This window comes from Saimiri boliviensis, chromosome X (assembly GCF_048565385.1).
Source record: "Saimiri boliviensis isolate mSaiBol1 chromosome X, mSaiBol1.pri, whole genome shotgun sequence".
NCBI classification, from domain to species: domain Eukaryota; kingdom Metazoa; phylum Chordata; class Mammalia; order Primates; family Cebidae; genus Saimiri; species Saimiri boliviensis.
In genome coordinates, this window is record NC_133470.1 from 832,311 (window position 1) to 976,489 (window position 144,179).

The window sequence follows — 144,179 nt, forward strand, 5'->3', positions numbered from 1 at the left end:
TATTTTCAGGAAAGAGAAGTACTTTTATTTGAGGAATTTGAGCACTTTCATATTATTAGGCCCAGAAATGCATTAAAACGAGACAGCAATCTTGTCCTAGTCCCTGCTTTGAGCTATGTATACATCTATTGAAACTGCTCACCATTGTCACACATAACTATAAGTTAAGCTAATAATGCCACACTGGACACCACAACCCACACCCTATGGCTTAACAAGAGACAGCCAATCACAAATCAATGGCATTTCTATAAACAGCAAGAATTTCTGACAACTTTGTATTAAAACACTACCCTGCGAAAGCTGCTTCTCTATAAAAAGTGTCAAAATTAGCTGGGCGTGCTAGTGTGCACCTGTAGTCCCAGCTACTTGGGGCGCTGAGGCAGGGGGATCGCTTGAGCCTAGGAGGTCGAGGCTGGAGTGAGCCGTGTTCATGCCGCTGCACTCTAGCCTGGGTGACAAAGTGAGACCCTCTCAACAAACAAATCCACATGTGACCGCTGCTAATCAGAGCGTCTGCGCGTATATTCCAGGCAACTTGAATCTATTCTTCCAGGTTGCAAGCGTCAAGCTTGGCCCAGATCAACTCTCTATATTAATTTTCCCTCAGCTTCTTGCCTTTAGGGTGACTGGCCTCAGATAAGCAGAACCACATTCTGTGCCTGGCTTGTTTCACTTAGCCTAACAGCCTCAAGCTTCATCTACATTGTAGCCTGTGTTAGAATTTCCTTCCCTTTGAAGGCCGAATGATTCCAAACAAAAGCTTTCAGGCAGGGATTAATCTTCTAAGAAGGCAATCTTAAATACCTGGGCGATTTGAAACTTTAAACTGGCAACACTTTAAAACTGGCAAGGAAACACTTTATGGTGACTGCAATTGCCAGTTAACTTGATGTTGCAATCAGGTCGGCAAAGAAAAAGGTGAGTGACGAGAGGGCCAGAATGGCTGTGTTCCTGTTGTCTCATTGTACACTGGAAAAGTTGCTTGGTTTGCAAAGACAAGTGTTTGCTCGAATCTGCAGCGCTTAGAATCACCCCTGAGTGAGCTAGCTGTTTCATGGGGAAGATCTTTTGACTCAGCTTGTCCACTTTTCAAATGTGGAAAACAAACAGCTCTCAGAAAGGCAGTTTAGAGCAGCGAGTGCTGTGGTTTGGCTGTTGGGAAAGCTAGGGTCCTCTTCTATCTGCCTCCTGGGGTTCTGCTGTTTCCTTGGAGTGTCTTCCTGCTGCCCTGGGGCTAAGGAACAGAACATCAGTCAAAGCTCTCATTTCACCACTAATATTTTTCTTTGCATGCGTCTCTACTGGAGTACTTAAAAACCCGGCAGGCAGGTTTTTTAGAGGTTATCTTGTTGAATACAGAAAGAATTGAATGCGTCTAGCTCAGAGACCTCTCAAAAAAAAAAAGAGAGAGAGAGAGAGAGAGAGAAGAGAAAAGAATGGGCGTGGAGCTTAGGGAGGCAACCAGCTCTGCAGATCTCCCTGGGGAGTTTCAGAACAAAGCAGATGCAATGTAGATGGAATCCAATCTCCCTGTCCTTTCCCTTGCAGATCCCCAGGGGGAGGAGGCTTTGGGAAAGGCAGACCTCAAGACTCCTCTTTCAAACTGTCCCTTTGAAGACCTGCCCTAGATCTGTCTACAGAAGCCTCACCCCAAGCAGAGGGAGAGCCTGGTTTTTGAAATATTTGTTTTGTTTTGCTTTTTGCAGACAGATGGGTCCTTCCTGAGCCTACCAACAATGAGATCCTTCAGGTGATAGGGAATGGGGCCAGGCCTCCCAGCCTCAGCCAGGCAGGTCACTGCAGGACTTGGGAATGAGTTTGACCTGACACCCATCTGTGGTTGTCAGGGTTTCTTTTTGGGTAGATTTTCTTGTGAACGAAAAAAAGAAGAGTTTGGGCCACTGGGTTTTAGGGAATTGCAAGGGAAGCATGATTTTTTTTTTTTTTGAGACGGAGTTTCGCTCTTGTTACCCAGGCTGGAGTGCAATGGCGCGATCTCGGCTCACCGCAACCTCCGCCTCCTGGGTTCAGGCAATTCTCCTGCCTCAGCCTCCTAAGTAGCTGGGATTACAGGCACGCACCACCATGCCCAGCTTTTTTTTTTTTTTTTTTTGTATTTTTAGTAGAGACGGGGTTTCACCATGTTGACCAAGATGGTCTCGATCTCTTGACCTTGTGATCCACCCGCCTCGGCCTCCCAAAGTGCTGGGATTACAGGCTTGAGCCACCGCGCCCGGCTTTTTTTTTTTTTTTTTAAACAAGGCAGCGGCAGAGATCAGCTGCAATTCAGTGGAGGAAAAGCGGTCCTAGGAGATACCCTAAGGGGATTTAAACGAATTTGGGTCTTGTGCCTCCTTCTTTTTTTCTTTTTTTTTTGAGATACAGTCTTGCTCTGTCGCCAGGCTGGAGTGCAGTGGCACGATCTCAGCTCACTGCAAACTTTGCTTCCTGGGATCAAGTGATTTTCCTGGCTCAGCCTCTGAGTAGCTGAGACGACAGGTGTGCACCACCACGCCAGCTAATCGTTGTATTTTTAGTAGAGACAGGGTTTCACCATGTTGGCCAGGCTGGTCTTGATCTCTTGACATCGTGATCTGCCCACCTCGGCCTCCCAAAGTACTAGGATTATAGGTGTGAAGCACCGTGCCCGGCTCTGTGCCTCCTACTGTTACAGGACAGGGGTCTCAAGACCATATAGGGTGACTTCCTGACGTTGCCATGGCATTTGTGAACTGTCGCGGCGCTGGTGGGAGTGTAGCAGTGTTTTTGGTGGGTTTTGGCCGGCTCCTTTACTGCAACCTGTTTTATCAGCAAGGTCTTTATGATCTGTATTTTGTGCCCACCTCCTATCTCATCCTGCGACTTAGAATCCCTCTACTGTCTGGAAATGCAGCCCAGTAGGTTTTAGCCTCATTTTACCCAGCTCCTATTTAAGATGGAGTTGCTCTGGTTCACACGCCTCTGACACTACTGTTAGGGTAGCTAGCAAGTCAGGCATGAACAAAGCAGGAGACAGGCTCCCCTGCCCCTCTTCCCGCCCTCGACACCAGACATGTCAGAAGACCATCAGATGATGGGCAGGCGGTGGGTAAACTGTCTCTTTAAAATAATAATTGGTCACAGTCAGCACCGGGGAAAGACAGTTTCCCAATACATAGAAAACACCTGAAACTGGTAATCAGCAAGTTCCCAATAAGCTCTCAGGAGTTGGGTGAGTGAGCTCAAGCATGCCCACCAAGGGGCAAATGGCACAGGCCGACTGGTATATGACCTTCCTCTAGAAACACTTGACTGGTAAGGGAAAAAGCCTCAAGCGAGCACGTGTGAACTCCAGTAAACACACTGCGCATGCTCCCCTCTCAAGTGCTGGCAGGCCCCTGCACATGCGGGCAGCCCACCCCAAGGGAAGACTCAGCGGAGAAGCGATGCAAGACCCCAGTCTAAAGGTCAACACAGCAAACCCCAAGTGTAAATGCCAAGCCACGCCCTTGACTGGAGTTGCCCGCTTGGCACTCTTCCGAGTGTACGTTCCTTTCTTTCAGTCCTGTTCTGAAGCTTTCTAATAAACTTTCACTCACAAACTTGCCTCAGTCTCTCCTTCTGCCTTGTATCAAAGTCTTTCTTCTGAGAAGGCAGGAATTCAGGTTGCTGCAGACCTGTACGGCTTCCCCGCCGGTAACACCGCTACTTCAGCGCTCCCCAGGTGCCTGCTCTCTGCAACTCTGCATGGCTGGGGAATGGGGCTCCCAGAAAGGCAAACAGTTCCCAGAGGAGAAAGGGTCCCTGCTGGGCGGGTACGCACAGGTGGGTTCCTGGCATCCAGCTGCTGCCTGAGGCTCAGAGGACAGATGAGATACAGCCACTGCTGGGAACTGGGAGAAACGCAACCCCAAAGACAGGAGCAGCAGACGGGATCCCATTTCCTTCAGGGTTTCACCTGGATACCACAAGGTGCTCCAAAAAATGGTGCAGTGAATAAAGGGTGTCCATAGGAAACTGCTGATGAAACCACATGAAAACCAGTGCCCATCCTGGACCTTCTTCCTGCCTCCAGGTCTCAGCAGGACGTCAACCACCAGCCGTGGAGGGATAGGTGTGGCATCTCTGAGACTGTGTGGTTTTAGTTTTCTAATTGTTGCAAGGTGCAGGTAGCCTATAATTTACCATTTTAGCCTCTTTGTGCAATTGGATGGCATTAGTGCATTTGCAACAGTGAGTTAGTGTTCAGTGCACCTCAGTGTTGTGCAATGATCATGCCAATCATCAAACACTGTGTTTTTGAGACAAGGTCTTACTCTGTCATTCAGGCTGGAGAGAATTGGCACCGTTTCGGCTCACTGCAACCTCCGCCTCCCAGGTTCAAGTGATTCTCCTGCCTCAGCCTCCCAAGTAGCTGGGATTATAGGTGCCCGCTTCCATGCCCGACTGATTTTTGTATTTTTAGTAGAGATGGGGTTTCACCATGTTGACCAGGCTGGTCTTGAACTCCTGACCTCAAGTGATCCGCCCACCTCAGCCTCCCAAAGTGCATTATGGGCATGAACCACCATGGCTAATCAAACACTTTTATTACCCACAAAGAAACTATACCTAATAGCCCCTCACCCTGCAATCCTCTCCCCACCTGAAGCTTCCAGGAAATACCACTCTGCTATCTGTCTGCCGATTCTGGGCCTTTCCTATAAACGGAATCATACAATATGAGACCTTTGTGACTTTCGAAACTTAGCATTATGTTTTCAAGGATCATTCGTGTTGCAGCATGTGTGAGAGCTCCAGTGTGTTTTATTGTGCGATACTAGTCTGTCGTATGTGTGAGCTACATTTACGTAAATGCATTCCTGCTCTGGCGAATGTTTAAGTTGTTTCTACTTTTTGGCTCTTGTGCATGATGCTGCTGTTCATTTATTTATTTGTTCATTTGTTCTGAGACGGTGTCACTCTGTCGCCCAGGCTGGAGTGCAGTGGCATGATCTCGGCTCACTGCAACCTCTACTTCCTTGGCTCATCAATTCTTTCATCGCAGCCTCCTGAGCAGCTGTGACTACATGTGTGCACTACCCTCGGCTAATTTTTGTATTTTTTGTACCAACTGGGTTTCACCATGTTGCCCAGGCTGGTCTCAAATTCCTAGGCTCAAGTGATCCACTCACCTTGGCCTCCCAAAGTGCCAGATTATAGGTGTTAGCCACACTGCCTGACCCATGGCGCTGCTATGAATGTGGGTGTGTTCATATCTGTTGGAGTCTCAATTCTTTTTAAAATTATGTTTAGCAATGGAAGTCTCACTGTATTGATCAGGCAGGCTGCTCTCGAACTCCTGGTCTTAAGTGAACCTCCCATCTTGGTCTCCCAAAATTACAGGTGTGAGCCACTATGCCCAGCCTCTTTTTTTTTTTTTTTTTTTTTTTTTTTTTTTTTTTTTTTTTTTGAGATGGAGTGTCCGTCTATTGCCCAGACTGGATGGACTGCAGTGGCGATACCTCAGTTCACTGCAACCTCCACCTCCCAGGTTCAAGCAATTCTCAGCCACGTGCCTGTAGTCCCAACTACTTGGGAGACTGAGGCAGGAGAATCACTTGAACCCAGGAGGTGGAGGTTGCAGTGAACCGAGATCACGCCACTGAATTCCAGCCTGGGCGACAGAGTGAGACTCCATCTCAAAAGAAAACAAATACTCACAGTTGACTCATGGAGTATGAGTGTCTGGGAAGTGGGCAAGCTACAAAATGCAAATCACTAAATACCAGAAGCAAAACCCGAACTTTATCATTTTTAGTTGCCTTTCACATGGGAGACTATTGTACATCATTTGTAGGCATGAGTTTTGCATGAAACTGTGAACCCAACTGCCTACTTAAAAGTATGATTTGTTAAAGGATACAAAGTTACAGGTAGCTATTGGGAGTCAGTTCTCGTGTTCTATAGCACTGCAGGATGACTCTGGGTAACAATAATATACAGCTTCAAATAGCCAAGTGGATATTAAATGCTGCCAACACAAAGAAATGGTACATGTGTGAGATGATGGATATGCCAGTTACCCTGCTGTGATCGCCATACATTATGTATATTGAAATATCACTGAGTATCCAAGGAATATGGACAGTTATTATATGTCAATGAAAACGACAAAATTCTTAAGTCTTTTGCAGGATGGATTTTCTTATTTATTTCTTATTTATTTATTGAGACGGAATCTCACTCTGTTGCCCAGGCTGGAGTGCAGTGGCATGATCTCGGCTCACTGAAACCTCCGCCTCCCGGGTTCAAGCAATTCTCCTACCTCAGCCTCCCAAGTAGCCGGGATTACAGATGCCTGCCACCATGCCAGGCTAATTTTTGTATTTTAGTAGAGACGGGTTTCACCATGTTGACCAGGCTGGTCTTGAACTCCTGAACTCAGGTGATCCACCCACCTCAGCCTCCCAAAATGCTGGGATTATAGGTGTGAACCACCATGCCTGGCCTCTTTTTTTTAATTTAAAAAATGGACAAAACTTGCATATATTTATGGTGTGCAATATGATGTTTTGAAATACATGCACATTGCAGAGTGGCTAAATTGAACTAAAACGATGTTTAACCAAGTATCTGGGCATCCTGTGGCTCAGTCAAATTGACCTATAAAATGAACTATTATGGTGTCCTTATAGGGGGCACAATAGACAACAGAGCTTTCTCTCTCTCTCTCTCTCTCTCTCTCTGTCTCTCTCTCTCTCCATAGATAGACAGATAGATAGATACCTTTGCAGCCCTGTCCCCTCCCTTCCTCTCCCCTCTAGCAGTCCCCATGTCTACTGTTCCCATCTTTATGTCCATATACATATTTGAATCTTTTGTTGGACCAACTTCAGTACATTCTCAAACCTTTTAATCATTCACCCTCGAATTACTGGTTTGTCACATTCTGAAGCTCCCTGTAATGGGATAGGTTTCTGATCATCCTTGAAATACTGGGCTGACATCATCTCAACCTCCCTGCATTAGAATGGTTCCTGATAGGGAAACTTCATGTTTATTTCACACGTAGGCTAATTGTTCGGTCTGTTTGCCAGCCCTGGGAATTATGAAGGAAAACCACACCTGTTTCTTCTTTCCCACTAGCAGTGAGAGTTCCCGGGAGAGCGGGAGAGATGCACTCCCGAGAGGGTTCATTATCAGCCCCAGTCACTGATGCGCTCTCAGCCTGGGAGGAGCCCTGGGGCTTCACTAACCACAGGCTGGAGCTGCCATGCACCAGCTCCAGTGAGATCGGATTTTCGTTTTCATCCAACACTTTCAACCAGTTTCTGATGAAAGGACGTTTCCCAGTCACCAGAGAAAGTGACTTTGTATGTTCTTCCTCCAAAGCATTGCTGCGTGCTTCATGAGTAGGGCTGCTTATGACAAAATCTTCCCTTTGGCGGTTTTGGAGAAAAAGGACAAAAAAGTAATGCATTCCTGGGAGAGGTGTGCAGCTCATGGCCTGTGATGGAGCACAGGGACAGGCGGCCGGGCGCCAGGAACCGTGGGTCTTTCTAGTCTGCACGCCTTCACTGCTCTTCCTTTATAAAGATAACAAGTCTCTGCATGTCGTTTCAGAAATGGTGGCAAACGCTGGGCACAGTGGCTTATGCCTGTAATCTCAGCACTTTGGAAGGCTGAGGTGAGAAGATCACTTGAGTCCAGGAGTTCAAGACCTGCCTGCCCCACATAGCAAGACACCATCTCAAAAAACATTGTGTGGCAAAGTATATACATAACACCAACTTTACCACTTGAACTATTTTCAAGTGTACAGCTGAGTGTCATTAAGTGCACTCATATCGTACAACCGTCACCACCATCCACCTCTGGAAATTCTTCATGTTCCCCAAGTGAAACTCTGTCCCCATGAAACTCTCTCCCCATCTGCTACTCTCCCAGCACCAGCAACCACCATTCTGTCTCGATGAATCTGCCTACTCTAGAGGTACTCATATCCGTGAAATCATACAATATATGTCCTTTAGAGTGTATTTCCTTTTTTAAAAAATTTCAACTTTTATTATAGATTCAGGGGGCACATGTGTGGGTTTGTTCCATGGACATAATGCGTGATGCTGGTTTGAGGCATTGTTCTGAAGCGACTCTGAAGTGATTCTGAAGCCACGTCGTTCATCTAGGGCGATACCTGAGGTTCCTTGTCTCACGCTGAGGAAATCAAGGATGTGGACACACAAGAAGTAAGGTGAAGGGCGGAGGTTTAATAGGTGAAGGAACAAGAGCTCTAGAAAATAATTTCTTTGTAACCCGAGTGGGTTTTCCGGTCTGGATGAAATGCAATGGGTTTTATAGATGAGCTTGAAGAGGTGGTGTCTGATTTACGTAGGGTACAAGAGAATGCTTGGACCAGGTGTGTCATTTGCATACAGCGCAAAAAACTGGTTACGGCTAGGCATGCCATTTACATAGGGCACCAAAACCTGGCCACCCTCACCCTCTTTTATTATGCAGTTAAGTTCTGTACCTGGCTGGCACCATGTTGCCCGTTCCTTTAAAGTACACGTGGTGACAAAGGAAAGGGAAGGTGGAGCCTCCATGTGGAACATACCTGACCCCCAGGTAGCCCTTTCTATTGGCACGGCTGCCTGCATTCACCCGCGCAAGCTTCCAGCTTGCTTATCTATGTCTGCAGCTTGATTTTCAGGCTGCTCTTTGCTAGAAAAGAAGTGATTCTGGAGCTGCTTTTTGTTAAAAGAGATATTCCGCCGAGGACTCTTTTACCCTGTATGTCAAAACAATTTTTCTAGCTCCTGTATGAATCCCATGACTCAGGTAGTGAGCACAGAACCTGACAGGTAGCTTTCCAGCCCTGCCCCTCCCCTCCTCTCCCCGCTAGGAGTCCCCAGTATTTATTGTTCCCATGTCTATGTCCATGAGTACCCAATGTTTACTTCCCACTTTATACGTGAGAAGATTACCGTGTTTGATTTTCTGTTCCTGCACTGATTTGCTTAAAATAATGGTCTCCAGTTGCATTTATGTTGCTACAGAGGACATGATTTTATTGTTTTGTATGGTTGTGTAGTATTCCATGTGTATATGGACCACATTTTCCTTATCCAGTCCACCACGGATGGGCACCAGGGTTGATTCCGTCTTTGCTATTGTGAGCAGAGCTGCAAGGAACATGTGCGTGCAGTGTCTTTATGTTAGAAGACTGTATTTTGCCTTCAGTATATAAGCAGAAGTGGGACTGCTGGGTTGAACGGTAGTTCTGAGTTCCTGGAGAACTCTCCAAACTGCTTTTCATGGCGGGTGAATGAATTTACAGTCCCATCAGGAATGTATTTCTGTGTTTAGCATCCATGCTTTGAGTTTGCCAGAAGGTGTTGGATTTGATATTCTACCCTGGGAGAGCATGTATCTGATTCTTCCACTTGCGGGGTGTTCATTGGAGCTGGAGTTTTACACTTGGCAGTGATGACTGAGGACCCCCAGATGAATCTTGGAGTTCGATCTCAGAATGTGGCAGAGGCTACACCCCCATGACCCAGCAGGAAGAGCATGCCTCCTGCATCCCCCGGCTGAGGAGAAAGTGGCTTTTACAGATAGTTACAGGCACCGATAGTTCCACTTCCCTGAAAAGCTGTGTATTTTTTCCCTGCCGTTCTGAAGCATAGTTGCTGCAGGATTTGCATAGAGTGAAATGTAAGCTTGTAACTGCTGTTTTTGCCATTAAAAGTAATGGCTCATGTCTGTAATCCTAGCACTTTGGGAGGCCGAGGCGGGTGGATCACTTGAGGTCAGGAGTTCAGGAGCAGCCTGGCCAACATGGTGAGACCTCATCTCTACTAAAAATACAAAAAATAGCCGTGCATGGTGGCACATGCCTGTGGTCCCAGCTGCTCGTGAGGCCAAGGCATGAGAATCACTTGAGCCCAGGAGGCAGAGGCTGAAGTGAGAGATTACATCACTGCCCTCCAGCCCGGACAACAGAGCAAGACTCCATTTTACACACACACACACACACACACACACACACACACACACACACACCACATTCTCAAGGGCAGACTTGAGGATGCTAGAACCATTTTCTTTTCTTTTGGTTTTGTTTTTTGAGACAGAGTCTCACTCTGCCACCCACGCTGGAGTGCAGTGACACCTCCGCCTCTCGGGTTCCAGCGATTCTCCTGCCTCAGCCTCCCAAGTAGCTGGGATTACAGGCACCCGCCACCACATCTGGCTAATTTTTGTATTTTTAGTAGACACAGGGTTTTCCCATGTTGGCCACGCTGGTCTCAACCTGCTGACCTCATGATCCACCCACCTTAGGCTCCCAAAGTGCTGGGATTACAGGTGTGAGCCACCACACCCGGCCTAGAACCATTTCCCACTACAAAGACTCAGCACATTCATGCTTCCATGGGACAGGGTAAGTACACTTTGAGATGGGGCCTTTACATTCCTGTGATTGTTCTTCACCAGGCACCCATCTCACTCAGTGGTGTTCACAGAACAAGTGAAACTTTAGATTTCTCACAGTGAGATGGTTCACTACAGCCTACATATCTGAAAACAAACATTTCATTAAGGGTGCCCTTTAAGCCAGAAACAAACTCAACCACCAAACCCACAAACAAAAGACAAAACTAAAACAAAAATTCCCGCAAACAAAGAAAAAACTCTCCCTGAGACAAGCCACAGCACTTTATTTTGGGAAAAGAAAACATTTTTTGTTGGTCAAGCTATCAGCTGCTATGAAATACTCTTAGAGATTTTTATCCTGAGCTCATTTTTTGGAGGGAGGTGCTGTTTACATGCTATGTTACAAATAACATGCAGAAATTCACGAGACATTAATGATGATGGTTATACAAATAATGACATTGGCATACATCATGTGAGTGAAAAAAATGGTGATGGTGGTGATGACAATACCATGAAAACTGCTTTTGCTCCTTGGAACGAACGCCTTGTGAAATGGGGACCTGGCTGTGCCGTTTGCAGTGTATTTGCCTAAAGCGCCACCTGGCGGCTATATAGAGGAAGAACGCTGCTTTTCTGGCCTTTGTTTTTGTAATTCTTCAATTTCTCTTTATGCTCCTAAAAATTCTACATAATCCCATTTCAAACATTGCATTCATTCTTTTTTTTTTCTCTTAGAAAACAATAAGGGTTTTCATTAAGAAGTAAGTCATAAGACCGCAAGAGAACAAATAAAACTCCTAACAGGTCTCCCTCCCTCCCTCCCTGCGTCCCTCCCTCTCTCTGCAGGCTGGGGGTGGAGGCTTCAAGTGGAATTTTGCTTGAGAAAGTAGCCTGCTCACTTCAGAAAACTGAGTATTTTATTCAAAAGAGGTGAATTTTGCAGAATCAATACGTCACACCTTTGCATCATTCACACTACCTTCCCTGCCCCGTTATTTAGAGAACTCTAAGAAACGTAATCTGTACATGGACATAAAGTTGGGAGCAGTAGATACAGGGGAATGGTAGAGGGTGGAAAGATGGGAGGGGCCGGGGCTGAAAAACTACCTGTTGGGGGCTAACCATGAAACAAACCTGCCCGTGTACCACCCGAATCTTAAAGGTAAAATTATATACAAAAAAGGAATATGATCCATAGAGTATACCAGACGAAAGATGTCTGTTATGGTGGCTAATGCACTTGGGGTTTAGAAAGGCAGTGGCGGCCACGCACGGTGGCTCATGCTTGGAATACCAGTGCTTTGGGAGGCTAAGGCGGGAGAGTCATGGGAAGCCAGGAGATCGAGACCTCACCGCTACAAAAAGAAAATTAGCTGTGGTTGTGCACACTTGTGGTCCCAGCTGTAGGGTCCAGCCCTGCTGGTCTAGAGGGTACTGTCTATGGGTGCTGAGACGAGAGAACTGTGGAAATAAAGACACGATACTCCGAGATCGAGAGCAAAAAAGAGTTTGGGCCCAGGGGACCACTACCAGCAGTACGCAGAGATCAGCAGCGGCCCCGAGTGCCTGGACAGCGGGCAGGGTAAGTAGGGTGAATCTTCAAACAGATCACATGTCTAAGGAACAAGGGGCGCAGGACTTTCAAGCAGCCGAAGCAGGGGGGCAGTGAGATGCGTCAGCACTTTATGTTGTGTGGGTTACCCCCCAGGTGGGCGCCGAGGAAGGAGAGCTAAGCAGGTCCCTGGCACAGTTAGTGCCTGAGAATATCCTAGTTGACAGTGTTACTACTCAGTCATTTTCTTTATATAATCCTTCATATGTAATCATGTATTATAGTCAGAACAATTGGTGCCTGAGGAATATCTTACTACTCAGTTATTTCCATACACACACACACACACACACACACACACACACACACACAAAATTATATCTTAGTTCATAGTTGGAGGAATGCCTAGAGCAGACCCGGTGCAGAGCATGAATTAAGGGATAAAGAGCTGTACTTATATAAGCGTATCTTGCTTAGAGTCAGAGGAATGTCCAGAGCAGACCCGGTGCAGAGCACGATTTAAGGAAAAACAGTTTTACCAGGACAAGATCCTGGCCCAGGCAGCAGCGTTCAGTATTGTCAAGATACCCACCGTATGGCAGGCTTGGGGCGAGAGCTTCTCCTCCTGGAAAGGAGTTGCAGGACCCTGTGTCCAGTTCCCGTGGAAGGCTGCCCTCAGACCGGCAAGCCTGTGGGTAACCCCCATATAGGCACCGAGGAAGGAGAGCTAAGCAGAACCCTCGCACAATTAGTGCCTGAAGAACATCTCAGTTTAACTACTCAGTTATTTCCCTTTATATAATCCTCTGTATATAATCATATATTAGTTCACAGAATGAGCGCTTAAAGAATCTTACCACTCAGTTATTTCCATATATATATATATATATATATATATATATATATAATCTTAGTCGGAGGAATGCCTAGAGCAGACATGGTACAGAGCATGAATTAAGGAATAAGCAGCTTATAGTCAGACGAATGTCTGGAGCAGACACAGTGCAGAGCATGATTTAGGGGAAAACAGTTATACCAGGACAAGAATCCATGGCCCAGGCGGCAGCGTTCAGCATCGTAAAGATACCCGCTGTATGGCAAGCTTGGGGCGAGCGCCACTCCTCCTGATAACGGAGTTGTAGGACCTTACTCCAGTTCTTGTGGAAGGCTGCCCTCAGACCGGCAATCCCTCAAGCATCCGAGGGCTCAAAAACCCCTCCGGATAATCGCACCTTGGTGACTGTGAACTTTATCATCTTGTTACTGTGCTGCTCGGAAAGCATCTTCCTACGGAACTCATTGGAAGCGGCCAGCAGGTGGCAGTAAACCCTGACAGCTCTGTCACTGCTGTGGGACTTAAGCGTCCTCCTGTAAATCTTCTTAGAAGTAGCATGCCCGTAGACAGAGGTATTGAACACTGCACCCTCTTCACTGCGCACAGCCCAACTCCATGCCTTGCTGACCTAATGAGGGTGGACCCCCCCCCACTGCACACGGCCCACCTCCTCGCCTCGGTGACCTAATGGGGGTGGACCCCTTGTTTTATTGCTCATGACCCTATTACTATCCTTAAAGATGACTTCACTCACTGCCCTGCCCCCTAACCTACACACAATACAGACGCTTCTGGATATTCAGGGCCTTGCCTGTCTCTGCTTATAGGTGGCGTGGCCCCCCTGAGCCAAGCTGCGTTTTCCTTGTACTTGTGTCCCGTCTCTTTATTTCTCGGATCCTGCACCTCAGCACAGCAGAAGGGACACCCCACGACCCTGTGGGGCCATCAGCCCTACAAATCCAGTGAGCCTCCGAGGGCTTAAAGCCCCTCCCAGTATAATCTCGCCTTGGTGATTGTATAACTTGTCAACTCTCTAGCTACTGCTGCTCAGAGCATCCTCCTATAGAAATCACCGGAAGCTGCCAGCAGGTGGCGGTAGACCCTGTCAGCTCTGTCGCTGCTGTGCTGACTCAAGAGCATCCTCCTATAGAATTCCTTAAAAGTAGCCTGCCCCTAGAGATAATGCACACTGCACTCTTCACTGCGCACTGCCCACCTCCTAGCCTGGGTGACCTTATGGGGGCGGACCCCTTGTTTACTGTGCACGTGACTGTCTTGACCCTATCACTGTCCTTAAGATGACCTCACTCACTACCCTTCCCTCCGTCTGGTACCCAATAAACATAGACGCTCCTGGACGTTCGGGGCCTCGCCTGTCTCCGCTCATAGGTGGCGTGGCCCCGAGGCCAGCTGCTCTTTTCCAGTCCTTCTGTGTCCTGTCTCTTTACCTCTTGGATCCTGCGCCTCAGCACAGCAACAGGGGACACCCCATGACCCTGTAGGGCTGTGGCTCTCCAATGTTATGCTTGCCAAGTAAGAACAAAGGCTTCAAAAATGCTACTTCTATCTTCAAAAGAGGAAGCAGGTGCAGCGGTAGGGAGGGAAAGCAGACACAGATTGTAACCCACATAGCACACACCACATAGAGACAGTTAAGCCCCCGGGAAGCTGCCAGTTGGGCTGACTGATCTGTCTTCCCACAAGAGCGTGGGGGAGTGGAGTGTTCTCCAGCTCACCCAAGGACAGGGGATGTTCCCTTCCACGGTCTGCTGAGTCGCAGGTGCCTCCCCAGCACTGGCAATGCCACAGATTTTAGATGACCTCCAGCAACCCTGATGCGGGTGGGCTTGGTTTGGGCATTCAACAGTTTCTCTCTGTTGATCACCAGTCGATGTTGGACAGGTATTAATGCTCTTGCCTTGTGGCCACATTCCAATAGTGTCCCCTATCAGTCCCCGACCACAGCAACCCCGAAGTTCCTAGATAATTATGCATAAAGTATAAGAAGGCTTTAATCAAGGCTTAATATTCAATAAGACTAATATCTAATGACTCATGATATTTATTCCTAGATTTTTCTTTCTATATTCTATTTATTAAACAGGAACTGGCTGAAGCTTCAGTCTCCTGCCTTGGCACTTATGAGACTTTCCACCCACACCCAGCTACTCGGGAGGCTGAAGTATGAGGATCACCTGAGCCAAGGAGGTTGAGGCTGCAGTGAGCTATGATTGCACCACTGCACTGGAGAACACAGCAAGACCCTGTCCCTTTAAAATGTTAAAAAAAAAAAAAAAAAGTTGGTGGGGATGTGAATTCTAGAACTTTCTCTCAAATATTTAGAACAGGGTGACATGATACACAATCTTCCTGAAAGAGCTTAGCAAGAGGACAGAGGTTCAGCATTTGAAGGAAGCTGAGTGAGACAGATTAACTGATAAGCCAAGTCACCAATTAAGAATTAGTGGTAGGCCGGGCGCGGTGGCTCAAGCCTGTAATCCCAGCACTTTGGGAGGCCGAGGCGGGTGGATCACGAGGTCAAGAGATCGAGACCATCCTGGTCGACATGGTGAAACACCGTCTCTACTAAAGGTGCAAAAAATTAGCTGGGCATGGTGGCGCGTGCCTGTAATCCCAGCTCGGGAGGCTGAGGCAGGAGAACTGCCTGAACCCGGGAGGCGGAGGTTGCGGTGAGCCGAGATCGCGCCATTGCACTCCAGCCTGGGTAACAAGAGCGAAATTCCGTGTCAAAAAAAAGAATGAGTTGTTCCCCGGTACAGTGGCTCACGCCTGTAATCCCAGCACTATGGGAAGCCAAGGTGGGAGGATCACTGAAGCCCAGGAGTTTAAGACCAGCCTGAGCAACATAGCAGGACTTCATTTCTACAAATAAACAAATAGCTAGCAATGGTGGCACAAACCTGTGGTCCTGCCTACTCAGGAGGCTGAGGCGGGAGGATTGCTTGAGGATGGAAAATGCAGAGGCGTGATCACAGCTCAGTGCAGCCTCAACTTCCCAGGCTCAAGGAAACCTCCCTGTGTCCTCACATGGTCATCCCTCTGTGCGTGCCTGTGTCCTATTATTTTTTCTGAGACCTAATATATGTATGTATTTTTTCTAGACATGGAGTCTCTCTCTGTTGCCCAGGCTGGTCTCAAATCGTGGCCTCAAGCGATCCTCCTGTCTCAGTCTCCCAAGTAGTTGGGACTACTAGCAAGCACCACCATGCCCAGGCAATTTTAAAACATTATGGCTGGGCGTGGTGGCTCACACCTGTAATCCCAGCACTTTGGGAGGGCAAGGCAGGCGATCTCTTGAGCTCAGGAGTTCAATACCAGCCTGGCCAACATGGTGAAACCCCGTCTCTTCTAAATATACACAAATTAACCAGGCGTGGTAGCAGGCGCCTGCAATCTCAGCTACTGGGGAGGCTGAGGCAGGAGAATTGCTTGAACCCGGGAGGGGGAGGTTGCAGTGAGCCTAGATCCCGCCACTGCACTCCTGCTTGGGCGACAGAGGGAGATTCCGCCTCAGAAAAAAACAAAACAAAAACCCCCACAACAACAACAAAAAGCTTTTTGTAGAGACAGTCTAGCTATATCGCCCAGGCTGGCCTCGAACTCTTGGCCTCAATCCATTCTCCGCCTGGGTCTCCCAAAGTGCTGGGTTTACAGCACTCGGCCACAGCTTGACCTTTGCTGGTAGAACTACTCAGAAAATATAGCTGAATCCGAAATTGGTTTGTGCCAAGTGAACCCCACCCAATCTACCATCGCACCAGTTCTCATCTACCGTTTTCGCGTGTTGGAGAACTAGTAAGGCGGGGCTGCAGCTCGTGGGGCCTGGCCTCCGTCACGCGGCTCAAGCTGTCAAAGCGCGAGGCCCAGGGGCTCTTGCGCCGCGGCCGCCACCCGCCCGAAGGCCGTTCCCGCCGACGGCGGAGCGAGCATTACCGCAAAGGAGAGGGGCTGCGCGCCCAGAGCCCGCCCCGAGGCCACAGTCCCCTCCCCTCGCCACCGCCCCAGAGCTCTCCGAGCCCCGTGACGCTCCAGTGCAGCGCGGTCGGGAGGCGGACCTTCCGGGAGCGGGGCGGACATGGCCCGAGATGCCCTGGGTCAGGCAAGAGACCACGAGTATGCGGTGGTCACCTGCCTCACCGGCCCGCGAAACGGACGTTTTGGCCCGCAGCGATTCGATACCAGATTTTGTTTCTGTATGCCTGTCAGTTCCGGTACTTAGAAAAGCCAGTGGTCAGGCCCGAGAATGTAAGACCCACGCACTTTGTGAGGGAGGCAGCCAATCCAGTTGTTCGTTACTTCCAGTGTCGCGGGCGCCATTACGGAAGACTCTGCCCAATCGTTACCTGGAACGTCCTCCTAGTCCCGCCTCAGGGCCAACACAGTTGCTGTCAATCCCGCCTCACCCCTTTACCCCATTGGCGCACTTCTTCCTGACGCCGTGACGTTGCAGTATTTGCAGCCGGCAGAGGCAGGCCAATGACGGTGGCGGATATCCCCGACCAATAGGCGGGAGCGTGTCATGCGGCCAGCGTCCTTCGCTGGGTCCTAGGGTCCGCCTCTGAGTCCTGTGCAACGAATCAAGGGCTCGAGCCGGGAAGTTGCTGCCGCCAAGCCCGCCGGCCGACGGGGCCTCAGTAGCGCCTGCATCGGTGCCGCGGCGCTCGCTTGAGCCGCGGCCCCGACAAGGGGCGAGCCCGCCCGCCTCCCGCCGCGGCCCCGCCTCCCGCCGCGGCCCCGCCTCCCGCCGCGGCCCCGCCTCCCGCCGCGGCCCCGCCTCCCGCCGCGGCCCCGCCTCCCGCCGCGGCCCCGCCTCCCGCCGCGGCCCCGCCTCCCGCCGCGGCCCCGCCTCCCGCCGCGGCCCCGCCTCCCGCCGCGGCCCCGCCTCCCGCCGCGGCCCCGCCTCCCGCCGCGGCCCCGCCTCCCGCCGCGGCCCCGCCTCCCGCCGCGGCCCCGCCTCCCGCCGCGGCCCCGCCTCCCGCCGCGGCCCCGCCTCCCGCCGCGGCCCCGCCTCCCGCCGCGGCCCCGCCTCCCGCCGCGGCCCCGCCTCCCGCCGCGGCCCCGCCTCCCGCCGCGGCCCCGCCTCCCGCCGCGGCCCCGCCTCCCGCCGCCGCCCCGCCTCCCGCCGCCGCCCCGCCTCCCGCCGCCGCCCCGCCTCCCGCCGCCGCCCCGCCTCCCGCCGCCGCCCCGCCTCCCGCCGCCGCCCCGCCTCCCGCCGCCGCCCCGCCTCCCGCCGCCGCCCCGCCTCCCGCCGCCGCCCCGCCTCCCGCCGCCGCCCCGCCTCCCGCCGCCGCCCCGCCTCCCGCCGCCGCCCCGCCTCCCGCCGCCGCCCCGCCTCCCGCCGCCGCCCCGCCTCCCGCCGCCGCCCCGCCTCCCGCCGCCGCCCCGCCTCCCGCCGCCGCCCCGCCTCCCGCCGCCGCCCCGCCTCCGCTACTTTCTTGCTTGTGCTGGGCGCCAAGAAAACGCATCCTTGCAACCCTCGGAACCCGGTGAGAGGCTCCGCTGGCTAGAGTACGGTGGTCGGGGCGGGCGCAGGGCATTTCGCGCGGTTTTGCGGTCTGCAGGCCTTCCCCGTCGGCGTCCGTCGCGGCCCCACCGAGGTGGGCGGGGGGCCTCGGGGGCCCAGGGCGGTCGTGAGGGGCTAATAATGGGTCTCGGGGCGGGCCTGGAGGCCTGAGGCCACCGGGGACCCCCCCCGGGCGGGTGCTGGGTGCTACGGAGCGCGGCCACCGACCTCTGACCCGCGAGAGGGTCGCTTTCGGGGTGCTGGTCGTAGTTATTCTGTGTTCTTATTATCGCTGATTTGAAGTGAAAGCAGGTGGGTCTCGGGCTCTGAGTCGGAAGGGGCGGGCGAAGTCTGTCCATTCCACGCCTAGGACCCTGCCTCTCGGCAAACGGAGGCCGGTGTCCCTGCGGTCGCTGCCTGGGAGGGCGCACGAGATCCCCAGGCGAGGTGACCCGCAGGAGGTTTTGTGACGTCGGGCGGCCCAGGTCGGGGGGTAGTGTGTGTGCGGGTGGAGGGCGGTCTCCGAGAGGAGCCGTCGGCGTTCCAGGGAAGGCACCAGGCCGGTCTGGAAGGCTCGCCGGGGCTGTGGGGGTGAAGCTCCACCTCTCCGAGCGTCTCCCGGGGAGACCTAGGGCGCAGGGACAGCCCCACGCGGGGACCCTGAGCCGCAGAGGCGGGGCAGGGCCCTCCCCAGGAGGCCGGCACCCAGGCCCTTAGTCCTGCGACAGCGTCAACGCCTGGAGCCACCAGGAGCTTGTAAGAAGGAAGGATCCGCTCCTCGAGCCTCCAGGGGGAGCACAGCTTGCCCACACCTGGATCTGATTCCTGCTGGCCAGTGCTGGAAAAGAAGCTTTTAAGCCACTCAAATTGTGGTTATTTGCTACAGCATCCGTAGGAATTTAACACCTAAGAGGTAGGAGTTTTATGTTGCTGTCGAAAGGCTTCTAGGATGCGTAGGTATTTCACCTAGATGGCTATAGCTTTCCCTTCTCTTCATTGGCATCAAAACTCAGTTGACGTCCTCCGTCGTGCTATCTCAGTTGATTTTATTTACTCTTTAATCCTCTGTTCTAAAACAGTGACCCTTTATTTTTCTTTTTTTTTTTTGACCATACCTGAACAATGAACTTTTTTATATTGCTTAATTAAATATCAGTGTCTTTCTGGTCAAGGTGAGACCAAAAACCTTTTCACCTTGGGTCTGAGAAGCAGCAGAATTCCCCCCTTAGGGATGGGGGTGCTGTAGGTGGAGGGCGGCACCCCATCTCTAAAATGCACCCCCAGAGGTGGCACCTCTCTCTGTTGTCCAGGCTAGAGTGCAGTGGCATAAGCCTAGCTCACTGCAGCCTCAAACTCTTGGGCTTAAGTGATCTTCTGGCGTCAGCCTGCTTAAGCTGAGACCACAGGTGTGTGCCACTACACCCTATTTTTTTTTTTTTTTAAACGTATTTGTAGAAATGAGGTCTCACTCTGTTGCCCAGGCTGGCCTCAGACTTCTGGCCTCAAGTGAGCCTCCTCTTTGCCCTCTCAAAGCACTCGGATTACAGGTGTGAGCCACCACACTTTGGCATGGTGGGGTATGCAGTAGGGGAGCGGAGGTGGTGGTAGTATCTCCATGTGGACTCTCACAAAAAGTGGTGTGGGTGGATACTGGATGCCCACTTATTTAGGGGCATCTAAATTCCTGTGCTAAATTAGGAAATAGAGGCAGCTCTTGAGGGATGGTGTGAAGGAGAGATGCTTGGACCAGCCAGCTCGCAACCCTTATAAATAATTGATACCATTGGTTTTGATGCCATGTCCTCTTAAACAGTTGTTGATTGAAATGACATATCACTCCAGGTGAGCTTTTCCAGATAAACGGTCCTGGAACTTCAGACTTTGTCAGGTGAATTGATGTGGAATTTCAGAATGGGCTGGAATGTCCAAGATGGGCGTGTTCAATATTCAGCTTCGTGTGGGGAAACTGGTGGTGGCCAGGGCTGGTCGCAGGCTGAGTTGTAGGGGTGACAGTTCATCTGAGAAACAAGAAAAGCATGCAAGTCCTGGTTCATGAGGAGTGATTTCACAAATAGTGACCATGGAAGTCAGTGTTTAAAAGACAAATCAATAGATTCAGGGCACAGGCGTGCAGGTTTGTTCAAAGATATGTTGCCTGGTGGTGGGGGCTGGCCTGCTATTCCCCAAAGTGACCACAGGACCAGCTAGGTCATTTTTCAACCTCATCCCCTCCCACCTTCCCCCCTTTTAAGGTGTCCAGTGTCTGTTATTCCATTCTAGAGGTCCATGTACACCCATTTTTAGCTCCCACTTGTAAGTGAGAACATGTGGTATTTGATTTTCTGTTTCTGAGTTACTTCACTTAGGATAATGGCCTCCAGCTCCATTTATGTGGCTGCAAAATATATACTTTCATTCTTTGTTATAGATGCGTAGTATTCCTTGGTGTGTATATACCACATTTTCTTCATCCAATGAACACTTAGTTTCATTCCATGATTTGGCTACTGTGAACTGTGCTGCAATACAAATATAAGTGTAGGTGTCTTTTCTGGTCATTTCTTTCATTTGGGTAGATAACCATTACTGGAGTTGCTGGGTCAAAGGGTAGATCTCTTTTTAGTTCTCCGAGAAATCTACATACTGTTTACTGGAGAGGTTGTACAATTTACATTCTCACCAACAGCGTATAAGCATTCCCTTTTCTGCATTCTCACCAACATCTGTTTTTGGAAGTCAACGCTTTTCTACAAGACAAAATGTAGATTGATGATAGAAAGATAATAGGTAGATAGATGGAATAGATAGATGATAGATCAATGATAGGTAGATGGAATAGATGATAGATAACAGGTAGGCAGATGGTAGATGGAATAGATGATAGGTGGAATAAATGGATAAGTATTTTAATGCATCTACTTGAAAATATGAGAGAGAAGAAAATGACGGCTATAACCCTGAGGCAATGAAAATAGCATTAATGAAAAAGCAAAGAATGGGAAAATAAAATTTTTTATTTAGAGCCATCCTTCCAGCAAAATAGAATGTAGCACAAGCAAAATATTAACCATTTCATAGGCATTTGTGTAGGCCATGGGAACTATTACAAAAAGGTGGACTGCACGTTTCAGTACTTTTTCTTTTTTTTCTTTGAGACAGAGTCTTGCTCTGTTGCCCAGGCTGGAGTGCAGTGGCGCAATCTCGGCTCACTGCAACTTCTGCTTTATGGGTTCAAGTGATTCTCCTGTCGCAGCCTCCCAAGTAGCTGGGATTACAGGTGCCTGCTACCATGCCTGGCTAATTTCTTTACTTTTAGTAGAGATGGGGTTTCACCATGTTGTACGGGCCGGTCTCAAACTTCTGACCTCAAGTGATCACCTGCCTCAGCCTCCCAAAGTGTAGGGATTACAGGCATAATTGAGCCACCGTGCCCGGCCTCAATACATTTTTAAGATACGCAGAGCTTTGCCACATTTTGGAGGGTTGCCTACTATTGCAGTTTCTGGATTTTTATTTTTTGTGTGTGTCTCTCCCTTTTTAGTTTGATGTAATGAACCTCAATAGATTTCCTTATTGAAATAAAAATCTCAGGCTTTCCCCATTGCCTAGGATGAAGCATGCGTGACGTAGGACAAGCTCACTGGCTGGATTCAGACCCTTGAAGGAGGCTGGGCGTGACGGCTCGTGCCTGTAATATCAGCACTTCGGGAGACTGAGGTGGGCAGATCACTTGAGGTGAGGAGTTTGAGACCAGCCTGGCTAACATGGTGAAACCCCATCTCTACCAGAAAAACACCACCACCACCATGAAAACAAAACAAAAAAACGAAAATTAACTGAGTGTGGTGGTGCGTGCCTGTAGTCCCAGAACCCAATAGGTGGAGGTCGCAGTGAGCTGAAATCAAACCACCGCACTCCAGCTTGGGTGACAGAATGAGACCCTGTCTCAAAACAAAACAAAAACAGACCCTTGAAGGGTGAGCATTTTGCTTCATTTCATTTGGGAGTTGGCTGTTGTGCCTCCTCCTATCATCTCAAAGGACACAGGATGGCCTGAGCTCCAGGGTACGCTGTTAGCCCAGTTAGCATTCTGTGGGTAGTGAGAAGAATGCAAATTGTCTCTGTGGGACAGCAGACCCTGGAGCCTAAAGACTTTTCTCTGTAGGACCTCAGTAGGTCTTCTTTGTTTTATCAAACTGTATATTTGCAAGGTAGGAGGATTGCTTCAGCCCAGGAGTTCGAGACCAGCCTGGGCAACCTAGTGAGACCCTGTCTCTACAAAAAACACAAAAATGTGCCTGGCATGGTGGTACACACTTGTAGTCCCAGCTATTGGGGAGGCTGAGGTGGTAGGATCACTTGAGCCCAGGAGTTTGAGGTTACTGTGAGCCACGATCACACCAGATTGCTGCATGGGGATGGAGAGGAAGTAGAGGGTGAACAGATCTGCTGCTGCTGCACACGCCTCTCTTTCCATTTCCCAGCTGGTGTCTGAAGGCTGTGTGAGGTGTTGGGTTGCAGGATGGTGGAGCGCTGGATCCTGGTGAATCCATGAGCGGCTGGCCATTTGCAGGGGCTCAGCCTTACTGCAGATACTAATCTTCGTTTCCCTCTCCAGCTATGCATTGCTTTTCTGCATACCACCTGGAATTCATGTTGGCTCTCAGTCTTCTGTCACATGAGAAAGAACCAGACAATGCATGATTTTAAAAGAATGTATCTGCCTATGGCTTCCTGTCTGCCAAGTGTTGCACGTTAGGCATTTATACTGAGAGTTTCAGATAAATCCCTGAATGAATTCTGCAGGCAAAGACATTGGTGTTGGCACCATTTGATCACGTGATCACGTGAATGCATGTCATAACAGCATTTTAATGTGCTTCCGGCAAGGGGGAGGAGGCCATATCAGGGATGCACTTGGTTGTTATTAGGGTTAAAAACACCAAGATAGCTGGGTGCGGTGGCTCACGCCTGTAATCCCAGCAGTTTGGGAGGCCAAGGAGGGAGGATCACCTGAGGTGAGGAATTCAAGACCAGCCTGGACAACATGGTGGAACCCCAGCTCTACAAAAAATATAAAAATGAGCTGGGCATGATGGTGGGTGCCTGTAACCCCAGCTACTCGGGAGCTGAGGTGGGAGAATCACTTGAACCAGGGAGGCAGAGGCTGCAGTGAGCCAGGATTGTGCCACTGCACTCCAGCCTGGGTGACAGAGACCTTAACTCAAAAAAAAAAAAAAAAAAAAAAGACATTTCCAAAGAGGTAAAATGTCTTCAAAGGGGGTTACTGATTTATTAGTCTGTTCTCAATGCTGCTAATAAAGACACACTTGATACTGGGTAATTTATAAAGGAAAGAAGTTTAATGGACCCACAGTTCCATAGGCCTCACAATCATGGCAGAAGGCAAAGGAGGAGCAAAGTCACGTCTTACATGGTGGTAGGCAAGAGAGGGGTGCAGGGGAACTGTCCTTTATAAAACCCTCTGATCTTGTGAGACTCATTCACTATCATGAGAGCAGCATGGGAAAAACCCACCCCCATAATTCAATTAGCTCCCACTAATTGATTAGGGTCCCTTCCACCACGTGAGGATTATTACAATTTAAGGTGAGGTCTGGGTGGAGACACAGAGCCAAACCGTATCAATGGATAATTAGCAGATTGAAGGGAAACGGGGGCATCTGCTCACTAAGACAGCCTTCATGTTTCCCTTAGCTTGAGTGTTAGTTTTCCTCCTGACCACGTTGTCTATTTTTTAATTTTTTGGATACATAATAGATGCACATGTTAGGGGTACATGTGATTATTAAATACACTCATAAAGATCACATCAGTGTGATCAGGATATTCATCACCCTAAATATTTGCCTTTTCATTAAGCTATAAACATCTAAATTCTTATCTTCTAGCTATTTTTGTTAAAACACGTGCTCTGAATGAAGAGACCCCAAACAGGCTTTGCATGAACAACATGGCTGTTTATTCACCTGGGTGTGGGCAGGCTGAGTCCGAAAAGAGTCAGTGGAGGAGAGCGGTGGGAGAGGAGTTGGTTTTATAGGTTTGGGGTAAGCAGTGGAAAGTTACAGAAGTTACAGTTTAGGGCGTTTTTTTTTGCAAGCTGGGAGGGGGTCGTAGGGTCTGGAGTCATGAGGTTGACCAAGGTCGGTTACAAAGTCCAATGGCCTTGTCAACTGAGGCTGGAATAAGAAATAATAGAAGAATGTCTCAAGTTAGTTAGGTGCTGCAGGGGTTGATCGTTTTATTCCGCTTTTCATGGCCTTCTAGTTACTTCAGCTTTTCTAACTCCAGAAGGCCCTCCAGAGGTATATGTGCAGGCCATGGTGCCGTCAGTCAGCCTAAAAGACCTTACATTCCTATCTTTTTATGTTAGTCATATGAAGGAAAAAAAATGAGTGGAGGGCAGTGGAAGATAAAGAAGGCCGGCACAGAGGGGTGACGGGGTGATGTTTCTTAGGGCTTCTTCGAGCAAAATTGGGGGCAGTGTGGAAACCTAAAAAGGAAAGAATGTAGACTGCTGGGGATCTCGGGGCGAGGGGCGATGTTGTGGGGTTGTTAGAAGGAGCAGTTGTCATTGACTAATTGGTTATCACTTGTATACACTTTTGTAGGAGCTGAGAGATTAATCAGAAAACACAGGATCCAAATAAGGAGAAAGGTAAGTATCAGAGGACTAAGGCTTGGAAGAAGCCATGACTCCCAGTTAGAGTGTCCGGCCAGTCCGGCCAGATCCAGAATCACCATTTGCCTGATTAGCAAGCTTTTGGGCTCTTTTAATTTACTGATGGCGTCATATGTGAGGCTGGACTGGTTTACATAACAACAACATTCTTCATTTAGGAATAGGCAAAGACATCCTTTTTCAGCGGTCAATAAACAAGGCCTCTGTGGTTTTGGAGGACAGCTGCAGCTAGGGAATTGACGTGAGCTTGAAGAAGGGATAGTGAATAATTCTGCAGTGCTAGCAGAGAAATCATTAGAGAGGGTACAGAAGGAGATGATTGAAGTGGTAAGGCCTGCTAGAGTGCAGTAGTAATTCCTAACCACAAGTCCGGGGATCAGTGGAATGACCCACTTGTGTCATGTCACGACAAGGGGAACAAGGAGGCTTTTGTTTCCATTAGCAAACTGAATTTTGGGAGTTAGGAAAACTAGGGTACAGGTGCCCGTCCAGTTGGTAGGAGGGCAGATGTAAGAAGAACTACAGAGGGGGAAAAAATGTCCTTGGCTTAGACAGAACTGGGAGTGTGAAATGAAAAGCTGAGAAAGTGTTCTGAGCAGGCTGGGGCTTTGGACCCAAATGCCGAGGGAACCAGCAAGGGCTACGGCCGCACGTGGCATAAGGGCCAGCCCCGGACTGTGAGGTTAAGTTGTTTGGATAAAAAGGCCACAGGCTGTGGGCCTGGCTCCTGTGCAGGAATTCAGATGGCATAGACTTTCACTTCTGTTGTGTGTAAGGAGAAGGGTTGGGAGGAGTTGGGAAGCGCCAGCGTGGGAGCCGTTTCCAGGGCTTTTTTCCGAGAATGAAAACCAGAATGAGGGAAGGATTTAGTCTGGGGTCAGCTAAGTTGCCTTTCGAAAGCTTATAGAATGGTTCTGCCGGTAAAGCAAAGCCTGGTAGCCAGAGGCGGAAGTACCTACCTGCCTAGGAAGGAGAAGCTGTTGTTCAGTGGATGGGATTGGGGTTTGGTAAATTAACTGGACACAGTCAGTAGGGAGAGCGTGTGTGTTCTGTTGGAGGCTTATGTCAAGACAGAAGATGGATGGGGAAGAAATTTGGGCTTTGGAAGGGGATATGTGAGATGCCTTTGGGTAGCGATGCCGAAGCAGCAGGAGGGTGAATCGGAAGGCCATGTTGTAATAGATGGGTGATAACAGGCTTGAGGCCTTTAAAGCCTGTTGTGGGATGGGGTACTGGTGTTGGACGGGGTAAGCGTGGTTAGGTTTTAAGGAGATGATGAGGGGTGAGTGACTTGTAGCAAGGAATGGGGAGGTGGTGTCCTACACCCTAGGGTTAAGGTAAGGGGACATAAGAGGAGCTATTGAGGGAGGTACGGGTTTGGGGAGGAGGGCGGCAGTGAGGTGTGGCTGTAGCCCAGGAATAAAGAGGCAGACAGTGTTGCTAGGATGTCTCAGCCGAACACCGGAACTAGACACGTGGGGATGATGAGGAGAGAATGGGGAAAGGAGCGCTGGCCCAATTGACACCAGACTTGGGGAGTTTTGAGAGGCCTGGAGGCCTTGCCGTCAATTCCCACAACAGTTATGGAGGCCAAGGAGACGGGTCCTTGAAAAGAAGGCAGCGTGGGGTGGGTGGCCCCAGTGTTGATTAAGAAGGGGGTGGACTTGCCCTCCACCGTTAAGAATTACCCAAAGCTCGGAATCTGTGATGGTCCAGGGGGCTTCGGAGGTGTTCGGGCAGTGTCACGTCTGCAGCCGCCAAGCGGAGGAGATCTGGGAAGGATTCGGCTAGGAGCTTTGGGAGCGGCGACATGAGTCGGGCAGTCCGACTTCCAGTAGGGGCCCACACAGATGGGGCAGGGCTTAGGAGGAATCCCAGGCTTCGGACACTTGAAGCGACGTCCGGGAGGGGTGGCTGGACGCCGCCGTCTGGGCGCTTTGAAGGCTTTTGGCCAAGGATGTGGCTAGGGTTTGTCTTGTGGCAGAGGGAAGCATCTGTAGTTCAGAGCTGTGCTGCTGCGGGGTAGATTTTTCCCTATCATTGAACACCTTGAAGGTGTGGTTGATTAATTCCTGCTGTGGGGTTTGTAATTTCTGTAGCTTTTTGCACGGTCAGGGGCTGACTGGGTGATAAAATGCGTATTAAGCATTCTTCAAGGGTGAGAGTAGAAGGATGACATTTAAGTCACTCCAGGGGAGATCATAGGACTGGGTTAAGTATTGGAGGATCTGATGAAAAGGAGCCTAATCGTTGGCCGATTTGGGAAAGGTCAGATAAAGAGAAAGAAACGTGCGCCCTAACTATGACTTCGGCTCCAGCCACCTCTCAAAGGGGGAATTGTCGGGCAGGGGCGCGGGAGGTAGCCGCGGGACTAAACTGTAAGCCGGACCACATATCAGATGCGGAGGTGACAGGAGGGGCGTAAGGAGGTGGGTTGTCGGCAGAGGAAGAGGAGGGAGGCTCTGGGCGGCAGGGTTAAGTCCTGGATTAGGACCTGGTTTAGACAGCTGGGGAGGAGAAAGGTCAGAAGGGTCGACGGACAAGGAGGCTTCTGGGTGACCAGCAGAGGCAGGAGGAGCGGAGAGAAGGGAGAGAAGGAAAATTTGGGACAGGATGTATTGAGAGCAGAGATTAGAGAGGGACTGGTGTGTAAAAAAAAAAAAAAAAAAAAAAAAAAACGCCTGGACATAGGGAATTTCAGACCATTTGCCCATTTTATAACAGAACTTGTCTGGATCCTGTAGGATAGAAAAATCGAAGGCACCGTTTTCTGGCCATTGAGAGCCATAGTCCAATTTATATTGTGGGCAAGCGGTACTGCAAAAGAAAATAAGTCGCTTAGGTTTTAGGTGAGGTGATAGCCGGAGAGGTCTGAGGTTTTCAGAATGCAGGCGAAGGGAGAGGAGGGAGGAACGGAGGGCGGGAGGTTGCCCACAGTTTCAGAAGAGCGATGGAGACAAGGAAAGTGAATGCGCAACCAAGCAGCTTAGCAGGCGGCCCAGACTAAAGCTTGGTCTGAACCTGGGGTGAATCGGTCAAAGCGGGCATCCCGCGGGTTGATCCATCACCTGTGAGTGCGAGTGAGTGACCAGAGTGGACGTCTCCGAAATGATCGGTCACCCAGGGAAGACTAGTTTTCCTGCTTCCGTGACCTGTGTGGATTTTTCCAGTCGTGAACCTCACGGAAAATCCTGTCCTTCCTGTCTCCGCTGAAAGGGAGAGGAAAATGAAACTGACAGGAGGAGGTTGACAGGTAGCGAGAAGGGCTAAAGAGAAGCGTTAAGGCTGATCGCTTAGCTGGTCTGAGGATGGTGAGTGGGTCTGTTGGCTGATCTGATTAACCTAGGTCACAGGTAAGTCTCTTCACGGAGGGAGCACAAGGAGACGGGGTTTCGTTTCCCGTAGGAGATCCCCCAGCCTGGGTTTCCGGCACCAAATGTTAAAATCCGTGCTCTGAATGAAGAGACCCCCAAGCAGGCTTTGTGTGAGCAACATGACTGTTTATTCACCTGGGTGTGGGCAGGTCGAGTCCAAAAAGAGTCAGTGGAGGAGGGCGGTGGGATAGGAGTTGGTTTTATAGGTTTGGGGTAGGCAGTGGAAAGTTACAGAAGTTACAGTTTAGGGCGGTTTTTTGCAAGCTGGGAGGGAGTCGTAGGGTCTGGAGTCACGAGGTTGATCAAAGTCGGTTACAAAGTTCAATGGCCTCGTCAATTGAGGCTGGAATAATAAACAATAGAAGAATGTCTCAAGTTAGTTAGGTGCCACAGGGGTTGATCGATCTTCCACTTTTCATGGCGCCCTCCAGAGGTGTGCATGTGGGCCAGGGCGCCGTCAGCCAGCCTGAAAGACTTACAATTTTGAAATGTAAAACAGATTACTATAAACTAGTCACTGTCATGATTTACTGAACAGTAGGTCTTATTTCTTTTATCAAACTGTATATTTGCAAGGCGGGAGGACTGACTGCTTCAGCCGAGGAGTTGGGATACCAGCCTGGGCAACCTAGTGAGACCCTGTCTCTACAAAAAATACAAAAATCAGCCTGGCATGGTGGCACGTACCTGTAGTCCTAGCTACTCGGGAGGCTGAGGTGGTAGGATCTCTTGAGCCCAGGAGTTCAAGGTTACTGTGAGCTATGATTGTACCACTCTACTCCAGTCTGGGCAACAGAGCAGAAGCCTGTCACCAAAAAGCAAAAAGCAACCCCCCCCACATATTTGTACCCATTAATCAAACCGTTTGTATCTCCATTCTCAGCCTCTGGTAGCCACCAGTCTGCTCTCCATCTCCATGAGGTGCAGGTTTGAAGCTCCCACATGTGAGTGAGAACATGCAATATTTTTCTTCTGTGCCTGGCTTATTTCACTTAATATAATGACCTCCATTTCCACCCATCAGCGGAGGATTTGTTTTAGGAAACTTGCAATGCCGGGTTCTTTCTCTACCTCTTTGTGATGCAAATCTTCTGTCAAATCTTCTTCTAGCCCCTCGCTAGTTTTACAACCCAGGAATGTCTTTTTTTTTTTTTTTTTTTTTGAGACGGAGTTTCGCTCTTGTTGCCCAGGCTGGAGTGCAATGGTGCGATCTCGGCTCACCGCAACCTCCGCCTCCTGGGTTCAGGCAATTCTCCTGCCTCAGCCTCCTGAGTAGCTGGGATTACAGGCACGCGCCACCATGCCCAGCTAATTTTTTAGTATTTTTAGTAGAGACGGGGTGAGCGGGTGGGGGTGTGTGCGCAAAGGGGGTTTGAGTCTGTGTGTGAGTACATGGAGTGTGAGCAAGTGTGCAAGAGTGTGTGCGCAAGGTCGTCTGCGTGTGAGTGCATTTGAAAACCTGCGTGTGGTGGTGAGGGTAAGTTAGTCACTGCAGCTGGTGGAGGATATGTGAGTGCGCGTGGAACAGTGTCAGTGTTCTGATGAGAGTGTGAATGAGTGCACAAGGGTGTGGAGTCAAGGAGTGAGAGTGTGTGCGTAACACATGAAGGCACATAGTATGGGGCAGTGCGTGTGCAATGCAAGTGCGTGGGAAAGTGTGTGACTGTGGCTGTGCGTGTTGTGTGACAGTGTGTGTGGATGTGTGAGTGTGTATAAATGTGAGCATGTAAAAGTGAGTGTGCCTGTGACGCATGAGCGTGGGCATGTCATGTTGGTGTGGATCTGAGTGCAAGTGTAAAGGGCATGAGAATGCAAGTATAGGAGTGTGCATGCGTTTGTGAGTGCACTCTCAGGAGCATGGATGGGTGCAAGCCTCCCTACTAACTCCTGATCCTTCCTGAAGTCAAAAAAGGATGTGTTTTCTGTGTTCCAAAAATGCTTTAAAATTATGTACTGTATTGAATTGACCAGTGTTTCCTTCTCTGTTTAAAATGTGTTGATCACAGGGACTTTGAAAAAAACTAGAAGGTTAGAAGAGTGGATAGTTGCGAGCGAGAGTAGAATTAGATGATAAAGTAGGAACTGTAGGTCAGTGGGGCACCTCTCCTGCCTGATGCTTCACTCTAAAAAGCACAGCAGTGGGCTGGACGTGGTGCCTCACGCCTGTAATCCCAGCACTTTGGGAGGCTGAGGCAGGTGGATCACCTGAGGTCAAGAGTTTGAGACCACCCTGGCCCATGGTGAAACCCCATCTCTACTTCAAAATACAAAAATTAGCTGGGCATGGTACCACATGCATGTAATCCCAGCTACTTGGGAGGCTGAGGTGAGAGAATTGCTTGAACTCAGGAGGTGGAGGTTGCAGCGAGCCAAGATTGCGTCACTGCACTCCAGCCTGGGCAACAGAGCAACACTCTACACAACACCCCCCCACCCCCCAAAAAAATCCAGTGTAGCTAAAGGCAATTTGATAATGACATTGAAATGAGAATTGTGTCAGAAAAACCATAAACAATGATGAATGGCCGCCCATATAACCCATCCCCCAAAACCCACATAAAGAAGAAATCGGGGCTGAGCATGGTGGTTCATGCCTATAATCCAGCACTTTTGGGTGGTCAAGGCCGCAATGAGCTGTGACTGCACCACTGCACTCCACCGTGGGAGACAGAGTGAAACCTTGTCTCAAAACAAAAAGAAGAAAACGATACCTCAGGTATTAACTCTGATCATCAGTGAGTGGGAAGATTCTGGTGTTTTTCCATTTTCTTTTAACTTATCTTCATTTTTGAGCTTTCTGGAAGAACATTTATTGCTTTAAGAGAAAAAAAATTCACTTGATGGGAAAAAGCTAAAATGAAGTCGGCTAGGAAAATACCATTACTAAAAACATTCTCCTTCATTCATGGACTTTTTTTTTTGAGACAGAGTCTTGCTCTGTCACTTAGGCTGGAGGGCAGTGGTGCAATCTCGGCTCACTGCAACCTCTGCCTTCCAGTTACAAATACTTGTGTCTCAGCCTCCCGAATAACTGGGATTAGAGGCATGTGCTAATTTTTGTATGAGGGTTTTGTCACCTTGGCCAGGCTGGTCTCAAACTCCTGACTTCAAGTGACCCACCCACCTCAGCCTCCAAGAGTGCTGGGATTACAAGTGTAAGCCACTGTGCCTGCCCTTCTTTTGGCTAACTCCATGAACAAAACTTTCTGCCACAGGGGGTTGTTACCTTACCCTCGTTTATTTTCAGGGTCTCCTGAGAACACATACCAGAACTACTGAGGTAATCTTCGTACATTTTCTTAACCATTTGATGTGACTTTCAAATTCCTTATATATAGCCGGGAAAAATGGCTTTACTAGATGATCTGTTTGAACATTCCTGAGGATAAAGATTGAAAAAAAAAAAAAAAAAAGTTGAAACCCAAGGTACTGATATGGAAAATACAGAAGAAAACCTAAACAAAGTTGCGGTTCTCAGCCCCTCAGCAGTCTCTCAGTGGTGGGCGTTCCCCTCACTTCCCAGTGAGTACCTACTGTGTGCCCTGCACGGTGCAGGGAAGCCAGACTGGGCATGGGAGGAGCAGGCCAAGAAACAAGCCTTGGGTCGCGGCCACAGAGGGCATCGGTGAGCTCTCAGGACAGGGCGGGAAGGGGAGGCAGAAAGGCCTGAGCACGCGCTGGGCTGTCAGTTCTCAAGTGGTGCACTGGCACTGCATCCGTGGGAGTGGGGGGAACAGCCAGCCAGGGCTACAGCCTCAGAGCGGGCTCAAGAGGGAGCAGAGCCAAGGGTAGAAGAGGCCAGCTGGGGCGAGTGGGCATCGGGAAGTGTCCAAGCTGGCCATTATTTGTGGCTGCCACTTCCACTTCCAAAAAAGTGTGATCATTTCAGTGAAAGAAGTAAAATTATCTTTATTTTGCAGATATGATCTTCTAAGTAGAAATGCCTGAAGATCACACACACACACACACACACACACAACTGTTAGAACTAATAAATGAGGCCAGGTATGGTGGCTCATGCCTATAATCCCAGCACTTTAGGAGGCAGATGTGGGCGGATCACTTGAGGCCAGGAGTTCGAGACTAGCCTGGCCAACATGGCGAAACCCCATCTCTACAAAAAAATACAAAAAGTAGTCAGGCACGGTGCTGGGCGTCTGCGGTCCCAGGTGCTCAGGAGGCTGAGGCACAAGAATCACTTGAACACTGGAGGCAGAGGTTGCAGTAAGCCAAGATAGTGCCACGGCACTTCCAGCCTGGGTGACAGAGCAAGAGAGTGAGAGACTTTTTTTAAGAACAGAATAAATGAAATCAGTATGTAGTAGCATACAAAGTAAATACACAGGCCAGGTGTGGTGGCTCACACCTGTAATCCCAGCACTTTGGGAGGCCGAGGTGAATGGATCACTTGAGGTCAGGAGTTCAAGACCAGCCCGGCCAACATGGTGAAACCCCATCTCTACTAAAAATTCAAATAATTACTGGTGGTGCGTGCTTGTAGTCCCACCTACTTGGGAGGCTGAGGCAGAAGAATCACTTGAACTCGGGAGGCAGAGGTTGCAGTGAACTGAGATTGTACCACTGTATTCCAGCCTGGGCAACAGAGCAAGACTCCAAAAAGTCAAGACACAAAAATCAGCTGCATTAAACACTAACAATGAACAGTCTGAAAAGGAAATAAAAGTACCACTTAAAATCTAGCAATTCCACTTCTAGCTATATACCCCGAAAATGGAAAGCAGGATCTCAAGGAGGTCAATGAACAGCCATGTTCATAGCAGCATCGCTCATAATAGCCAGAAGGTGGGAGGAACCCAAGTGTCCGTTGACAGATGAATGAATAAGCAAAATGTGGTATGTACACACAGCGAGATCATACTCAGCCCTGCGGGGGAAGGACGCTCTCATACTTGGCACAACATGAACCTTGAGGATACTGTGCTAAGTGAAATAAGCCAGTCACATAAGTACAAAGATTCTGTGACTCCAATTCTGTGAGAAAATTAGCATAGTCAAAACCATAGAGACAAAGTAGAACAGTGGCTACCAGGGCTGGGGGAAAAGGGAATGGAGAGTTGGTGTTTATGGGGGCAGTTTTAGGTTTTTTTTTTTTTTTTTTTTTTTTTTTTTTTTTCCCCACTTACCCCAACTTGAAGCTAAGTTTTAGTTTTAGAAGACGAAAAGAGTTCTGGAGCTGTGTGGGGGTGATGGCTATACAACACTGTGAATGTACCAAATACCCCTGAACCACACACTTAAATATGGCTAAGATGGTAAATGCTATGCTATGTATATTTTACAATAAAATATTTTGGAAAACATTTTGATGTGCTAATACAAACTTACAGCGACTCAAACCTGCTTTATCAGGAGTTTCAGAAGGGGCAAGAGGGAGAGGACACGCTAAGCAGCCAGGGGTGGACACTCCAGTAGCAGCCCCGGGGACCGCCTTTCTCAACATCACCCTGTGAAGTGGCAGCGTCAGCCACGAGGGCACTGCCATTGGTTTTACAGACCAAACCTAAAGAAACGGCTGAGCTCCCATCAAACGTGCTCACTGAATCCTAAATCCACACTCGCATCTCCCGGCCTGTTCCGCAGCAGTGCAGACAACGTGGGGTGTCAGATCCCCAACTAGAGCGATTCTGGTCCTGCTTGAGCCTTTGTCTGAGTCCCCATCAGACACTGTGAAGGTCAATTTAAGGACGATGGGCAGGCAGGGGCAGGGATAAGGACTGATGTGGTTTGAATCTGTCCCCACCCAATCTCATGTTGAAGTGTAATCCCCAATGTTAGAGGTGGGACCTGGTAGGAGGTGACTGATCCTGGGGGCAGAACCCTCACGGTAGGTGTGGCACCGTCTCCTTGCTTCTGTTCTCGTGATAGTGAGTTCTCATGACAGCTGGCTGTTTGAAAGTGTGTGGCATTTCCCCCCGCTATTTGTCCCTGCTCCCACTCTGCCTTCACCGTGACTGTTTCCCGAGGCGTCCCCAGAAGCCACGCCAACACCATGCTTCCTGTACAGCCTGTGGAACCATGAGCCCACTCAACCTCTTTTCTTTATAAAATACCCGCTCTCAGTTATTTCTTTATAGCAACATGAGAAAGTCTGAATACAACGACACACACCCAGGCACAAACATTACCTGCAGGCCACCGTGCGCCGATTCTGTCACCAAGCAGGAGTGGGCCCCTCACGTGGAGCTGCTGGCGTGGACAGCTCTGGGAAGGTCAGGCTGAGCGTCCTTTCTTCCGTGCCCCCCGGAGGGTGCACCCATTGGCTTTCTCGGCACCATCTTGGGGTCCAGGTGGCCATGGCCTGGGTTAAGTGTAAAATGCCGGGCCAGCCCCCTCTCTGGAGATGACTTTTCACGAGTCTCACACTTAAAGCTTTTGGGCCTCAGGGAGCAGCTTGGGAAGTGAAAGAGCACCTGCCGCTCCCTTTGATCTTCATCTGCTTCCACACTGGGTTCTGAGTAATCATCAGAATCTGACAGACGACCGCCTGCCAAATCGTCCGTTTTTATGAACTTAGCTTTCTATTTGTGGGGCCGAGATATCCGTCTTAACAATTGTTTTCGGTTCTCACTATGTTTTGTATGCACGCTAGAAATGAACGTGCTGAACTGGATGAAACCGATGTTCCAGCCAGGAGATTGGAGGCCGGCAATGAGTCGACATGGAGCCTTGTCCAGCTGGGGCCTTGGGAACTGGGACTCTGTGCAGGGCCCACCTGGAGGGCTGGCAGTAGTCTCTGTACAAACACCCAAGCAGGCGGTAACGTAGGTCACCTAGGGAGCATGACTGTGGCTCGCTTCTCACGAGGGACTGTACCCTGAGCCCCACCAGGCGGGAATTACCCTGGGGCGACAGGGTTTTGTCTTGCGGATTGGGGCTGGACTGTGGCCAGTAGGGGCGACGGCCTTCCTGACGTTTTGTTTCTCCAGACACTACCTTGACACAAATGGCTTCTAGTTGCTTACCTACAAGACAAGAAAGGGAAAAGAAGCATTGTGCTTATCAACATGTCTGCAATTTTGCTCTCACAGTAAATGCATTGACATTTTTTCTAAATTAAGTCTTACATACAAAAGTTTATGTAACGTGTTTGTATTAAGCTGGGGTTTTTCAGACCTTTCTGACCAGAAACCAGTGATAGAGGCCGTGCTTGCTGGCTCATGCCTGTAATCCCAGCACTTCGGGAGGCCAAGGTGGGCAGATCACTTGAGGTCAGGAGTTCCAAGACCAGCCCGGCCTACATGGTGAACCCCCTTCTCTACTAAAGATACAAAAATTAGCCCAGCATGGTGGTGCATGCCTATAATCCCAGCTACTTTGGAGGCTGAGGCATGAGAATCGCTTGAACCCAGGAGGAGGCGGCTGCAGTGAGCCGAGGTCACAGCACTGCACTCCAGCCTGGGTGACACGGCGAGACTCCATCTCAAAAAACAAACAAAAAGGCTGGGCACAGTGGCTTACGCCTGTAATCTCAGCACTTTGTGATGCCGAGGAGGGCGGATCACTTGAGCCCAGGAGTTCAAGACCACCCTGGACAACATGCTGAAACCCCATCTCTACTAAAAATACAAAAGTTAGCTGGGTGTGGTGGCACATTCCTGTAGTCCCACCGACTCGGGGGGCTGAGGCAGAAGAATCGTTTGATCCTGGGAGCAGGAGAGGCTGCAGTGAGCTATCATGCCACTGCACTCCAGCCTGGGTGACAGAGCTAGACTCAGACTCGAAAACAAACAAAACCAGACCACAGTGACATTTTACATTATGACCTAGTGTGCATGTATATAAATATCTGCATACATAAATGAAAAGCTGATGGAACTAACCATTCCTACGTAAATGCCTGCTGATTGTACCTATTCTACATCACTTTTTTTTTTTTTTTTTTTTTTTTTTTTGGAGATAGGGTCTCACTCTGTTGCCCAGGCCGGAGTGCAGTGGCATGATTTCAGCTCATTGCAACCTCCTCCTCCCAGGTTCAAGTGATTCTCCAGCCTCAGCCTCCTGAGTAGCTGGGATTACAGGTGCCCGCAACCACGCCTGGCTAATTTTTGTATTTTTAGTATAGACAGGGTTTTGCCATGTTGGCCAGGCTGGTCTCAAATTCCTGGCCTCAAGTGATCCACCTGCCTCGGCCTCCCAAAGTGCTGGGACTACAGGCATGAGCCACCACACCTGGTCCTATTCTACATCACTTAAAAAAAAAAAAAATACTAGTCGTAATCCACTAAGTTGATTTCATGACATGTGTTTTTGCTTGGAGTTTTTAGTACCCTAAAATCAGATGTCATTCATAATGTGGGTCCATGTTGTTAGAAGTTTGTAACGAAATTCTGGAAGCCACAAAAAAGCCATAAAGAACAATGTTACCCAGGTTCCTCCTGCCCAACCTGCATGCCTGTTTCCTCCCGCCTGTCCTGAATGTGCTGGCCAGCATTCTGCCTTTTAAATATGTGTATGGCATATCCAGATATTTCTAAAAATATATAGTTCCGTTCTGGAATGTTGTAAAACTTTATATAAATATCTCCCGCAACTTGATAGGGCTTTTTCAGGTTTCTTCATTTTGCTTTGCGAATCTTCTCCACATTGACATGTGGAGTTCTCGGTTTTCTCTGCAGAATGAGTACACCAGTCTCCTACTGATAGACAGGTAGTTTCCAACCTTCTGCTCCTAAGGTCTGCTCTGAACCTCCACGGAGGTATGTGTGTACATGTATGAGTTTCTCCAGGTGTATGTACCTAGGAGTAGGGATGAATATCTTTTTTTTTTTTTTTTTTTTTTTTGAGAGAGGGTCTTGCTCTGTTGTCCAGGCTGGAGCGCAGTGGCACGATCTCGGCTCGGCTCACTGCAACCTCCCCTTCCCAGATTCAAGTGACTCTCCTGCCTTAGCCTCCCAGGTACCTGGGATTACAGGCATGTGCTACCACGCCTGGTTAATTTTTGGATTTTTAGTAGAGACGGGGTTTCACTATGTTGTCCCGGCTGGTCTTGAACTCCTGACCTCAAATGATCCGCCCACCTCAGCCTGCCAAAGTGCTGGAATTACACGCATGAGCCACCGCGCCTGGCCGGGCTGAATATCTTCAACAACTTTTTGCAAACACAGCTAACAAAATTTCAATACATGTGCTTTTTGGCCCAGTCATTCCACTTCCTGAATTCCAAAATTAAAAAAGTTCAGATGGCCACGAAGATGTTCTGTTGTACAAGGTTCAAGACAGCACTGTCTATAGCAAAACACCCACCAAAGGGGACAGCTACCTTCAACTACATCCCACAGATAGGTACTGAGCACTTGACTGCGTGCATGAGACACTGTTACAGGTGTCGGGGAAACAGCTGGCACACAGCTTGGCGGGGCGGGTCCGGGAAGCAAAAGAAACAGGGCTCCCACCCTCACAGAGTGGAAATAATGAGCATTTTCCTCCAGGGAGAAGAGAGGGAAACCTCATCATCCAGAGTACCAGTTCCTAAGCAACATTACAGACCATGACCCTTTGACATGGGTGGCTAGGGGATGCCCAGCAGCGTCTCTGCCTCTGCCCACTAGGTACCAGTAGTGATCCCAAGTCCTGACAATGAAGACACTGCCAAATGGCCCTTGTGGGGCAAAACTGCCCTCAGTTGAGAACCACTTATTTGGGACCCCCAACTTGCCCTCTTTGGACCCAGCCTTCTGGTGTGACCCTCAAATAGTGGAACGTCAGTAAAAATGTCACACAGGACAGAATAAAGACCCTCACTGAGATCAGGAGTGTGTCTCTCATCTGTCTCTTGTTATATATTGGTACAAAGAACAGAGATCAAGTGTATACAGCTGGCACCACAGCCCTGGGAGTCCCCAACTCCTGGGCTACTTGTGAATCCAATGGCAACCAGATTGACTGTGCGTATCCTTCAGGAACGATACCTGTTTCATTTTACTATCAGTCACAGAGAATCTCTCTCTATGGGCCAGAGACAGATCACACCTGTAATCCCAGTGCTTTGGGATGCTGAGGCAGGAGGATTGCTTGAGGCTAGGAGTTCAGGGCCAGCCTGGGCAACACAGCAAGACCCTGTTTCTACAAAACATTAAACAAAACCAAACAGAAAACGAATGGAGTCTTACTCTGTTGGCCTGGGCTGGAGTGCAGTGGCACAATCTCAGCTCACTGAAACCTCTGCCTCCTGGGTTCAGGCGATTTTCCTGCCTTGGCCTCCCTAGTAGCTGGGATCACAGGTGTGCACCACCATACCTGGCTAATTTTTGTATTTTTAGTAGAGACAGACTTTCACCATGTTGGCCAGGCTCGTCTTGAACTCCTGACCTCCGATGACCCACCTGCCTCAGCCTCCCAATGTGCTGGGATTACAGGCGTAAGCCACCGTGCCTAGCCTACAAAACATTTTAAAATTAGCCAGGATCGATGGTGCATGCCTGTAGCCCCAGCTACTCTGGAGGCTAGGGCAGGAGGATCATCTGAGCCTGGGCGTTTGAGGCTGCAGTGAGCCGTGATCAGTCCACCCTGGGTGAGGAAGCAAGACCTTGTCTCAAGAAAACCCCAAAACAAAAACGAAATACATATACACACAGACACACCCTGTGGGTAATACCCCTTCTGGGCACCGAGGAAGGAGACCTAGGCAGACACCCAGGACAGTTAGTGCCTAAAGAATAATTTACTGCTCACTTATTTCTTTCTATATAATCCTTTTATATATAATCATATCTTAGTTTGTAGTCGGAGGAATGTCTAGAGCAGACATGGTACAGAGCATAAATTATGGGAAAAACAGTTTTACCAGGACAAGATCCTGGCGCAGGCGGCAGCGTTCAGTATCGTCAAGATACCCGCTGTATGGCAGGCTTGGGGCAAGAGCCTCTCCTCCTGAAAAGGAGTTGCAGGACCTTGCGTCCAGTTCCTGTGGAAAGCTGGCCTCAGGTGGGCAAGCCTGTGAGCGTCTGAGGGCTTAAGACCCCTCCGGTATAATCTCGCCTTGGTGTGTGTATAACCTGTCAAATCTCGTGCTGATTCAAAGCATCCTCCTATAGAAATCACCGGAAGCTGCCAGCAGGTGGCGGCAGAGCCCGTCAGCTCTGTCGCTGCTGTGCCGACTCAGTGCATCCTCCTATAGAATTCCTTAGCAGCAGCCTGCCCCTAGATAAGAGATACCGCACACTGTACCCTCTTCACTGCACACGGCCCACCTCCTTGCCTCAGTGACCTAATGGGGGTGGACCCTTTGCTTATTGCACATGTGATTGTCTTGACCCTATCACTGTTCTTAAGATGACCTCACTGCCCACCCTGCCCCCAACCTATACCCAATTAACAGATGTTCCTGGACATTCGGGGCCTCTCGCCTGTCTCCGCTTGCAAATGACGTGGACCCCGGAGCCCAGCTGAGCTTTCTTTGTCCTTCTGTGTTTTTTGTCTCTTCATTTCTCGGATCCAGCACCTCAGCACAGCGATAGGGGACACTCTACGAACCTGTAGGGCCTGACCCTACACACCCTAAACCCTATTGTTTTAGGATAACCACAGCAGCAAAGCCGTCCTAATAACGTACTTATTCTCTATCCTGACTGGCTTACCCTGTGGGTATCATGCTTCACACTTTGTGGTATGTTTATTTCATTCAGGCATTCAGGGCATGTTTACTAAATATTTCTGGATGGAATACATACACACTAGCCAAGTCCTAGCCTCACCCTTGAGATGGTGGGCGGTTTCCCCGCCATGTCTCGGTCCCCACAGACCTGCTGAATTGGATCTCCTGGATTGGAGCCCTGATCTGCCCTTTCAAAAGCTCCACTGATGATTCTGAAGGCAGACAAAGTTCTCTAAGGAATGCAGACAGGCGAGGCAGATGGGAAAATGTCATCACGGTACAACAGGTGCAATAAAGAGGCAGGCTCGGCCCAGAGGTGGTGGGCTGCCCAGAAGCAGTGATTTATCTGGGGCATTTTGAAGGCTGGGAATTTTTGCCAGGCAAAAAAGGGCAAACGTCCACGTATAAATGCACGGAAAGGGGCATGGCATGGTGGGTGGAACTAGACATTTCTGTGGGGTGGGAAGAGGGAAGATGGGGAGAGACAGGAGCCTCGATCTGACCCAAGCGTGTCCACGTGCTCTCTGCTTCTGATCCACACCATCCCCCACAGCGAACCGCTAGGCCTTCTGCTGTGGATGTTGAAATGCACCCAGCCACCCGCCCCAGAACCTGCCTCTATTCTTCTGCATTTTCAACCCAGACTCGCCCTTTCAAATCTTGTTCAGATACCACCTCGTCACCAATGCTGCTCCTGAGCTCAGCCAGAAACAATCTCCCTTTCTCTCAAGACATTTAGTTCTCCATCAGTATCTTTAGCTTTCTGGCGTTGATTAGAAGGTATCTGGGTCAGGCTTTATCTGTTAGTTCATAAACTACTTAGGGGTAAAGTGCACATCCAGTTTGCCTTTGTGGCCTCCATGACACAGCTGGGGCTGAAAAAGTCTCAGCAGAATGTGCTGCAAAGGTACGTGACTGCCTTTGCAATAACGTACTTTACTTTAAGCAAAGGTACTAACTGTGCTTTTACTTTCATAAAGGTTATTTCCTGACTTCATTCCAAACCGAAAAGCTGTAGCCACATTCAGCAAGGTGTAGGGGGAGAACAAGGCTGGGGAGAGCAGCCACACCTGTGGGGCCTTGGGCAAAGCCCCTCAACCTCCCTGAGCTTGCTTCCCACCTTCGAAATGCTGGAACAAAAAGACCTGCAAGCTAAGCAGCCCAGCACGGTGACCGGCACAGAACAGAGGCTCTCCAGATGGCCACCCCTGGATGGCGTCTGGCAGCCATCTGACCCAGATCAGCGTCTAAAAAGGTCGAGTTACCCAAGGTCACACCTCTAGATAGTGTGGCATTTGGGCAGAATCATACTCGTCTTCATAAACCTTAGCAAGCCAACTCTCCACTCTTGATCAACCGGATACAACCCTAGGCAGCTAATATCATAAGTGAAAAAAAAAACAAAACCCAGGAGTGAAGATTGCTGATTCTATTCTCTAACCCATTTCTTCTAGTGGCAAGAGCTCTCTTCTTTCGGCAATTTTGGGATGAGACTAACATTATTTACAACCCCAGTGTCGACATGGGATGGAATTTTACAGATGCTGTGTAGGGCTTCTGGCCTCAGGACTTGGGAGACCATGTTCTAGTTCTAGCTCCCCAAGCAACCAAAAGCTGTGTGGCCCAGGAAATCAACCCACTGAGAAAGCATGTTTTGTAACGTACGGAGTGCTTTCACATACCCAAACATTCCGTATCAGTCACCGCCACTCCGGGTGTTAAGTCCTGCGGTGAACTAGTCTAGCGTATGGTGCTGAACTTTGTTCCAAGCCTGGGCCGCGGCACTTGCTGTGCCTTAGACCTGAAAAGCTAAGTTGGTTCCTTTGAATTCGTCCGGGTCACAGCTGCACTGTCTGGCCTAAGGGACCACCCACTCTAAAGCAGCCCCCCCGTCACTCCCAGAACCTGCCTGATACTCGTTCGTGAAGTGTGTTCAAGGCGGCACCTCCTGCACTTCGTCGGGAGTGCCGGGAACCCCGTCTCTGAGTGCCCCACGAAGGCGGAACGAGCGGTCCGAGGCATGTAAGGAGAGCCAGGCAGGGCTGTGGAGAGCCCAGCGAGAGCAAAGGCTCAAGTGAGGTTGCTGGGGTGAAGATGCCAGGGCGGTGGCAGGGGGACCGAACACCATCCCTAAGGAGCTCGGCTTTGGGACGCCCTGAGTCTTGACCCAGGCCGGACACTGGCCTCCCCGGCCAAGGAGCTAACATCGTCGAGGGGCCTCGGCGCCCTCCGGCCCTCAGTTTCCCCATGTCCCTCCCGGCGCCTCACCTGGGGCGGCAGCAGGTGCGGTGGGCGCAAGGGCTCGGCGCCAAGGACCCGCTGGAGGACGGCTTGCAGGGCTGCAGCCTGCAGCACGAAGAGGGGGCGCGGCGGTGGCCGCGACTTTGTCACATGCTTCAGGACTCGCCGCACCTTCTCGGTGCCCGGTGGGGCCACACGTGCCATGCTGCCCTGGCCCGGGGAAGGCGGGCGGGCACCCGCCATGGCGGCCGAGGCGGAAACTGGAACCCAGGTGACTGTGCGACGAGTGCCCCGCAGGCCAAAACACCTCGGAAGGCGATCGGGCCTGGCCGGGAAGGTCGGAGAGCCAGCCCTGCTGCCCCCGACAGCCGCCGCGGCGCCTAGGGCTGATCAGCAGAGCGCACCCACCTTATTTTCTCATTGCCCGCCACGGATGTGTTTAACACTCAGATTTCACCTCCTCCGGGAGCTGACCCGGATCTCCTAGGCGGAGATCTCTGAGGTTCCAAAGCAGTTGGCCCAAAAGTTATCCAAGTGTTTTGACATTATCGTGCATCCCAATCAGTGAAGGATCCTGTCTGCATATGCAGTGTCCTAGGCCCACCCACAAACGTTTGGCTTAAAGATCTGAGACAGGACCCAAAGTTTGAAGTTTTAACAAGTGCTTCCCGACCCCCAAATTGTTCCCATGTCACGCTGCTGTATCTCCCCTCACCCACCGAGACTGGGTGTATCTCGAAGGGAGAGATGATATATTACTCATTCGGTGCTCAGCACAGGCCCTGCCCAGAACGCATGCTTAAGGCATGAAAGACGGATGGATGCATATAAGCCAATAAATGAATGAGTGAAGAAATGAATGAACCCACCCTCTCCACATGTCTGTCCTATCCATCCAACTCCAGTGTCCCGTCCTCCTCGGCCTGATCACCTCTCTTTCTTACAGGGTCAGGCTCTGTGCAACCTCCCAACCGAGGCTTGCAGCTGCAGGTGTGTACACATGTCCCAGTTCCTCTCCCCAGGGAGAGCAGGAGGCCCACTGGCCAACACTTATTAACCACCTGGTGGGTGAGTAGCCATTTCCACTCTGGGGGGTATACCGTCGAGGGCTGAGGAGGAGGAAACTGGCATTTGTAGCACAGTATGATGAGCGACATGAAGCCAGGAAAGGGAAGGCTGAGGGCAAGGCTGATGTCAGAGAAGGTTCTGGAAGATCACCATCCTCCTCATCAATATGTTGCATTCACAACGCTCCCTGCTTTTTAAAAAACTGTACTTTAATTTCTGGGGTACATGTTCAGATCCTGCGGGATTGTTACATAGGTACACACATGCCATGGTGGTTTGCTGCCTCCATCCCCCCATCACCTGCATCAGGCATTTCTCCCAGTGTTAACCCTCCCCAACCTCCCCCACCCCCCATCCCCCAAAGTACCAAGCCAAGTGTGTGATGTTCCCCGCTCCCTCCTATTTTTAATGGTGAATTTAATGTTACGGATATCTTACAATTTTTTTTACACGGGGGTCTCACTCTGTTGCCCAGGCTGGAGTTCGGTGGCGTGAAGTCAGCTCACTACAACCTCGAACTCCAGGGTTCAGGTTATTCTCTCACCTCAGCCTCTGGAGTAGCTGGGACTACAGGCAAGTACTACCACACGTAGCTCATTTTTGTATTTTTAGTAGAGACTGGATCTCACTGTGTTGCCCGGGTTTGTCTCGAACTCCTGGACTCAGATGATCCACTTGCCTTGACCTCCCAAAGTGCTGGGATTACAGGCATAAGCCACTGCGCCGGGGCCACGTCATTGTTTCCTAGTTGCTTCCCAAGAAGAGATTTATGACAACTGAGTTCTTTTGAGATCTTTTGGGAAGGTCTGCTTGTCAGCAGATAAGAGATCTCAGGAATTCAAATGCCTTCTGCTCAAAAGAATTCTCATGCCACCGTGGCATGCTCTAAAGTCCTTCAAACTCAGGAACCTTGAGGACAGCAACGTTCAACTCCTCCGTGCTGTCCCTGCATCTAACAAGGTGCCAGGCACGATTATTACAAGATGTGACATCCAACTTGTGTGCAGGTTTCTATTTTATGTGTCAGCTTACCCAGGCTCTTGTAACTTTGCTTATAATAGGAGCGCCATCCGTTGGCATTTATTGAGAACTTTTATTACACGCTGGGCACATACCAAGGTCTTAAGCCAGTGGTTTGTAGATTTGGAGCTGCTACTTACTTAGGTCAGAGCTACTAGATGTTTCTACTGGAGAATTTTCAAAAACAGGTGAAGGTCCTGCTGGATTCTGCAATAAAATGGCACTGATCGTATATAACTGGCGTTTCCTCACCTGATAACTCTGACCACCAGAAAACGTGACCCAGCAGTGAAAAATTCATCCACTTGCTCGGGCTGCTAAATGCAGACTCAAGAGGAGGAAATGTAAAGCCAAAGATGTCTGAAAAGAAAAGAGTGGGGACAAAAAAAGAGCCAGAGGCTTCCACAACCGCAACGCCTCTCTAAAAACATGGCAGTCGTCTAATGGCTGGTCACTGTCTCCACGTGGGTGGGATTTGCGTCTCACCTACCGTTTTGCTCCCCGTCTAGAACGGTGCAGGGCATGCGGGAGCCCTCGCTAGGCATCTGTGCAATGCGTTCATTCCGCAGCTGGATTTTCAACCCTAACGGTACCCCACGAGGAGGCCCAGGGAGCACTAGGCGGTGACGTGGCATCTGCGAGCACTTGTCTACACTGGGTGGTTCCTCAGCTTCAGGAAACGCCGGGGGAGGGCAGGATGGGGGCTGAGGTGAGGGCTGGGGATGAGCATCTGTTGGGATTTCTTGAGTCCCCTTGAAAACCAGAAACGTCAAAGGCCTAAGCAAAGGCGTTGTAAGACAGGCCCCACCGGGGGCGGCGGGGACAGGGACCGAGGCGGGGAGGTACTGCCCCTGCGCACACAGGGTTTCTCCCACTCTCCACAGCAGGCCGGCCTCGACAACCTCCCAGCCGAGTCCAAGAGATCTGGCAATCCGCTGCTGCCCGCATGCTGCTTACAACACCTGAAAGGCGCATTGTGACACATAGTTGTATCACCAGTTCATGGGGGGGTGGGTGGTGGGGGTGACAGTAAAAAAAAAAAAAAAAAAGCGACAGTGTGGTCGGTGCGGGAGTCGAGCCCGCGACCTTAGCGTTATCAGCACCACGCTCTTACCAACTGAGCTAACCGACCGCCCGACAGCTGGGGCCGCTGGAGCGCATAAAAGGGCTCGAAGCACCGGCCCACCAGCGAATCGTCTGCGAGCCCGCGCCACTGGCTGCCTCTCGCTTCACCCCCAGGGGCGGGGACTCCTGTGAGGATCCACCGCGCATGCGCCTGCGCCTGCGCGCGCCGTCCCCGGCAGGCCACCTGCCCTCGACAACCTCTGGGCCAAGCCCAAGCATTCCGCACTTTGCTCCTACCCGCGTGCGGCTCACTGTACCCGAAAGGCCCATTGACTGAAAGGGTCGCATAAGCAGTTCATGGGGAGACAGACGAACCAAAAGGAAGCAAAAACGCTGGGGCGGCCGGCGGGGCGCGGGGATCCTCGGCGTAGGGCAGCGAAGCACCAGGCTCTCCGGGATTCGATACCGCGACGTTGGGCAGCGAAGCACCAGGCTCACCAGCTGAGCTAACCGGCCGCCCGACGCTCCAGGGCCCACAGAGATCACCTAAAAGGGCTCCACCTTCGCGCCAGCCCCGAGCCCCGCTGCTGGCTGCCTCCTGCTTCGCCCCAGCTGCCACTTTTGACTTCCTCACTGTCATCCCCTTTGGCCACACGCAGAAACTGAGACCGAGGGGACTGGAAGGAGAAGGGAGGCAGCTTCCCACCGGGCAAACGCAAACTGCACACGGGAGGCTTGGCTCTGCAGTGAGGTTTCCAAACATTCCAGCTCCGCGCCGCTTTTAACCCCAAGCATCCTGTAGCCTGGAAACCTCGTATCAAGAGCCTTCAGCATGGGTCAAGCAAGCTTAGAAAATACAGAACACCAAAGCCAAAAGAACCACGGGGTTTTTCGGGCAAAAAAGAACGGCCTCAGAGACGGGGACTTCTTCCCTGTCAGTGTTTTTTTTTCTTTTCTTTTTCAAATTGTAAACGTGTATTTAAATGTATCTACATGGAACCTCTGGGCCGGGAGCCGCGGTTCATGCCTGTAATCACCGCACTTCGGGATGGATGGATGGATGGATGGATGGATGAATCAATCAATCAATAAAATCCAAAGTCTTGCTTCAAAGAGTGCTTCCTTTTCTTTCTTAGTGCGTTTAATATTTTTGATTAAGCATATCCCTAAAAAATTGTAAACCTGATGTCACGTCATTCCTCGGCGTCTTGAGGGGACAAACCATAGCTGGCCTTCCCTTTCTTTTCCCTTGTTTGTTTTTTTTAAAGCATTTAAAAACGTTTTCACTTAGGATTGTGGCAGGTGTGGGGATCGAGACCATGAAGTTTAAGTCGGGCCGGCGGCTTAGTTCACCAACTGAGCTAAACGACCGCCCGACTATCAAATGCCGCCACAATGTGCTAAAATGTTGCATGTTCGCGCAGGCCCCTGACTGACGTCTTGCCAAGCAGCTGCGTGGCGCTAGCTGCCTCCTGCTTTGCTTCAGCCGCGACGTTCAACCTCTCACTGTCAGGCCCCATTGGTGAGATGCAGACACGGAGACCTAGAGGACTTCAAGAAGAAAGGAGGTGGCTTGCTACAGGGAAAACGCAAACTGCACACGGGAGGCTTGGCTCTGCAGTGACGTTTCCAAACATTCCAACTCAATGTTGTTTCGATCTCCAAGAACCCTAACTTTCTGTACTAAGCGCCTTTAAAATGGATAAATAAAGCTTAGAAAATCCAGAGAAGTGAAGGCCAAAAGAACCCCTCAACTGCCTATCACAAAAATAATAAAGGCCACAGGGATGGTGACTTCTTTCCTGATTTTTTTTTTCCCACTACACACGTATATTTAAATACACATACATGGAATTCGCGGAATGGGAGTGGTGGTTCTCACCTGTAACCACAGCACTTGAAGATGGAAGAATGGATAAATGGATGAAGATATTTAAAAAAAAATGAGATAAAAAGCCATGATTGAAAAAATGTACGTTTTTCTTTCTTCTTGCTTTTAACTTTCTAACATTAAGAATGCTGCCAGATGATTACAAATGTCATTTTACATGATTCCTCAGTGTTTTGAGTGGACAAAGCATAGCTGGTCCTCCCTTTCTCTTTCCTTGTTTTTTTTTTTTTTAGGATTGAAAAACCTTTTGACTTTTCGGTCACCTGTTAACTGAGCACACGAATAAATCACATGGTACCAGGTAGAAGGGTTGAGACGGCCACTGGGTGGACAACGATAGTACCCACCCCAAAACCATAGTTAGCTGTATGCAAAAATACAGAGAGGGAGAAAGACAATGGTGAGAAGGCAAACCGCCACCGCGTCGTCCACCACCCAGCCCGTTTGTCCCCGGGCATGCTGGTCTCCCAGGGGGCAGACCGACTCTGGTGTGCTGCTGCGGCCCTCCCACTCCAGGAGCACCACAAGGGAGCACTGGCTTTCTAACACTGGACATTCTGCTCCGATTACTCCACTAAAGTGCTTGGACTGATGTGTCATCAGGGTCCCCTGTCACAAGCAGCAGAAGCGGCATCTAGCTGATTTCAACAGATTTTATATAAAGGATGTGAGGTAGGTCAACCTACCACGAGCAAGGCGACAGGACACTCAGTCAGGCAACGTGGACATTCAGTCAAGGCATACTCATTCAGCCTGGCAGTGCCGGGGCCCCCAATCAGCTGTGAGTCAAACAAACCCGATCCCTAAACTCACGGAGCAGCACGGCACAGCAAAGAAGGCGGGCATTACAGTGAAGGGAGAAGTCTAGGTGTTGTGCCGGGAGGCTGGGCAAGTTTCCTGACTGTACTGTGTCCAAAGGACAAGGATGGAGGAGCAGGCCAAAGGGTAAAGCCCTCTCTCGGAAGACTGGTAGGGTGCAGGCATCCCATCCATTTCCCTTACAGCTGAATGACGGTCCAGAGCCCGGCACTCTCTCTGGCATCGCACGCCTCCAACAGGCAAGAGTCACGTGTTTAAGCCGGCCAGATCAAGCCACTTCTCTTCACACTCTCCGGTTTTGGCCCAGGCCTAAGAGCTCTGCCAAATTTGGCAAACGGGGTTGCGACGCCCAGTTGAAATTTAATTGCAGAAAAACAAGGAAGTGTTTGGTACTGTGTGTCCTACAGCATGTTTGTGACATACTGGTGATCAAAGAGTACCTGTGCTGTATCTGACCTCTTCTGCTGGGCGCAGTCCCGGTGTCCAAGAAGTCTGACCTGTGGTGGGCTGCTTCCCGGGACTCGAACCCCGAAGGGCTTGCAAGAACGCCTCTGACTCACCGGGTCAGGGGCCCAGAGATTGCACGTGCCGCTCTCCTTTTCAGCTTTCGTTGGCAGACAGCCACAAAAGCCCACAAGGAGCACGTTTTGCCACGAAAAGTGTCCTCGACGGTGTCTTCCTCTGAAAAAGGTGTGTCTTTCACATGGTAATGCAGGAAAGACTCCGGCAACTGATGACCAACAGAAGAGAAACAAGGAGAGAGAGACACTTTGCTGAAACAGATGCGGAAGACGAGGGGTAAAGTGTCTAGGTCAGTTTGCCCCTCAGGTAAGGTATTTCAAGAAAAGTCGGCTTTGGGGCCAAGCGTGGTGGCTCACGCCCACAATCCCAGCACTCTGGCCTGCCGGAAAAGAGACGAAAGGGAAGAGACATTTGGCTCAAACACGTGGGGAAGACAAAGGGTAAAGCGTGTAAGTCAGTATTGCCTGTCCCATTAGCTGTTTCAAGAGAAGTCAGCGTTGGGGCCAAGCACAGCGGCTCGCACATGTAATGCCAACACTTTGGGAGGTCACTGTAGAGGGATTGCATGGGGCCAGGAGTCTGGAGCCAGCCTGGGAAACGCAGCAAGACCCGTCCCTCTTAAAAAATAGTAATTGAATGGAAAAAAGGAAGAAAAGAAAACAAAAAACGAAACAAAAAAAAGAGCAAGAGTAGCATTCCAGAGGCTTCCACAACCGCAACGCCTCTCTAAAAACATGGCAGTCGTCTACCGGCTGGTGACTGTCTCCACGTGGGTGGCATTTGCGTCTCACCTACCGTTTTGCTCCCCGTCTAGAACGGTGCAGGGCATGCGGGAGCCCTCGCTAGGCATCTGTGCAATGCGTTCATTCCGCAGCTGGATTTTCAACCCTAACGGTACCCCACGAGGAGGCCCAGGGAGCACTAGGCGGTGACGTGGCATCTGCGAGCACTTGTCTACACTGGGTGGTTCCTCAGCTTCAGGAAACGCCGGGGGAGGGCAGGATGGGGGCTGAGGTGAGGGCTGGGGATGAGCATCTGTTGGGATTTCCTGAGTCCCCTCGAAAACCAGAAACGTCAAAGGCCTAAGCAAAGGCGTTGTAAGACAGGCCCCACCGGGGGCGGCGGGGACAGGGACCGAGGCGGGGAGGTACTGCCCCTGCGCGCACAGGGTTTCTCCCGCTCTCCACAGCAGGCCGGCCTCGACAACCTCCCAGCCGAGTCCAAGAGATCTGGCAATCCGCTGCTGCCCGCATGCCGCTTACAACACCTGAAAGGCGCATTTTGACACATAGTTGTATCACCAGTTCATGGGGGGGTGGGTGGTGGGGGTGACAGTAAAAAAAAAAAAAAAAAGGCGACGCTCTGGTCGGTGCGGGAGTCGAGGCCGCAACCTTGGCGTTATCAGCACCACGCTCTTACCAACTGAGCTAACCGACCGCCCGACAGCTGGGGCCGCTGGAGCGCATAAAAGGGCTCGAAGCGCGCTCCGGCCCACCAGCGAATCGTCTGCGAGCCCGCGCCACTGGCTGCCTCTCGCTTCACCCCCAGGGGCGGGGACTCCTGTGAGGATCCACCGCGCATGCGCCTGCGCCTGCGCGCGCCGTCCCCGGCAGGCCGCCAGCCCTCGACAACCTCTGGGCCAAGCCCAAGCATTCCGCACTTTGCTCCTGCCCACGTGCGGCTCACCGTACCCGAAAGGCCCATTGACTGAAAGAGTCGCATAAGCAGTTCATGGGGAGACAGACGAACCAAAAGGAAGCAAAAACGCTGGGGCGGCCGGCGGGGCGCGGGGATCCTCGGCGTAGGGCAGCGAAGCACCAGGCTCTCCGGGATTCGATACCGCGACGTTGGGCAGCGAAGCACCAGGCTCACCAGCTGAGCTAACCGGCCGCCCGACGCTCCAGGGCCCACAGAGATCACCTAAAAGGGCTCCACCTTCGCGCCAGCCCCGAGCCCCGCTGCTGGCTGCCTCCTGCTTCGCCGCAGCTGCCACTTTTGACTTCCTCACTGTCATCCCCTTTGGCCACACGCAGAAACTGAGACCGAGGGGACTGGAAGGAGAAGGGAGGCAGCTTCCCACCGGGCAAACGCAAACTGCACACGGGAGGCTTGGCTCTGCAGTGAGGTTTCCAAACATTCCAAATCAATGTTGTTTCTATCTCCAACAACGCCAACTTTCTGTACTAAGCGCATTTAAAATGGATAAATAAAGCTTAGAAAATCCAGAGAAGTGAAGGCCAAAAGAACCGCTGAACTGCCTATCACTCAAATAATAAAGGCCACAGGGATGGTGACTTCCTTCCTTCCTGATTTTTTTTTTTCCCACTACACAGGTATATTTAAATACACATACATGGAATTCGTGCAACGGGAGTGGTGGTTCTCACCTGTCACCACAGCACTTGAAGATGGAAGAATGGATAAATGGATGGATAAAGAATATTTTTTTAAAAATGAGATAAACAGCCATGATTGAAAAAATGTACGTTTTTCTTTCTTCTTGCATTTAACTTTCTAACATTAAGAATGCTGCCAGATGATTACAAATGTCATTTTACATGATTCCTCAGTGTTTTGAGTGGACAAAGCATAGCTGGTCCTCCCTTTCTCTTTCCTTGCTTTTTTTTTTAGGATTGAAAAACCTTTTGACTTTGCGGTCACCTGTTAACTGAGCACACGAATAAATCACATGGTACCAGGTAGAAGGGTTGAGACGGCCACTGGGTGGACAACGATAGTACCCACCCCAAAACCATAGTTAGCTGTATGCATAAATACAGAGAGGGAGAAAGACAATGGTGAGAAGGCAAACCGCCACCGCGTCGTCCACCACCCAGCCCGTTTGTCCCCGGGCATGCTGGTCTCCCAGGGGGCAGACCGACTCTGGTGTGCTGCTGTGGCCCTCCCACTCCAGGAGCACCACAAGGGAGCACTGGCTTTCTAACACTGGACATCCTGCTCCGATTACTCCACTAAAGTGCTTGGACTGATGTGTCATCAGGGTCCCCTGTCACAAGCAGCAGAAGCGGCATCTAGCTGATTTCAACAGATTTTATATAAAGGATGTGAGGTAGGTCAACCTACCACGAGCAAGGCGACAGGACACTCAGTCAGGCAACGTGGACATTCAGTCAAGGCATACTCATTCAGCCTGGCAGTGCCGGGGCCCCCAATCAGCTGTGAGTCAAACAAACCCGATCCCTAAACTCACGGAGCAGCACGGCACAGCAAAGAAGGCGGGCATTACAGTGAAGGGAGAAGTCTAGGTGTTGTGCCGGGAGGCTGGGCAAGTTTCCTGACTGTACTGTGTCCAAAGGACAAGGATGGAGGAGCAGGCCAAAGGGTAAAGCCCTCTCTCGGAAGACTGGTGGGGTGCAGGCATCCCATCCATTTCCCTTACAGCTGAATGACGGTCCAGAGCCCGGCACTCTCTCTGGCATCGCACGCCTCCAACAGGCAAGAGTCACGTGTTTAAGCCGGCCAGATCAAGCCACTTCTCTGTTCACACTCTCCCGTTTTGGCCCAGGCCTAAGAGCTCTGCCAAATTTGGCAAACGGGGTTGCGACGCCCAGTTGAAATTTAATTGCAGAAAAACAAGGAAGTGTTTGGTACTGTGTGTCCTACAGCATGTTTGTGACATACTGGTGATCAAAGAGTACCTGTGCTGTATCTGACCTCTTCTGCTGGGCGCAGTCCCGGTGTCCAAGAAGTCTGACCTGTGGTGGGCTGCTTCCCGGGACTCGAACCCCGAAGGGCTTGCAAGAACGCCTCTGACTCACCGGGTCAGGGGCCCAGAGATTGCACGTGCCGCTCTCCTTTTCAGCTTTCGTTGGCAGACAGCCACAAAAGCCCACAAGGAGCACGTTTTGCCACGAAAAGTGTCCTCGACGGTGTCTTCCTCTGAAAAAGGTGTGTCTTTCACATGGTAATGCAGGAAAGACTCCGGCAACTGATGACCAACAGAAGAGAAACAAGAAGAGAGAGACACTTTGCTGAAACAGATGCGGAAGACGAGGGTCTTGTCTAGGTCAGTTTGCCCCTCAGGTAAGGTATTTCAAGAAAAGTCGGCTTTGGGGCCAAGCGTGGTGGCTCACGCCCATAATCCCAGCACTCTGGCCTGCCGGAAAAGAGACGAAAGGGAAGAGACATTTGGCTCAAACACCTGGGGAAGACAAAGGGTAAAGCGTGTAAGTCAGTATTGCCTGTCCCATTAGCTGTTTCAAGAGAAGTCAGCGTTGGGGCCAAGCACAGCGGCTCGCACATGTAATGCCAACACTTTGGGAGGTCACTGTAGAGGGATTGCATGGGGCCAGGAGTCTGGAGCCAGCCTGGGAAACGCAGCAAGACCCGTCCCTCTTAAAAAATAGTAATTGAATGGAAAAAAGGAAGAAAAGAAAACAAAAAACGAAACAAAAAAAAGAGCAAGAGTAGCATTCCAGAGGCTTCCACAACCGCAACGCCTCTCTAAAAACATGGCAGTCGTCTACCGGCTGGTGACTGTCTCCACGTGGGTGGCATTTGCGTCTCACCTACCGTTTTGCTCCCCGTCTAGAACGGTGCAGGGCATGCGGGAGCCCTCGCTAGGCATCTGTGCAATGCGTTCATTCCGCAGCTGGATTTTCAACCCTAACGGTACCCCACGAGGAGGCCCAGGGAGCACTAGGCGGTGACGTGGCATCTGCGAGCACTTGTCTACACTGGGTGGTTCCTCAGCTTCAGGAAACGCCGGGGGAGGGCAGGATGGCGGCTGAGGTGAGGGCAGGGGATGAGCATCTGTTGGGATTTCCTGAGTCCCCTTGAAAACCAGAAACGTCAAAGGCCTAAGCAAAGGCGTTGTAAGACAGGCCCCACCGGGGGCGGCGGGGACAGGGACCGAGGCGGGGAGGTACTGCCCCTGCGCGCACAGGGTTTCTCCCGCTCTCCACAGCAGGCCGGCCTCGACAACCTCCCAGCCGAGTCCAAGAGATCTGGCAATCCGCTGCTGCCCGCATGCCGCTTACAACACCTGAAAGGCGCATTGTGACACATAGTTGTATCACCAGTTCATGGGGGGGTGGGTGGTGGGGGTGACAGTAAAAAAAAAAAAAAAAAAGCGACACTGTGGTCGGTGCGGGAGTCGAGCCCGCGACCTTGGCGTTATCAGCACCACGCTCTTACCAACTGAGCTAACCGACCGCCCGACAGCTGGGGCCGCTGGAGCGCATAAAAGGGCTCAAAGCGCGCTCCGGCCCACCAGCGAATCGTCTGCGAGCCCGCGCCACTGGCTGCCTCTCGCTTCGCCCCGGCTATGGGGACTCCTGTGAGGATCCACCGCGCATGCGCATGCGCCTGCGCCTGCGCGCGCCGTCCCCGGCAGGCCGCCTGCCCTCGACAACCTGTGGGCCAAGTCCAAGCATTCCGCACTTTGCTCCTGCCCGCGTGCGGCTCACCGTACCCGAAAGGCCCATTGACTGAAAGAGTCGCATAAGCAGTTCATGGGGAGACAGACGAACCAAAAGGAAGCAAAAACGCTGGGGCGGCCGGCGGGGCGCGGGGATCCTCGGCGTAGGGCAGCGAAGCACCAGGCTCTCCGGGATTCGATACCGCGACGTTGGGCAGCGAAGCACCAGGCTCACCAGCTGAGCTAACCGGCCGCCCGACGCTCCAGGGCCCACAGAGATCACCTAAAAGGGCTCCACCTTCGCGCCAGCCCCGAGCCCCGCTGCTGGCTGCCTCCTGCTTCGCCCCAGCTGCCACTTTTGACTTCCTCACTGTCATCCCCTTTGGCCACACGCAGAAACTGAGACCGAGGGGACTGGAAGGAGAAAGGAGGCAGCTTCCCACCGGGCAAACGCAAACTGCACACGGGAGGCTTGGCTCTGCAGTGAGGTTTCCAAACATTCCAGCTCCGCGCCGCTTTTAACCCCAAGCATCCTGTAGCCTGGAAACCTCGTATCAAGAGCCTTCAGCATGGGTCAAGCAAGCTTAGAAAATACAGAACACCAAAGCCAAAAGAACCACGGGGTTTTTCGGGCAAAAAAGAACGGCCTCAGAGACGGGGACTTCTTCCCTGTCAGTGTTTTTTTTTCTTTTCTTTTTCAAATTGTAAACGTGTATTTAAATGTATCTACATGGAACCTCTGGGCCGGGAGCCGCGGTTCATGCCTGTAATCACCGCACTTCGGGATGGATGGATGGATGGATGGATGGATGAATGAATCAATCAATCAATAAAATCCAAAGTCTTGCTTCAAAGAGTGCTTCCTTTTCTTTCTTAGTGCGTTTAATATTTTTGATTAAGCATATCCCTAAAAAATTGTAAACCTGATGTCACGTCATTCCTCGGCGTCTTGAGGGGACAAACCATAGCTGGCCTTCCCTTTCTTTTCCCTTGTTTGTTTTTTTTAAAGCATTTAAAAACGTTTTCACTTAGGATTGTGGCAGGTGTGGGGATCGAGACCATGAAGTTTAAGTCGGGCCGGCGGCTTAGTTCACCAACTGAGCTAAACGACCGCCCGACTATCAAATGCCGCCACAATGTGCTAAAATGTTGCATGTTCGCGCAGGCCCCTGACTGACGTCTTGCCAAGCAGCTGCGTGGCGCTAGCTGCCTCCTGCTTTGCTTCAGCCGCGACGTTCAACCTCTCACTGTCAGGCCCCATTGGTGAGATGCAGACACGGAGACCTAGAGGACTTCAAGAAGAAAGGAGGTGGCTTGCTACAGGGAAAACGCAAACTGCACACGGGAGGCTTGGCTCTGCAGTGACGTTTCCAAACATTCCAACTCAATGTTGTTTCGATCTCCAAGAACCCTAACTTTCTGTACTAAGCGCCTTTAAAATGGATAAATAAAGCTTAGAAAATACAGAGAAGTGAAGGCCAAAAGAACCCCTCAACTGCCTATCACAAAAATAATAAAGGCCACAGGGATGGTGACTTCTTTCCTGATTTTTTTTTTTCCCACTACACACGTATATTTAAATACACATACATGGAATTCGCGGAATGGGAGTGGTGGTTCTCACCTGTAACCACAGCACTTGAAGATGGAAGAATGGATAAATGGATGGATAAAGATATTTAAAAAAAAATGAGATAAACAGCCATGATTGAAAAAATGTACGTTTTTCTTTCTTCTTGCATTTAACTTTCTAACATTAAGAATGCTGCCAGATGATTACAAATGTCATTTTACATGATTCCTCAGTGTTTTGAGTGGACAAAGCATAGCTGGTCCTCCCTTTCTCTTTCCTTGTTTTTTTTTTTTTTTAGGATTGAAAAGCCTTTTGACTTTTCGGTCACCTGTTAACTGAGCACACGAATAAATCACATGGTACCAGGTAGAAGGGTTGAGACGGCCACTGGGTGGACAACGATAGTACCCACCCCAAAACCATAGTTAGCTGTATGCAAAAATACAGAGAGGGAGAAAGACAATGGTGAGAAGGCAAACCGCCACCGCGTCGTCCACCACCCAGCCCGTTTGTCCCCGGGCATGCTGGTCTCCCAGGGGGCAGACCGACTCTGGTGTGCTGCTGCGGCCCTCCCACTCCAGGAGCACCACAAGGGAGCACTGGCTTTCTAACACTGGACATTCTGCTCCGATTACTCCACTAAAGTGCTTGGACTGATGTGTCATCAGGGTCCCCTGTCACAAGCAGCAGAAGCGGCATCTAGCTGATTTCAACAGATTTTATATAAAGGATGTGAGGTAGGTCAACCTACCACGAGCAAGGCGACAGGACACTCAGTCAGGCAACATGGACATTCAGTCAAGGCATACTCATTCAGCCTGGCAGTGCCGGGGCCCCCAATCAGCTGTGAGTCAAACAAACCCGATCCCTAAACTCACGGAGCAGCACGGCACAGCAAAGAAGGCGGGCATTACAGTGAAGGGAGAAGTCTAGGTGTTGTGCCGGGAGGCTGGGCAAGTTTTCTGACTGTACTGTGTCCAAAGGACAAGGATGGAGGAGCAGGCCAAAGGGTAAAGCCCTCTCTCGGAAGACTGGTAGGGTGCAGGCATCCCATCCATTTCCCTTACAGCTGAATGACGGTCCAGAGCCCGGCACTCTCTCTGGCATCGCACGCCTCCAACAGGCAAGAGTCACGTGTTTAAGCCGGCCAGATCAAGCCACTTCTCTTCACACTCTCCCGTTTTGGCCCAGGCCTAAGAGCTCTGCCAAATTTGGCAAACGGGGTTGCGACGCCCAGTTGAAATTTAATTGCAGAAAAACAAGGAAGTGTTTGGTACTGTGTGTCCTACAGCATGTTTGTGACATACTGGTGATCAAAGAGTACCTGTGCTGTATCTGACCTCTTCTGCTGGGCGCAGTCCCGGTGTCCAAGAAGTCTGACCTGTGGTGGGCTGCTTCCCGGGACTCGAACCCCGAAGGGCTTGCAAGAACGCCTCTGACTCACCGGGTCAGGGGCCCAGAGATTGCACGTGCCGCTCTCCTTTTCAGCTTTCGTTGGCAGACAGCCACAAAAGCCCACAAGGAGCACGTTTTGCCACGAAAAGTGTCCTCGACGGTGTCTTCCTCTGAAAAAGGTGTGTCTTTCACATGGTAATGCAGGAAAGACTCCGGCAACTGATGACCAACAGAAGAGAAACAAGGAGAGAGAGACACTTTGCTGAAACAGATGCGGAAGACGAGGGGTAAAGTGTCTAGGTCAGTTTGCCCCTCAGGTAAGGTATTTCAAGAAAAGTCGGCTTTGGGGCCAAGCCTGGTGGCTCACGCCCAAAATCCCAGCACTCTGGCCTGCCGGAAAAGAGACCAAAGGGAAGAGACATTTGGCTCAAACACGTGGGGAAGACAAAGGGTAAAGCGTGTAAGTCAGTATTGCCTGTCCCATTAGCTGTTTCAAGAGAAGTCAGCGTTGGGGCCAAGCACAGCGGCTCGCACATGTAATGCCAACACTTTGGGAGGTCACTGTAGAGGGATTGCATGGGGCCAGGAGTCTGGAGCCAGCCTGGGAAACGCAGCAAGACCCGTCCCTCTTAAAAAATAGTAATTGAATGGAAAAAAGGAAAAAAAGAAAAGAAAAGAAAACAAAAAACGAAACAAAAAAAAGAGCAAGAGAAGCATTCCAGAGGCTTCCATAACCGCAACGCCTCTCTAAAAACATGGCAGTCGTCTAATGGCTGGTCACTGTCTCCACGTGGGTGGGATTTGCGTCTCACCTACCGTTTTGCTCCCCGTCTAGAACGGTGCAGGGCATGCGGGAGCCCTCGCTAGGCATCTGTGCAATGCGTTCATTCCGCAGCTGGATTTTCAACCCTAACGGTACCCCGCGAGGAGGCCCAGGGAGCACTAGGCGGTGACGTGGCATCTGCGAGCACTTGTCTACACTGGGTGGTTCCTCAGCTTCAGGAAACGCCGGGGGAGGGCAGGATGGGGGCTGAGGTGAGGGCTGGGGATGAGCATCTGTTGGGATTTCCTGAGTCCCCTTGAAAACCAGAAACGTCAAAGGCCTAAGCAAAGGCGTTGTAAGACAGGCCCCACCGGGGGCGGCGGGGACAGGGACCGAGGCGGGGAGGTACTGCCCCTGCGCGCACAGGGTTTCTCCCGCTCTCCACAGCAGGCCGGCCTCGACAACCTCCCAGCCGAGTCCAAGAGATCTGGCAATCCGCTGCTGCCCGCATGCTGCTTACAACACCTGAAAGGCGCATTGTGACACATAGTTGTATCACCAGTTCATGGGGGGGTGGGTGGTGGGGGTGACAGTAAAAAAAAAAAAAAAAAAAAAAGTGACTGTGTGGTCGGTGCGGGAGTCGAGCCCGCGACCTTAGCGTTATCAGCACCACGCTCTTACCAACTGAGCTAACCGACCGCCCGACAGCTGGGGCCGCTGGAGCGCATAAAAGGGCTGGAAGCGCGCACCGGCCCACCAGCGAATCGTCTGCGAGCCCGCGCCACTGGCTGCCTCTCGCTTCACCCCCAGGGGCGGGGACTCCTGTGAGGATCCACCGCGCATGCGCCTGCGCCTGCGCGCGCCGTCCCCGGCAGGCCGCCAGCCCTCGACAACCTCTGGGCCAAGCCCAAGCATTCCGCACTTTGCTCCTGCCCGCGTGCGGCTCACTGTACCCGAAAGGCCCACTGACTGAAAGAGTCGCATAAGCAGTTCATGGGGAGACAGACGAACCAAAAGGAAGCAAAAACGCTGGGGCGGCCGGCGGGGCACGGGGATCCTCGGCGTAGGGCAGCGAAGCACCAGGCTCTCCGGGATTCGATACCGCGACGTTGGGCAGCGAAGCACCAAGCTCACCAGCTGAGCTAACCGGCCGCCCGACGCTCCAGGGCCCACAGAGATCACCTAAAAGGGCTCCACCTTCGCGCCAGCCCCGAGCCCCGCTGCTGGCTGCCTCCTGCTTCGCCGCAGCTGCCACTTTTGACTTCCTCACTGTCATCCCCTTTGGCCACACGCAGAAACTGAGACCGAGGGGACTGGAAGGAGAAGGGAGGCAGCTTCCCACCGGGCAAACGCAAACTGCACACGGGAGGCTTGGCTCTGCAGTGAGGTTTCCAAACATTCCAGCTCCGCGCCGCTTTTAACCCCAAGCATCCTGTAGCCTGGAAACCTCGTATCAAGAGCCTTCAGCATGGGTCAAGCAAGCTTAGAAAATACAGAACACCAAAGCCAAAAGAACCACGGGGTTTTTCGGGCAAAAAAGAACGGCCTCAGAGACGGGGACTTCTTCCCTGTCAGTGTTTTTTTTTCTTTTCTTTTTCAAATTGTAAACGTGTATTTAAATGTATCTACATGGAACCTCTGGGCCGGGAGCCGCGGTTCATGCCTGTAATCACCGCACTTCGGGATGGATGGATGGATGGATGGATGGATGGATGAATCAATCAATCAATAAAATCCAAAGTCTTGCTTCAAAGAGTGCTTCCTTTTCTTTCTTAGTGCGTTTAATATTTTTGATTAAGCATATCCCTAAAAAATTGTAAACCTGATGTCACGTCATTCCTCGGCGTCTTGAGGGGACAAACCATAGCTGGCCTTCCCTTTCTTTTCCCTTGTTTGTTTTTTTTAAAGCATTTAAAAACGTTTTCACTTAGGATTGTGGCAGGTGTGGGGATCGAGACCATGAAGTTTAAGTCGGGCCGGCGGCTTAGTTCACCAACTGAGCTAAACGACCGCCCGACTATCAAATGCCGCCACAATGTGCTAAAATGTTGCATGTTCGCGCAGGCCCCTGACTGACGTCTTGCCAAGCAGCTGCGTGGCGCTAGCTGCCTCCTGCTTTGCTTCAGCCGCGACGTTCAACCTCTCACTGTCAGGTCCCATTGGTGAGATGCAGACACGGAGACCTAGAGGACTTCAAGAAGAAAGGAGGTGGCTTGCTACAGGGAAAACGCAAACTGCACACGGGAGGCTTGGCTCTGCAGTGAGGTTTCCAAACATTCCAACTCAATGTTGTTTCGATCTCCAAGAACCCTAACTTTCTGTACTAAGCGCCTTTAAAATGGATAAATAAAGCTTAGAAAATCCAGAGAAGTGAAGGCCAAAAGAACCCCTCAACTGCCTATCACAAAAATAATAAAGGCCACAGGGATGGTGACTTCTTTCCTGATTTTTTTTTTTTCCCACTACACACGTATATTTAAATACACATACATGGAATTCGCGGAATGGGAGTGGTGGTTCTCACCTGTAACCACAGCACTTGAAGATGGAAGAATGGATAAATGGATGGATAAAGATATTTAAAAAAAAATGAGATAAAAAGCCATGATTGAAAAAATGTACATTTTTCTTTCTTCTTGCATTTAACTTTCTAACATTAAGAATGCTGCCAGATGATTACAAATGTCATTTTACATGATTCCTCAGTGTTTTGAGTGGACAAAGCATAGCTGGTCCTCCCTTTCTCTTTCCTTGTTTTTTTTTTTTTTTAGGATTGAAAAACCTTTTGACTTTTCGGTCACCTGTTAACTGAGCACACGAATAAATCACATGGTACCAGGTAGAAGGGTTGAGACGGCCACTGGGTGGACAACGATAGTACCCACCCCAAAACCATAGTTAGCTGTATGCAAAAATACAGAGAGGGAGAAAGACAATGGTGAGAAGGCAAACCGCCACCGCGTCGTCCACCACCCAGCCCGTTTGTCCCCGGGCATGCTGGTCTCCCAGGGGGCAGACCGACTCTGGTGTGCTGCTGCGGCCCTCCCACTCCAGGAGCACCACAAGGGAGCACTGGCTTTCTAACACTGGACATTCTGCTCCGATTACTCCACTAAAGTGCTTGGACTGATGTGTCATCAGGGTCCCCTGTCACAAGCAGCAGAAGCGGCATCTAGCTGATTTCAACAGATTTTATATAAAGGATGTGAGGTAGGTCAACCTACCACGAGCAAGGCGACAGGACACTCAGTCAGGCAACGTGGACACTCAGTCAAGGCATACTCATTCAGCCTGGCAGTGCCGGGGCCCCCAATCAGCTGTGAGTCAAACAAACCCGATCCCTAAACTCACGGAGCAGCACGGCACAGCAAAGAAGGCGGGCATTACAGTGAAGGGAGAAGTCTAGGTGTTGTGCCGGGAGGCTGGGCAAGTTTCCTGACGGTACTGTGTCCAAAGGACAAGGATGGAGGAGCAGGCCAAAGGGTAAAGCCCTCTCTCGGAAGACTGGTAGGGTGCAGGCATCCCATCCATTTCCCTTACAGCTGAATGACGGTCCAGAGCCCGGCACTCTCTCTGGCATCGCACGCCTCCAACAGGCAAGAGTCACGTGTTTAAGCCGGCCAGATCAAGCCACTTCTCTTCACACTCTCCCATTTTGGCCCAGGCCTAAGAGCTCTGCCAAATTTGGCAAACGGGGTTGCGACGCCCAGTTGAAATTTAATTGCAGAAAAACAAGGAAGTGTTTGGTACTGTGTGTCCTACAGCATGTTTGTGACATACTGGTGATCAAAGAGTACCTGTGCTGTATCTGACCTCTTCTGCTGGGCGCAGTCCCGGTGTCCAAGAAGTCTGACCTGTGGTGGGCTGCTTCCCGGGACTCGAACCCCGAAGGGCTTGCAAGAACGCCTCTGACTCACCGGGTCAGGGGCCCAGAGATTGCACGTGCCGCTCTCCTTTTCAGCTTTCGTTGGCAGACAGCCACAAAAGCCCACAAGGAGCACGTTTTGCCACGAAAAGTGTCCTCGACGGTGTCGTCCTCTGAAAAAGGTGTGTCTTTCACATGGTAATGCAGGAAAGACTCCGGCAACTGATGACCAACAGAAGAGAAACAAGGAGAGAGAGACACTTTGGTGAAACAGATGCGGAAGACGAGGGGTAAAGTGTCTAGGTCAGTTTGCCCCTCAGGTAAGGTATTTCAAGAAAAGTCGGCTTTGGGGCCAAGCGTGGTGGCTCAGGCCCATAATCCCAGCACTCTGGCCTGCCGGAAAAGAGACGAAAGGGAAGAGACATTTGGCTCAAACACGTGGGGAAGACAAAGGGTAAAGCGTGTAAGTCAGTATTGCCTGTCCCATTAGCTGTTTCAAGAGAAGTCAGCGTTGGGGCCAAGCACAGCGGCTCCCACATGTAATGCCAACACTTTGGGAGGACACTGTAGAGGGACTGCATGGGGCCAGGAGTCTGGAACCAGCCTGGGAAACGCAGCAAGACCCGTCCCTCTTAAAAAATAGTAATCGAATGGAAAAAAGGAAGAAAAGAAAAGAAAAAAAAACAAAAAACGAAACAAAAAAAAGAGCAAGAGAAGCATTCCAGAGGCTTCCACAACCGCAACGCCTCTCCAAAAACATGGCAGTCGTCTACCGGCTGGTGACTGTCTCCACGTGGGTGGGATTTGCGTCTCACCTACCGTTTTGCTCCCCGTCTAGAACGGTGCAGGGCATGCGGGAGCCCTCGCTAGGCATCTGTGCAATGCGTTCATTCCGCAGCTGGATTTTCAACCCTAACGGTACCCCACGAGGAGGCCCAGGGAGCACTAGGCGGTGACGTGGCATCTGCGAGCACTTGTCTACACTGGGTGGTTCCTCAGCTTCAGGAAACGCCGGGGGAGGGCAGGATGGGGGCTGAGGTGAGGGCTGGGGATGAGCATCTGTTGGGATTTCCTGAGTCCCCTTGAAAACCAGAAACGTCAAAGGCCTAAGCAAAGGCGTTGTAAGACAGGCCCCACCGGGGGCGGCGGGGACAGGGACCGAGGCGGGGAGGTACTGCCCCTGCGCGCACAGGGTTTCTCCCGCTCTCCACAGCAGGCCGGCCTCGACAACCTCCCAGCCGAGTCCAAGAGATCTGGCAATCCGCTCCTGCCCGCATGCCGCTTACAACACCTGAAAGGCGCATTGTGACACATAGTTGTATCACCAGTTCATGGGGGGGTGGGTGGTGGGGGTGACAGTAAAAAAAAAAAAAAAAAGCGACGCTCTGGTCGGTGCGGGAGTCGAGCCCGCGACCTTAGCGTTATCAGCACCACGCTCTTACCAACTGAGCTAACCGACCGCCCGACAGCTGGGGCCGCTGGAGCGCATAAAAGGGCTCGAAGCGCGCACCGGCCCACCAGCGAATCGTCTGCGAGCCCGCGCCACTGGCTGCCTCTCGCTTCACCCCCAGGAGCGGGGACTCCTGTGAAGATCCACCGCGCATGCGCCTGAGCCTGCGCGCGCCGTCCCCGGCAGGCCGCCTGCCCTCGACAACCTCTGTGCGAAGCCCAAGCATTCCGCACTTTGCTCCTGCCCGCGTGCGGCTCACCGTACCCGAAAGGTCCATTGACTGAAAGAGTCGCATAAGCAGTTCATGGGGAGACAGACGAACCAAAAGGAAGCAAAAACGCTGGGGCGGCCGGCGGGGCGCGGGGATCCTCGGCGTAGGGCAGCGAAGCACCAGGCTCTCCGGGATTCGATACCGCGACGTTGGGCAGCGAAGCACCAGGCTCACCAGCTGAGCTAACCGGCCGCCCGACGCTCCAGGGCCCACAGAGATCACCTAAAAGGGCTCCACCTTCGCGCCAGCCCCGAGCCCCGCTGCTGGCTGCCTCCTGCTTCGCCGCAGCTGCCACTTTTGACTTCCTCACTGTCATCCCCTTTGGCCACACGCAGAAACTGAGACCGAGGGGACTGGAAGGAGAAGGGAGGCAGCTTCCCACCGGGCAAACGCAAACTGCACACGGGAGGCTTGGCTCTGCAGTGAGGTTTCCAAACATTCCAAATCAATGTTGTTTCTATCTCCAACAACGCCAACTTTCTGTACTAAGCGCCTTTAAAATGGATAAATAAAGCTTAGAAAATACAGAGAAGTGAAGGCCAAAAGAACCGCTGAACTGCCTATCACTCAAATAATAAAGGCCACAGGGATGGTGACTTCCTTCCTTCCTGATTTTTTTTTTTTTTTCCACTACACAGGTATATTTAAATACACATACATGGAATTCGTGCAACGGGAGTGGTGGTTCTCACCTGTCACCACAGCACTTGAAGATGGAAGAATGGATAAATGGATGGATAAAGAATATTTTTTTAAAAATGAGATAAACAGCCATGATTGAAAAAATGTACGCTTTTCTTTCTTCTTGCATTTAACTTTCTAACATTAAGAATGCTGCCAGATGATTACAAATGTCATTTTACATGATTCCTCAGTGTTTTGAGTGGACAAAGCATAGCTGGTCCTCCCTTTCTCTTTCCTTGGTTTTTTTTTTAGGATTGAAAAACCTTTTGACTTTGCGGTCACTTGTTAACTGAGCACACGAATAAATCACATGGTACCAGGTAGAAGGGTTGAGACGGCCACTGGGTGGACAACGATAGTACCCACCCCAAAACCATAGTTAGCTGTATGCATAAATACAGAGAGGGAGAAAGACAATGGTGAGAAGGCAAACCGCCACCGCGTCGTCCACCACCCAGCCCGTTTGTCCCCGGGCATGCTGGTCTCCCAGGGGGCAGACCGACTCTCGTGTGCTGCTGCGGCCCTCCCACTCCAGGAGCACCACAAGGGAGCACTGGCTTTCTAACACTGGACATCCTGCTCCGATTACTCCACTAAAGTGCTTGGACTGATGTGTCATCAGGGTCCCCTGTCACAAGCAGCAGAAGCGGCATCTAGCTGATTTCAACAGATTTTATATAAAGGATGTGAGGTAGGTCATCCTACCACGAGCAAGGCGACAGGACACTCAGTCAGGCAACGTGGACACTCAGTCAAGGCATACTCATTCAGCCTGGCAGTGCCGGGGCCCCCAATCAGCTGTGAGTCAAACAAACCCGATCCCTAAACTCACGGAGCAGCACGGCACAGCAAAGAAGACGGGCATTACAGTGAAGGGAGAAGTCTAGGTGTTGTGCCGGGAGGCTGGGCAAGTTTCCTGACTGTACTGTGTCCAAAGGACAAGGATGGAGGAGCAGGCCAAAGGGTATAGCCCTCTCTCGGAAGACTGGTAGGGTGCAGGCATCCCATCCATTTCCCTTACAGCTGAATGAGTGTCCAGAGCCCGGCACTCTCTCTGGCATCGCACGCCTCCAACAGGCAAGAGTCACGTGTTTAAGCCGGCCAGATCAAGCCACTTCTCCGTTCACACTCTCCCGTTTTGGCCCAGGCCTAAGAGCTCTGCCAAATTTGGCAAACGGGGTTGCGATGCCCAGTTGAAATTTAATTGCAGAAAAACAAGGAAGTGTTTGGTAGTGTGTGCCCCACAGCATGTTTGAGACATACTGGTGATCAAAGAGTACCTGTGCTGTATCTGACCTCTTCTGCTGGGCGCAGTCCCGGTGTCCAAGAAGTCTGACCTGTGGTGGGCTGCTTCCCGGGACTCGAACCCCGAAGGGCTTGCAAGAACGCCTCTGACTCACCGGGTCAGGTGCCCAGAGATTGCACGTGCCGCTCTCCTTTTCAGCTTTCGTTGGCAGACAGCCACAAAAGCCCACAAGGAGCACGTTTTGCAACGAAAAGTGTCCTTGACGGTGTCTTCCTCTGAAAAAGGTGTGTCTTTCACATGGTAATGCAGGAAAGACTCCAGCAACTGATGACCAACAGAAGAGAAACAAGGAGAGAGAGACACTTTGGTGAAACAGATGCGGAAGACGAGGGGTAAAGTGTCTAGGTCAGTTTGCCCCTCAGGTAAGGTATTTCAAGAAAAGTCGGCTTTGGGGCCAAGCGTGGTGGCTCAGGCCCATAATCCCAGCACTCTGGCCTGCCGGAAAAGAGACGAAAGGGAAGAGACATTTGGCTCAAACACGTGGGGAAGACAAAGGGTAAAGCGTGTAAGTCAGTATTGCCTGTCCCATTAGCTGTTTCAAGAGAAGTCAGCGTTGGGGCCAAGCACAGCGGCTCCCACATGTAATGCCAACACTTTGGGAGGACACTGTAGAGGGACTGCATGGGGCCAGGAGTCTGGAACCAGCCTGGGAAACGCAGCAAGACCCGTCCCTCTTAAAAAATAGTAATCGAATGGAAAAAAGGAAGAAAAGAAAAGAAAAAAAAACAAAAAACGAAACAAAAAAAAGAGCAAGAGAAGCATTCCAGAGGCTTCCACAACCGCAACGCCTCTCCAAAAACATGGCAGTCGTCTACCGGCTGGTGACTGTCTCCACGTGGGTGGGATTTGCGTCTCACCTACCGTTTTGCTCCCCGTCTAGAACGGTGCAGGGCATGCGGGAGCCCTCGCTAGGCATCTGTGCAATGCGTTCATTCCGCAGCTGGATTTTCAACCCTAACGGTACCCCACGAGGAGGCCCAGGGAGCACTAGGCGGTGACGTGGCATCTGCGAGCACTTGTCTACACTGGGTGGTTCCTCAGCTTCAGGAAACGCCGGGGGAGGGCAGGATGGGGGCTGAGGTGAGGGCTGGGGATGAGCATCTGTTGGGATTTCCTGAGTCCCCTTGAAAACCAGAAACGTCAAAGGCCTAAGCAAAGGCGTTGTAAGACAGGCCCCACCGGGGGCGGCGGGGACAGGGACCGAGGCGGGGAGGTACTGCCCCTGCGCGCACAGGGTTTCTCCCGCTCTCCACAGCAGGCCGGCCTCGACAACCTCCCAGCCGAGTCCAAGAGATCTGGCAATCCGCTCCTGCCCGCATGCCGCTTACAACACCTGAAAGGCGCATTGTGACACATAGTTGTATCACCAGTTCATGGGGGGGTGGGTGGTGGGGGTGACAGTAAAAAAAAAAAAAAAAAAAGCGACACTGTGGTCGGTGCGGGAGTCGAGCCCGCGACCTTGGCGTTATCAGCACCACGCTCTTACCAACTGAGCTAACCGACCGCCCGACAGCTGGGGCCGCTGGAGCGCATAAAAGGGCTCGAAGCGCGCTCCGGCCCACCAGCGAATCGTCTGCGAGCCCGCGCCACTGGCTGCCTCTCGCTTCGCCCCGGCTATGGGGACTCCTGTGAGGATCCACCGCGCATGCGCCTGCGCCTGCGCGCGCCGTCCCCGGCAGGCCGCCTGCCCTCGACAACCTGTGGGCCAAGTCCAAGCATTCCGCACTTTGCTCCTGCCCGCGTGCGGCTCACCGTACCCGAAAGGCGCATTGACTGAAAGAGTCGCATAAGCAGTTCATGGGGAGACAGACGAACCAAAAGGAAGCAAAAACGCTGGGGCGGCCGGCGGGGCGCGGGGATCCTCGGCGTAGGGCAGCGAAGCACCAGGCTCTCCGGGATTCGATACCGCGACGTTGGGCAGCGAAGCACCAGGCTCACCAGCTGAGCTAACCGGCCGCCCGACGCTCCAGGGCCCACAGAGATCACCTAAAAGGGCTCCACCTTCGCGCCAGCCCCGAGCCGCGCTGCTGGCTGCCTCCTGCTTCGCCGCAGCTGCCACTTTTGACTTCCTCACTGTCATCCCCTTTGGCCACACGCAGAAACTGAGACCGAGGGGACTGGAAGGAGAAGGGAGGCAGCTTCCCACCGGGCAAACGCAAACTGCACACGGGAGGCTTGGCTCAGCAGTGAGGTTTCCAAACATTCCAGCTCCGCGCCGCTTTTAACCCCAAGCATCCTGTAGCCTGGAAACCTCGTATCAAGAGCCTTCAGCATGGGTCAAGCAAGCTTAGAAAATACAGAACACCAAAGCCAAAAGAACCACGGGATTTTTCGGGCAAAAAAGAACGGCCTCAGAGACGGGGACTTCTTCCCTGTCAGTGTTTTTTTTTCTTTTCTTTTTCAAATTGTAAACGTGTATTTAAATATATCTACATGGAACCTCTGGGCCGGGAGCCGCGGTTCATGCCTGTAATCACCGCACTTCGTGATGGATGGATGGATGGATGGATGGATGAATGAATGAATCAATCAATAAAATCCAAAGTCTTGCTTCAAAGAGTGCTTCCTTTTCTTTCTTAGTGCGTTTAATATTTTTGATTAAGCATATCCATAAAAAATTGTAAACCTGATGTCACGTCATTCCTCGGCGTCTTGAGGGGACAAACCATAGCTGGCTTTCCCTTTCTTTTCCCTTGTTTGTTTTTTTTAAAGCATTTAAAAACGTTTTCACTTAGGATTGTGGCAGGTGTGGGGATCGAGACCATGAAGTTTAAGTCGGGCCGGCGGCTTAGTTCACCAACTGAGCTAAACGACCGCCCGACTATCAAATGCCGCCACAATGTGCTAAAATGTTGCATGTTCGCGCAGGCCCCTGACTGACGTCTTGCCAAGCAGCTGCGTGGCGCTAGCTGCCTCCTGCTTTGCTTCAGCCGCGACGTTCAACCTCTCACTGTCAGGCCCCATTGGTGAGATGCAGACACGGAGACCTAGAGGACTTCAAGAAGAAAGGAGGTGGCTTGCTACAGGGAAAACGCAAACTGCACACGGGAGGCTTGGCTCTGCAGTGACGTTTCCAAACATTCCAACTCAATGTTGTTTCGATCTCCAAGAACCCTAACTTTCTGTACTAAGCGCCTTTAAAATGGATAAATAAAGCTTAGAAAATACAGAGAAGTGAAGGCCAAAAGAACCCCTCAACTGCCTATCACAAAAATAATAAAGGCCACAGGGATGGTGACTTCCTTCCTGATTTTTTTTTTTCACTACACAGGTATATTTAAATACACATACATGGAATTCGTGGAATGGGAGTGGTGGTTCTCACCTGTAACCACAGCACTTCAAGATGGAAGAATGGATAAATGGATAGACAGATTAAAAAAAAAATGGGATAAAAGGTCATGATTGAAAAAGTGTATGTTTTTCTTTCTTCTTGCATTTAATATTCTAACATTAAGCATACTGCCAGATGATTACAAATGTCATTTTACATGATTCTTCTGTGTTTTGAGTGGAGAAACCATAGCTGGCCCTCCCTTTGTCTTTCCTTGCTTTTTTTTTTTTTTTTTTTTTTTTTTTTTAAGGATTGAAAAACCTTTTGACTTTGCGCTCACTAGTTAACTGAGCACAGGAATAAATCACATGGTACCAGGTACCAAGCACAGCGGCTCACACCTGTAATGCCAACACTTTGGGAGGCACTGTAGAGGGATTGCATGGGGTCAGGAGGCTGGGACCAGCCTGGGAAACGCAGCAAGACCCGTCCCTCTTAAAAAATAGTAATCGAATGGAAAAAAGGAAGAAAAAAACCAAAAACCAAAAAACAAAACAAAAGAGCAAGAGAAGCATTCCAGAGGCTTCCACAACCGCAACGCCTCTCCAAAAACATGGCAGTCGTCTACCGGCTGGTGACTGTCTCCACGTGGGTGGGATTTGCGTCTCACCTACCGTTTTGCTCCCCGTCTAGAACGGTGCAGGGCATGCGGGAGCCCTCGCTAGGCATCTGTGCAATGCGTTCATTCCGCAGCTGGATTTTCAACCCTAACGGTACCCCACGAGGAGGCCCAGGGAGCACTAGGCGGTGACGTGGCATCTGCGAGCACTTGTCTACACTGGGTGGTTCCTCAGCTTCAGGAAACGCCGGGGGAGGGCAGGATGGGGGCTGAGGTGAGGGCTGGGGATGAGCATCTGTTGGGATTTCCTGAGTCCCCTTGAAAACCAGAAACGTCAAAGGCCTAAGCAAAGGCGTTGTAAGACAGGCGCCACCGGGGGCGGCGGGGACAGGGACCGAGGCGGGGAGGTACTGCCCCTGCGCGCACAGGGTTTCTCCCGCTCTCCACAGCAGGCCGGCCTCGACAACCTCCCAGCCGAGTCCAAGAGATCTGGCAATCCGCTCCTGCCCGCATGCCGCTTACAACACCTGAAAGGCGCATTGTGACACATAGTTGTATCGCCAGTTCATGGGGGGGTGGGTGGTGGGGGTGACAGTAAAAAAAAAAAAAAAAAAGCGACACTGTGGTCGGTGCGGGAGTCGAGCCCGCGACCTTGGCGTTATCAGCACCACGCTCTTACCAACTGAGCTAACCGACCGCCCGACAGCTGGGGCCGCTGGAGCGCATAAAAGGGCTCGAAGCGCGCTCCGGCCCACCAGCGAATCGTCTGCGAGCCCGCGCCACTGGCTGCCTCTCGCTTCGCCCCGGCTATGGGGACTCCTGTGAGGATCCACCGCGCATGCGCCTGCGCCTGCGCCTGCGCGCGCCGTCCCCGGCAGGCCGCCTGCCCTCGACAACCTGTGGGCCAAGTCCAAGCATTCCGCACTTTGCTCCTGCCCGCGTGCGGCTCACCGTACCCGAAAGGCGCATTGACTGAAAGAGTCGCATAAGCAGTTCATGGGGAGACAAACGAACCAAAAGGAAGCAAAAACGCTGGGGCGGCCGGCGGGGCGCGGGGATCCTCGGCGTAGGGCAGCGAAGCACCAGGCTCTCCGGGATTCGATACCGCGACGTTGGGCAGCGAAGCACCAGGCTCACCAGCTGAGCTAACCGGCCGCCCGACGCTCCAGGGCCCACAGAGATCACCTAAAAGGGCTCCACCTTCGCGCCAGCCCCGAGCCCCGCTGCTGGCTGCCTCCTGCTTCGCCGCAGCTGCCACTTTTGACTTCCTCACTGTCATCCCCTTTGGCCACACGCAGAAACTGAGACCGAGGGGACTGGAAGGAGAAGGGAGGCAGCTTCCCACCGGGCAAACGCAAACTGCACACGGGAGGCTTGGCTCTGCAGTGAGGTTTCCAAACATTCCAGCTCCGCGCCGCTTTTAACCCCAAGCATCCTGTAGCCTGGAAACCTCGTATCAAGAGCCTTCAGCATGGGTCAAGCAAGCTTAGAAAATACAGAACACCAAAGCCAAAAGAACCACGGGGTTTTTCGGGCAAAAAAGAACGGCCTCAGAGACGGGGACTTCTTTCCTGTCAGTGTTTTTTTTTTCTTTTCTTTTTCAAATTATAAACGTGTATTTAAATATATCTACATGGAACCTCTGGGCCGGGAGCCGCGGTTCATGCCTGTAATCACCGCACTTCATGATGGATGGATGGATGGACGGATGAATGAATGAATGAATGAATCAATCAATAAAATCCAAAGTCTTGCTTTAAAGAGTGTTTCCTTTTGTTTCTTAGTGCGTTTAATATTCTTTGATTAAGCGTATCCCTAAAAGATTGTAAACGTGATTTTACATCATTCCTCAGCATCTTGAGTGGACACACCATAGCAGGCCCTCCCTTTCTCTTTCCTTGCTTTTTTTTTTAGGACTGAAAAACCTTTTGACTTTTCGGTCATTTGTTAACTGAGCAGCGGAATAAATCACATGGTACCAGGTACCAAGCACAGCGGCTCACACCTGTAATGCCAACACTTTGGGAGGTCATTGTAGTAGGATGGGGCCAGGAGTCTGGGACCAGCCTGGGAAATGCAGTGAGACCCGTCTCTCTTAAAAAATAGTAACAGAAATGAAAAAACAAGCAGAAAAAATGGGGAGCAATCAAAATCAGAAGGTACAAGTATGAATGGTATGGATTTAAAGCTATATTTCACAGAGATTAATGAACCAAGTAATATCTCTTCATCCGGAGACCTCTTGGAAGAGTTTAAGGGGCACAGGTTTCGGTATGATTAGTCCAGGACAGCTTTCCATGGTTACTAAGAGAATAAGGGAGAGAGAGAAGAGAGAGTTCGGAAGGGGAGAGAGGCAGAGGGAGAGGGGGAGAGAGAGAGAGAGAGACAGACAGAGAGAGAGGAGAGAGAAATGAATGGGGAGTCTTCAAAAGAGAAAGAGAGAAGGAAGAAGGGGGAAGAGCAAAGCGCAAGAGGGAGAGAGAGAAATAAGAGCTAGGGAAAGGGATCCAGAGAGGTAGAGAAAGAGGTAGAGACATACAGATAGGAAGAAATAGAGATAGGGGAATGCCGGGCACTTTGGCTGATGCCTATAAGCCCAGCACTTTGGGAGGCTGAGGTGGACCGATCACATGAGGTCAGGAGTTTGAGGCCATCCTGGCCAACATGGTGAAACTTTACTAAAAGTACAAAAATTACCTGGGCGTGCTGGTGGACAGCTGTCTTCCCAGTTACTCGGGAGGCTGAGACAGGAGAATCACTTGAACCTGGGAGGCGGAGATTGCTGTGAGCCAAGATTGTACCACTGCACTCCAGCCTGGGTAAAAGAGTCAAACTCTGTCTCAAAAAAAAAAAAAAAAAAAAAAAAAAAAAAAAAAAAAAAAGAAAGAAAGAAAAAAAGAAGAGACAGGGGAAAGAGAAATGAATAGAAAGTGTAATTGAATCATGGTGGCCAGTCCTTCCTATGCTGTTCTGGTGATAGAGAATAAGTCTTATGAGATCTGATGGGGTTTCCGCTTTTGCTTCCTCCTCATTGTCTCTTACTGCTACCATGTAAGAAGAGCCTTTTGCCCTCTGCCATGATTATGAGACTTCCCCAGCCATGTGGAACTGTAAGTCAAATTAAACCTCCTTTTCTTCCCAGTCTTGGGTATATCTGTTTCAGCAGAGTAAAAAATTAATACAGCAAACTGGTACCAGAAGTGGGCCATTGCTGAAAAGATACCCAACAATGTGGCAGCAGCTTTGGAAATGGGTAACAGGCAGAGGTTGGAACAGTTTGGAGGGCTAAGAATAAGGCAGGAAAATGTGGGAAGGTTTGCATCTTCCTAAACTTGTTGAATGGCTTTGGCCAAAATGCTGATAAGGACAATAAGGTCCAGGCTGAGGTGGTCTCAGGTGGAGATAAGAAACTTGTTGAGAACTGGAACAAAGGTGACTCTTGTTATGTTTTAACAAAGAGACTGGCGGCATTTTGCCCCTGCCCTAGAGATTTGTGGAACTTTGAACTTGAGAGAGATGATTTATAGCACTTGGCGGAAGAAATTTCTAAGCAGCAAAGCATTCAAGAGGTGACTTGGGTGCTGTTAAAGGCATTCCATTTTAAAAGGGAAACAGCATGAAAGTTCAGAAAATTTGCGGCCTAATGATGCAGTAGAAAAGAAAAACCCATTTTCTGGAGAGAAATTCTAGCCAGCTGCAGAAATTTGCATAAGTAGCAAGGCGTCTAATGTTAGTCCCCAAGATCATGGGGAAAATGTCTCCAGGCCATGTCAGAGTCCTTCATGGCAGGCCCTCCCATCACAGGCCAGAGGCCCAGGAGGAAAGAGTGGTTTTGTGGGCTGGGCTCAAGGTCCCTGCGCTGTCTGCAGCCTACGGACTTGGTGCCTTGTGTCCCAGCCGCTCCAGCTGTGACTGAAAGGGACCAACGTAGACCTTGCGCTGTGGCTTCAGAGGGTGGAAGCCCCAAGCCTTGGCAGCTTCCCCATGGTGTTGAGGCAAAAGTCTGCAGTAGGGGTGAGGCCCTCATGGAGAATCTCTGCTAGGGCAGTGCACAAGGGCAATGTGGGGTCAGAGCACCCACCCAGAGTCCCTACTGGGGCACTGCCTCGTGGAGCTGTGAGAAGAGGGCCACCATCTTCCAGACCCCAGAAAGGTAAATCCACCAACAGCTTGCACTCTAGGCCTGGAAAAGCAACACTCAACACCAGCCCATGAAAGCAGCTAGGAGACAGGCTGTACCCAGCAAAGCTACGGGACGGGGTGGGGGGTGGGGGGTGGGGGTGGGAGTGGGGGGGGGTGTTGAAGCAGCCCAAGACCATAGAAACCCACCTCTTGCATCAGCGTGACCTGATGTGAGACATGGAGTCAAAGGGGATCATTTTGGAGCTTTAAGGTCACTGCCCTGCTGGATTTCAGACTTTCACGGGCCTGGTAACCCCTCTGTTTTGGCCAATTTCTCCCATTTAGAATAGCTGTATTTACCCAATACCTGCACCCCCATTGTATCTAAGAAGTAATTAGCTTGCTTTGGATTTTACAGGCTCATGGGCAGAAGGGACTTGCCTTGTCTCAGGCAAAACTTTGGACTGCAGACTTTGCGTTAATGCTGAAATGAGTTAAGACTTTGGGGGGACTGTTGGGAAGGCATGATTGGTTTTGAAATGTAAGAACATGAAATTTGGAGGGGCCAGGGTAGAATTACATGGTTTGGCTGTGTCCTCACTGAAATGTCAACTTGAATTGTATCTCCCAGAATTCCCACGTGTTGCAGGAGGGACCCAGTGGGAGGTAACTGAATCATAGGGGTCAGCCTTCCTCATGCTATTCTGGTGATAGTGAAAAGTCTCACAAGATCTGATGGGTTTTCAGGGGTTTCCGCTGTTGCTTTCTCCTCATTCTCTCTTGCTGCCGCCATGTAAGAAGTACCTTTCGGCTGGGCGTGGTGGCAGATGCCTGAAGTGCCAGCTACTCGGGAGGCTGGGGCAGGAGAATTGCTTGAACCAGGGAGGTGGAGGTTGCAGTGAGCCGAGATCGCGACGTTGCCCTCCAGCACTCTAGCCTGGGCTACAGAGCAAGACTCCGTCTCAAAAACAAAAAAGAAACAAAAAAGAAAGTACCTTTCGCCCTCTGCCATGATTATGTGATTGCGAGACTTACCCAGCCATGTGGAACTGTTAATCAAATTAAATCTCCTGGCCGGGGACGATGGCTCACACCTGTAATCCCAACACTCTGGGAGGCTTAGGTGGGTGGATCACCTGTGGTCAGGGTTTCCAGATCAGCCTGGCCAACACGGTGAAACTCCATCGCTACTAAAAGCACAAAAATTAGCCAGGCCTGGTGGTGCATACCTGCCATCTCAGCTACTCAGGAGGCAGAGGCAGGAGAATCGCTTGAACCCGGGAAGTGAAGGTTGCAGTGAGCTGAGATCGCACCACTGCACTACAGCTTGGGCAACAAGAGCAAGACTGTTTCCAAAAAAAAAAAAAAAAAAAAAAAAAAAAAAAAATTCAACCTCCTTTTCTTCCGAATCTCGGGTATGTCTTTATCAGCAGTATGAAAACGACTGATAGAGTAATGCAGAGAGACATAAATAGAGACACAGAAAGTGGGGGAGAGAGACAAAAAGAGAGAGAGAATGAGATGGTGGGACGGAGAGGAGAAGAGAGGGCCTCCTCCCACTCTGTCCTTCCAAACTCGGGCTTTCCTCGTGGGCCCTTCCTCAAGGCCTAGGTGGCAAAGAAAGAGGCCACTGAAGGAAGCAAAGCCTCCTCTTCCTCAGTGGTTCTGAAGGCACCTGAGCTATGCCCGCTGGTCTTCCTAAGCCAGAAGCTATGACCTCGAGTCCTTAGGCTTCCCAGTCCAGTTTCCTCCTTTGCAAACGGGAGGACAAACAGGAGTCAGAGGGCCTGAGACCTCCTGCCCCAGCAACACAGCCCCCTAGAAGGCACAGGCGAACCGGTGCCAACTGTTTAAATCCAGCGCCCACGTTCGGTTGGGACATTCTGACGCAGTCGGAGCTGCCCCATAAACAGCGCGTGTCCGGATCCAAGCGCACAGAGAACTCAAAACCTCTGTGTCAAGCTGCCCGTTCGGGGTTAAGTTCAAAGGCAGAGGACAAAGGAAACGGAGGAAGCGTCCAATAATTACCCACTTCAGAGGCACAAGACGAAAAGGACAGGCAGTGTCAGGAAATGTTAGGATCCGTCCCCAACGCCACCGTCCAAGTCCCCACAGAGCCACGGGACACCTGTCCCCGGAGCCCAGCTGCTCCCGAAGACCCTGGAGACCCGCCGGGGACCCTGCCGCTGGGCACACGGGGAGACTGGCCTGGGGGAGGCCCGATGGGGCCTTCGGACCCGGCCTGTGTTCTGGGGCCGCTGCCTGGGAGGGCGCACGAGGTCCCCCAGGCGCGGTGACCCGCAGGAAGTTTTGTGACGTCGGGCGGTCCAGGCCCCGGGGTGCTGAGTGTGCTGGGGGTGGAGGGTGGTCTCCGAGAGGAGCCGTCGGCGTTCCAGGAAAGGCACCGGCCGGTCGGGGGAACAGCCTGGGCTGGGGGGTGCGCTCCACTTCGCCGAGCACCCGCCTGGGAGACCCAGGGCGCAGGGGCAGCCCGAACGGGGACCCCGAGCCGGAGCGGCGGGGCAGGGCCCTCCCCATGAGGCCGGCACCCGGCGTCCTTTGTCCCACGACGGCGTCCCGGTCGCGCCGCGCGTACACACTCACCCACGGTGTCCAGCGTGTCCAAGTCCTGCAGCCGGCAGGCGGGCGGCTCCGGCGACCGCGCCTCGGGGCTGGGGCAGAGTGCGGGCGCCCGGTCGGGGGTCTCCTCCGCCACCTCTCGGGGGTCGCTCTCCTCCGCGGCCTCCTGGGCCGGCCCCGGCGCCTTCAAGGGGACGCACTCAGCTCCCGGGCGCCGGGCCAGTGCGCTCGGGGAGCTGGGCTTCCCGGGACTCAGCCTCGGAGGGCGGCGCGGCGGCGGCGGCGGCGGGACGGCATCTACGGAAGCTCCCCATGCGCGCCCTCGCCTCCCGGTGCGCGGCCCGGCGCGGCCGAAGGAGCGGCGCTCACGGCCAGAGCAGCAGCCGCCGGCCTCGGAGGCGGTGGGGAAGGCGGGGGCCGCGGCCCGGGCTAGAAAGGCGAGACCTGGGCCCTGCGCACTCCCGGTGTAGCGCCCGCCGCCTCCTCAGGCTCAGCTGCCACGAGGGCGCTGATGGGGCAGGCGGAAGCCGCCCGGGCTAGGCGGAGAGGACGGGGGCGTCGCCTTCGCACGCGCTCCGCCCCCGCCGCGACCCCGCCCAGGAGCCGGAGACCCAGGCGGGCTGACCACCCGGGGCGGGCGCAGGCACTGGGGAGGTGCCCACTTCCCCTCCGCGCCCGGGGCGCCCCTCGGGTGGGACCCAGGCCGACCTTTCTCTGCGACCGCCTCGACCTTCTTAGTCCGGCGCAGAGGCGTAGAGGTCCAGACCCAGCTACTCGGGAGGGAGTAAACGATTTACTGCTTATTCTCTCTTGTGTTTGAAGCCTGCTGGCTAAAAGCTTCATCTGCATAGTGAAACTTTGGTCTCCACCACCTCTTATCACAACCCACACGTTCCCTTCTGTTGATCCCAGGTCTTTAGATAAACTCAACCAATTGTCAACCAGAAAGTGTTTATTTACCTATAGCCTAACCGCCGCCCCCCCCCCCCACCCCGCTCCCCGACACCCCACCACTTCAACTTGTCTGCTTTCTGGAGCAAACCAATGTATTTCTCAAATGTATTTGATTGATGTCTCATGCCTTCCTAAAATGTATAAAACCAAGCTGCACCCTGTCCACCTTGGGCACATGTTCTTAGGACCTCCTGAGGGCTGTGACATGGGCTATGGTCACTTGTATTTGGCTCAGAATAAATCTCTTCAAATATTTTACAGAGTTTAACTCTTTGTTGACACTTTTTTTCTTAAACAGTTACTGCAACATGTTCTTCACTTCAGAAAGAGGATGGCGCAAACTGAGAACATGTAAGATGTGGATGTAGAAAGCTAGGAGATCCAGTAGAGGAGAGAAGTGCAGTTGGTGGCCAGGGTGAGAGCCATTCACCCGGTTCTGTAAGTGAACACGTCACGTTGGAGATGGGGGGGGGGGGTCAAGAGATGCTAGATGGAGCCATCCAGGAACAAAGAGCAGGAATGAATGGACAAAATTTGGGAGTTAGAAAAACTGATTAGTTGAGGGCACATGGTAGGCCTTTTGAAGCATTGGGATAAAATAGTTTCAGGCACTAAGTAAATTGTATATAAAAGGAAGTCGGCCCAGTGCAGTGGCTCATGCCTGTAATCTCAACAACTCCGGAGGCTGAGTTGGGAGGATCATTTGAGCCCAGGAGTTTGAGGCTGCAGTGAGCTATGATTGTACCACTGCACTCCAGCCTTCTAGCTTGGGTGACAGTGAGACCCTGTCAAAAAAAAAAAAAAAAAAAAAAAAAAAAAAAAAAAAAAAAGATGTAATTACTAACTCCAGGAAAAATAAAAGAAAGAAGACATAATCATTTTAGTCACTGGTTCATCTTTGAATATCACCGCAATGGTGGTCATTATAATGGAAACACTGATGATTTCTTTTTTATTTTTATTTTTATTTATTTATTTTTTTTTGAGACGGAGTTTCGCTCTTGTTACCCAGGCTGGAGTGCAATGGCGCGATCTCGGCTCACCGCAACCTCCGCCTCCTGGGTTCAGGCGATTCTCCTGCCTCAGCCTCCTAAGTAGCTGGGATTACAGGCACGCGCCACCACGCCCAGCTAGTTTTTTGTATTTTTAGTAGAGACGGGTTTTCACTATGTTGACCAGGATGGTCTCGATCTCTCGACCTCGTGATCCACCCGCCTCAGCCTCCCAAAGTGCTGGGATTACAGGCTTGAGCCACCGCGCCCGGCTGATGATTTCTTAAACCAAATATTGTGACCTAAATATTTAAAGAATGTGGTAGGAGGGAAAGGACATTTGTGATTGGATGGAAAGGCAGGCAGGAGAGTGTCACAGCCCGGGGGGGTTCTTCTTTCCTGCTGCCCCGCAGAAGTCCAGTGCACTGAGAACAGCACACCTGGCAGCAAAGAAGGCGGTTAATAATTTCAGGGACAGCTAAGTGAGGAGAACAGGAGACATTTCTCAAATCTGTCTCTCTGAAAAGGTGGAAACTCTGGTTTTTCAAGGTACTTTTGTGGGAAGAAGCCTGGGGAACTGCAGCAATTGATTGTCTGGGGTTGAAATCGTAGGGGGTGTAAAACTGTCTTTGTGCAGGTGAGTCAGTTCCCAGGAGAGGGTATCTCAGGACCAGGTGGCATCTCTTGATCTGCCAAAATGCTAAATCTGAAAAATATTTCAAGACCATTCTTTAGGTTTTACAATAGTAATGTTATCTACAGGAGTAGTTTGGGAAGTTATGTATCTTGTGATCCCTGGTTACATGACTCTGGTGCAGTGAACAACTTACAGGAAAACACGCTAAGTGATGGTAGGTCATTGATGAACTATGCCTATGCTTTAGCAAGTTCAAGCCCCTACAGTAATTCTAACCTTGTTTTCAGAATGTGGCTTGAATCTGCAGTTAAGGAGTGGGGTCAATTTCCTTGCCTCAGGGTTTAACTCTCTCTCTCTCTCTCTCTCTCTCTCTCTGTCTCTCTCTCTCTCTGTGTGTGTGTATATATATACACACATATACAGAGAGAGATAGTACATATATACATATATATGTATACATACATAGACATATATGCACATACACACACACACACACAATTATTTATTTATTATTTTTTGAGACACTGTATTGCTCTGTTGCCCAGGTTGGAGTGCAGTAGTGTGATCTTGGCTCACTGCAGCCTCAACTTCCTGGGCTCAAGTGATCCTCTCACCTCAACCTCCTGAGTAGCTGGAACTACAGGTATGCACCACCGTGCCTGGCTAATTTTTGTAAATTTTTTGTTGAGAAGGGGTTTCACTATGTTCCTGAGGCTGGTCTCCAACTCCTGGGCTCAAACAATCCTCCTGCCTCAGTCTCCCAAGGTACTGGGTGACACCATACCTGGCCTCAAAGTTTAACTATCAACTAAGTTCCTCACACAGTTATCTCAGCTGCCACGCTAGATAAGCAAAAACAAAACACTTTAGCCTGTGAGGTCTGAAGGAAAACACAGGGTAGAGTTCTCATATTTGTTTTTTTCTTTTCTTTTTTTGAGTTGGAGTTTCACTCTTGTAGGGGTCTCACACGGGAGTGTTCCCCACAATGATGTCGTGGACCGTCCCTCTTGTTACCCAGGCTGGAGTGCAATGGCGCTATCTTGGCTCACTGCAGCCTGTGCCTCTCAGGTTCAAGTGTTTCTCCTGTCTCAGCCTCCCAAGTAGCTGGGATTACAGGCACCCGCCACCATGCCTGGCTATTTTTTTTTCAGTAGATACGGGGTTGCACCACATTGGTCGGGCTGGTTTTGAACTCCTGACCCCAAGTGATCCACCCGCCTGAGCCAGATTACAGGCATGAGCCACTGCAACTGGCCAAGATTTCTCACATTTCTTATAATTCTGCAATCACAGTTTCAAGACCAAATCCTCAATAACCATAAGGTGTAAAATTGACAAATCTTGAAACTGTAGTATAAGAATATTATATATGAACATGGTTCTAAATATGAAAACAAACATTGAAAGGATTGAATTTGAATAGAGGCTGGGAGTGGGGCATGTTGATACAAGGAGTTTTTTTTTTAAGTACAAACTTTTTCATATTTCCTTGATAATAATCTGCTTATATTTTAAGAACATTTAGAAAAGAAGATGTCACAGATACTTCCAGGCAGACATGTCTTCCCTTCTTGGGTTTTACTCCTCTTCCCTGGAGAGATCATGGCTGAGCTTGGCCCCATATGTATACTCATGGGGAACTGAGGCAGTGGACATTTGAGCGAGGCAGTTTTTGTTTTTTACTTTTGGAGGGTGGCTGTGAAGATGAAATGAAATAACCCACATGGCAATACCCATAATTTACAAGGTACGTAAGCAGGGTGTCAAGAAATATTAGGTCAGTGGAGATTCTACATTCGTCTTTTCCCTAATGATGATGAGGGATGTTTAGTACTGAAATCAGAAAGAATCAAAACACAGCTATATCTGCCTATTCTTAGATACAGCAGAAGTGTCTTAGTTTTTCACTGTTCTGGAACAGAAGCAGATGCAGAAATGCAAGTGTTAAAAACTACATGGTAACACAAATACTCCATGCACTTGGAATGGCCAGATTTAGCAAATAAAAATTATAATACATTTAAATTTCGGATAAATAACACATTAAAAATTTTTTTTGATTTTAATTCATTTATTCTGCTTTTTAATTTTTTTTTGAGACAGGGTCTCACTCTGTCACCCAGGCTGGAGTACAGTGGTGTGAGTGATCATGGCTCACTGCAGCCTCTACCTCTCTGGGCTCAGGTGATCCCACACCTCAGCCTCTTGAGTAGCTGGACTACAGGTGTGCACCACTATGCTCAGCTAATTTTTGTATTTTTGTAGAGACAGGGTTTCACTATGTTGCTTAGGCTGGTCTTGTATTCCTAGGCTCAACAATTCACCCACCTCAGCCTCCCAAAGTGCGAGGATTACAGGTGTGAGCCACTGCACCTGGCCAAGTAACACATTTTTAAGTATCAGTATGCCCCATGTCGTATTGGGGGTACATGGATACTAAAAAATTATTCAGTATTTATCTGAAATTCACATTGAATTGGTATTGTGTCTTTTCTCTAGAAACCTTATAGATTGCTGAATCTGTAGCTCACATGTCGCTGTTTGTGGCTTGAAGGAATTCACTTGCCATTTACAAAAATTCAGTACCCAGAAGGGGAGAGGGGATGCTGTTTGGAAGAATGTGATGTCACCGCCAATGCTGAATTAACTTGGTGGTCTGGAATACACAATCTGTGAGCATCAGTCTCTGTTTTTTGGTTTTTTTTTTTTTTTTTTTGGAGTCTCACTCTGTTGCTCAGCCTGGAGTGCAGCGGTACGATCTCCGTTCACTGCAACCTCTGCCTCCCGGGTTCAAGTGATTCTCCTGCCTCAGCCTCGCAAGTAGCTTGGACTACAGCCATGCATCACCATGCCCAGCTAATTTTTGTACGTTTAGTAGAGATGGGGTTTCACCATGTTGGCCATGCTGAACCTTCAGAGGGAGTGTGACCCAGACAGCACCTTGATTTCAGACTTCTGGTCTCTAGAAATGTGAGAACACACATATACTGAGGCCAATTCAGTGTCTCAATTTATGATACTTTGTTAAAACAGACCTAGGAAAATAATACTCCCAATCAGAAGGACAGAACAAACAAGTGGAATTTTCAACACAACACAAAACTGGGGGCATGTACCTTTTTAGCAGTAATTGGATATTAGCTTGCTCTTCCAAAGTAGTGGCTTGGAGAATGGGTAAGCCCAAGTGTCAAGGATGAAAATAATGGTTAATTAAACTCTAAGTAAAATATAAACCAATTTCAGCCTGTCAATATAATATGGGTAATTATTAGCCGTGCGCGATGGCTAAAGCCTGTAATCCCAGCACTTTGGGAGGCCGAGGCGGGTGGATCACGAGGTCAAGAGATCAAGATCATCCTGGTCAACATGGTGAAACCCCGTCTCTACTAAAAATACAAAAAATTAGCTGGGCATGGTGGCGCGTGCCCGTAATCCCAGCTACTCAGGAGGCTGAGGCAGGAGAATTGCCTGAACCCAGGAGGCGGAGGTTGCGGTGAGCCGAGATCGCGCCATTGCACTCCAGCCTGGGTAACAAGAGCGAAACTCCGTCTCAAAAAAAAAAAAAAAAAAAAAAAAAAAAAAAAATAGTAATTACTTACTCTTCATGTTGATTTAATATTTGCTTTTATAGAATAAAAAATATAGGTACACTCATGATTAGGGGCCCTAATCAATGATCATTTATCATGAGCATTTGATTTTCAACATATGATGAATTACATGGTGGCACAGCCAGTGCAGCTCACGATAGAGGTTTGGAACCTGCGTTGCCTCTGGCCATATCACCTTCAACATATATTTTGAGGTTAGGAGAACAGGAGGGATACTTTTTACAGATTTTGTGTTTGATCCCGTATGGCTGTTTTGGAAAGGGCTGTGTGTCCCTCTGTGGAAGTGAAGTTGATTTATAGCTGAACTGGACAAGCTCTATCTATCTCTCAGGACTGCTAGAGGTCTCATCTTTGACCTATGGTCAGTGGGTTTTATGAGATGTTGCTTAAAGTCTCGTACTGGGCTTGGTAACTGTAGAGTAGAGTGGTTCTATGCTTTGCACGGTGGGATAAAATTTCTTTTCTTAATTTTTAATTTTAATTTTTGTGGGTACATAGTTGGTGTATATATATATAGAGTACATGACTTTTTTTTTTTTTTTTTTTGAGACAGAGTCTTGCTCTGTCGCCGAGGCTGGAATGCAGTAACGTGATCTCGGCTCACTGCAGCCTCCACCTTCCGGGTTCAAACGATTCTGCTGCCTCAGCCTCCTGAGTAGCTGGGACTACAGGTATGTACCACCATGCCCGGCTAATTTTTGTATTTTTAGTAGAAATGTTGTTCAGGCTAGTCTCCAACTCCTGGCCTCAGATGATCTGATCTTGGCCTCCCAAAGTGCTGGAATTACACGCATGAGCTACCGTGCACAGCCTTACATGAGCTGTTTCCATACAGGTATGCAATGTGAAATAAGCACATCATGGGGAATGGGGTACCCATCCCCCTAAGCATTTATCCTTTGAGCTACAAACAGTGCAATTACATTCTTTAAGTTGTTTTAAAATGTACAGTTAAGAAATCCCGTGGCTGGACACGGTGGCTCATGCCTGTAATCCCAGCACTTTGGGAGGCCAAGGTGAGCAGATCACCTGAGGTCAGGAGTTTAAAACCAGCCTGGCCAATATGGTGAAACCCTGTGTCTACTAAAAATACAAAAAGTTAGTTGGACGTTGTCGCACACACCTGTTGTCCCAGCTACTCAGGAGGCTGAGGCAGAAGAATCGCTTGAACTCAGGAGGCAGATGTTGCAGTGAGTCGAGATCATGCCACAACACTCCAGCCTGGGAAACTCCATTTAAAAAAAAAAAAAAAAAAGAAATCCCTTGAGGGTCAGTTTCTTCACTGATGGCTTGCAACTGGCCTAACCAGTTGTGAAGTCAGTATGGCTTTTCTATTTGTTCAACAATCTGGAAAGGTCTGCTTGGAGCCCTCCTGAAGAAGTCAAGATTCTGCATACAGATCTACGTGGTTAAGTCCATGCATCAGTCCAAACCCTGGGAGCTGACACTAGGGTATCTCTGTACCCCAGTGCTGGTCCGCGCACACACTTTTCCTCTCTCCTGTTGTGCTGTGTACTTCAGTGTTAAAAGCTCTACCACTTCACACCTACTAGGACGGCTACCATTCACAAAATCCAGAAAATGGCAGGTGTCAGCCAGGATGTCGAGAAATGGGAACCTTTGGTGAAAATGTTCAATGGTGCAGCCCCAGTGTGGTTTCTCCAATTAAACACAGTTACCATACGATCCAGCAATTCCACTGCTGGGTATATACTCAAAAGAATTGAAAGCAGGGTCTTGAAGAGGTACTTGTAAATCTATGTCCATAACAGCCAAGAGGTAGAAGCAACCCAAGTGTGTATCAGCAGAGGAATGGAGAAACGAACTGTGGACCCTCCGTATAAGAAGACATTGTTCAGCCTTAAAAAAGAAGGAAATGGCCGGGCGCGGTGGCTCAAGCCTGTAATCCCAGCACTTTGGGAGGCCGAGGAGGGTGGATCACGAGGTCGAGAGATCGAGACCATCCTGGTCAACATGGTGAAACCCCGTCTCTACTAAAAATACAAAAAATTAGCTGGGCATGGTGGTGTGTGCCTGTAATCCCAGCTACTCAGAAGGCTGAGGCAGGAGAATTGCTTGAACCCAGGAGGCGGAGGTTGCGGTGAGCCAAGATCACGCCATTGCACTCCAGCCTGGGTAACAAGAGCGAAACTCCGTCTCAAAAAAAAAAAAAAAAAAAAAAATAGAAGGAAATTCTGACACAGCCTACAACATAGATCAACCTTGAGGACATCGTGCCAAGTAAAATAAGCCAATCACTGGAAACTGACACTCTATGAGTCCACTCATATGAGGTCTCTAGAGTCATCCAACACGTAGAGACAGAAAGTAGAATGGTGGCTACTGGGGACGGGAACATGAGGAGTTAGTGTTTAACAGGGACAGAATTTCACTGAGGATACCAAAACGTTCTGGAGATAGGTGGGGGTGATGGTTGCATAACAGTGTGAATCCACCTAATGCTACTGAACCGTGCACTTAATAATGGTTAAAATGGTGAGTTTTATATTATGCATATTTGACCAAAATGATAGATAGATAGGTAGGTACATATAGATACGTCACAGATGATATAGATAGATCATAGATAGGTGATGATGATACATCAATACATAGATAAATGATAGGTGAGATAGATGATAGGTGATACGTGATAGATAGATGACAGATGATAGATGGCTAGATGATAGGCAGATAGATACATACATACATATATGGCATATAGATGACAGATAAATAGAGAATTAAGAGGTAGATGATAAATAGATAGATAGATGATAGGTAGATTATACACAGATGATAGATACATGGATAGATAGATGATACATAGGTAGACAGATAGCCTCCAGGACTGTGGGAGAATGAATGTCTGTTGTTTAAGCCCCCTAGTCTATATGGTATTCTGTTATAGCAGCTTGAAATGGAGGTGTCTTATACCTCATAAGAAGGGATGAGGACACAGATACACACAGAGGGATGACCATGTGAGGACACAGGGAGAACACAGCGCCTACAAGCCAAGGAGAGAGGCCTCAGGAGGAACCAGCCCGGCCCACACCTTGATCTCAGACTTCCAACCTCCAGGAGTGCAAGGAAATGAATTTCTGTTGTTGAAGCCCCTCAGACTATGGTACTTTGTTATGGCAGCTCTAGCAAATGCATATACCTCTCCATCCCCTCTCCTCTGATAAATACCAATATCTCAAGAGAACTTGGAGGCAACTGTTGAAGAGTGCTGAGCCACAATATTGAAAGTTGCTGGGGCCCTGATTCAGGACTTGAAAGAGCATCACCAGCCAACCAGAAGCACACACTTCGGGCTTAATGCCAGCTATTTGTTAAGAAAAAAATACACTCGGATTTGGTGTTCATTCATCAGTTTAAGCAGCTTAGCATGGCCCTAACTAACAAAGCGTGTTTTACATGACAGGTACTTTGCCCTCAGTCAAGTGTATCAAGATCAAATGATGTGCTGCACACCTTTGCCATGTATTTCTTATCTCCTGTGTCGCCTGAGAGTCAACTTCACTGCAGGGCTACTGCTACCAGCTGCTGTGGTCATAGCCTTGGTGTTCTTGTTTAATTAATGAGGGTTCCCATTAAACTAGACTCCAACTGCCTTTGACCGCCAGAATTGCTTAAGGAGAGTCTCTGTGGTCATTAATAAGGTGAGACCTTTTGGTTCGCAATACAAAGAGAGAAGATAATTTATTTTCTACAACGTTTTTTTTTTCCCCATAAAGCTCTGTATTCCATTACATTTTAAAGGGCATTTCAACAAATGATGCATGAAATGAAGAAAAAAAATCTGTATGGTTCTGCAGTAAAGGGCATGCATATCTAGAGAACAACTCTAGAATGATGTGGAAAAACAGCTATTTACTTTTCTTTAAAAAAATTAAAGGCTTATGCTTCACATAAATTCATGTCGATTTGGCAGGCTTTATGTGGTTATTATGTGTGAGGCATTGCATGGATTTACTGGTAAATAAAGTGTGATTTATTCTTAAGAAGGATGTAGCCGTACAATCTAGTAAGGTGAAAAGTCGGGTACTCACAAAGTTATGTAAAGCAGATTATGATTTGGGCTTAAGAAAGGTATTGAGAGCTATGAGTAGAGATATAGAAGAAAAAAAGTGTAACATTTTTAAGAAAGAGTACTTTAGTTTGTAAGTGGACAGTTTGTAAGTGGACAGTATTTTTACTGTTTTTTTAATTTTGTTGTCTTAGTTTTTTTTTTTTTTTTTTTTTTTTTTTTTTTTTTTTGAGACAGAGTCCGGCTCAGTCGCCTAGGATGGAGTGCAGTGGTGTGATCATAGCTCACTGCTGTCTTGAATTCCTAGGCTCAGGTGATCCTCCCACCTCAGCTTCCTGAATAGCTAGGACCACAGGCATGCACCATCATGCCTGGCTAATTTTTAAATATTTTGTAGAAACTGGGTTTCCCTATCTTGCCAAGGCTGGTTTCCAACTCCTGGGCTCAAGTAATCCTCTCACCTTGGCCTCCCAAAGTGCTGGGATTACAGGCACGAGTCACTGTGCCAGGCCAAGACTGTTTTTAATATATGACTTGTAAGGCAAGTTGGGGGACATTAATTCCTTATTAAGATGTACCGGACTGAATAAAAGTCCCCCATCGCCCCACCAAAAAATATACGTCCAAGTACTAAGCTCCAGAATCTGTGAATGCAAACTAATTTGGATAAAGATGGTGTGACAGAGAGATGCTTGGACCAGCCATCTCACAACCCTTATAAATAATTGATACCATTGGTTTTGATGCCATGTCCTCTTAAACAGTTGGTGATTGAAATGACATATCACTCCAGGTGAGCTTTTCCAGATAAACGGTCCTGGAACTTCAGACTTTGTCAGGTGAATTGATGTGGAATTTCAGAATGGGCTGGAATGTCCAAGATGGGTGTGTCCAATATTCAGCTCCGTGTGGGGAAACTGGTGGTGGCCAGGGCTGGTCGCAAGCTGAGTTGTAGGGGTGACAGTTCATCTGAGAAACAAGAAAAGCATGCAAGTCCTGGTTCATGAAGAGTGATTTCACAAATAGTGACCATGGACGTCAATGTTTAAAAAACAAATCAATAGTTTCAGGGCATAGGCGTGCAGGTTTGTTCGCAGATATGTTGCCTGGTGGTGGGGGCTGGCCTGCTATTCCCCAAAGTGACCACAGGACCAGCTAGGTCATTTTTCAACCTCATCCCCTCCCACCTTCCCCCTTTTTAAGGTGTCCAGTGTCTGTTATTCCATTCTAGAGGTCCATGTACACCCATTTTTAGCTCCCACTTGTGAGAACGTGTGGTATTTGATTTTCTGTTTCTGAGTTATTTCACTTAGGATATTGACCTGCAGCTCCATGTATCCTACTGCAAAAGATACAGTTTCATTCTTTTAAATAAATGCATAGTATTCCTTGGTGTGGGCATACCACATTTTCTTCATCCAATGAACACTTAGGTTCGTTCCATGATTTTGCTACTGTGAATTGTGCTGTGATAAACCTGTAAGCATAGGCATCTTTTTTGATAATTTCTTTTCCTTTGGGTAGATAATCATTAGTGGAGTTGCTGAGTCAAAGGGTAGATCTATTTTTAGTTATTTGAGAAATCTATATCCTGTTTACTATAGAGGTTGTACAATGTACATTCTCACCAACAGTATATAAGCGTTCCCTTCTCCCTGCATTCTTGCCAACATCCATCTGTTTTTGAAAGTCAACGTTTTTCCACAAGACCTTCATATTGGTTATAAATAAGAGTGATACCTTGGAAGAGAGTCTATTTCTGGACAGGTATAGAGGGAAACGGGAATGGTCAGGAAACACACCAGGATTATAGGAGAGCTTCGTCATTTTGGTCTGGCTTGAGCCCATAAATGGAATAGTCTCTTAGTGGAACAAAATCTCCTCCATTGTAATGGTAGTTGCCAGAGGCAATAACAGTGAAAGAGCCATTAAAAAAGTCAAAACCAGAGGAATCATTTGACTAGAACCTTCAATGGCTTTGAGTCGCTCTGCCAGATAGTTCAATTATGTTGTTTATGCCGTGAAAAACCGTCTTTTTCTTATACTTAATCTCTTGAACAGAATCTCACAAAAAACATGCCCTAATTACACGGTCCCTGTTAGACACTACACCAGGAAGTGCTTGGGCTTTGATGGTGTCCAGATTGTGTGAAGTCTGCAGAAAACTGCAGCAGGCAGAGACCTTTGGGTGGCCCATGTTCCCAAGATTATCACTTTGTAAAATATGGCTCTTGGGAGAGCGAATTCGCGTGTAGGGTGGTCTGAGGAACCAGTGTTGCGCTGCTATCCTAAGGGTCACTTATGGCAATGCCTGAGTTCTGTGTAATTACAGCAGCCATGGGTCTAGAGCTTAAGCCTCCTGCTTTCCATAGAACAAATGCGTTCATAGATTGGAAGGCACCTTTCAGATTTTCTAGGCTGGCTACCTAATCCTGTAATCTTGGCATTTTGGGAGGCCAAGGCAGGCAGATCACTTGAGTTTAGGAGTTCAAGACCAGCCTGGCCAAGATGGTGAAACCATCCACACACACATACACAAAATACAAAAATTAACTGAGTGTGGTGGTGTGTGCCTGTAGTCCCAGCTACTCGGGAGGTTGAGGTGGGAGAATCCCTTGAACATGGGAGACGGAGGTTATAGTGATCTGAGATCATGCCACTGCACTCCAGACTATGTGACAGAGACCCTGTCTCAAAAAAAACTCCAAAACAGACTCTTGAGAAGCGAGCATTTTGCAGCATTTGACTTGGGAGTTGGCTGTTCTGCTTCCTCCTAACATCTCAAGGGACACAGGATGGCCTGAGCTCCTAGGTACCCTGGGTTTTCCAGTAAGAATTCCATGGTGGGTGAGAGAAATGCAAATTGTCTCTGCAGAGCAGCAGACCCTGGAGCTTAAAGACTTCTCTCTGTTCACAGATTGCTGCATGGGGGTGGAGAGGAAGTAGAGGGTGAACAGATCTGCTGCTGCTGCACACGCCTCTCTTTCCATTTCCCAGCTGGTGTCTGAAGGCTGTGCGAGGTGTTGGGTTGCAGGATGGTGGAGCGCTGGATCCTTGTGAATCCATGAGCGGCTGGCCGTTTGCAGGGGCTCAGCCTTACTGCAGATACTAATCTTCGTTTCCCTCTCCAGCTATGCATTGCTTTTCTGCATACCACCTGGAATTCATGTTGGCTCTCAGTCTTCTGACTGTCACATGAGAAAGAACCAAACAATGCATGATTTTAAAAGAATGTATCTGCCTATGACTTCTTGTCTGCCAAGTGTTGCACATTAGGCATTTATACTGAGAGTTTCAGATAAATCCCTGAATGAATTCTGCGGGCAAAGACATTGGTGTTAGCACCATTTGATCACGTGAATGCATGTCATAACAGCATTTTAATGTGCTTCCGGCAAGGGGGATGAGGCCATATCAGGGATGCACTTGGTTGTTATTAGGGTTAAAAACACCAAGATAGCTGGGTGCGGTGGCTCACACCTGTAATCCCAGCATTTTGGGAGGCCAAGGAGGGAGGATCACCTGAGGTGAGGAATTCAAGACCAGCCTGGATAACATGGTGGAACCCCAGCTCTACAAAAAATATAAAAATGAGCTGGGCATGATGGCGGTGCCTGTAACCCCAGCTACTCGGGAGCTGAGGTGGGAGAATCACTTGAACCAGGGAGGCAGAGGCTGCAGTGAGCCAAGATTGTGCCACTGCACTCCAGCCTGGGTGACTGACTGAGAATCTGTCTAAGAAAAAAAAAAGTGCAATAGATTGTTGTAAACTACAGTTATCTGCTGATCTCTTGAACACTATGTCGTATTTCTTTTATCAAACTGTGTATTTGCGAAGTGGGAAGATTGCTTGAGTTCAGGAATTTGAGACCAGCCTGGGCAGCCTAGTGAGACCCTGTCTCTACAAAAAATACAAAAATCAGCCTGGCATGGTGGCACGTAACTGTAGTCCTCACTAGTCGGGAGGCTGAGGTGGTAGGATCTCTTGAGCCCAGGAGTTCGAGGTTACTGTGAGCTATGATTGTACCACTCTACTCCAGTCTGGGCAACAGAGCAGAAGCCTGTCACCAAAAACCAAAAAGCAACCCCCCCCACATATTTGTACCCATTAATCAAACCGTTTGTATCTCCATTCTCAGCCTCTGGTAGCCACCAGTCTGCTCTCCATCTCCATGAGGTGCAGGTTTGAAGCTCCCACATGTGAGTGAGAACATGCAATATTTTTCTTCTGTGCCTGGCTTATTTCACTTAATATAATGACCTCCATTTCCACCCATCAGCGGAGGATTTATTTTAGGAAACTTGCAATGGTGAGTTCTTTCTCTACCTCTTTGAGATGCAAATCTTCTCTCAAATCTTCTTCTAGCCTCCCGCTAGTTTTACAACCCAGGAAGGTCTTTCTTAAGACCTCCGAGCCATCCCTTTAAACTGTAGTAACTGAAGATGAGACATCTCTCAGTCTTTGTAGAAGGGCAGGTTTCCAGTTTTGAAAAATTCCCATGAACGAACACAGATCGCCTTACCGCATTTCCTGACCTCTTCCTAATTTCTCCAGTTCCTTCTCAGCATCTCACCCCAGCACTTAAACTCTCCAGCCTTTTGTTTAGCAAAGCTAAGCTCCTCCCTTCGGTGTGGCAATAGTCCTGACTCAAGCCCGCCCTGCACGTTTAACTTGTCTGGTGCATTTTTTTTTTCTTTGACAATGTCCAGGGCAAACGGCCCCACGAAAACATCGAGTGTGATTTTAGCCTGAGAAGCGGGAGGGTGAGAAGACAGATTTGGAGCCAGCTGTGTGGGCAGGGGGCTCAGCCACTCCCTAAACCTCTCCCAGGCTCATCCGTAAATGCAGTGCCCAGGCAGCAGCGCTTCTCCCCCGAGGCTGGGGCGGTGGAGTGAGTTTGACTGTTGAGGGCACCTGCCACAGGGTTAGTCCTCAGGGTACGGTCGCCAGTGGGTTTCCTTTGGTTGACTGCTCACAATGTGTTTGTAGAATGGCAGCCCGCACTAGGCGATCTTGAAGCCACAGGAGACATGGCAGTGGGAAAAGCAGCAGGAGCCGCTGCCCTGAGGAGCCTCCAAGCCTAGGCAGAGGGCCAGCCGCACAGGTCAGCGGCAGGTGGGCTTGGGGTGAGCGGGTGGGGGTGTGTGCGCAAAGGGGGTGTGAGTCTGTGTGTGAGTACATGGAGTGTGAGCAAGTGTGCAAGAGTGTGTGCGCAAGGTCGTCTGCGTATGAGTGCATTTGAAAACCTGCGGTCATGAAGGTAAATTAGTGACTGAATGTAGAGGATATGTGAGCGCGCGTGGAACACTGTTAGTGTGTGTGTATCAAGTGTGTATGAGTGTGAGGACAGGCAGAATTGTGTCAGTGTTGTGACCATGGGAGTGTGAATGAGTGAGTGTGCAGAAAGGTGCAGAGTGAATGTATGCATGGAAGTGTGTGTGTGAACTATGACGGCATGTAATGTGCCAGCGTGTGATTGCGCAGTGCAAGCGTGTATGGGAGGGTGAGAGTGTGAGTTAGTGTGACTGCTTGTTAGTGTGTCTGAGTGTGTGCCAGTGGGTATGAGTGTGAGAGCATGTAAAAGTGTGTGTGTAGTGTGACAGTTGTGTGTATGACAGTGTGTGTAGTGTCACATTGTGTGGCTGTGTCAGTGTGTATGAATGACAGTATGTTAAAGCATGCATGAGTGTGTATGTGTGAGTGTGTCTGAGTGTGTGAGTGTATAAGTGAGAGTGTGCATATGTGAGGCTGTAACTGTATGACTGAATGAGGGTGTGAGTGTGAATGTAAGCGTATGAGTGTGCATGTGATGGTGTAAGTGTAGGGTTGTGATGCATGAGTGTGTGGTGTGTTTTTCAGTGTGACTGTGTATGTGTGTTGGGTGTGGACCTGAGTGTGCAAGTGTAAAGGGCATGTGTGTCCAAGTGTGCAAGGGCAAGTGTAAGGGGCACGAGAGTGCAAGTGTGTGTGAGTGTGTGCATGAATGAGTGGGAGCATGTGCATCGGAGTGAGTGCGTGTGCCTGTGTGAGTGCACCCAGAGCGTGGACGGGCACAAGCCTCCCCCACTAACTCCCGTTTCCTGCTGAAATCATCTCTCCCACCTCCCTCCCTGCCACCCCCACAGTGTACCCCGTAAGAGCGCTTGCTTTCCTGAGCGGTGCTCTGTCCTCTCCCCACTTCAGGCATCCCTGCACACCCGTTCCGTACACGAAGGATGTACCTTCTCTCTGCATCCGTGAGTTCTGCACTGCAAGGGGAGCTCCCCACACCTGGTCCACAGACCATCGCCGTCCCCCATGGCGGCCTGGCGGGATGAGAGGGCACAACAGTGCCGACAGCTGCTTCCAGCCCCTAACCCTACTAAACTTCCATAGAGACCCAGGGACATTCAGAAGTGCAGTGACACCATATCTTAGATGGCTTAGGAAGGATGCCAATTCTCCCAGGAGGCAGGATTGAGGGCTAGAAGGTTGGGCAGGGGAATGTTTGAATATCCGAGGTGAGAAAGTGGGGGAAAAAGTAACATGGCAGGTAAAATCCAAGGTAAAATAAAATGTAGCCATCTAAAGGAACAATGTTGGACAATATAGGACAGATCTAAAGACTATTCTCGGGGGGGCAGTCATGTTATCTACTATGCCTCCCACTGGAAATTTATATTTTCTTAGAATGTTATTATTCTAACATACACTTAACTATTTCAAAGCATAGAATTCAGTGGCATTTAGTACACAGCATGCATCCTAGTTTACAAGCATCACCTCCATCCAGTCCCTGAACATTTTAATCACCCTCAAAAAAGAATATCACCCCCATATTCATCAAACAAAAGTTCATTTTAATTATTAGAAAAAAGACAGGCATCAGACTTTTGAGCCGTAGTTCACACTTTTGTTTTTTTATTTTTTGAGATGAAGTCTCACTCTGTCACCCAGGCTGGGGTACAGTGGTGTGATCTCAGCTGACTGCAACCCCTGCCTCCTGGGTTCAATCAATTCTCCTGCGTCAGCCTCCCAAGTGGCTGGGATTACAGGAGCCCGCCACCATCCTGGCTAATTTTTGTATTTTCAGTAGAGACAGAGTTTCACCACGTTGGCCAGGCTGGTCTTGAATTCCTGACCTGAAGCGATCTGCCTGCCTCAGCCTCCCAAAGTGCTGAGATTACAGGCGTCAGCCACCACCCCAGCCCACACTTATTTGTGAAAAGCAATTATTGATCTCATTTATTTAAAAAGGATCCTCTCACCTCTGCTATGGTGATTTTGTGTGTGGCTTAAATAGCAAATTGAATCCACTAGATGGCACCAAACGCTAGCATTTAAAAAAACCTTAGCTCCGAAATCAATGATTTTGGACACATTCTGGTGTGCTCTCTTAGACCCTCATGTGAGGTTTAGCTGGGGGGTGAAAATGTGTGAATGGCAATGTTTTTGCAATGGAAGGAGCTATTTAAAAGGGATCCTCTGTGGAGAAATAGGAACACTTTTACACTGTTGGTGGGGGTGTAAATTAGTTCAACCATTGTGGAAGACAGTGTGGCGATTCTTCAAGGACCTAGAAATACAAATTCCATTTGACCCAGCAATCCCATTACTGGGTATATATCCAATGGATTATAAATCGTTCTTCTATAAGGACACATGCACACGAATGTTCATTGCAGCACTGTTTACAATAGCAAAGACCTGGAACCAACCCAAATGCCCATCGATGATAGACTGGACAGGGAAAATGTGGCACATATACACCGTGGAATATTATGCAGCCACCGAAAACGATGAGTTCGTGTCATTTGTAGGGACATGGATGAACCTGGAAACCATCATTCTCAGCAAACTGACACAAGAGCAGAAAATCAAACCCCGCATGTTCTCACTCATAGGCGGGTGTGGAACAATGAGAACCCATGGACACAGGGAGGGGAGCGTCACACACTGGGGTCTGTTGGGGGGAAATAGGTAAGGGACAGCAGGGGGTGGGAGGTGCGGAGAGAGAGCATGGGGGGAAATGCCAGATATAGGTGAAGGGGAGGAAGGCAGCAAATCACGTTGCCATGTGTGTACCTATGTAACAACCTTGCATGTTTTTCACATGTACCCCAAACCTAAAATGCAATAAGTAAATAAATAAAAATAAAAGTGATCCTCTCCCCTTTGCTATGGTGTTTGTGTGTGTGTGTGTGTGTGTGTGTGTGTGTGTGTGGCTTAAATAGCAAATTGAACCCACTAGATGGCACGAAACACTAGCATTAAAAAAAAAAACTCAGCTCCGAAATCAGTGATTTTGGACACATTCTGGTGTTCTCTCTTAGACCCTCATGTGAGGTTTAGCTGGGGGGTGAAAATGTGTGAATGGCAATGTTTTTGTAATGGAAGGAGCTATTTAAAAGGGATCCTCTCCCTTCTGCTGTGGTGATTTTGTGTGTGGCTTAAATAGCAAATTGAACCCACTAGATGGCACCAAACGCTAGCATTTAAAAAAACCTTAGCTCTGAAATCAATGATTTTGGACACATTCTGGTGTTCTCTCTTAGACCCTCATGTGAGGTTTAGCTGGGGGGTGAAAATGTGTGAATGGCAATGTTTTTGTAATGGAAGGAGCTATTTAAAAGGGATCCTCTCCCTTCTGCTGTGGTGATTTTGTGTGTGGCTTAAATAGCAAATTGAACCCACTAGATGGCACCAAACGCTAGCATTTAAAAAAACCTTAGCTCTGAAATCAATGATTTTGGACACATTCTGGTGTTCTCTCTTAGACCCTCATGTGAGGTTTAGCTGGGGGGTGAAAATGTGTGAATGGCAATGTTTTTGTAATGGAAGGAGCTATTTAAAAGGGATCCTCTCCCTTCTGCTGTGGTGATTTTGTGTGTGGCTTAAATAGCAAATTGAACCCACTAGATGGCACCAAACGCTAGCATTTAAAAAAACCTTAGCTCTGAAATCAATGATTTTGGACACATTCTGGTGTTCTCTCTTAGACCCTCATGTGAGGTTTAGCTGGCAGGTGAAAACGTGTGAATGGCAATGTTTTTGCAATGGGAGGAGCTATTTAAAAGGGATCCTCTGTGGAGAAATAGGAACACTTTTACACTGTTGGTGGGGGTGTAAATTAGTTCAACCATTGTGGAAGACAGTGTGGCGATTCTTCAAGGACCTAGAAATACAAATTCCATTTGACCCAGCAATCCCATTACTGGGTATATATCCAAAGGATTATAAATCGTTCTCCTATAGGGACACATGCACACGAATGTTCATTGCAGCACTGTTTACAATAGCAAAGACCTGGAACCAACCCAAATGCCCATCGATGATAGACTGGACAGAAAAAATGTGGCACATATACACCGTGGAATATTATGCAGCCACCAAAAACGATGATTTCGTGTCCTTTGTAGGGACATGGATGAACCTGGAAACCATCATTCTCAGCAAACTGACACAAGAGCAGAAAATCAAACATCGCATGTTCTCACTCATAGGCGGGTGTTGAACAATGAGAACACATGGACACAGGGAGGGGAGCATCACACACTGGGCTCTGTTTGGGGGGAAATAGGTAAGGGACAGCGAGGGGTGGGGAGTTGAGGGAGAGTAATAGGTGAAGGGGAGGAAGGCAGCAAATCACGTTGCCATGTGTGTAACTATGCAACAACCTTGCATGTTTTTCACATGTACCCGCAAACCTAAAATGCAATAAAAAAATAAATAAAAATAAAAGTGATCCTCTCCCGTTTGCTATGGTGTTTTGTGTGTGTGTGTGTGTGTGTGTGTGTGTGTGTGTGTGTATGTGGCTTAAATAGCAAATTGAACCCACTAGATGGCACCAAACACTAGCATTAAAAAAAAAAACTTAGCTCTGAAATCAATGATTTTGGACACATTCTGGTGTGCTCTCTTAGACCCTCATGTGAGGTTTAGCTGGGGGGTGAAAATGTGTGAATGGCAATGTTTTTGTAATGGAAGGAGCTATTTAAAAGGGATCCTCTCGCTTCTGCTATGGTGATTTTGTGTGTAGCTTAAATAGCAAATTGAACCCACTAGATGGCACCAAACGCTAGCATTTAAAAAAACCTTAGCTCTGAAATCAATGATTTTGGACACATTCTGGTGTTCTCTCTTAGACCCTCATATGAGGTTTAGCTGGCAGGTGAAAACGTGTGAATGGCAATGTTTTTGCAATGGAAGGAGCTATTTAAAAGGGATCCTCTGTGGAGAAATAGGAACACTTTTACACTGTTGGTGGGGGTGTAAATTAGTTCAACCATTGTGGAAGACAGTGTGGCGATTCCTCAAGGACCTAGAAATAGAAATTCCATTTGACCCAGCAATCCCATTACTGGGTATATATCCAAAGGATTATAAATCGTTCTCCTATAGGGACACATGCACACGAATGTTCATTGCAGCACAGTGCACAATAGCAAAGACCTGGAACCAACCCAAATGCCCATCGATGATAGACTGGACAGAAAAAATGTGGCACATATACACCGTGGAATATTATGCAGCCACCAAAAATGATGATTTCGTGTCCTTTGTAGGGACATGGATGAACCTGGAAACCATCATTCTCAGCAAACTGACACAAGAGCAGAAAATCAAACATCGCATGTTCTCACTCATAGGCAGGTGTTGAACAATGAGAACACATGGACACAGGGAGGGGAGCATCACACACTGGGGTCTGTTTGGGGGGAAATAGGTAAAGGACAGCGCGGGGTGGGGAGTTGAGGGAGAGTAATAGGTGAAGGGGAGGAAGGCAGCAAATCACGTTGCCATGTGTGTAACTATGCAACAACCTTGCATGTTTTTCACATGTACCCGCAAACCTAAAATGCAATAAAAAAATAAATAAAAATAAAAGTGATCCTCTCCCGTTTGCTCTGGTGTTTTGTGTGTGTGTGTGTGTGTGTGTGTGTGTGTGTGTGTGTGGCTTAAATAGCAAATTGAACCCACTAGATGGCACCAAACACTAGCATTAAAAAAAAAACTTAGCTCCGAAATCAATGATTTTTGACACATTCTGGTGTGCTCTCTTAGACCCTCATGTGAGGTTTAGCTGGGGGGTGAAAATGTGTGAATGGCAATGTTTTTGCAGTGGAAGGAGCTATTTAAAAGGGATCCTCTCCCTTCTTCTATGGTGATTTTGTGTGTGGCTTAAATAGCAAATTGAACCCACTAGATGGCACCAAACGCTAGCATTTAAAAAAACCTTAGCTCTGAAATCAATGATTTTGGACACATTCTGGTGTTCTCTCTTAGACCCTCATATGAGGTTTAGCTGGCAGGTGAAAACGTGTGAATGGCAATGTTTTTGCAATGGAAGGAGCTATTTAAAAGGGATCCTCTGTGGAGAAATAGGAACACTTACACTGTGGGTGGGGGTGTAAATTAGTTCAACCATTGTAGAAGACAGTGTGGCGATTCCTCAAGGACCTAGAAATACAAATTCCATTTGACCCAGCAATCCCATTACTGGGCATATATCCAATGGATTATAAATCGTTCTTCTATAAGGACACATGCACACGAATGTTCATTGCAGCACTGTTTACAATAGCAAAGACCTGGAACCAACCCAAATGCCCATCGGTGATAGACTGGACAGAAAAAATGTGGCACATATACACCGTGGAATATTATGCAGCCACCAAAAACGATGATTTCGTGTCCTTTGTAGGGACATGGATGAACCTGGAAACCATCATTCTCAGCAAACTGACACAAGAGCAGAAAATCAAACATCGCATGTTCTCACTCATAGGCGGGTGTTGAACAATGAGAACACATGGACACAGGGAGGGGAGCATCACACACTGGGGTCTGTTTGGGGGGAAATAGGTAAGGGACATCGCGGGGTGGGGAGTTGAGGGAGAGTAATAGGTGAAGGGGAGGAAGGCAGCAAATCACGTTGCCATGTGTGTACCTATGCAACAACCTTGCATGTTTTTCACATGTACCCCAAACCTAAAATGCAATAAGTAAATAAAAAAAATAAAAGTGATCCTCTCCCCTTTGCTATGGCGATTTGTGTGTGTGTGTGTGTGTGTGTGTGTGTGTGTGTGTGTGTGTGGCTTAAATAGCAAATTGAACCCACTAGATGGCACCAAACGCTAGCATTTAAAAAAACCTTAGCTCCGAAATCAATGATTTTGGACACATTCTGGTGTTCTCTCTTAGACCCTCATGTGAGGTTTAGCTGGGGGGTGAAAATGTGTGAATGGCAATGTTTTTGCAATGGAAGGAGCTATTTAAAAGGGATCCTCTCTCCTCTGCTATGTTGATTTTGTGTGTGGCTTAAATAGCAATTTGATCCCACTAGATGGCAGCAAACGCTAGCATTTAAAAAAACCTTAGCTCCGAAATCAATGATTTTGGACACATTCTGGTGTGCTCTCTTAGACCCTCATGTGAGGTTTAGCTGGCGGGTGAAAATGTGTGAATGGCAATGTTTTTGCAGTGGCAGGAGCTATCTGGTGCAGAGAACCCATTTATGTAATTATTATTGCATCGTAGGTCAACCAGGTGTGCTTAGAACGTGAGAAAAATACAATTTACCCATCAGTTCCAGGTGAGGTCAACCAAAGGTGAGTGAAGGTGGCTTAGTCACCTGACTGGGGCACTTCCAAGGCAAATGCTGAAGTTCCCAGAGGAGAAAAATTAAATACACAGGATAATGACAGCGTGCAAATTAAAAAAAGGTCGTAATCCCAGTGGAATAGTTTAATTGGTTTACAATGGAGGTATTTACCTGCCTGAGCTATTATGAATAAAAATGCGTGATATCAGTGGACACGTCTGTGCCCATAAGCTGTTTCTAATTTTTTTTTTCTTGGTTACATATTTAGGTTCATATGCTGCATTGATTTTCAAAAGTTGTTGTCTCACTTTGCACCTGAGAATGCAGGAGAGTTGTAGCTGTTTTATATTCAGTACCTGTTATTGTCAAGCTTGAATATGTTACTTATGCTCATGATTGTGTAGGGATATCTCACTGTGGCTTGCATTTGCATTGATCTGATCACTAATAATGACGGGTATCTTTGCTTATATGCCTATTGGCTTCGTGTGTAAGTGTGTGTGTGTATAATTTTCCTGTTAAGTATTTGTTGAAATATTTTGTCAGTAGTCTATTGGGTTGGTTGTCTTTTTTTAATTGAGTTGCTTATATAGTCTGAATATATAATACATATATTTTATGTAATATTTTCTCCCAGTGTGTGGCTTATCTTTTCTTTTATTAATGATGTTGTTTAAAGAGAGTTTTAAATTTTTGATAAAGTCCACTTCATTAATTTTTAAAAATATTATGATTCATGCTTTTTGTGTCCTAAAAACTCCTTCCTTTTTTTTTTTTTTTTTTTTTTTTTTTGGTTGCAACCTGTGCCTCCCATGTTCAAGCAATTCTCCTGCCTCAGACTCCCAAGGAGCTGGGATTACAGGTGCACACCAACTCGCCAGGCTAATTTTTTTATTTTTTTTTATTTTTTATAGAGACGCGGTTTCATCATTGTTGGCCATGCTGTTCTCGAACTCCTGACCTCAAATAATCTGCCCGTCTCGGCCTCCCAAATTGCTGGGGTTACAGACATGAGCCACGGTGCCCGACCCTAAAAAATCATTTCTATACCAAATTCAAGAAGGCTTGTTGATGTGTTTTCACCTAGATGTTTAGTAGTTCAGCTTTTTCATGTAGGTCTACGATACATTTTGGTGCAACTTTGTGTATGGTATAAAAAAAGGGTAAATTTTAAAAAAATTCCTAAAAGAATACTTATTATTTTTATACAATTTCTGGAAAGGCTTATTCTTTCCACATTGAATCAACTGAGCATGGCTGTGTGGTTCTATGTCTGGACTCTATTTGAAATCGTTGTTCTGCCCGTCTGTCCTACTGCCTTCGACACGTGATATTGATACTGTTGCCTTCTAGTATGTCTTGAACTTAAGAAGCATATGTGCTCTAATTTTGCTCTTTATCCAAATTACTTTGCTATTCTAGGTCCTTGGCATTTGCAGGTAAATGCTGGAGTTAGTCAATATAAAAAAATCCTGATGAATCATTGCTTGGCATTTCATTGAATTGCACATCTAGTAAGGGGAGATCATCACCTTAACAATGCCAACTCTTTCAAATAACAAAGGTGATATATCTTCCATGTATTGCTCTTCATCAATATCTCTCACCAATATATATATTTTAAAAATTTCGGCGTCCAGGTGTTGCGTAGATTATTTGCTCAATCTATGTCTCTCAGTACTACTTGCTGTTGTAAATGACAATTAAAATAATTTGTTTTCCGACTTTTTGTTACTGGTATAATTTAATTTTTAAAACAAGTCATGTATTCTGTGACCTTCTAAATCCACTTATTAGTTCTGGTAGCTTTTCTGTAGATGCTAGAGAATTTTCTACATGTTAGATCATGTCATTATAAATAAAAACTATTTTACTTCATTCCAATATATACCTTTCCTTCCTTCCTTCCTTCCTTCCTTCCTTCTGAATGGGATTCCCAGTAAGATCTTTAACCTTCTTGTTTTACCCAAAAAGCAAGGCAGCTGCACCCTGCATTCGTGTTTCATCCTGGGTCTGTCTCAGTGATGAGGTGGTTCCTACAAATATGGCTGTCTCTGTGATTTCTCATTCAATACTATTTTCTCTTATTGATGAATTTACACTGGTTGCAGAGAAGCTTGTACCATGAGTCCATAGCACACTTTCTTATTATTGACAATAAGAAATATTTGTCTGGGACTTCTGGTTTCTCCTTCCATGGAGAACTGATTTTTCCTGAACATTAGAATTTGCAGCCAGGGTTATTTTCTCTGTCTTCTTTCACAGCCCTGTGTGGCTTCCACTGTTTGTGATCCTGAATATTTTGTATCTTTTACTCTCATAAAAAGGAAGTCACTTTTTCTGTTTTTCACCTTTATTGTGTTTTTTGAAATGATTTGCGAGCAGAGGAGAGTTAAAGATGGGCTTTATTACACCATTTCTAACCAGAAATATTTCTCTTAAATAAGCATTGTAGCAACAAGGTCTTGAGTCTGCTAGGAATAGAGGGTGAAGATGTAAAAAGACTTATATTGTTTCCATTTAGCAATGGGGCTGCCTTGGTAGCATGAGGATTTCTTGATAAAGAAGAAACAAATCAGAAAGATTATATCTGTAAATTTTACATGTTAACCAGCTCTTTGTAACTTTTAGTAATATATGTTAATGTTTAAGCATACAATGTAGCTATTTCAACTATCAGGAATTTTAGAACTAGCTTTCTGCCTGAATTGTAGTAAAAATCAGCTATTGATGGAGTGGGAACTTTTGTCTAAATCAAAAAAGAAAAAGAAAAAAAAGAAAAATCAGCTATTTAAAACTAAAATAGTATGATTTTTGCCTCTTTTCAGTGATTTTGGCTCTCTTTTCATAACTTAAAAAAATTGTACTGTCACATCTGTGCTATTACATAATGCTGGTTGGTTCTTTGGATAGTTTTTAGATTCAGATTGAGGACTTAATTTTATGGAAAGTCTATTCCAAACTATTCATAAATGCAAAAGCGATGGAGAATAGAAATCATCGTAACAGGACATTAAAATGATATTAATTTTCTGTTAAGTACTGAGTTTATGTTCTGTCTATATTGCAATAGTATTTCTAAAATGAAAAATAAATAGTTTCAGGCCATTTTTGTTTGCATTAAGCATGCGAACCTACTCTGTCTTACACATTTTGAGGGAAAAATTGCTTCTGCTGGCAGGCATTAGAAATGTGAATATTAAATTATTTATATTCAGTGGGGGTACAGTTGAATAATAGCACATTATGTGGGATCATTTAAAAGTAAATGGAAAACATTATCTGAATCCAAATATACAAATATGTGCTATTGTGGTTCGGTTAAACAAATGCCCTTAGGAATTTTAAGAAAACATGGGTCGCCAAATCAATTTGTGTTTGGACATTGAAAACAACGTAATAAGACCTAGGAGTGGGGTGGGGGGTACAGCTTTTTCAAGTTTTCAGAATTGTGTTTTCTTTTAGTTTGCTTATGTACAAATTAAGATTGAGTCTTGAGGAGAGGCTATTATAAGTGTGTGTGGGGAGTGCGGTGGGTGGTGTGGGGCGGGACACTCCCCGTGGACTCATTGAGAGTTTAAAAATAAGGCAACATGTCCTCCCATCATTTTAGTCCATTTTTAAGGGTTTTATGCATTTTAAAATTTAATTATATTTATTCCTTTGTTTGCCAGGCACCGTGGGTAATGCACACATGTGATGCGTGATTGCTTGCAAACCATGGAGATTTGCATGCGATACCCAGGAAGCCCATCGAAATAAAAGGACCTGTGAAATGGAGTCTTTATTCTTTATTTTTTCCATGTTATTTATTTCTTTAGTATTTTCAATACTCTCTCCTTCCTGTTTTTGCTTCTTGCACTCTCTCGTTTTAATCCCTCCCTCCCTCCCTCCCCACCTTGCACCCTCCATGCCTCTCTCTCCCTCCCCCACCCCTTGTCTATCTTTGTACATACACATAAGGAAGTATACATAAAACATATAGTGGATTGAGTTGAAAGAACAATTTAGAAAATTAATATCCATTACTTAGGATATTAATTTTCAAAAACAAAACAAAAAATGCCGACAGTAATGAGACTTTTAGTCCATCTTTTGTATTGTTTATTGTCTATGTAAATATCTCTCAACAACACATTGTTGAGTTTTGCCTGCTTCTGAACTTCACATAAATGATATCATAGGGCATATAATTTTGTCTGGTTTGGTTCTTTCACTCAGCTTATGATTTTGAAATGCATTCATGTCAATACCTGTACACGGAGTTTATTCATAATCACTGCAGTTTTATTGTGTCTCTGTCCTATTTTATTCATCGAGTCAAATGTTGACGAGTGCATAGGTTGTTTTCGGTATTCTCTGGTCATGGACAGCATGGGTCTGAATATTTGCTCATGGAGTTTGGCAGATTTTTTTTTTTAACTAGGGCCCTAAAGAATGAGCATGTTCAAGTTTACTAGAAAATTCTCACTGATTCCAAGGTGGTTTCGGGACTATTTTATCCTTGCCAAAAAAATGTATATGAGAGCTTGATTGTTTTCTATTCATATCAATACTTGGTGCAGCCAGACTATTAATTTTTCCCATCCATTGGCAAGCAACTTCTTTTACCCTTTGCATTTCTGTCGTTATTATTGAGGTTAAACATTGTTTTGTAGATAGCCGGGCCACTGTTAGTTCATTCAGCCTCTCAATAAGTGGGTGTTTTTTTTCAAGTTTGTGGATGTTGTGACAAAGCAATTCATAATTTGTACAGATAGTTTTTAAGATTTCTGCTTCCTGAAGTGGTCAAGAGATGTATCATTATGCTTTTTATTAATTTGTATATATTTAAGAGGTACAGGGGCAATTTTGTTACACAGATATATTACCTACTGCCTTCTGGGCTTTCAGTGTATCCATCACCAGAGTAACGCACATTGTTACAGAAATTACAGATTTTCGCAACCCTCACCCGCTGCCACCCTCCCACTCTTTGGAGTCTCCAATGTCTATTTTTCCACTCTCTACGTCCATGTGTGCACATGGTTTAGCTCCCACTTAGAAATGAGAGCATCTGGTATTTAACTTTCTAAGTTATTTTACTTAAGATAATGGTCTTCATGTTGCTGCAAAAGACATGGTTTCATTTATTTTTATGACTAAATAGTATTCCACTGTGTAGATAATAACATGTTTATTTTTTAATTCTCATATATTTACTTATTTTATTTTATTATTATTTTTTTTGGAGATGAAGTCTCATTCTGTTTGCTCAGGCTGGAGTGCAGTGGCATGATCTCAGCTTGCTGCAAACTCCACCTCTTGGGTTCAAGCAATCCTTCTACCTCAGCCTCCCGAGTTGCTGGGATTACCAGTGTGAACCACCATGCCTGGCTAATTTTGTATTTTTAGTAGAGATGAGGTTTCACCATGTTGGCCAGGCTGGTTTTGAACTCCTGACCTCAAGTCATCCTCCTGCCTCAGCCTCCCAAAGTGCTGAAATTACAGGCATGAGTCACCATGCCTGGACTTGAGTGGCTGTTATACAAGATATAGTAAGTAAGCTTTACATTGCTGTTAGGGAATTGAAAGATGATTTTTAAAAGATAATTTTTATAATCCTTTGGGTATATACCCAGTAATGGGATTGCTGGGTCAAATGGGATTTCTATTTTTAGGTCATGTGTGTACCTATGCAACGATCTTGCATGTTCTTCACCTGAACCCCCAAACCTAAAATGCAATAAAAATAAAATAAAATAAAATAAAATAAAATAAAATAAAATAAAGATAATTTTTAACCAATGGGCCAGACAGAAGAAAGTGAAGCACTGACATTGTCTTTTTATATTCTTCCTCATAGTAACAAAAACTTCAGTAATTTTCAAACTTCATCTGCATACTCTAAAAAGATATTTTCAAAAGCTAACTGAAAGAGTCAGCTGAATGACTTATATTTACACTTCACTAATCAATTGTTTGAGAAGACACTTAGCGAGGGCCAGGCCAGGAAAGATGAAAAAGAGAAGACGTTTAACCAGTTAACCCAATTGGTGACTTTGGGATGATACAAGGAGAGCCTTCTGTGTTTTACAAAACTTGAGTTGTTCCAAGAACAGAGTAACAGCTGATCTCTCAAATGATAGATGTGGATCTCCCTGGCTAATGGTGGAGGAGTGATTTGTCCATTACATTGCTGAGGGCTATTGTTTGATTTAATACTGGCCAGCAGAAACAGGAAGTCTTCCTTGTAGCAGAGCGGGTCACCCTGTCTAAGGGTTGAAAACATTGGCTGTTTTTGCTGGTAGAAAATCATAGGCCAGGCCAGGCGGTGGCTCACACCTGTAATCCCAGCACTTTGGGAGGCTGAGGCAGATGGATTACCTATCTCTATGAAATTTTTTTTTTTTTTTTTTTTTTTTTTTTTTGAGACGGAGTGTCGCTCTTGTTACCCAGGCTGGAGTGCAATGGCGTGATCTTGGCTCACCGCAACCTCCGCCTCCTGGGTTCAAGCAATTCTGCCTCAGCCTCCTGATTAGCTGGGATTACAGGCACGTGCCACCATGCCCAGCTAATTTTGTTGTATTTTTAGTAGAGACGGGGTTTCACCACGTTGACCAGGATGGTCTCGATCGCTGGACCTCGTGATCCACCCGCCTCGACCTCCCAAAGTGCTGGGATTACAGGCTTGAGCCACCGCGCCCGGCCCTTATGAAAAATATTTTTAAAAGTTAGGCAGATGTAGTAGAGTGTGCCTGTAGTCCCAGCTACTCAGGAGGCTGAGGTGGGAGGATCCCTTGAGCCCGTAAGTTCAGGACTGCAGTGAGCTGTGACTGCATGGCTACACTCCAGCCTGGGTGACAGTCGAGACCCCGTCCCTAAAAAACAAAACAAGACGGCCGGGCGCGGTGGCTCAAGCCTGTAATCCCAGCACTTTGGGAGGCCGAGGTGGGTGGATCACAAGGTCAAGAGATCGAGACCATCCTGGTCAACATGGTGAAACCCCGTCTCTACTAAAAGTGCAAAAAAACTAGCTGGGCATGGTGGCGCGTGCCCGTAATCCCAGCTACTCAGGAGGCTGAGGCAGGAGAATTGCCTGAACCCAGGAGGCGGAGGTTGCGGTGAGCCGAGATCGCGCCATTGCACTCCAGCCTGGGTAACAAGAGCGAAACTCCATCTCAAAAAAAAAAAAAACAAAAACAAAAACAAAACAAAACAAAACAAGACAAACAAACAAATAAAACTCACTCAAAATGTTGCCAAAACTCAAATCAGTTTGGAAAGGGTGAAGATGTGTATCTGTGGAGATGGTCTCAACGCATTTAGTGAAGCAAGATTCCCGTGGAAAGCAGCACGAGCCTGAAAGAACACGCTCTAGGCTCGGAAAATGTTTCCAAAGTCAAGTTCTAAGCGTGTTAAATCAAGAACAGCACCTACGAATATGTGGATAGCTCTAAGGAGATTACTTTGAAAGAGTCAAGATTCTTTATCTGTGTACTTCCACAGATTTAAATAGAACACGTGCATTTTAGAATTGTCAGTGTTGCTCTTAAATGTCATGCTTGGTACTCCCCAGGACTAATGGTTTCGGTGGCTCTATGTGCAGAAAAGAGAGGTCGTAAAATGGAAGTTTGGGGGCTGGGTGCAGTGGCTCATGCCCGTAATCTCAGTACTTTGGGAGGCTGAAGCAGGAGGATGACTTGAGCCCAGGAGTTCGAGACCAGCCCGGGCAATATAGGGAGAGCCTGTCTCTCCAAAAAAAATTTAACAAATTAGCTGCATGTGGTGGTGCACACCTGTAGTGTCAGCTACAGCTACATGGAGGCTGAGATGGGAGGATTGCTTAAGTCTGTGAGGTTGAGGCTGAAGTGAACCACGCTCGTACCACTGCCATCCAGACAGAGCAATAGAGCAAGACCTTGTCTCAAAGAAAAGGAAGTTTGAACAAATGCATTTCTGCATTCTTTTTATTCATCTCATACTACCAAGTGGTAAATGAAGATGTTTCATTTTCTTCACTCAATCGTTCAATCAAAATACGTTGAAAAATCAGATGCTTTTGTGTTTGTCATTGGTTTTGATTTGGGGATAAATAAAGCATTCTGACCCCTCTATGTTCATTGCCAAAGAGTATTTTATGTATTGAATTTGCTTGAATTATTCTGAATTAATGACTGACTTTTTTTTTTTTATGTACAAATAAGTTGAGCACAGGTCTAAGCCAGGTAGTATAATTTTTTTTCTGGCCGCCTAAAAATTCAAAAGCTTTAGGAATATTTTTATTTTTTCTTTATTATGAAAATAACGTGAATGCCCTTTGGAATTGGTGATCTCTTGGGGAAGATAAATTTATCTACTTATAAGTAAATAATAACCCAAGTTCAAGGATCACATAAACTTTCTACAGAGAAAATAGCACAAGAAGTCAACCCAAGACAAAATTAAGCTATATCTATAAAGTATCAAAAGTCACTTAGTGAAAAAAGCCAATTATTAAAGTTTAATCAATGATTACATTTTCATTTTTCAGCCTGTACACCTGGCTTTCTTTCACATTCCAAAAATTTGGGCAACTGTATCTCTGTAGTACATCAATAACTGGGTGAGAAGGAAAACTAGGCAATATAATATTATCTACAGCAATATTTTGGCTGTTTTGCCAAATTGAATGAGCACTTTCATGGTGTATATGCATAGATCAATAATTTTTCTATTTGAATTTAAAAGACATTCAAAGAAATTTAGACAGAGTGCACGAATACAAGGCTTTAATATTTTCTCATTTTCCTACTTCTTGGTAACAACTTGTTAAACACTTGCACTGTATTGACCTTTAAAAATGCCCTTATGAGGGAGAAGTTTTTTGTTTTTTGTTTTAGACCGGATCTTGCTCTGTTGTTCAGGCTGGAGAGCAGCGGCACAATCGCAGCTCACTGCAGCCTCCACCTCCTGGGCTCAAACGGTCCTCTTGCCTCAGCCTCCTGAGTAGCTGGGCCTGCAGACTGTGTTACCATGCCTGGCTAATTTATTTTATTTAGTTTTTTTTTTTTTTTTTTTTTTTTTTTTTTTTTTTTTTTGTAGAGGTTAGGTCTCGCTATGTTGTCCAGGTTGGTCTCAAACTCCTAGGCTCAAGTGCTCCTCCAACCTCAGCCTCCCAGTGGGAGGATTACAGGCAGGAGCCATCAGGCCCTGCCTGAAAGAAGTTAGATCCAAAGTTCCTTCAGGGAGGAATCCTTCTTCGTTTCAAAGTTCGGTTTTCCCTTATTCCAGAACCATGTATTAAAAAATTAACATATCATTTTGACTTCTCATTACCTGATTCTTCTATTTGTCCCTCAGAATATTTTACCAGGCATATAACAATATATGGCAATAATTAGACTCCAACTATTTGCTATAAGAAACAAATGTATTTATTCATTGGTGTTTCATCTTGGCATGAAAAGAAGCCAAAAATCGTAATTGAAGCAGTTAATACATAAGTTATTGTTAAAGGGAGAAAGTCCAATGTTGTAAATTATTTCTCAGAGCAAATTTAAAATCCAAACATGCTTCATCTTTTTAAAGTTAATCTTTTCTTCCATTATTAAATATCAAAGCATCTGAACATTTCTTTTTTTTTCTTTTCTTTTTTTTTTTTTGAGACAAGGTTTCTCTTGGTCACCCAGGCTTGAATGCAGTGGCATGAACATGGCTCACTGCAGCCTCAGTCTCCTGGGCTGAGAGATCCTCCTGCCTCAGCCTCCCAAGTAGCTGTGACCACAGGCATGCACCACTATACCCAGCTAATTTAATTTTTTTTTTCTAGAGATAGAGCCTTGCTACGTTGCCCAGGCTGGTCTTGAACTTCTGGACTAAAGTGATCCTCCTGCTTCAGCCTCTCAAAGTGCTGGGATGCCAGGCATGAGCCACCATGTCCAGCCCTGCCTAGGCATTTCTGAAAAATATCCCAGTTTTTCAGGAGAACAAAGGGAGTTTTCTCATTCTCCCAGCAATAGCACTTCCCCAAAGAGAAGTGGGTACACTAGCAAGGTAGAACTGGTTCCAAATGATGGATGACTGGACGCTTATATTGACAATGACTCCCAGCCTTCTGAAAGCTGCCTTGGCAATAACATCTATCAGCAGAGAATGTTTCATGGAAAGACATGGCCATGTGTCCCCTTTTCTGGTTCATAAAGAGTTCAGCATGAGAAACTATCGGTCAGAGAGAGAGAAAAAAATATAGACACTTTCTTTTCCTGAGATGGAAATTTCATTGCTTAAATGATAAACCTACTTACAGAACAGCCAAAATGATAGTGCTTTAAAAGACATCAAAACTAAAGCCAATTCTCTTTTCTGAAGGAAAAATGAGGTTGTAATATTTTAATGCGGCTGCTGTACTTGTGTGTGCAAGGGCTTATAGAAAGAGTGGAGGCAGGACAAGTTTTTAGGAAGTTGAAATTATGAATTTGAGTGAGTCCAGACCCTGTCAGCCCAAGTTCAGATTTGAAATGTGGTGTTCACATGCCACTTCATTAAGCTCTTGAAATACGTTGAAATCAATGATGTAAGATACATTTTGTTTAAAAATACTGTAAGCACGGAAAAGAAATCAGAGGTGGTTACATAGATAATAAACTTTCTACATTGTAAATTTCTGGAAATTTGAAATCCATACAAAGTTAAACAGTTGGATGTGGTGGCTCATGCCTATAATCCCAGCTCTTTGGGAGGCCGAGGCTGAAGGATCATTTGGGTTGGAAGTTCAAGACCAGCCTGGCCAACGTGGTGAAACCCCATCTCTACTAAAAATATGAAAATTAGCCAGGCATGGTGGTAGACACCTGTAATCGTAGCTACTTGGGAGGCTGAGGCAGAAGAATCATTTGAACTCAGGAGGCAGAGGTTGCAGTGAGCTGAGATCACACCACTGCACTCCAGCCTGGGCAACAGTACACGACTCTGTCTAAAAGAAAAAAAAATCCAACCAAGAAAAACAAAAATCACTGAGAATATGTTTTTGTTTTCCCATGAAACAATGTATCATTTTGTGTCACTTTAGGTTTTTTTACACTTCTCTTCCATCTGTTTTTCAACTTACAATAATAATCAGATCATCTTTTATAATTCAAAATAATAGAATTTGTTATTTCTGAACCTTTTATTGATATTGATTTGCAATGCCACAAAATTTCTCAGTGTGGACTCTCCAAAGCTGGCTATGCACATACTGTGTTTCAAAATACACTTGCAGAATAAAGTTTCCATTTTTATGATCCAAAGCAATTGATTTGAAGGAAAGGGGGCAAATCTCTAATTAAGATGTGACAGGTGAGGACTTTGTCAACTTTCTAGGAGAATACTTCATCATGGAGAAATGCATTGACATTTCTAATACAGAGAAGTGTGATTTTCTACACGTGTATCTTTTGTTATTTAAATGGAAGAGATATGGAGATTATTTCACATTTATGAATTTTAAAAATTAAAGCCACAATGAGGAAAGCAAGTAAGCATGAGGATGATTTCATAATTAGGACTTGTAGCTTTCCAGGAGCTAGACCAAAACAAATTTGAGTGTTTGAGGTTCCTAAAGCAGTCCCTGTTGCAGGAAGCACTGATGTAGCTTAAAGAGCCATCTTTCTAGATTTCAGTATGGTCAGTCACTGACCAAAATGGAAATGGTGTGTAATCCCAGCACTTTGGGAGGCTGAGGTGGGTGGATCACGAGGTCAAGATATCGAGACCATCCTGACCAACACGGTGAAACCCCGCCTCTACTAAAAAACACAAAAATTAGCTGGGCGTGATGGCGCACGTCTGTAGTCCCAGCTATACAGGAGACTGAGGCAGGAGAATTGCTTGAACCCAGGAGGCGGAATTTGCAGTGAGCCAAGATCATGCCACTGCACTCCAGCCTGGCAACAAACAGAACAAGACTCCATCTCAAAAAAAAAAAAAAAAGGAAATGGTGTGATTGATGCAGGTGCAATGCTACTTTCAAGTCCAAAAATGAAATCTGCCACTAAGCATGTGTGGGGTCAAACATGGGGTCCAGCATCTCCATAGTCACCTGTGTGCTGTCCTGAGTGGTAGCAGACATGCAACAGAAATGAAAATATGAAAGAGGAAAGAGAAGATGTGGCTAAGAAGATGGAGAAAATTAGAAAAAATCAAAGGACAGAGAGAAAGACAGTAGAGGGCTAAGTTGAAAGGAGAAATTTTAAATCAGACTGCCACAAAACACAACTTTTTCTTATGCTGTCAACATGGAGAACTGTGATTTCTTAAGGAAGAAAATGCTTTTATTTTCTGTGCATTATGGTCCCGGCTGTGTCGACTATTTGTGCAAACATGTTGTTCTGCCTTGAGATAAATCAGAACACAGACCAATAGCTAACAGGAAACAAATTCTTCCAGCAAAGTTGTAACTGCTCTTAGCTTCTGCTTCTGCAGAGAGGCAGTGCTGAGTGCTGGAAAGAATCTTGGCGTAGGTTTTGGAAATTCTGGGCTCACCATCCAACTCTATGATTCTGGGCTGTGTAAACTAAGAATTATCTTCTGGGAGCCATTTCTTCAATTGTACAATGTAAGTGAAACAACACACACACACACACACACACACACACACACACACACATACACAGAGAGAGAGAGAGAGAGAGAGAGAGAGAGAGAGAGAGAGAGAATTATTATTAGAGAAATTTCTTAGCAAATATTTGAAAAGTGAGTTTTGCTCAGTTGGCCTCCACTGAATGGCTAAGTTCTAAGTCTAGAAGAGTCTCTCTCTCTCTTTTTCTTTTTAAAATATTTGAGACAGGGTATTGCTCTGTTGCTCAGGCTGGAACGCAGTGGTGTGATCACAGCTCACTGTGGCCTCAACCTTCTGGACTCAAACAATCCTCCCACCTCAGCCTCTTGAGTAGCTAGGACTACAGGTACACATCACCACATTCAGCTAACTTTTAATTATTATTATTATTTTTTTTAGAGATGGGGGTCTCACTTTGTTGCTTAGGAGGGCCTCAAACTCCTGTGCTCAATCTTCCCACCTTGTCCTCCCAAAACCTGGGACTATAGATTTCCTAATGTTTATTTTTGCTCCCTCATAGAGCTGGGAGAGGAGCCTTAACTACTAGGTTCTCATTGTGTTAGAACTATCGACCTTCACCTGGGCATCTCTCCTTAAAATCCACTTACTATAGCTTTAGCAATGGTGTGTCTTTAACATGTATGGCTGGGCGTGGTGGCTCATGCCTGTAATTCCAGCACTTTGAGAGGTCAAGGCAAGTGGATCCCCTGAGCTCAGGAGTTCAAGACCGGTCTGAGCAACATGGCAAAACTCTGTCTCTACCCAAAATACAAAAATTAGCTGGGTGTGGTGGTGCGTACCTGTAGTCCCAGCTCTTCCGGAGGCTGAAGTGGGATGAATGCTTGAGCCTGGGAGGTCAAGGCTGCGATGAGCTGAGATTGCACCACTGCACTCTAACATGGGTGACAGAATGACCCCATATCTCAAAACAGAACAAACCAAACAAAACAAGTATGTCAGACCCCTGGGGGAGGGTCTCATTTTGTGGTGCAGGTTAGTCCAATAGTACTCAAAGCCTGTTCCATGAAGACGCATCTTCAGCAGGATCAGAGAGCCGAAAAGATGCAAATTCTTGGGTTGTCCCATTTGCCTACTAAATCAGAACCTCTGGGCTGGGGTCCAGGAATCCATGTGTTGTCAGGCCCTCCAGGTGATCCTTACGTGAACTAAAGTTTGTGCAGCCAGGCTCTGCTAGAAAGTGCATTGGACAGGGAGTCGAAATAGGGCTTTCCTTCTCACCCCGAGTAACAATTACCTTGGTGAAGGTCATTTCATCTCTTTACAACTTAGATTCCCCCAACATACCCCCTGCTCTTTGATGGTGTGTCGAAGAGTGCAGAGATTGCATCATGGACAGCAGGCCAACGGAACATGCAGTGTGTTTGGTTTTGCAGTGTGAAGCTTGGGGAAGCTCAAACCATTATTTGGCGTTCTCTGTGCGCGTTTGGGCAAAACAGCTGGATTATAAACATTTTCTTTGAAGACTAGTTTAAGGAGATGGCAGTAGACCGAACTTCCTTCTCTGTTGACTTTGGTATCTGCTGTGATATGTTTTTTGGTTTTGGTGGGTGGCAGTGAGCATTAACTTGGCTATAATGTGAAGAAAACTTCCAAATAATGAGTGTTCTCTCCAAATGGAATAGTCTGCTGTCTTGGGAGGTTTCCGGTCACACGGCTCATCCTCCAGGGTGAGGAGGGAGATTCTGGAACCAGGTGAGAAACTAGAATTCATGGCTGTTGATACGTCTTCTGACTGTGAAATTTTGGTTCAAAACCTAGTGACATCATGACTGCTTATAAATGCTTTGTGAATGAAAACAATGTTACTGGAAGAAAAAATTGGTTAAAAATGGTGAGAGACCCGGTGTGGTGGCTCACACCTGTTATCCCAACACTTTGGGAGGCTGTTGGGAGGGTCGCTTGAACCCAGGAGCTTGGGACCAGCCTGGGCAACATAGTGAGCCCCCGTCTCTACAAAAAATATAAAAAATTAGCTGGGTGTGGTGTGACACATGCCTGAAGTCCCAGCTCCTTGGGAGGCTGAGGTGGGAGGATTGCTTAAACCCAGGAGGTTGAGGCTGCAGTGAGCCATGAGCCATGATCCTGGGTGGCAGAGTGAGACTCTGTCTCAAGAAAAAAAAAAAAAAAGATGGTGCAAAAAACTAGCAGATGAATATTTCAAACAATGCTAATAAAACCGTTTAAAGGTTTATAAGAAAAAAGTAAGCAACTTGGAACATTCTGCAAGAATATAGCAAATATATTCTCACACCATTCATTAAAATAGATTTGAGGCATCTGATGTCAACTTATTTTTCCCTTGACCTACCCTCAAGATGTGGAATAAACTTGATTGAACTCAGCTTCTGATAGGAATGTGAGTTGTTCCCAAAGTACAGTGTAATACATTCCACTATAATTCCAAATTATTATTACAACAGTCACACCTTGACAAAATAAAAGATTTGGAGTGAATAAACATCCCAACTCTTGTCGTTAAGATTTTATTAGGTATTAATTTTTAAATTAAGTGTTAAATGTTTAGTATGAAGCAATGTTACCTATTAAATATTAAGTATTCAATATTTAAAGTGTCAATTGCAATACTAACTTAAATAGCAAAATTAAGTTACACATTACTTAGTCATGAATTTAAATTTTTCTTTATGGATTTAGTGTGTGCAAATGGAGATTCTTTCTTTTATTGAGACGGAGTCTCACTCTGTCACCCAGGCTGGAGTGCAGTGGTGCGATCTCAGCTCACTGCAACCTCTGCCTCCTGTGTTCAAGTGATTCTCCTTCCTCAGCCTCCTGAGTAATTGGGATTACAGGCGTGTGCTACCATACTTGGCTAATTTTTTAATTTTTAGTAGAGATGAGGTTTCACCACGTTGGCCAGGCTGGTCTTGAACTCCTCACCTCAAGTGATTCACCCACCTTGGTCACCCAAAGTGTTGGTATTACAGGTGTGAACCACCATGCCTGTTCAGATTTTTTGACATGGATATATTGTGTCATGGTAAAGTCCAGGCTTTTGGTGTAGACATCACCAGAATAGTGTACATTGTATGCATTAACTAATTTCTGTAACTAGGTAAGGAGCTAGAATTAATGTACCCAATACTGTACAGTATGCACCCTCCTCCCCACCTTTTCTAGTTTCCAATATCCACTGTGCCACTCTCTAGGCCCATGTGTATACTTTATTTAGCTCCCACTTCTACATGAGAACACGTAGAAATTGACTTTCAGATTTTGAAGAATTTCATTTAATAGGTTCCAATTCCATCTATGGTGCTGCAAAATACATCATTTCATTCTTTTTTATGACTGAGTAATATTTCATTGTGTGTGTGTGTGTATACATAATTTTCTTTTTTCTTTTTTTTTTTTTGAGACGGAGTTTCGCTCTTGTTACCCAGGCTGGAGTGCAATGGCGCGATCTCGGCTCACCGCAACCTCCGCCTCCTGGGTTCAAGCAATTCTCCTGCCTCAGCCTCCTGAGTAGCTGGGATTGCAGGCACACACCACCATGCCCAGCTAATTTTTTGTATTTTTAGTAGAGATGGGGTTTCACCGTGTTGACCAGGATGGTCTCGATCTCTTGACCTCGTGATCCACCCGCCTTGGCCTCCCAAAGTGCTGGGATTACAGGCTTGAGCCACCGTGCCCGGCTACATAATTTTCTTTACCCAGTCTGATGGACACTTAGGTTGATTCCATATCTTTGCTACTATGAATAATGCTTCTATAAATACGGGAGTGCTGGTGTCTTTTGATATAATGATTTCTTTTTCTTTTAGTGGATACCCAATAGTGGGATTGCTGGATGGAATGGTAGTTCTATTTTTAGAAATCTCTATATTGTTTTCCATAGAGGTTGAACTAATTTACATTCTCACCAGCAGTGTATAAACCTTCCTTTCTCTCTGCATTTGCACCAGCATCTGCTATTTTTTGACTTTTTAATCATAGCCATTCTGATTGGTGTAAGATGGTGTCTCATTGTAGTTTTAATTTGCATCTATAATGATTAGTGTTAATCATGGATTTAAGCATACTCTGTTTTAGTTAGTTTTATATGCTTACATTTACAGGTTAATACTCTGTTTTAGTTAGTTTTATATGTTTTATTTGACATGTTTACATGTCAAATAAAAGCTGACATTCTGAACAGATCTCAAAGCAATGTGTTACCAGAAAGAATCATTTTATTTCTGTTGAAGTCATGTATATATCTGCCTTCTAAACATACACAAACCTCAAATGTCCTATGGGAGATTGATTTGAAAGATGTTGATAACAGAGATGGTTTATATTTTTATTTCCTAAGTCACTATAATTTTATAATGCTGATAAAATCTGCCCAACAGAGAAAAATAAAGCTATGTGAATGCGCCTCTGCATGTCCAACACAGAAATCAGTTACCCTGTCCAGGACAAAATAGGAATCACAGAAACAGAGAAATTAAATTGTTTGGAAATCAAATTGGCGTTACCTATTCTTTGGTAAAATTATGTCTACAAATATACACCAACAAGGAATCACTAATTATTTCTCTATGACACACTGTCCCGAAACTTAGTGGCTAAAAAAAACCCAACTGCTCATTTAGCGCAAGAGTGTGTGGTTTTGTAATTTGGACTGAGCTCAGCTGGGTGGCTCTTCTTGTCTTGCCTGGGCTCCCTCATGTATCTGTGATCAGTTCACAGGTTGGTTCGGGGCTGGTGGGTCTAGGACAGACTCAGGCATGGTGACAACTCATTTTAGCTTCTAGAGGTTTGAGTGAACTCCAGTAGTTTGGCTCAGATTTGTACATGTGCGACCTGGGGAGAGGTCCAAGAACTGAAAGAAGCATGACCTTCTGAAGCCCAGGTTTAAAAGTGGAATGCTGTCCCTTCCACTGTATGCTGTTGACTAAAGAAAGCCAGTGCAGATTCCAGGGAAGGCTAATGCACTTCGTTTGTTAATGGGAGGAGTGACAAAGTCGTCTTGCAAAGGGTGTGGACAGGGAGGAGCTATGGCAAGTGGCCAGTTTGCAACGAACCACAAATAGTAAAAGATACTATTGTTGAGTTCTCTGAAAATGCATTTCATCTCAAAATAATAAATAATCTAAGAGTAGTGTTGATATCCCTCTTGAAACGACCATATAGTCAGATTTTTAGGCTTTTATATTGATTACGATGATACCAAAAAATTAAACTGTATTGGATTAACTTGGAAATTAACAAACAAAGCACAGTACAGCTTTTTTAATGGTGCACTTCCATTCTTCATTATATAAAGTATTTAAATCCAGGAACAGATAATAGGAATTGTGAAATGGAAGCACTTTAATTGAGAGCCATACAGATGAGTTACTAAAGTTTCACTTAACTCTAGCCCCTTTAATGCACACTCACATTTTTAAGGGAAAAGAGTTAACTAAAATGGAACACATAACTTTCATATAAGGAGAGGGGGATATAGAAATAGATTTTAACTCAATTCAAGAGTAGGCAAGAAAGAAGAAAATAAAGAGCGTTTGGTAAGTGGAAAACACAAAATAAGCAGGAGAAAACAAGATAGAATATATCAGCTATAAGAATAAATGGAGCTCTCTTCGCCATCTTTTCTCCTTTCTTGGAGTTACTGCCATGAATGTTGAGCTTTGCCATTTCAGAGGGTACAAGATCTACCCCGGACATAGGAGGCACTACACCAGGACCAAAGACAGGAAGGTTTTCTAGTTTTTTAATGCAAAATGCAAGTTGGCCTTCCTTTCCAAGAGGAATCCTTGGCAGGTACACTGGACTGTCCTCTACAGAAGGAAGCACCAAAAAGGACAGTTGGAAGAAATTCAACAGAAAAGAACCTGCCAAGCAAATTGCAGAGGGCCCTTGCTGGCGCAATCTCTTGCTGACATAATGGCCAAGATGAATCAGAAAATTGGCGTTAGAAAGGCTCAATGAGAACAAGCTACCAGGGCTCATACGGAAGCCAAAAAGGCTAAGCAAGCACCTAAAAAGACTGCAATGGCTGCTGCTAAGATGCCGATTAAGTTGGTGCAAAAGTAATTGTGTTTTTTTGCCAAAGACAGCACCTAGGCAGAAGCTTGTGAAGCCTGTGAAAGTTTCAGCTCCCCAAGTTGGTAGAAAACGCTAAGCTGGCAGATCGGGTTTTAAAGTAGAGGTTGAACTATAACTCGAGGTTGTGCTGGAGATTTTATTCTCATGTAAGGCATGTTGGGCCTTACACGGTCATAGGTGAACTAATAAAATTAAGTAAGATGTAGGTATTTTATTAAAAAGTCTATTTGCTTAGCTGGGGTGTATAGGGCACATTACATAAACTTCTTTGTCTTAATTTTTTGGTTACATGGCTCTAAGTGCTAGGATGTTGCATGGATTTGCCTGGCGCAGTGGCTCATGCCTGTAGTCCCAACGCTTGGGAGGCCTAGGCAGGTGCCTGACCTCAGAAGTTCAAGACCAGCCTGGGCAACATGGTGAAACCCTGTCTCTAAAGAAAATACAAAACCCCGTCTCTACGAAAAATACAAAAAATCTAAAACGGAACTGCAGGTGCATGGTGGCATGCATCTGTAGCTGCAGCTATTTAAGCGATGGAGGAGGGAGGATCACATGAGCCCAGGAGGTCGAGGCCACAGTGAGTCAGAATTGTACCACTGCATTCCAGCCTGGGTGATAGCGAGACCCAGTCTCAAAAAAGAATTAAAAAAGATGTACTTTTCAGATGATTTTCTCATTAAATTACCTTTTCCCATGATGGATAAATTTAGTTTATACTGGGTTTGCCTTGTAGTCATTGGTATCTTGCTTATCACTCACTAACAGTTGAGTTGAAGGTGCTGAAAACTATCAGCTGTATTAATCTGCCCTTGTTTACCGAAAATATGCCTAAATGAAAACCATGGCTGCCTGAGTAAAGAGTAAGCTTAGCTACACTCTTAGAGTAGTTTGTTGAGCTGGAGGTATGCCAGAGCCATGCTAAACTGCAAAAATGACTGAATAAACTGCTGATATTCAAGAGATATGTATATTTAAGAGGTAATAAAACAGGAGTAATCATAACTTACATGTAAAGAATAGGCTTGTCCTTCTACAGAAAGTAGATCATTTTTAACCTGCCACTCTGTGCCAAGTTACAAGGGTACAACAGTGAACAAATCACAGTGTTCTTTTAGAACTCCTCCATCGCCATTCTATCCAAGCTGATAGAATTAATTTTTCTTTCTAGTGCATGTTACATTCAGACACCTAAGTGTTGCAGATAAAATGGGTAAGTCCCTTTAGGAACCTGAAAATGGAAACCATATGTAAAATCAATGTAAGAAATACGTAAGGGCCAGGCGCGGTGGCTCACGCCTGTAATACCAGCAGTTTGGGAGGCTGAGGCAGGAGGATCTCTTGAGGTCAGAAGTTCAAGACCAGCCTGGGCAACATGATGAAACCCCGTCTCTACTAAAAATACAAAAATTAGCTGGGTGTGGTGGCCTGCGGCTGTAATCCCAGCCACTTTGGAGGCTCAGGCAGGAGAATCACTTGAACGCAGGAGGCCGAGGTTGCAGTGAGCCGAGATCGTGCCACTGCACTCCAGCCTGGGCAACAGAGGGAGACTCTGTGTCAAAAAGAAAAAAAGAAGTAAGATAATACAGGTTTTGCTCATCGAAGCAAAATGTTAAGATTTTGCTTTGGTGAAAAGCTCCCTTTTTTGGGTATAGACAATATGTTATATTTAGGAAATTACTGGGAAAATAAAGTCATACTCAACTTGAATGTAGAGCTATGCTTGATAATATTTGGAGACTAAAATGTTCCCTTAAAACAAAAATGTGAATGGATTAAACTTGCCTCTTAAGAGACAGATTTTTTTCTAAGAGTGACAAAATATAAAAATTTAAAGACACACAAGTGAAGCATAAAAAACATAAATGTTTGAAAATAAATATTAAAAACAGAGAAAATAACACAAGTGAAGCTGGCATAATAATGTATTAGACTAGAGAAACAACTTCCAGGCAGAAACCATTACTGGGGATTATAGGATTCATTGCTTAAAAAGAAGAAACAATTTACCAGGAAAATATAATAATCTTTAACCTGTATGAATCTAACAAAATTGCCCTAAAAGTAGAAAGCAAATTGTCATAATTATAGAGAGAAATTAAAAATCACAACTGTGTAAAAAATTTAATGCTCTCTTGAAATATGTCAAACAGACTTTTTTAAAAAGAATAACACTGAGATCAACACATAGATAATCAGGATCTTCCTAAGCACAGAGATAAATGGCACATGATTTGAACAATTAAAATTACCAAGCATTGAGAATATATCTATTTCCAAGCATATATGGCACATTTCCTTTAAGTGACTACCATACAATGTTAAATATGGTTTCTCTTTTATGAATATTAAATGTGATTGAGATGGCGTTCTCTAAAATGCAAAAATAGAAATAATTTATAAGAAGATAGCCTTTTCCACCCATACATTTGGAAAGTAAAATCAAAATTCTAAATAATTCACTCATCAAATACTTAAAACGACAAACAAAATGACGAAATATTTAGCATAGCATCACATGAAAGTACCTTGCACCTAAATAGATAAGTTGATAGTGGGAGGGAATGTGTAACTTTAAATGCATATTCTAGAAAATAAGAACTGTTGAAAGTCAATGAATTAAATATTCAACCCGAGAATTTTTAAAGCAGTGAACAAGATAATCTACAAAAGATATCACAATAAAGCAAATTTATCAAAACAGAAATGAATAAAATACAGCATAACAAACAGAAAACTAATAACACAGGAACAGAAAACCAAATACCACATGTTTTCACCTGGAAGTGGGAGCTAAAGATTGCGTGCTCATGAACATGAAGATGGGAACTAGAGACACTGGTGACCCCTAGAGGGGCTGAGGAGTTAGGGGGTGTTGAAAAACTACCCATTGGGTACTACGCTCACTTCCTGGGTGATGGGATCATTTGTACTCCAAACCTTAGTGACATGTGATTTACCCATGTAACAAATCTGCATATATAAAATAAAAGTTTAAAAAAAGATAATACAGACAAAAATGACAGGGAATTAAAACTTGAAGAAAACACAGTGAATAATTAAACCAAAGGCTAATTTTTAAAAATTAGTAATGAAATAGAAAACTATAGCAAGATTAAGCCAGAATATAAGAACACTAAGACCAGTAAACAATATTAAATACAAACAGGGAGTGAAAACTATCAGATAAAGGCAAACTGAACATCTTAGAATAGCAGAGGGAAAAGGCAAATTCAAGTAGATTAAACAAAATTGGAAGAGTACATATTGTTTTAAGGATGACATTCAAACAAATTTCTTATTACATTGACTCAACTCTGTGCAATTGAAATATTTCGTTACTCAAAGTAGAAAATAATTATACCTTAAGCATCTTAATTGGTGAACAGACTGCCAGAAATTTGAATGATCAACCTACACATCATTTCTAGCCTGAAGCATAATAAATGACTCAAAACAGATTCTGTTAATACATTTAGGGGATATGTTGTTCTTTAGTGTAAGTAGTAAAATAGTTTCATGGGAAATTTATGAGACCAGAAAATTATGTTCTACTTTGGAAAGATTACAAGGCTAAACTCTGTTGTCAAAATAACTGAGATATCCCTTTGCTCAATCTCTTAAAGTTTTAACTGAGAGGTACATCATAGTATGTCTTTTCTCCAGATTGGCAGCATTTCATATGCTTTAATCCAGCAGTTCAACAGCAACAGTAGCAACTGAATACAACGAAAAACTGGAGCAGTTAACTTAAGGAGCAAACTGGATGGCAGACTTGTTATCAGAGGGTGGGCTGGTAGGTAGCAAATGAAATATTGCAGAAAAGCTATGGTCCAAAAGCAACGAATAGAAGGCACTGAAGACGTTACTAAGCAGTGGTGAGGAATGAGCTCATGCGACGTGGACATCCATAGACAAATCAAGTTAAACAGTCGTTCTCTCAGTCTTGTTACAAGATATGGCAGGTGGCCAATATCAGTCCTGCTAATATCTGGGTTCCAACAGAATACATTGGACATCTTAATCTACCCCCTTAAAAATGGGGCCAATCCATAGACTTCAAAAATCACACCTCCGGGTCAGGGGCAGTCACCTTTAATCCCAGCACTTTGGGTGGCCCAGGCAGGAGGATTGCTTGAGCCCGGGAGTTTGAGAAAAGCCTTGGCAACATAGTGAGACCTTGTCTCTACAGAAAAAAAAACGAAAATTAGCCACTACACACTTGTAGTCCCAGTTACTCAGGTGGCTGAGATGGGAGGATAGATTGAGTCCAGGAGGTTGAGGTTACAGTGAGCCAAGACCACACCATTGGACTTCAGCCTGAGAGCAAAACCCTGTCTCAAAAAACAAACAAACAAAAAATGGCCAGGTGCAGTGGCTCAAGCTTGTAATCCCAGCACTTTGGGAGACCGAGGTGGGCGGATCACAAGGTCAGGAGTTCAAGACCAGCCTGACCAATATGGTAAAACCCCGTCTCCACTAAAAACACAAAAATTAGCCAGTTGTGGTGGTGCGCGCCTGTAGTCCCGGCTACTTGGGAGGCTGAGGCACGAGAATCACTTGAATCTGGGGGGCAGAAGTGGTAGTGAGCCAAGATTGTGCCACTGCACTGCAGCCTAGGCGACAGAGTGAGACATCATCTCAAACAAAACAAAACAAAACAAAACAAACAAACAAAAAAAACAAAGACACCCGAATATTCCCAAATCTGAACGGTCAAGGAGCTTATATCAAAGAATTTTTTTTTGAATAAATAGAATAACCTTATGTTACAGTACACAAGGGCTAGGGGGTTTCATTTTCTATGTCAAACTGAGCTTGGCTAAAAGAAACCTCAAAGAGCCACTTAGTTCAGAGCTGGTACAGAAAGCACAGCATGCAATAAACTCAGCAATGGTGAACATCAAATAATTTGCTGTGGCAACAAAACCAAACCCAAAATTATTTTATTTAAAGCTTTTAAATTCAGGAGTGCATGTGCAGGTTTGTTACACAGGCAAACTCGTGTCATGGGAGTTTGTTCTACAGATTATTTCATCACGTAGGTATTAAGCCCAGTACCCATTAGTTATGTTTCCTGATCTCCCTCCTCCCTCCCTCCATCTTCAAGTTGGCCCCAGTATGTGTTGTTCGGTTCTATGTGTCCACGTGTTCTCATCATTTAGCTCCCACTTGTAAGTGGGAACATGTGATACATGGTTTTCTGTTCCTACATTAGTTGGCTGAGGATAATGGCCTCCAGCTCCATCCATGTTCCTGCAAAGGACATGATCTTGTTCTTTTTTTTTTATGGCTGCATCGTATTCCATGGTGTAAATGTACCACGTTTTCTTTATCTAGTCCATGTTGACGGGCATTTAGGCTTATTCCCGTTCAAATGCAATCATGGTGCTAACATACTGCTACGAGATCTTGAGATTTGCCAAAATACAAAGTAGAACATGAGATGTTTTGGGAAGCAGATGCCTATTGTGGAGTGGGACGCATTTATGTGAAGCCTTTTATGTCTAATAGTAGGCAAGACAGAGCTAAAAACAAATGTGTATAGCTACTTTCTCCACTCAAAGATGATGGTGCTGGACACAAGACTAGATATTCCCATCCCGCTGTGTTTTGTTGGTCAAAACAGAGTGGGGAATTTGATTCAAACTCATCACCGCTATTGTATAAACAGAGAAGACCAAGTGCTACTCATGGTTTGAGCTAGTTTAAATGGTTAGAAAAGGCAGAAGATGTGAATTAAAGTTTTGTTCTGGTCTTTCAAAACCTCTGTAAACCGAAACCCTAACGGAGTCATACCACCCTTCTTACTGTTCACCCTAATACCATATTAGGAATAGATCCTCTGTCTTCTACTGCGATGTCTTTACATTGCATTACTCTTCTTTTGCTGTATAGCAAACATCTGGAGATGTAAAAACGTTTTGTTTTGTTTTTTGAGACAGGGTCTTGCTCTGTCAATCAGGCTGGAGTGCAGTGGTGAGATCCCAGCTCACTGCAGCCTTGACCTCCTGAACTCACGTGCTCCTCCTGCCCCTGAGTAGCTGGGACTACAGGCATGTGACATCACGCCTGGCTAATTTTTGTATTTTTTGGTAAAGATGGGGTTTTGCCACGTTGCCCAGGATGCTCTCAAACTCCTGGACTCAAGCAATTCATCTGCTTCAGCCTACCAAAGTGTTGGGATTACAGGTGTGACCCACTGTGCCCTGCAGGGCTATGTCTCTTATGGAAACCCAACTAAAGAAAGGATTGCATTCAGGCTCCCTTAGGTAGTTGGAAAAGTCCATTTACTGGGAAAAGTCCACTCTAGGAGCTGAGTGTCGTCCCCCGCCAACAGTCAGCAAGAAAACACAAGACTGAGGTCGCTGTTTTCTTGCTGCCTGTTGGCGGGGGACCACACTCAGTTCCTTCCTAGAGGCTGCCCCGGGTCCTTGCCCTATGGACCCCTTCACAAGCAGTTCTAAGCATGGCTGTTTGCTTTTTCAAGGCCAGCAAGAGAAAAGCCGGTAAGAGAATCTTAATTACTTTGAATCTCTCCCTCACAGAAGGCTTGAAGCTGTTTATTTTTAAAGACTCACCTGCTTAAGTGTGGCCCACTTAAAATCATCTTAAAGTCATGGCTCAAAGTCAGTTGTTTAGAGACCTTAATGACATGTTCCAAACCTCTTGACTTGCCCATGAATGGTAGGCTGATGAAGGAAAATGTGGTATATATACGCCATGGAATACTGTGCAGCCATAAAACAGAATGCGATCATGGACTTTGCAGAAACATGGATGGACCCGGAGGCCATTATTCTTAGCAGACTAATGTAGGAACAGAAAGCCAACTACTGCATGTTCTCACTCATACGCAGGAACTAAATGATGACAACACACGGATGCGTAGTGGGGAACGACACACACACACTGATGTCTACTTGACGGTGGAGGGTGGGAAGAAGGAAGGGATCAGGAAAAAGAACTAATGGGTACTAGGGATAGAATCTGGGCGATGAAATAATCTGTATGATAAACTCCCATGACACAAGTTCACCTACGTAACAAACCTGCACATATGCCCCTTAACTAACAAGTTAAAAAACAAAAGATGTTATTACCATATGCCATCCCCCGACCAAAAAAACCAGTAAAATCTCTTTACCTTTGATATATAATATATCTTAATCAAAGGACTGACTAGCTCATTCTGTTCTTAGCATCCATAGCAGGAAGTAGAAATTATGGGGAGCATCGTAAAAATTCTGCTGACCACTGCCCACCTCTGACCACTAATGCTATGCATCCTTCTCAAACATAAAATGCATTCACGTCCTTCGGTGCTCCCCGGAGTCTCCTCCTACTCCTCTTGAAAAGATGTCACTCTGTATCTCTAAGTTTTTCTTGAGTCCCCAACTTACATTGACTTCAATTTTTTTAAATTTGATTTTTAACAATCAATTTATTCATCTACGTTTGCTTTTCTCCCTTGCTGCTTTGAGGGTAGAAACATTCCTTGTATTTCTTTGGCATATCACAGAAACTAAAATGTCGCTCAGTAAAATTGTGTACAACTCACAAATACTTGTTCATTTACTGGACACTTTTATAGGGTGAGACTGCAAAAATTAAGGGCTCCTAAAAATAATAAACTTAAGAGATGGAACAAATATGTAAGAAAGAGCCATGAAAACTAAATTCTCAAGTAATTCACAATGGGTGAAATACGTAGGATATTATATTATTCTAATACAGTCTAAAAATTCTAATATGTATACTAATCTCATTATGATATTGAGATTAATAGATATATTAAAGATATCAAGTGGAGGAAAAATTGTGAGCTATGTGAGATGTTCTTCAAGTATCAGCAACTTCATAGTTGAGATAATCCAATAGGGAGATACATTTTTAAAAAGTCTCTTGGGATGGACCATTAAAATCTTTGATATAGAGAAAAATTCTGCAAAGGCGTGAATTAGACCTTCTCCATCCTTCTCTGTGGCGTGTCCAGATTGTTTTAACAAAGATGCATTTTCAAACAGCCAAACAAACAAAACAAATATTTCACAGGGCTGATTAGTGTTTGCCTTCGATAAAAAGAAAAAAAAAACTGGGAGCAATAGAGGGAGCTGTTGCCCTACGGAAGATAGATACCAAAGCTGTCTTCCATCGTTCCTTCCCACTTGGACAAAAATAAATAAATAAGAATGAAAACAAACCCCGACAGTTAGAAAAGAAGAGCTACTATTATTCTCGGTGACTTGATGATCACAGCCTGCACTGTGGAGTTTGGGAGAGGCTCTGTGGGTTTGCTTTGCTGGAGCCATGAATGTTCAGGGAGCAAGCCGTGCAAGGCTGAGCTGCTCAAGTTAGCAGCCTAATTAATCTCGCAGGCTCGGTGGGGACTTTTGGGTTTATTCATGCGCTGCAAGGGTGAAGGCAGATGCATGTGTCCACGCTGAGGCAAAATGAGGGCAGAGTGAACGGGGGGTAAGTGCATGGGTCTGCATGTGCCAGAGAGAGAGAGATGAGGAAAGAAAAGAACTCGGTGGACGCCCATTGTCAAAGGCAAAACAAACCTGGCAGACCTGTTTCACCACCTTCCAATCAATACGTCTTATCTATGCAAATTTTCTGCACTCTGCACCAACATTCGTTTGCTGATCCGATTCTCGCATGTGCATCTGTGCGTCAAAATGAAGATATGGTCTCCCCCACGCTTTGGGGAAAAGGGCATCGTTGCTGTCAGACACTTTATACAAAATATTAGTTCTGGCCAAGTGTTCAAAACTCTAGCAAGTGAATATAAATGCACTGTTTTTGTTTGTTCTTTGTGTTTTTATTCTTACATTTGGTGGGAAATTTTCTTGAGAAGCTTTTTTTTTTTTTTTTTTTTTTTTTTTTAAGAAAACAGTTTTATTGAGGTATAATTGATCCGCAAAAGAGGCACATATTTAATGAGTTTGGATATACGTGTGCACCCATGTTACCGTTGGGACTGCTGTCGTGAAACCTCAGTTCTTGTCTTTTTAGTTTCAAAGAATTTAAACAAGAGAAACACAGCAAAGGAGATGCAGCGGAGAGTAATTTATTGCAGAGGAAAAAGAATATTTTGAAAGTTCGGTGCAGAATAGACAGTACACGCTGAGGGAGACAAATTTCAGGGCAGGCTTTTCATAAGGGCGAGAGGGAGACAGTGTTGATGACGGCTGGAGAATCTCCCTTTACGAGTCTTCCATGGTGATTCATAAGTGGGTAGGAAGGTGTTGCTAGTCAGCAGGCTCTGGGAGGTCCTCTGGGTGACATGCTCAGTGGCTCGACACGCTTGTTTGTGCACTGCAGGTCTCATTAGCATCTTACATCTCTACCCACAGGTGGGCTTTTTACCGTGAAAATGAGCCAAGGGTCAGTCTGAGGACAGGTAACGTCAAAATGCACATGCTCTCTAGCAGGGAAAGTCCCTACTGAAGGTAGCTTAGCTTGAATGAGCTCAGTGACAGCGCAAATGCTGAGGTTTATTGTGTTGACTGTACGGTCATCAGGGTTGCTGTGTCCCGAGAACAAGGTCACTTCCTTCAATAGTATCATCACTATCAAGATAAGGAACATATCCATTACCTCCAAAAGCTTTTTCTGTACATTTTTCCTTTTTGGATTTTGTGTGTGTGTGTCTGTGTGTGAGGACTAAACTCTGATTTTTAAAAATTTTGACCAAGTTAATATCTTAAGGGTCTGGGTAGTCATGCCCTACAAACCATAAATTCTCATTGGATGGGTTTTATTTAACCCTATATATTGTGACTTACTTTCCAATCTGACTCTTGCATAAGGTTACATGGCAAAGAAGAAAATCAAAATATTTTACCCCAAAACATGTTTCTTTGCCATATTTTGAAACGACCCTGCCAAGCCATCCTTTGTGGGGGGAAATCTGCATCTGTAGAGAATCTCTATTCACACAGCTAGGTCTTTTTCTTCCAGGCTCTCCTAATCCTGAAGAGATTAACTGAGAGTCTGGCACCTTTTAAAGGGCCTGAATAGGAAACATTTGTCATCTATTGTCTCTACAGGCAGCCACTATGAGACCGCAAAAGAACCCTGGTGTCCACAATCTATTACCTTAACCTGAACATTTCCCTTCTAGTGATCCCAGGTCTTTAGATAAACTCAACCAATTGTCAACCAGAAGATGTTTAAATTTACCTATAGCCTGGAAGCGCCCCACTCTGAATTGTTCTGCCTTTCTGGACCAAAGCAATGTATTTCTCAAATGTACTTGATTGATGTCTCATGCCTCCCTAAAATGTATAAAACCAAGCTGCACCCTGTCTACCTTGGGCACATGCTCTCAGGACCTCCTGAGGGCTGTGTCATGGGTCATGGTCACTCATATTTGGCTCAGAATAAATCTCTTCAAATATTTTACAGAGTTTGATTCTTTTTGCTGGCAATGTATGTGGTAAGAACACACAACATGAGATCTACTCTCTTAACAAATTTTTAAGAGTACAAAATGCTGCATGATTCCATTTGTGGTGTTATATGCTGGTTTTTGTTCATGGTTCCTGGTCCATAACTCCCATAGCCCTGGTTACAGTCTTTTGTCATAATACTGGGTGTGTCAGGCCTCAGGGGCAGGCCTTTCACCTTCTCCTGCATTCCTTTCATTCTAATGTTCCCCTGCCTTTCTGAGTGTGGGTATTAAGCCCCTCCTGATATGGACAGGAAAGAGGGAAATATTGGGTAGAGGAGGGTGGTTCCCCGGCAAAGGCCTCACCCTCAAGCCTGGATACCTGCAACCTTAACTGGGAACAGTAATTTCTGTTTTTGCGCCTAAAAGTTGATGTTTGGCCCACCACACCCCTCTATCCTGTACTCATATAACCCCCAAACCCCTGGTTTCAGAAGGAGATGAGAGACATAGAAGACCAGAAGAGTGGCAGAATGGTACAGCAGAGAGAAGAAAAGAAGCGTCTGAATGCTGAGAGGAGTTCAGCTGAGGATGGTTGGAGAGGAGATAGGCCACTGGGCTGTCAAACGCCAGGGGAAGGCCATCTTCCCACTCCATCCCCTCTTCCAGCTTCCCATCCGTCTCACTGAGAACCATCTCCAGCACTCAATACAAACCCCTCATTCATCTTTCAAGTCCGTGTGTGAGCTGATTGTTCCAGGATGCTGGAGAAGAGTTCGGGACACAGAAAGCTTCACACTGGCCTGTCCTTGCGAAAAAAGGCAGCAGGGCCACTGAGCTGGTTAATACCTAAGTTGTCCGCAGATGGCAAGGCAAAAAGAACACACTGTAACATAAGCCCACTTGGGGACCTGTCCATCTGTGTGCTCTCTCTCGTAAGGGGTTTGAGCAGCAGCCGTGACTGACCAGATGAGTCACACCCCTGTCACATGTCCTGGGAAGGAGGGTCAGGAAACTCTCCATTTCACTCCCATGAGAGAGTCCCACCCTATTCCCTGGGGGAGAAAATGTTGATGTCATGAAGCTTCCATAAAACTCCAAGATGACAGGGTTCAGGGAGCTTCCAGAGAGCTGAACACATGGAGGTTCCTGGTGGGTGGTGCCCCACTGAGGGCGTGGAAACTCTGTGTCTGTTCTGCTGACAAAAAGAGTCAAACTCTGTACAATATTTGAAGAGATTTATTCTGAGCCAAATATGAGTGACCATGGCCTGTGACACACGCCCAGGATGTCCAGAGAACATATGCCCAAGATGGTTGGGGTGCAGCTTGGTTTTATACATTTGAAGGAGGCATGAGACATCAATCAAATACATTTAAAAAACACATCGTTTCCGTCTGGAAGGACAGGACAGCTCGAAGCGGGAGAGGACCTTCCAGGTCATAGCTAGATTTAATTTTTTCCTGATTGGCAATTGGTTGAAAGAGTTATTATCAATAGAAAGGAATGTCTGGGTTAAAATAAGAGAGCCTGAATACCTACATTTTATCTTGCAGATGAAGCCTCCAGGTCACAGGCTTCAGAGAGGATAGATTGTTAAAAGTTTCTTATCAGACATAAGGTCTGTCTGTGTTGATGTTAATGCTGGAGGGCCAACCCCCACTTCCCATCATAGTATGAAACAGTCTTTCGGGTTAAATTTTAGAGTCCCCCGACACAGGAGAAAGTCCATTCAGATGGTTGAGGGGGCCTCAGAATTTCATTTTTGGTTCTCATCCCCAAATCTTGTCCTAGACTCCTCATCTGGATCCTTTGCAATATCCTTTATAATAAACCAGTAAGTGTAATTAAGCATTTGCTTGAGCTCTGTGAGGAGCTCTAGCAAATTAATTGAACCCAAAGAGGAGTTTACAGGAACCCCAACTTGAAGGTGGTCAGCCAGAAGTCCTGAGAACCACCTCCACCACTCAATACGATCCCCCGCACTCGTCTTTCAAGTCCGTGTGGGACCCGATTGTTCCAGGATAATCGACAAGAGCTTGGATTTGTGACTAATGTGTGTGGCAGGGGCAGTTGTAGAAACGGAGCCCTCACCCTGTGAGATCTGATGCTCTCTGTCTCTGTGTAGATGGTGTTGGAACCGAATTAGAGGACACCTGGCTGGTGTCCACTGCTTGGTATGTGTGGCAAAACCCTCCACACATTTGGTCACAGAAGTCTTCTGGGTTGATGATTTTCTGTGGTGTGAGAGCAGAGGGAAGACACAGTTTGACATGAGTTTTTGCCTCTACACCATTCATATGAGGTATCTGAAACAGTCAAACTTAGAAAAGCAGAAAACAGAATGGTGGTCGCTAGGAAAGGCCAGGAGAGGGAAAAGGAAGATATTGATGCATAGTTCAGTTACTTGAGATGAGTGACTTCTAGAGATCTGCTGTCTGTCACAGTGCCTAAGGTTTTATGCACTCTTGAGCAACTCCTAAGAAGTGACTGATCATGCTTTTGACCTTGCAAGAAAAAATCGTGGTAGAAAGCAAAAATCCCTTGACATGCTTTTCAACAACTCGAGATGCTATTTAAAAGCTTTGAACATTAATAGATAGTTGCAAAGCCTTAACCTTTTACGAGAGTGGTTTTATGTCTTTTAAATGAAAGGAAGCACATTGCATTGTATTTTAGCTACATTTTTGTCCTGTGGTAGCTGAATATTCAGAATCTCTCAGATTTTCATCATCTGGTGAATAGAAGCTAGTATTTTTTTTTTTCTTTTTATCCTTCATGTTTCTCTTTGATAGCCCAGCTGTGTAGATCTAAAACTCAAAAAAGTTTATTTTATTTTTTCCCCTTAGGTGGGATTTATCTTCTTTAAGACAACTTCCTGACCTTGGGCACATAGAAGGCAGCTGAAGGCAGTGGTGGATTCTGTCATTTCAAGCAAAATCACATTCAATTTTTTGAGAGCCGCAGGCTTGGGTGGTGTTAAATTGTATGATTTTAGTATTAAAGAAACACGATAAAACTTTCAAAGCCTGATCATGTGTCTCGGCTGTTTACTGTGGAAAGGTAGGAAATTGGCTAGAGCAAAAACTATTCATGCGAAAAATAAGGATTTCAGGTACCTCAGACAACCACGGAGACATAACCCACAGTTTAAATCGGTATTTGTGTGGCTATATTTGGAGGCATAAAAAAATAAACAGATGTGGATTTATCAAATGAACCCAAGTGAGGCCAGGTCAAAGGAAATTTCCAGGAGAAACTCCACACATTAAATGTCTCTTTCTAATACAAAATGACACACTTAAACAAAGAACAGGCTGTACCGACAAGGCATTTTATCTCTAAAGGGGAGAGAAAGTCTTGGCACCATTTTCTGTCTTTTCTTTATAGTTGGTCTCACTATTTGGGTTATATTAAAATTGATTATTCAGGAGAAATTTTCCTTTCTCTTTCTCCTCTATCTCTGCTTTCTTTCTTTCTTTCTCTTTCTTCTTTCTCTTTTTCTCTCTTTCTTTCTTTCTCTCTTTTTTCTTCGTTCTTTTTTTGTCTTGCTCTGTCACCCAAGCTGGAGTGCAGTGGTGTGTCAGCCTTGAACTCCTGGGCTCAAGTGATCCTCCCATCTCAGCCTCCCAAGTAGCCGAGACTACAGGAGTGCACCACCAAGCCTGGCGAATTTTTTAATATGTTTGGAGAGATGGGGTCTCTGTATGTTGCCCAGGCTGGTCTTAAACTCCTGGCTCCAAGGAATCCTCCCACCTGGGTCTCCTAAAGTGCTGGAGTTGCAGGCATGAGCCCACTATGGCAGGCAGGAGAAACTTTTTATAAGAGCCAACATATCATGGGTTAGGTGTTGCAATACCATATACTGACGATTTCCAAGTCTATATATGTCCTGGTTTAAGGAATAAAACATAGTTGATGCACATTCATCTTGCATCAGTACCTGAAAGTGATTTTCAATGGTAAGAAGACTAGTTCATATTTTCAATATTCGGATAACCCTTGAACAACGTGGAGATTAGGGGCACTGACCCCCCCCAACTCAGTCAAAATTCCATGTATTACTTTGAACTCCCCCAAAACTTACCTGCTAATAAACTGCTGAAGACCAGAAGCCTTACAATGACATAAACAGTCAACTAATACATATTTTGTATGTTATATATACTATATATTGTGCTGTTACAATAAAGTAAGCTAGAGAAAAGGAAATGTTATTAAGAAAATTATAACGAAGAGGAAATAGATTTACCATTAATCAGGTAGATGTGGATCGTCGTAAAGGTCTTCATTTCATTGTCTTCATGCTGAGGGGGCTGAGGAGGAGAAAGAAGAAGGGATTGGTCTTGCTAAGGGATGCCAGAGGTGGAAGAAGATTCCTGTGTAAGTGGATCTCCAATACAGTTCAAACTCGTGTTGCTCAAAGGTCGAGTGCAGGTCCTTCTTCTAAAGACAGGTGTGCATCACCTTTACCTGGCTGTCATAGTTCACCCGTATAGGTGTGTAGGCTGTGCCTCAGACTTGATGCTCTCAAGTGACCACTCTTTGTTTTGTTCCCTGCTATTTTTGGAAGGCCAAGTAAATTATGGAAAAAAATACCTCATAGATAGTCAACTCTTTCATGGAAAAAATGCTGTGAAACTAATTGTGTTTCGTAGACGTATGCCATATTCTTTTAGGAACTCAGATATTTGTTTGCAGTAACATATATCTTATACATGCTCACACATACATGTATGAAATCTAAATAGGTCATCTAGTCTAATTTCTTTTTTTTTTTTTTTAGGTTGCTGAATATCTAAGTTTCTCAGGACAGATAACATTTTATTCATTTTTTTTTTTTTAAAAAACTTATTCCGAACAGAGCACGGTGGTTCATACCTCTAATCCCAGCACTTTGGGAGGCCAAGGCAGGAGAATTGGCTGAGGCCAGGAGTTTGAGATCAGCCTGGGAAACACAGGGAGAACCCATCTCTACAAAAAATATAGACATGAGCCAGGTGTGGTGGTGTGCACCTGTAGTCCCAACTACTCAGGAGGCTGAGGTGGGAGGATTGCTTGAGCCTGGGAGGTGGAGGCCACAATGAGCCATGATGGCATGACTACGCCCTGCCTGGGTGATAGAGTGAGGCTCTATCTCAAAAACAAAAGAAACCAAAACCAAAACCAAAAACACTTATTCCTATACCCGAAGATTGTGAAATCAATCTTTCTTATTAGCCTTGCCTAATATATCATGAATTTGTAATTATATTAACGTAGAAGTCATTAAATAGTTCCTTAACTAAAAACAAAAAACAAAAACAAAAAAAAAAACACCCAAATAGTTTCTGGACATGTTTTAGCTTCCTGTTTATTTCTCCATTTTACACTAAGGATAATGTATTATTATCTTCTTTATGCAATTAAAATATTTTGAAGATAATTCACCTAATCATCTTTAAACTCCTCATTTTCAAGCTAAATAGGTAAAAATTCTATTACTTTTTTTTGAACTTTCTTTCTAAGGCTGGCCTTGTCATACATGTAAATTCTGAACTGGGAGTATCGACGTTGACTCAACGGTTTGGTTTAGTGATGAACAAGTGCTTGCTTCTCACTAAGCTTAGGTGACAAAGGGTTATTTGTAACCAGACTTCCAGTGGTAGAATAAAGCCAAGCACAGCCCTGATTCCGAACACAAAGGTTTTGTTCTGACTTTGGAGTCCCAAAGTATGTTCTCTTTATGAGGCCTAAATGCAGCAACAGAAGTTCAATTTTTATTTTATTTTTCAGTAGAGACGGGGTTTCATCATGTTGGTCAGGCTGGTCTCAAACTCCTGACCTCAAGTTATCTGCCCCACCTTGGCTTCCCAAAGTGCTGGGAATACAGGCGTGAGCCACCATGCCTGGCCAGAAGTCCAATTTTAGAACACATGGTTCCATTTCCAGCTTAAAAGGAAGAGCTTCCATGTGTTACATTGACTGCTTCTTAACCTTGCCTTGATATTTTTGAAGGATTTAAAATTTAAACCAAAATGTTGCTTGACTTATTATTATTTTTTGAGACAGCATGTCACTCTGTCACCCAGGCTGGTGTGTAATGGCATCATCACAGTTCACGGCAGCCATGACCTCTCCAGGTTCAGGTGATCCTCCTATCTCAGTCTCTTGAGTAGCTGGGACTACAGGTGCACACCACCATGCCTGGCTGATGTTTGAGTTTCTTCTAAAGATGGGGGGAGGAGGGGTCTTGCCATGTTGCTTAGGCTGGTCTCGAACTCCTGGCCTCAAGCCATCCATCCACCTCAGTCTTCTAAAGTGCTAGGATTAAATGTGAGCCACTGTGCCCAGCCTTGACTTATTATTTTTATTTTTTTGAGACGGAGTTTCGCTCTTGTTACCCAGGCTGGAGTGCAATGGCGCGATCTGGGCTCACCGCAACCTCCGCCTCCTGGGTTCAGGCAATTCTCCTGCCTCAGCCTCCTGAGTAGCTGGGATTACAGGCACGCACTGCCATGCCCAGGTAACTTTTTGTATTTTTAGTAGAGATGGGGTTTCACCATGTTGACCAGGATGGTCTCCATCTCTTGACCTCGTGATCCACCCGCCTTGGCCTCCCAAAGTGCTGGGATTACAGGCTTGAGCCACCGCGCCCGGCGACTTATTTTTGATCTGTGATGATAGACTATCAGCCATCCCAAATCCTTTATGAAGTTTGACATAGGGCATATGTGACATTATAATGCTCAAACTAGTAGACAGTGGTGTAGGCCACAGGATTGTTTATGCCTGACGAACTCCTGCTTTGGTGGATCAGGGTACTTTTGTTCTATCAGGCCCTTCCTTGAAGCCAATGCCTGGCCGTCATCTCTGTGTGGCTTGGTGTCGATGACCTTTTTGCTGCACACACACTGTGCTGGACCTAGTCCATTTGATTTCTGACTACGTTGTTGTGATGATGAATTTTAGGCATCAACTTTAGTTCTCTGAGGGATGCTCAGCTAGCTGGTAGGACATTGTTACTGGGTGTGCACCTGTGAGGGGCTTTCTGGAAGAGACTGGCCTTTGAATTGGTGAAGTGAGGAAGGCAGACTCACCCTCAGCAATGTGAGTTGGCATGATTCAGTCAGTACAGGGCCTGAGGTAGAACAAAATGACAGAGGAAAGGTGAATTGCTCTCTCTCTGGAGCTGGGACATACATCTTCTCCTGCCCTTGGACGCGAGGGCTTCAGGTTCTCAGGAGAGAGAAACTTCGTATCTGGAACTGACACTAGTAACCTCCCAGATTCTCAGGCCCTTGACCTTGGACTGAGAGTGACACTGTGGACTCCCTGGTTCTCAGCCTTTGGAAATAGCTGGAATGACGACACCAGCTTCCCTCTTCCTCCAACTCACGCATAGGACCTTTCAGCCTCCATAATAACTTCAGTCAATTCCCATAATACATTTTTATCTATCTATCTATCTATCTATCTATCTATCTATCTATCTATCTATCTATCATCTATCTATCTCATCCATCTATCCATCCTATCTATGTATCTATTATCTCTATATCTATCTATCTATCTCCATCATGTATCTATCATCTATCTATATCAATCATCATCATCGTATCTATCATCTGTCGCATCTGTCAATCTTCTATCTATCAATCATCTATTTATTCTTTTTCTTTTGAGACAGCATCTCCCTCTGTCGCTCAGGCTGGAGTGCGATTTTGGCTCACTACAGCTTTCACCTTCCAGGTTCAAGCGATCTTCCTGTCTCAGCCTCCTGAGTAGCTGGGATTGCAGGTGTGTGCCACCGCCCCTGGCTAATTTTGTATTTTTAGTAGAGGAGGGGTTTCACCATGTTGGCCAGGCTGGTCTCAAACTCCTAGTCTCCAGTGATCCCCCTGCCCAGGCCTCCCAAACATATAACAGGACATATATAATGTTATATATAACATATATGTGACATATATAATGTTACATATAACATATATGTAACATATATAACATATATGTTATACTTATAACTCATAATATAGTGTATATTTTATAAATTATATATTTTTATATAACATATATAAATATATTTTATATAGTAATTCATATATTACATAAATATATTTTATTTATGTAGTAATACTTTAATACATCATATGCAAATATATATTTTATGTAATAGTTTACAATAACATAATACATTATGTATTTTTGATATATGCATAATGTAATTATAATATAACGATACATTTAGTTATTCATTTACTCATTCATTTATTTGTTTACTTATTTATGATTATTTTTTGAGATGGAGACTCACTGTATTTCTGGAACACCTGGCCTCAAGTTATCCTCCTGCCTTGGCCTCCCAAAGTGTTGGGATTATAGGCGTGTGCCACTTTGATGAGCCAAAAATATAATTATTTTAATATAATAAATTATATGATATAATTAATATATTTAATTAACAATATAATTAGTTACAATCTATATAATGTGTGTGTGTATATCTATATATCTATATCTATATCTATATCTATATATATAAATAAAACTCATAATGTTCATCTTTCGAGTGATGCAGTTCCAGCACTTCCAGCATGGTTCTCCATTTTATTCTGCTGTTTCTGGTCACAGCTGAGAATGCAGTCTCTGCCTCCGTCTCCACGTGGTCTTCTCCTCTGTGTCTGTGTCTCCTCTTCTGTGTCTTAGAAGAAACCTGTGATTGCATTTAGGGCCCATCCTAATCTAGGATGATCTCATCTCAAGAGCCTTCTCCTAATTACATGTGCAAAGACTGTGTTTCAAAATACAAGGTCCCGTTTACACGTTTGGAGCCATAGGACATGAACGTGTTTTGGGGTCAGCATTGAACCCTTTACAGCGGTATCCAGTTTCCTGCGGAGGCTCGAGGGGAGGACCCTTCCTGCCGCTCCCAGCTCCTGGGGGCTCCAGCTTCCCTGGGCTTGTGGCCACATCACCCCAGTCTCTGCCTCCATCTCCACATTGCCTCCTCCTCTCTGTATCCTATCCTCTTTTTACAAGGACAGCAGTCACCCTAAATCCAAGACGATCTCATCTCAAGATCCTTAAGTAATTATATCTGCAAAAATCCTATTTCCAAACAAGATCACGTTCTCAGGTTCTGGGAGGACATGAATTTTTGTGTGGTCACTCTCTAACTCACCACATCCTCTCCATTTCTGGTACAAAACATTTTTTTTTCAAGCTGACTCTCTCTTTAGAAAAGAGTCATTTTTATTTTTTCTGTACCCACAGCACTAAACACAGTGCCTAACCTGGAATTTGACTTTAATAAACATGTGTTGATCAGTTAGATGTAGTTCCGTTTACAACTATGATTCAAAAATGAACTTTAAGTGAATTTATTTAGAATTGCATGGTATCATTTTTGCTACTTTGAAGCGATTGATAGTTTTTATCTGTTTCATCTCTTAGAGACTAGAAACAATGACACCTCAGTACTGAAGAGTTCATCTGCTGTCCAGGTCTTGGTTTCTAATTATTATTTCCCATGGAAAGGAACCATGGCTCCTTAGAGAAATGCCTAATATTGTAGATGATGCCTTTATCTATAAGATATAGGACGATATAGATAGGACTGAGGCAGAGAAGGCCCAAGATGAGCCTCAGATACTTTTTTGTTCCCCAAATTAAGAAACTGCTCAAATATATGATCAAGACATTGAAAGGACACACGAGTCACCTTGAAAGGGCCTTCAACACCCGAATATGGGACAAGTTGAGGAATAGAATAACTAAGGACAATTATGCCTACTGAATACAGTAAGAAACCCCAAGTCCATGCTAATCATACAGTGATCAATCCCTACACAAACATATAAGTAAATGTGAAGACTCTTCCTTGTAGAAAAAAATGTAGAAAAATGACATAGAAGTGAAAATCACTATTTTGCATTTCTCATGGTCAGAGTTGATTCTGGCAAGGCTCGTCAAGGGATGCTAAAATCTGGAGATGAGCGCAGTTTGATGAGGAACAGGACAGTTGCCAGGGCTCAAGGTATTTTGTGCAAGTTATTAATTGTGTAATGAAATTTGTAAGTATGCAGGGAGCAATGGGACGCCTTAACCGAGTGACTAAAGTTTGTGTAACTGATGTAGAGAAGATGGACAACAGGTGCCTCCACATGTGAATGATACCTAGGCAAGAACTCAGCCTACCTTGTGTGTCTTCCAGCCCAGATTTCATAACCAAATCTCATCACAAGGAAGCAACCTGCAAACCCAACATTTTCTGAGATAGAGTGGATACAGTTTTGAAAGAAGGTGAACATTCTGAATGTCAAGGTGAGGCTAAGGTGCTGTACCAGATTAAGGAAGAATAAAGACCTATGATCACTAAATGCAGTCTTTGGCTCTGGATTGCATCCTGTGGCCACAAACAAACAAAAACACAAAAAAACTACAGAACACATGATTTGGGCAATGGATGAAATCAGAATATGGGTTGTACAGAGATAAAATACTGTACGAACGTTCAATTTCTTGAATTTGGTAATTTTTTTGGTTGATCTTTAATAGTTGTACATATTTTTAAGGGAACATGCGATGGTTTGGATTCTGTGTACCATGTGTAATGATCAAATCAGGATAATTGGAGTTTTCATCATCTGAAGTATTTGCCGCTTTTTGTGTTGGAAACATTACAATTCTTCTCTTTTAGCTATTTTGAAATATGCAATAAATTACCCTCAATCATAATTTACCTACTGCACTATTTTTTTTGCATTGTCCTTACCCTGGTAAAGTACCTACTGTACTATTGAATACTAGAACTTATTCATTTTAACTGTACTTTTTCTGACTATAATTTTCCTGTGTTTAGAAGAGTATCCTTGTTCTTAGGAAATAAACATTGAATCTTAATGTATTAAAGGTCTTGATATGTACAGTCTACTGTCATACAGCTCAGAAAACTTATGTATGTGAATTATATAACTGTATTTACATATATGCCTGTATGTATATCATACATGCATATGTTTGTGTATACAATCAGAGAGTGATAAAGCAACTACTCTGGCAAAATGTTAAAAATTGGTGACTCTAGGTAAAAAGTGTATAGAAATTCTTTGTGACTTTTAAATTTCTGAACTTATTTCAAAATTTAAAGGTTCAAAAAAGTTTTTAAAAAACCTTTTATTATTTAAATTAACATTAAAAAAAATATAATTGAGATGGAGGTCTCACCATGTTGCTCAGGCTGGTTTTGAACTCTTGGGTTGAAGCAATCCACCTGCCTTGGCCTCCCAAAGTGCTGGGATTAGAGGCATGAGCCTGCATACCCGCCCTCAAAAAGTTTTTGAAAACATTTTAAACAGTGTTGAAAATGTTTTAAAACATTGAAATAAATTTATCATAGGGTAGATGCTTCAGCTCAGTGGCTAACAGTCTTTTTTGTAAAGTGTCAGATAGTAAACTTGTTGGGCTTTGTGGGACACACTGTTTTCGTCACAACTATTTAACTCTGATGTTGTACCATGAAAATAGCCATAGATTATAAACAAACACATATGCATTGTTGTGTGCTAATAAAATGTTATGTAGGGACACTGGAAGTTGAATTTCACACAAGTTTTGCATGCATGAAACATTATTCTTCTTTTGGATTTTAAAAACCATTTCAGGCCAGGCATTGTGGCTCACACCTGTAATCCCAATACCTTGGGAGATCCAGTCAGCAATATCACTTCAGCCCAGGAATTTGAGACCAGCCTGGGAACATGGTAAAACCCCATCTCTATTAAAAGAAAAATACAAAAAATTAGCTGGGCATGGTAGTGCACCTGTAGTCCTAGCTACTCAGGAGGCTGAGGCGAGAGGATTGCTTGAGCCAGGGAAGCTGAGGTTTCAGTGAGCTATGAACATGCCACTGCACTCCAGACTGGGCAACAGAGCAAGACCCTGTTAAAAAAAAAACAAAACTCAAAAACATTTGAAATGTAAGTCTTTTCTTAGCTCGCAGGCCTTGTTAAAAATAAGCCATGGATTATATTTGGCTTTACAGATAGATACTAGGTAGGTAAATAGAAAAATGGAATAGATAGACGATAGATAGAGAGAATAGCTAGCTAGATGATAGATCAATAAATGGAATAGATAGATGAAAAGATAGATAGATGACAGATAGATATAAAATAGCTCGATAGTTGATAAATGTGTAGATAGCTGGATGGACTAGATAGACAGTTAGATGATAGATAAATGCAATAGCTAGATAGATGATAGAATAGATAGATACATCGATAGATGATAGATGACATAGACAGATAGATGGAATAGATAGATCAATAAATTGAAAGATAATAGATTGATAGATGGATAGACAACAGATAGATAGAGTTTACTGACCCTTAATTTTGAGACTTTCAAAGATGAAAGGAAAAGTTTTTGGAATAATTTTTATTTACCAAATTTTAAAACCTCTGCTTGTTTTATTATTATTTTGTATGACTAGGGATGGGGATGATGATCTTTTTTTTTTTTTTTTTTTTTTTTTTGAGATGGAGTTTCGCTCTTGTTACCCAGGCTGGAGTGCAATGGCGCGATCTCGGCTCACCGCAACCTCCGCCTCCTGGGTTCAGGCAATTCTCCTGCCTCAGCCTCCCGAGTAGCTGGGATTACAGGCACGCGCCACCATGCCCGGCTAATTTTTTGTATTTTTAGTAGAGACGGGGTTTCACCATGTTGACCAGGATGGTCTCGATCTCTTGACCTCGTGATCCACCCGCCTCGGCCTCCCAAAGTGCTGGGATTACAGGCTTGAGCCACCGCGCCCGGCGATGATGGTCTTATAGGATGTTTAGTAAGCTGGATTTTTTGTGGCTGACTCTACCCACTCACTCTCTAATCTTACACATGGAACTGATGACTGTTTTTCCTTTATCATAAGAGCTATCTCCTAATGAAATCACTGGCATTGCAGCTTTGTGCTGGCCAGTTCCGACTGTCTTTCATTTGCAGCATGTAAAACTCATAAATGTCAAGACCTCCCTTGCTTCCTCAATGTGTAACTAGTAATACACACATGAATAATAAAATCGTCCATTATGCCAAGCAACCTTTGAATCACATTGCTCCTTGTACTCCTGTTGCCTATTGAAAATGGAATTTCTATTTTTACCAGGAAAATCATGTACATGATGCTCCTGTGTGTGACTTGGAGGCTTCTTTTTTTTTTTTTTTTTTTTTTTTGAGACGGAGTCTTACTCTGTTGCCTAGGCTAGAGTTCAGTTGTACAATCTTGGTTCACTTCAACCTCCGTCTCCTGGGTTCAAGTGATTCTCCTGCTTTAGCCTCCTGAGTAGCTGGGACTACAGGCGCCTGCCACCATGCCCAGCTAACTTTTTGAATTTTTAGTAGAGACAGGGTTTCACCATATTGGCCAGGCTGATCTCGAACTCCTGACTTAGGTGATTCAACCACCTTGGCCTCCCAAAGTGCTGGGATTACAGGTGTGAGCCACCATGTCCTGCCCTAGACTTGTTTTAATAATGTATGATGACCATCACATGTGACCACAGTTGGATTCAAAGGGGATAACACAAATGCTTGCGGAGAGATGGCAATCCTTCTTACTTGGTCATGGGCTTCCCCTCTGCCTCGCATGGAGGTGCACTTACTGATAATACTCTCATAGGCTTGAGGGGTCTTGTAATCCACTTACAATCTGTGTAAGATCCTGCAGAGCCAATGCATCGTATTTCTCTACATTTTAAATTTTTAATAAAAAGGCACTTTGTGGTTTAAAACAATGAATTGCGTTGGCATAGTTTCCCAAAGCTGAAAATGCACGGTGCATTGCCCTGTGGCCTTGCTTCTGTAATTGAATCCGTCTCAAAACAAACAGAGCTGAGCGGCATCTGCTGTTACTACAACTGAGCCGGCTTCCCTTTACAGGTGCATGCTGATTGTTTATTTCCCCCTCTCAAAATATTTCTCCATCTCTGTTATTTGTCAAGAATATATACAGAAAAGAATCAGTGGAGAATTGAACTTCAAGGTAGATCTGAGTTTTTCTGGTGTCTGCCACCCTGTAGGTGCTAGGGGAGGGCTGTGGTCACAGGTGGTGTCACGCTGGTATTCTCTGAGTGTAGGGCACCATTTCTTCTTTAATGCATCTGTCAAAATTGCGTCCAATTCCTTCACCAATGCAGCCAATAATCTGACTATTTCTTTCCCCCTCTTATTTATATCTATTTAAAATACTTTTCTGAATAAATAGGTTGATAGAAAAATTCACAGCAGGAGATGGCTATTGAAACATAGAATGGAGAGATGCAGGGATGCAGGTAATTCTATATGAATTTATGGTAACACCTAACTTAATAGTCTAGAAGATTTAATACATGTACATGATTTGAAAGTACTATTTTGAAAGTTAAGGCACTCATCTCTATCAGTAAATTTTCCTCCCTCCCTCCCTCCCTCCTTCCCTCCTTCCCTTCCTTCCTCCTTCCTTCCCTTTTCTCTTTCTTTCTTTCTTTCTTGGCAGGGTATCACTGTCATCCAGGCTGGAGTGCAGTGGTGCGATCACAACTCACTGCAGCCTTGAACTCCCAGGTTCGAAAGATCCTCTCCACTCAGCTTCCTGAGTAGCTGGGACTGCAGGTGCACATCACGATGTCCAGCTAACTTTTTGTAGAGATGGGGTCTCAATATGTTGCCCAGGCTGGTTTTGAATTCTTGAGCTCAAGCAATCTGCCCACCTCAGCCTCCCAAAGTGCTAGGTTTACAGGTGTGAGCCATGGCACCCAGCCTCTGTAGGTAAATTTGCAACATGAAAATACATACTCAATTATAGACAACGATTCTTTATGTTAATGAAGAGAAATGGAGCTGCAAATGGAGCTGCAGATAATGTTTATGGTTAATTAAACATTATTTTGATTTTATCTTTATTATTTATTGATACTTCAATGATTTGTTCCTCATGGAATATTTTCCCTTTAATTAATTTTGTTTTATAAGCAATTTTTTTAATCCTCTGAGGAAACAGCCATTAAGTAGACAAGAGAGGGGCATAGGTATCCTACACCTGGAAATGTGAAGTGGAAATTGTTTGGCAATAAAGAAATAGCTATCTGTTTAAAAAATTATTTTATCTTCCCAGTCTTTATAGAGACAGGGTCTTGTGATGTTGTCCAGGCTGGTCTCGAACTCCTGGCTTCAAGCAATCCTCCCACCTTAGCCTCCCAAAGCACTGAGATTACAGGCATGAGCCACAAAGAATAGCTGTTTTCTCTGCGGACTGCTCAGTAAAAAACAGGTTCAACTCAAACTATGAAGTTCTTCTCCTAGAAGGAAATTCAAGAAATTAAGCTGTATGTTTATGGTGTCTTCCCATGAAACAATCAACAGGGAAACAAAAAAAAGTATCTGAAACAAAAATGTATTTTCAACTCTTCATACATTCCTTAACTCTTGAGAGGCAAAGATTACTTTGTGATTGGAGTAGAAGAATTTCCCTTTCCTCATGACTCCTCTAGTTTTCTAAGGCAGAAGTAATTCACAGAGGTTAAATTACCTCTGAAGATGAATTTCGTTGTGGTTTCCTAGAAGGGGTTGGTCACAGAAAACTCCAGCATCACATCACATACCTATGACCAGAGCAATGAATACAAAGGCTATAGACATCAGCCCATGCCCTTAATAAGATGCATTGATTGGACAAGGAAAATACTGGCACAAGAAATGTCTAGCTGCACTTGGGGAGGGGTTGATGGTCATAGCTAGTGTGTGTGAAACGCTTCAACTATTACCAGACACTGGCACTCACTTCCTGGTTCATCCTGACCACACACATGTGTGGCGGCTGTGCCTAGATCCGATTTACAGATGAGGCATCTGAGTTAAGGAAGGTTGTGTTAGATGCCCAGGAACATCCAGACGAACACAAAGAGGAGTGAAGTCAGGTCCTTGGATTCCTTGTCCGACCAAGTGTTAAGACAAAGATAAGAAATTTGGGATGGTTTTAGGGATACTAAAACCCACTCTCCTCATATTTAGACTATTTTAATGTTACTCCCAACAAAGTGGCTTTACAGCTGGCCTTCTTCAAACTACTCTTTCTCTCTCTTTCCTCCCTCCCTTCTGTCCTTCTCTCTCTCCCTCCTCCTTTCTTTTCTTTTTCCCTCTCTTTCCTTCCTTCATTTCTTTCTTTTCCCTTCCCTCCTTCTTCCCTCCCTTCCTCTCTCCCTCCTTTTGCTTTCTTTTTTCTTTCTTCTTTCCTTCTTTTTCTTTTTCCCCCCCTTTCCCCTCTCTTTTCTTCCTTCACTTCTTTCTTTTTTCTTCCTTCCTTCTTCCCTCCTTCCCTCTCTCCCTCTTTTTGTTCTTTTTCTTTTCATCTTTCTTTTTCTCCTTTCTTTCCTTCTTCCTTCCCCTCTTTCTACTCTTTCTACCCTTCCTTCCTTTCT

The 144,179-nt window shown here is 46.6% G+C and overlaps 1 long non-coding RNA gene, 7 other non-coding genes and 3 pseudogenes across 8 annotated transcripts; 2 read left to right on the forward strand and 9 right to left on the reverse strand.

The window, feature by feature from the left end:
* Window positions 1-18,301: 18,301 nt before the first annotated feature.
* Window positions 18,302-49,949, forward strand: LOC141582838 (uncharacterized). The gene is made up of 2 exons (XR_012515752.1): window positions 18,302-24,991; window positions 46,822-49,949. It is a non-coding gene; the product is annotated as an uncharacterized LOC141582838 (long non-coding RNA).
* LOC101043254 (zinc finger protein 839-like) lies at window positions 28,495-76,479 on the reverse strand (annotated as a pseudogene).
* On the reverse strand, window positions 40,195-42,487 carry LOC141582774 (uncharacterized; annotated as a pseudogene).
* On the reverse strand, window positions 45,391-45,464 carry TRNAI-GAU (transfer RNA isoleucine (anticodon GAU)). Its single transcript has one exon. It is a non-coding gene; the product is annotated as a tRNA-Ile (tRNA).
* TRNAI-GAU (transfer RNA isoleucine (anticodon GAU)) lies at window positions 49,993-50,066 on the reverse strand. The gene has a single exon. It is a non-coding gene; the product is annotated as a tRNA-Ile (tRNA).
* Window positions 53,731-53,804, reverse strand: TRNAI-GAU (transfer RNA isoleucine (anticodon GAU)). Its single transcript has one exon. It is a non-coding gene; the product is annotated as a tRNA-Ile (tRNA).
* Window positions 58,366-58,439, reverse strand: TRNAI-GAU (transfer RNA isoleucine (anticodon GAU)). The gene has a single exon. It is a non-coding gene; the product is annotated as a tRNA-Ile (tRNA).
* TRNAI-GAU (transfer RNA isoleucine (anticodon GAU)) lies at window positions 62,992-63,065 on the reverse strand. Its single transcript has one exon. It is a non-coding gene; the product is annotated as a tRNA-Ile (tRNA).
* On the reverse strand, window positions 66,747-66,820 carry TRNAI-GAU (transfer RNA isoleucine (anticodon GAU)). Its single transcript has one exon. It is a non-coding gene; the product is annotated as a tRNA-Ile (tRNA).
* TRNAI-GAU (transfer RNA isoleucine (anticodon GAU)) lies at window positions 69,833-69,906 on the reverse strand. The gene has a single exon. It is a non-coding gene; the product is annotated as a tRNA-Ile (tRNA).
* A 40,445-nt stretch (window positions 76,480-116,924) lies between the features above and the next one.
* On the forward strand, window positions 116,925-117,432 carry LOC101050041 (large ribosomal subunit protein eL24-like; annotated as a pseudogene).
* Window positions 117,433-144,179: the final 26,747 nt, after the last annotated feature.